The following is a 139,288-nucleotide window of genomic DNA, read 5'->3' on the forward strand; positions in this document are numbered from 1 at the left end:
GCATGTATGAACACAAGTGGATCAACATAAAATCCAGAAAATATAGGATGCTGCAGTATATGCGGCAGTGATGTTTGAAGTGGAAATATTGATGAGTTTCCACCGCTCCTCGACATATAAAACAAGCCTGAAGCAAAGTATGTACATTACAGATTCCTCCAATGGTGTCAGAATTCGACGATGACACCACTGACATCAGTTTAAAAAGCTCAGGCTCTCACTGCGTTTTTGAAGCGTTCTCAGCCCGAAGATGTGTCAAAGGCTTCAGTCAACAACACGCCCATTACAGATGCTCTGCGAGCAGCGAGCTGTCCATCACTTAGAACGGGAGTGCCTCCCTCCCTTCACTCTATCCCTCCCTCCATCCCTCCCTCCTTCTCTGCATCCCTCCCTTCCCTACCCAGCCGGTGATTCCTCCCCAGGCTCCCGGGCAAACAGAGCGTGAGATGAGCAAACACAAGTCTGCGGCAAAGACAGACAGGCAGCAGCAGCCGCAGAAAAACAGGAGACGATGCCCCGCACAGCTGTGTGTACAAAAAAAAAAGCGCTAGCGCAACCAACTTCTGCTGTACAGAGGGAGAAAAACCTGACACAGCGTTTGGCCTACGAAACAGCCATTCCACATAAGAGAGCTGAACTCAAAGGCTCTATGGCTTCTTTTTCCCCCTCAAATGATTTTTTCCCTCTGTCCTGCAGCTTTGATGAAAACAAACATGGCGGTCTGTGAAAATCAGCCCATATGCCAGGCAGCTTAAGGAATGCCCCGTGCTCTACTTTCTGCATATGTACAGGTGGCCATCACACGTTACTGAGCAACTTCCAAAAAAAAGGCAATAAGTCCTGATTTATTTGCAAGGCCTGATGCTAAGTTCCACTAGTGGCTGCCAGGTTTGGCAGCCAGACACCAGGTTTTAGCTGCCAAAACTGAGAATATATTTCTCATGTCTTAAACAGCCTATTTTTGAAATAATGAAATATTAAAGGGGAGTTTATGATATTTATTATAAAAAATTATATAATTTCCGCTTGTCTTGTAACAGGAAGAGGAAGTCTGAATCAAAATCTATAAGGATGTCCCTGTCATGAAAGAGCTTTAGTATGAGGCGTAAAAGGGGCAATTATACTGGATTCTGCTGCAGCGGTGAACTGCTTCATATAGGCGTGACCCCTAATTCAAAATAAAGAGTATTACCAGACTTGACTACAAAGCTCTTTCATGGACACCTGACATGAACTGTCTTCATAATCCTGCGAATCGAAAAGGCTTTGACTGGGTGGCATTAGCGTTTAACATGATCACAACCTTTGTTGACCAAACCCAGAACAATGTCTTCACAGCTCCTGTCTGTATCAGCTTCCTCGTCCTTTCAGAGGGTAGATGAAGCCTTGCGTTTCACTTGTGCACTTACATTTTACAATCACAATGAAATCCTGCAGAATGTGAAAGAGAATGCAGTGTATTTTAACGATGCATCATTTAACCCAGGCTGACTGACTTGGGTTATGGATGCACACAATATCTGGCAGAATAGGTTGTAATCATTATAAAAATCCAAGGTCCTATCATCCCGTGAGCTGCCTGTGAAGATAAAAAGAATGAGAGTAATCAATGAAGGTCAAATACAACATTTCTTCAAATGCACAGAGAGAGAGAAATCAAGAAAGAGAGAGAGAGAGAGAGTGAGAGACTGCAGAAAGATGTTCAGGCATCCAGGTTTAAGCCTCCCACTGAATGCATGGGTGAGGATGACCCATATCAGAAGGGCTGGGTTACATAAAACCCCAGGACAGATGGCAGAAGTGAGAGAGGGTTTTAGAACTGACACACTTTGTTGTAAGGGATACACTGCATATTCCTCTGTAGTAGACATGTCGAGTCTCATTCATGAACAGCAAAAGTAGACTCTTTATCTCCACAACTGTTGAGTGCATCTGGATGCTATTATTCTTCTGTAACAAAGATGTTCAGGAGGTCTTGAATTTCCTCTGTCTTAAAAAACGTCTTCTGAGGTCAGTCTTCGGGCAGTTGGATTGTATGCTTGAAGGGGAGATATCAGATATGTCTCGTCTCATCCTCGTTTCATATAATGTGCTAGTGTGTGTTGCACCAGTTGGAGACAGACCTTGGATTGCTATGCATGTAGAGCTTACACTTTTCTCTTACCATCAGGGAAAGGCGGAGGTAGAGAGAGAGTGAACAAGAAGAGAGAAAGAAAGGAGGAGGGAGGAGGTGAAGAGATAAAAGCTCAGTTTTTTTTAATCCAGTCGGCCTTCAGTTTTGTTTATTCTTTTGGATTTCATGCTGTTGATTTTTTACGACCGCATTTCTCCCCTTTATATTTATTTGAAGATATACCCCGCCGTGCATTTTTGTCCATTTCAATCCGCCATCAAAACTCACAGCATCAAAGCCTTTCCTCATTTTATGGATTGAGTTTGCCAGCTTTTGTTCACATAAAAGTGAATAGGGGAGCATTATAATGCCTGACAGAGAGTGTGTGTGTGGAGCTCAGGGATCCAATTATAGTTGACTTTATAAATGAAAATACTAGCATGGAACACACACATGTGAAAAAGTATGGGCAAATTGTATGGGCTTGATTCAAGAGGACTCTGTGCTGAAATGACCTCATCATCATCATCAGTATTCCTTGTATAGCTTAACCTTAAGCCTCTCAAAGATAGTGGTTTGGGATGGCTTAAGGGGGTTTAAGACGAACAAGGTCAGTAAAAAAGGGTGTGTGATTGACACACAGGGACAATGAAAAAATAATAAATAAAAAAAGGGAGATGGCGGTGAAGAAGGGATGCGCATGCATGGAGGGAATGAAAGGAGAAGAAATCAGTGAATAATAGATCACACAGAAAGTGTTTGAAGAGTGGAGGTAACACACCTAAAGAATGGGTGAGGCACTGAGGCAAAAAGACAACAAGTTAGAAATGCTTGCGCTGCTATTTTAATCTAAGTGATCTAAGTTACTCAAACTCCTTAATCTTATTAATATGACATGCCATTCAAAGCCTTTAAAACCGTGTTAATGCATGGGGATTACTCTTACCGAACCTAATACATGACATCTTATTATTTTATCAGCATATGGCACGTAGCCCTGGCGACACATGGGCTAATGAGGAGGGGAACAACATCATGTCGCGGAGATAAAGCTTCAAGATGAATGTTGATAATTCACAAAGTTATTTTTAAAGTTAGAATGGCACATGTATTATGTAATGTCTGAAGTTTAACATTCAACAAGTGGATTGAATTTTTAGATCTACAAAAGTAGCATGTAGGAGTAAGATTGCTTAAGAAATAAATGACATGTAATTGTGATGATTGTTTGTTGCTGTTCATATACATGTATAGTGAAGACTGACAGGGATGTGCAGGCAGACAGACAGAATGCTCCTAGTAGGTGTAGAGAAGCGTGAAATCAAAGGCGCTTCCTGTTCTCTCACCAGGCATCTCCTCTATTTGGCATGAGAAGGAGAGCCTTTATGACAAATTCAGCTGAGCTTGCAAATTTTCAATCTTTGCCTTTTTTACTTTTGAAGTGTGAGATGTAACGCTTACTTTCTTCTGATTTTCCGTCTGGCTCCCCGCCTTGGCCTGTCTCCTCTATTCAGATTCGACCGGCTGTGGTGCAGATGCTGTAGGTCTGACGGCACGACTGTGGAAATGTTTTGAAAAGTAAGTGAGGAATTCAGGTTTTTGTTGTTGTTGTTGGTTTTTTTGCATTTTTTCTTTGTTTACGGAATACCTTTGCGGATATTTCCTGCTCTGCTGTCACTTCTTGTCTTTGGTTGAGCCTGGTTGCTGGAGGCTGATCTCCCCTAAAACATCCTGCAGCACATGTGAACACGAGTCTGCTTTTTTTGTCATCACATTTAAGCTCACTCCCGCTCACTCTAAAGTAGACTAATTTTATTCAGACACAAGACTTTTTTTTATCCAAATGATTTGTGCTGCAGACATAGCACAGCTCATTTATGGGCAGACAGTACCTTGCATTAGATTATGAAAAATGTGCTGTCTCTGTGTGTATTCTGGATAAGAACTGAAGGATTCAAAATGGACAGCTTCTACTTCTGACATGGCACTGCTTCAGGACCATGGACAGTGCCCCACAGTGTTAAAGGAGAGAGGCTATTCTAACATCCAAGTGGCTATTTTCTGATTCAGTGGCTCAGCCTCTTATGGGAACAAGCATATGCACTTTATGACCATATTAGCTGCATAAACTCAGCCCTTACACATGTCAGCCATCACTGCCAGCCACAGAAATAGAAGACTGGAGGGGGGGGGAAATGACGCCAAACCACAAGTGTCTGAGCAGACACGGTAATTTAGGAATATTTCCACCGATGATTGAGGAAAGGATTACCGTGATTGCAAGGATCTTTTCTGATGATAATGAGTTTTGATTGTCGTTATTTCCCAATGCCTAAAACGGGGCTATACTTGAGTTAAAACAGCATTTAAACGTATGCATTACAAGATCTTTGATTCGCACTAACTTGTGTCGATGAATATGCAATTGAGCAGAAAATTGTGCTGCTTACTTACAGTACATAGCAAACCTTCTATGGGAGAAAAGATCCGCTCTAAAATATGGAGCTGTTCATGTCTAGCACTGTATTAGTGCGTGGAGGGTGGGGGAACGAGTAGAACAGTGGACTCCCATTGAGTGAGAGAGTGTCTACTGTGAAATCAATATAACAGGATATACAGGGAACTTATTATAGCCCTACTTGGGAGGGAGCTGAGAATTAATAAGACTTAACACAGCGATTCTTGTAGGACACACACACACACACACACACACACACACACACACACAGACACACACACACACACGCACACACACATATTCACACTAAGTCAAATTCACACTAACATCCAAAGCTGAAAAACAACTTAAAATATTAACAAAACAACACACACCAGAGAGAGAGAGAGAGAAAAAGTGTCCGGCCAGTGTCCTGCCAGGTTAAAATAGGGAAGGCAACGGCAGAATGGTTATGAAAATCACAGGATGAAAAGCTTTGGCCCAGCAATGCCTTCAGCCCCCTGGGGAGAAAATCCTTTCATTACAACCTGCCACGGCTAGACACTTTCATTCTGCCACTGCTGAGGAAGGCAGTACTGCAGCAGCCGGCATCACATCCACCAAGGACACCGCCTAACAAATGGAACATGAAACAAGGAGGATATGAGAGCTGTCAATCTCCTATTGATATCACACCGCCAATTTATTCTCAGCAGCGATAACACCGAGAGAAGGGAATGAGACAGGAGCAAGAGACTGCCAACACGCCGGGTTTTTCGGTAGCACTTAGAAAAAAAGACACACCAAGGTTTTTCTTGGAATATTAAGGTCAGCATTAAGTGGTCTTGTACATGGAAAAGGAGTAGATTACCCTGCAGCCACAGATTAAGTAGAGATTATTTCCAAAGTAAAGGCCCCTTAATACATACTGGTGTCTGGTCTCGGGGACTAGTTAAGATGAATGTACCAGGGTCTATTGTACAGTATATGCTGAAGAACAGAGTCTGTGCAGTAATAGTAATAATAATAATAATAACTTGGACTTAAATAGTGCCTTTCATGGTACCCAAGGTTGCTTAACAAATTGGGGGGGGACGGGGGACGGGACGGGACGGGACTTGGTGAAAATAAATGTTTTGAGGTGCTTTTTGAACATGGGCAGGGACGGGGCAGAGCGGACATGAAGTGGTAAACTATTCCACGGTGTGGGAGCATTGACAGAGAAATCCCTGTCCCCAAAAGTCCGTAACCTGCTGCGGGGGGTGGCCAGCAGGTCCTTGTCAGAGGACCACAGGGAGCGTGTCTGTAGGGGTGGAGGAGATCAGTGAGGTATTGTGGTGAGAGTCCATGGAGAGATTTGTAGGTGAACAGGAGGATCTTGTAGGTGATGCGTGACTTGACTGGCAACCAGTAGAGCTGTTGGAGAATGGGAGTGATGTGATGCCAGGGCTTTGTGTGGGTTAGAACCCTAGCAGCTGAGTTCTGGACATACTGGAGTCTGCTCAGGGCCTTGGTGGGCAGTCCAGACAGGACACCATTGCAGTAGTCCAAGCGGGAGGTTATGAAGGCATGGATGAGTGTCTCAGTTACTGAATGTGTGAGTGAAGGCCGAAGGAGTCGTGAGATGCTTCTGAGGTGGTAGAAGGCAGACTTGGTGACATTGTTGATGTGAGACCGGAAGGAGACAGTGGAGTCCAGAATAACACCCAGGTTGCACAACTCAGTAGATGGGGAAATGGAGCAGCCATCCAAAAAGACAGACAGGAAACATCTCTTGGTCATCTTTGAAGATCTAAAAAGGAAAAAAAACAAATATGAGGCTGCTGGCGTCATAACTTATGACTACAGTATCTTCTGACGTATCTATTACTGTACAATCATAGAATGTGACACTGGTGACAAAAATATCAAAACAAACATTAGTTTATTAAATCAAATTTGCTTAATTAAGTGACCAAAAAGTAAACAAAATGCATGCTACGCGATCAACATGTCTTCAACCCAGCGTACCGTCAACATGTAATTATCACCTCCTGGTGTTTTCTGTTCTTCCGCGGTGCGCTAACAGTTGGTTAGCATGCTTCTTCACGGCTCCCTGGGCGGGCGCGCGGGCGGGTGACTGAGTGCGCCTGGTGGCCCCGAGCGTGTGACTGGCGCATAATGACACACTCCCCAGTGCTCTCGGCGTGTGTGTCAGAGTTTGTGGGCAGGACAGCCATCTGCTCTCTGCAGCCAAGATCGTCCGCGGCGGCGGCGGCAGCAGCGGCACAGAGAACAGGGGCCTCGTCCGCTCCACCGCAGCCACCACAGCCAGCCTGCCTCCGAGACCAAGAGAGAGATGTCAGACTCGAGGAGACGTGACCGCACAATGCTAAATTGTCTGTGGGTAATTAGATTACGGAGAATGCCGCTTTGATTCGAGCCCAAAATTCCTGAGGCTGCAGCAGCAGCAGCAGGAACCAATAGAAGTCATTACACATCATCTTGCCCATCTTTGAAAGCCTTTGAGTCTGAAATGATGGTTATCTGTTTAAATTGAAAGACATCCCTCGGAGTATGAATGGTGTATAACAGAGCCTGACCAGGTTGTTATGATACTGCAGAAGAGAGGAGGTTTATTATTATTATTATTATTGGTGAGACTCATCTGATCTGGGCCTTAGATAACGTGGATGACACATACAGCACACGCATTATTCACATGTTCAGCTTTGTTAAGGTTTTTATCAGCCAGTGTATCAACGGAAGCATGATATCACGGTCTTGGCTCACCTCTAAACATATAGTCAGGAGGCCATTATGGCTTCTCTGTTGCCTCTCTGGGGTTCTCAATGGCTTTTCTCTTCTGCTCCTGGAACGTTGTACTGTAAACCCAGCGGCAAGACAGAGTTTCTTTGTAAAGTTGTCACACAGTTGTAGAAAGTTATGGAGTATGGCCGCTGACAAACCCAAAACACGACTGTAAACACCTCAAGCTATTCATGTGGATGGGACTGAGAGCCATATTAACACCTGCCATCAACCATGTTTGTTGTGATGCCATTTCAATTAGATTACATTAGATTAAATTAGATTAGCTTTTATTGTACGCGAAGGCGTTGTCCTGTGCACAGTAAACACTGAGAAGGCTTATGAAAGGAAAGGGAAGTTGGCATTTCAAATGGATGTTGGCTGCAGACAGTGCATGCTGTGCTGTGTAGGAATGCCTCCACACATCCGATATGCAGCACGTGTTGCGTCTGTCTCCTCCTGTGTCCATCATATTGTATGAAGACTTGGTTGTTGATTGACCACAGTGAGAAGACCCCAACCAACAGCCCAAGGAATTGATTATTTTTCCTTTTCCTGTATAGATGAAAGTGAATGGTATTTGTAAGTTCATGACTTCATGGGCGTTTAGCAACGATTACTTGCACACGTCCTATTTCTCAGCGCTAACAAACAGTTGTTATGATAATTATAACTTGTGCTAAATGCTCGCCAGGCTAGAGGAAAACAGCACGTTGAATGTTAATTGCCGCTAATGTGTGACAGTTTCCGTGCACATGCTTGCACAGTAGGAGAATTGATCAGAGATGAAAGGCCTTGGGCCCGCCATCTGAATACATTTATAGGCACATCCAGTCAACATGGCCACTTTAGCGTTCGACCTTTAAACAAAGCATGGGGTCATGCGTGCGTGTTCATTAAGTTGCAGTGCCATCTATGTTGATAGTGTCTCTCCTTTTTTCTTATTCATTGATTTATTCATTCATGTCAGACAAGGGCCTGTGGTGTGAAGTTATCAGGTTTTGGGTCTTGCATGTGTGTGTGTGTGTGTGTGTGTGTGTGTGTGTGTGTGTGTGTGTGTGTGTGCTTAATCTTGCCGCTTTGATAAACATGCCATTATAAAAAGTCAGACGCCCCGACTGATCCTCTTGGAAGATGCACAGAGGATACCCTCCTTTTTAGAGGCATCTTCCTCAGCCGGCATCCATTATGCATGATTCACGGAGATTAAGTCAAACAGCTGCGCCCAAAGATTAATGTGCACATAAATATTGATAAAAGTGCTCCTCAGGCTGCGCTCCTGTGATCTGCACAATATGGAATCTGCTCCGCTCTTCGTCAGGAGAAGCACAAGACCCCAGAGAAACCCATATTGGGGCGAGATTATTAAATAAATATATGAGGAGGTCTCTCAAAATTTGGAGACTGAAATGTGCCTTTCCCCTCTGTCATTTTAATGATCAAGAAGCTAGTTTTACTCAATGTCTACTCAGCAACTTTCGGAAGTCCTCTAAACTTTTTCATGTAGTGATTCAGATAACATAAAGGGTATCTAACTATGGAACTGTACAGTCATGGCTGTACAGTCATGGCTGATTTTTTTTGTACCCCTTAGAGATTATTGAAAGAATTTCTTCTTTAGAAATCATGAAATTCAAAACTATTTTTTCATGTATAGCTACATTTCTTTATAGGCATACATAAAAGAGTAAAGCAAAGAAAGCCTACCTACAGATTTTAACAGAAGGATAGTACAAATGGGCAGAAAAAGAGTTAAAGTAAACTTCCAAGTTGATCTGTGTCTGACTACACCATCAGTCAGTTTTTGGACAACAGTGGGCTCCTTTGAGGATTCCATTGCTGAAAGAAATATTTTTTTAAATCCTGGAGTATGCTAAAATGCATATTGTCACAATCCTTCTAGGAGAAATGGCCTTTTGACTGATGAGATGAAACTGGAGCTTTTTTTGCAACAAAAATTGAGCGCTTCGATGAAAACAACACCATACCTGTTTTGAAAAGTGGAGGAGGCTCAGTGGTGCTGCTTTGCCTTGGATCATGCAGGAAACAAAGACATCTGAAGACCAGAATTTACCATCCTGGAGCAAAATACACAGCCCAGTGTCAGAAAGAAAGCTCAGTCTCATTTTCATGTCATGGGCCCTCCAACAGCATAATGACGCAAAACACACATGTAAAAGCAACAAGGAGCCACTAGGGGACTGTTCTGAAGTGGCCCTGTGAGTCCGGACCTAAATCCTGTTTAGCATCACTAGAAAGAGCTGACATATGCAGCATGCAGAACGCACCCTGCAAAGTTGAGACATCTGGAGCAGTTTGCTCACATTTACATATTTACATTAATTCTTTTAGCAGATGCTTTTATCCAAAGCAACAATGAGGAACTAGAAAAGCACTCCGAGAGTGCAGACCTCCGCTAAGCATCAAGGATCAAGGATCAAGACGGTGATACAGATCACTCCAAAAATGTAATTGTTTCTTCTTTGGAAATCGTTTCTTCCTTTCCTGAAAATTTCATCGAAATCCATCCATAACTTTTTGAGTTATCTTGCTAACAAATAGACAAACAGACAAACAAACCCCTATGAAAACCTCCTTGGCAGAGGTAATAACATTTATACTATTGCAGAGGAGACCCTAGGTAACAATTAATACTACAACAATAAATACTACCACCAGAGGATGAGAGTGCAGGAGCAGTAGGCCTAGTCAAGTATTAGTCGAGTGTGTAGTCAAAGCAGATAGTGGTAGAAGATTATACAGTGCTCAGGAAGAGCCTGTTGAATGCAGAGTTTCATTCAGTCTCATTCAGAGCTACATAAAGTGTTTGCTGGAAGTGATTCCTTTAAAGGTTACCAGCACTTTAGTCATCTTGTTTTATTACAGTGCATGAAAATGCACTGTACTGTTCTTCCTAGTCTTCAACTTCTTCATCTTCTTATTATTCTTCTTCTAACGCACGCAATTCAGCTTGAACCGTTTAACGTAGAAACTTCATTCAAACTGTGTTACGTAGATCTTACTTACGCGATGTGGGCTTTGTATATATCAACTTTGTAACTTTTATACTTTTTAAACTATTAGTTAAAAACTATTACAATTTCCCCCATAGACTTAACATTGCTCATTATGACATCACGGCAGCAATTAGAATCTTAGGCCAGGTGGCCGGCCACCTGGGCACCAACTGTCAGTTTCTCTGGCTTTAGCATACAGTCTCTCAGAAGACTACATATCCTGTTAACTGTTTCCTCTGTCCACAACTATTTCAAAATAAATGTCCTCACTGCAATAATACACTATTAAATCATTTAACCATTGAAACTACTCAACTATTGAACTGTTCAACCATTCCAACTGTCAGTTATCATCCACTATGCCTCCAGTCAACTACATGAAACCTCCATGTACCTAGCAACCAACATAGCAACCATTAAAATTAAGCGTTTATGACCGTTTCCATAGCAACCAACATGATTATACTACAGTAACTTCTTGTTTCCTGATAGTGGCCACCATGGATACCCTAGCAACAAATGTTTCAAAATAAAAGTCCTCACTAGCAAGTTATCTAGTTAGCATGGTTAGCATTGTTAGCATAGCTAGCATTTTTAACATAACTGCAAAAAATCATCAACTAAGTTAGATAATCAACCTGGTTAGCATTGTTAGCAAATCTAGCATTGTAAGCATTGTTAGCATAGTTAGCATTTTTAGCATTACTGCTAGAAATCATCGGTTAAGTTAGCTTATCAACCTGGTTAGCATTGTTAGTAAAGTTAGCATTGCTAGCATAATTAGCATTTTTAGCACAACTGCTAGAAATCATTAGCTAAGTTAGCTAATCAACATTTTAACATGAATAGAAATCATTAGTTACGTTAGAACTGGAATGTTTCAGCTTTAAACTGTCTACCTGCACACTATCAACTCTCTGTAAACTACGCAACCACCATGTTTACCCTAGCTACACCTTAGTAACCATATCTACATTATCTATCTTTTTTTGCATTTTCATGCACTGGTAATTCCTTGGAATTGCATTTCTAGTTATTTAAAGGTATTCTATACAGTTTCAGGTATTTTTGGCAACAGTAGAGGTCCCCTTAGAGTTGTGATATATTCATATTTTACTTTGCTGTTGAACATACCCTACTTCTTGTGGCTTGTTTCCCCTGTACACAATAAAAATGCTTTCATTGTGCAGCCAAAAACTCCAAAGAGCTACAGTATATCTACTGACAAGGTTTTATATGTTTCAGGTTACACAGATTTAGCAAGGATCTTATAATGGTTTCACTGTCATATAAAAACCTGATAGATTTGTATATGACAGTGAAACCATTATAAGATCCTTGCTAAATCTGTGTAACCTGAAACATATAAAACTTTGTAACCTGTAAGGACTATATATGACGTTGTATGAGGAAAACGAGAAAGGGGCCACTTTCAGGAGTAAATCATACAAGTTTTGTATATAAAACACATGCTGGCAGTATAAGTTTTTTCTATATCTTTTCCATATGGGAAAGGTTATAGTAAGATGAAAATCTTGCATAGTGTACCTTTAAAATATTATGTTGAATAAAGAGTGAAATTCAAAGTCTAATTCTAAGTCTTCCATTAAACATGGAATGAACAATGAGTACCAAATACTTTTGTAAGGTTCATTCCAAAGAAAAAAATAGTTCTTCTCCCATCTCAAGGCAAACTGAGGGAATGATGCACGACCATTCAAGAACATGACTGTTTTTTTTAAAGATACAAAGCTTAATGCTAATCGCTGAAGTGTCCCTTTAATGAAAGGGTACCAACAATCTCAGGAACAACTGTATCAGAATGAAATTTGAGAAAGATTTGAGGTATTTGATCTGACAAAAATGTATCGTAATGTATTGTGTCACATTAAATTGCAAACCTATGGAAGTGGCAACATATTTTAATCTATTTAACCAGCATTGTGTTATTTCATTTGTTTCATAATGGTGAAACAAATGATATAACAAATGATATAATATCTCTCTCTCACTCTCTCTCTCTCTCTCACACACACACACACACACACACACACACACATACACACACACACACACACACACACACACACACACACACACACACACACACACACACACACACACACACACACACACACACACACACACATTCTGTAAGTATTGCATGCGTGTTTCATGATGTTTTCATTTCCCCCAGTGCACTTTTGTCATTCCAAAAAGCCTATTTGCCACTTATTTGCGACCAGAGTTTTCAACTCTTCGGCGTTGACACCCTGATAATGATGCAGTGGTAAAACAGCCTAAATTGAGATGCACGGATTGGCAGATGGGCGGAAGGGGATTGTACTAATTAAGTGTGAAACAGTGTGATGCAAAACTGTGCTTATTAAAATATTCTGCTAAAAGCCAAGGCCTGACACACTGGTGCAATTATCAAGTTTGCACTTGAGCTGAATGGTGGTAAATTGATGTTACACCATACACTCAACCCTCTTTAAATTGGATACAGTCTGCAACAGCACGGTAAGGAAACACACGAAATTGTCATCACATTAGCTGTTCATGAACAAGCTATTTGACAACAGTTTATGCTCCAAATACCACAAGATAAGTGGGCCATTGAATGACAAAACACAGCAAGCTAAAATCCGGCCGAAACTTTGTCATTGCTCTAAGTTGAATCATTCAAGAAGACCCCATTACTTTGTAGGAAAAGTAGGGCTGGGACTCGATTAAAAAAATTAATCTAATTAATTAGAGGCTTTGTAATTAATTAATCGAAATTAATCGCATTTTAATTGTATATAAATATATGACCTGAGAACAGTGAGAAGTATTTTTTTTTTCACATGGATTTTTAGTATAGCCTACTATTGGATAATGACTGAATACATAGGCCTAAGCTTAAGCAACAAAAATATTGTTTATTAATAAGTCCAACAGACCAGTGCAATTTTTGCCATAAAGTGTAGCAATACCATATTTACAAATAGTACATTTTCAGAAATTCATGTAGCCTATAGATAGGTAGACCTTCTGTAAACTATAATACTGTGATATCCTGTTAATTGTGTCACCTGTTACCTTGAGTTGAGTTCATGAAATTGTTGTGTCCCTTTAAGGGGAACTGGGGGGCGGAGTTTACGTGTGTGCGTGTGTGCTTGTATGCGGTTCTGAGTGTGAAGTTTCTTTTAGGTCTATGAAAGTTGGACATGGAATTAGGTGCGGTGGATTACTGTTATTTGCGTGAGTTGTGGCTGTAACAGCAACTCGGTTGCTATTTAATAATAAATAAAGCTCAGAGGTTTCCCTCAAGTGTCTGGACTGGAGTATCACAATACTTTGTCCACGCTAGCAGCTAGCTGCTTTATGTTTTGCACTGAGGTGATAGGCTACCTGTGGTGATACGTCCTTGTTGCATAGGTTGCACACAACCATGCTCTTATCTGCGCTTCCATCCGTTCGTTTTTTGTAACAACATTTCCCATCCACGGGGCCAACCAACACGGTCACATCAGCTTCTTTGTTCATGTTCACTGTGCCACTGTGGTTTGTTTTGTCTGAACCTTACAGTCTATGGTCTGAACCGAACTACTTGGTGCTCCAGTATAATCGGTCCGTCTGAAACTCATCCAGTGAGAAACGTTCCGCGGTGCAAAAATAAATAGGCATACGATTAAAATGCGTCAATTTTTTTAACGCATTAATGTTTGTGTAATTAATTAATCGTAATTAACGCGCTAAAGTCCCGGCCCTAAGGAAAAGTAATTATAGTGGCCACTGGTCTTGGGCATAATACTGAGTCAATGACCGCCTCGGTGATTACCTTACACTAAATGACTAGACAGTCAAGTGCTCTAAAGTAAGAATGTGCTCTGGATTACTTCTTCACCATATTCTCCAGAGTTCCTAGGGTGATGCTGCTTTGAGGTCACAGGTATTGATTTCTACAATAGATAATTCCCGGCCTTGATTATGATTCCAGTGTGGTAACTTGAGAGAGACTTGAGTGAGGAGGATATTGTGGATACTTAACGACCTAAGCCTCCTTTACATTCATGCATAGTTGAACCACAGTTAGTGGCTCATAAATTCAAGTATCATCTTCCAGGTACTGAGTGAGTATCAGTGGAGCCCCACAAGGCCAGGATTCCTTAACACATCAGCATCTAATAGCCACACTCATTTTCAGTCTGAGGTCCAGCTTATTTTTTTGTGATTTTAGTCAGGTTTGTTGCAAGTTTACTTTTAAAATTGTCATTTTTAATTTAATGTTTTGCATTATTATTATTATTATTATTATTATCGCTGAAGTGTTTTATTTCGTTCTAGTCTCCATCTTCATGATCACAGTTGCTCATGTTTTGGTGGTTTTATTTGTTTTGTGTTATGTGACGTATTTATTCTTGTCCATTCTTTCTTATTATTATTCTGCTCTATTATCCATATTTATGATCTTATGTTTTTAGTGTCTTTAGTGTTTCTGTAACCTCATATTCTGTTATTTTATTATTGTTTACCATCATTGTAAATTGATTAACCTCAAATCGAAAGCACTTTGGGACAACTTTTATTATGAATATATCTGGACTTGATTTGAACAGACTTGTGTATGGTAATGGCAAGAATTCTCAAGGATGTCAACAAAGACTACTGGAATGCTACAATGAAAATACAGCGAAGCACAAAAGCCCTCCCAAAAGCCTAGCCATTATTCAAATATATTGCAATTGTACAGACCGACACCATAACAGCTGCATACAAAAATCCATTTAATGAAGTTGATTTCATGAGCTGAATGCAGATATGTCAACAAGAACAGGAGGGTATTTCCGTTCTCAACAGAGGCTCTAGCTGTTCATGGACAATACGACTTGTGCTTGCAGAGCTACGTCAGCTGAGACACCTGCTGTATTTTAAAGTCTCGTTGCATACTGAGGACGACTGTCTGCTGTGTATTAGTTTAATCAGGGGCTCGGATGTCAGCGATTACTCTGCCAAGATGGTGGGACATGACCCTGGGCTATATCTTTGTCAAGGCACAATACTACAGGGTTCGACAAGCAGCACACAAAGCAAGCCTTCAGCAGTCTCACCTGCCGACAAAGGTCAAAGTAATCACTCAGTCCAAACAAGACATTGAGAAAAGGTCTGCTGAATGCTGGATTACCGCTTCCTGAAAACATATTGCTCCCTCAAAATGATCAGTCTAGTCCGATCACAGGGGTTTGCCTTTGTCAACTCTAAAGTGAGCACTAACCCTTTGTAACCTCCTATCTGCATAAACATGCCTGAAAGCTTTTAGAGAGTGGGGTCTCTCTCTCTCTCTCTCTCTCTCTATCTCCCTCTCCCTCTCTTCTCCTCTGGTGTAGTGAAAAAGTGCTAAAGTGACTGTTGCTTCTCTGCATCTCAGTCACCACAGTGGCATGTAATTACCACGCCAGATGTGGAAACAATACTGATGGGTTGATGTGTTTTGGCTATAGACACAGTATGCAGATAAAGTCTCCAGAACTTAATTATGGGAAATAAAAGGCAATCAAAGAAACAGAAAATTGTCTCAAACTAGCAACAGATGCAGCTCTATCAAGGATTCAAAACTGCATGAGGGCATCTGCAGACAAATATTATCTGAAATTAACCGCAAGCTGCGAAACAGACAGATTTGACCCTCTTGGGATTTCTTCCACTGATTTGGAGAGATTCTATGTTCATCACATGCTTATGTGAAATACAGCAAACTGGCAGCACACTAAAACACAATTTCATGCCCACAGTTACACATAATTGTCAGTGGTCTTCTTCCTCATACCGACGCATGTATGATGTAATGCTCACTCAGGCAAACTGCTTCAGCACCTTGGACAGTGGTCTCTTGCCATATTTTATTGTGGCTGTCTTAAAGAATATAGGACCCTGTCTGTTCACGTGGAGAGACTAGCCTCATAAACACACAGCTGGTCCTTCTGAAACACCCACACCTGCAACCTTCAAAAGAGAAAGAAATCAACCGAAGAAACCTTTGAGCTTAATGATACAAGACCCTGCCAGCTGTTGCTCATCTGAAATGTGTGTTTTTTTTTTTTAATTTTCTAACATCAACCACCTGTATACATCTGTATCAACATTTAAACAGAGAAGTCGCAATCATTTGTATCATTCTTAAGTAGAATTCAAGAGCTTAAAAATTCAACATGATTTTATTCAGATAGATTACAAGCTCCCACCAGCATACACAGACAGAGTTCCTACTTTTCCCCTCCTTGTCCTATCTCAACCATTGATTGTTTTCTCTCATTCCCACACAATCGCCTTGGTTGTCAACCATGAAGACATTGCCCGGAGGCTTCTGTCAGTGGGAGTCACTGGCATCTGAAAGCATAATTGGCTGTGGCGTATGTCTAGTATTTGATTGGTCTCCCAACGTCATATAATTCTGGATATCCACCATCCGATGACATTTAAACGAACATGGGGTGTGAGACCTTAAATGGATTCACACTGTTCTTAAATCATAAAGTGCTCGGGAGGCTATTTGCAGCATTTCACTGAAAATTCTGTCTTCTCAAGGCAAAGCATATTCTTCAGAAGCTGAATGTTGCTCGATTAAATATGTTTCTTTAGTAATTTGAATAATAAATGCAAGCATCAGTGTTTCTGTAGGCCTAATTTAGTGACATGAAACACATGACCCATCCTACCAAATTAAACGGATAAGGATAATTGAATTGCTTGAAGAAAAGAATTATGTGAAATAATAACATTATTCTAATGTCGCCACAAAGCATAATTACTATATTTTCTGACTCTGAGCTTTCTTGCTCAAAAGGCCTCAATAGTGATTCATATTGTATCATGTTTTGCAGTTATTCTGAGCAATCTAATATGTCATGGACAAAATCACTTTCATTTGTCTTGTGTTATTGCTGTTAATACCAAGATCCTCTTTGATATGAGGATTGTACTTAATCATGACTTTGTTCTGCTTTGATGTTTTGTATGGAATCCCTTTTAAATTCAGTTTGAGGTGTGATTAATATATATATGCATAAGTGAAAAAAAACAATATACCGTACTTGTGGTCAATCACAGATGACGGTAATGACTTCCAAAGCAAGAATGAATCAATCAGATGAGATACTGTTAAACCTATCCTTCATTATGCTTCTGCTGAATTAACTCTGAGTTAACCAAACTGAATGACAGTACTAGGTTGTCCAAAGAGGACTTCCTGGCAAGAGAGACATTGTGTCTCAATGGGACTTTCCTGGCAAAATGTTAATGAATACATATATGAAATGATATAATCATAGTATATCTTTAAGTGACCTATTAAGAGATATATTTAAATACAACCTTTATGCAGAATCATTAACATCATTAGCTCATAATACATTAGTAACATTCCTTTCAGGAACCTTGTTGACAAAGGTTTCAGGATGACTCAGTATGAGAATGCATCTGCTGTTTTCTACAATGTTGTGTAACGTTTTACATCTAACACAAAGCAATCATCAGTCAGATTCCAGCAGAAAAACAGTCCCTGTCTTTGGGCATAGGGAGTCAACATGAAACAACTGCTGGGGTTGAAAGTAAGCATTCACTTTTTTCCCAGAAAAGCACCAATTGCTCTCTTTTTTGCATTTATATATAAAATCACACAAACTATAAAAGATGAGAGCGTCTTCAGAGTGCTTCAGAACTGGTATGTTTAGATTTAGACGTGCATTGACCATAGTGTTGTGGCTATGCTGAATTATATTCACAGGCTCAGGGTATGGGCCGAGGAATCAATATCTTGTAGTTGGCCTTTGCTTTGATGACGTGAGGATAAAAGAGAGCTCATGGAATGATGAACATCTAAGTATGGCCCTAACTTCACTGACTGTGCTATGAAATCAGATGTATTATGCATTTCAAGCTGTTTCATCAGATATTGTAAGATATTCAAGATTTTCCAAGGCATTTGTAAAAGATTGTGTTCTTGTTGCATGGCACTACCCTGAAAGCAAGCACGCATAAAGCAGCCGTATGCCAGTAAGTTGATAAATACTTTTATAGGCAACTCGTTTTGGCCTCATCTTCAAATTCATTTTTATATTATCACGCAAAGGCCAAATGAACATCCCTGCCATTTCCTCTGGCCAACAAGGATATGCGGTATAAAGTTCTGTGGTGGCGAAGCAAAAGCTCTCACAGCATGAGATCTCCAACTAAATTGCCAAAAGCTCGGCAGTTCTAACATCATTCTGCTGGAAACAGAAATACCCAAATGTGATGTTTTTCAGTCAGACTCAATTCGTTTTGGGTAGTGTCAAATGGCATATTGGTCCATCCCAAGTACTCTGCTCTACTAAGTACTTTCTATGGATTCACATCATTCATTTCTAAAATTGTGTTGCGCGCCAACTTATTTGAGAATGTAGCCATACCCTCAATAAGCAAGTGAGTCGTTTTGAAGACAAGTGACTATGAGTCATTTGACCCTATGACAGCACTAGAGGAGAACATCTGTTCGAGCCAATGCATGGATAACATGTCATCATTGTGCACATACATTTGGAAGAGATTAAATCAAAATTGGTCAGGCATTTTGGCAAAATTGGATCCAAGGTCCGTACAGTAAGTGCTTTGATCCAGAGCATTCATAGTAAATCCTCCTGGTCCTCTAAGACACTCACCATGTTCGCCCAAATCTCCTCCATTCATTGCTTCATTCCCTTAGCCTAATTTTTGACTGAGCATATGCTGTCCATTGCTTTTAGGGCCATTGGTCCCAGTGAATAGCCACCAGCTCAACAGGTAGATAATGGCATGGCTCTCTTAAAGGTGTTCTAAGCAATTATATACGGTTTCTGAGATAAAACATCACCTCACCATCCGCTATAGCTGCCTGTGCCCTGAATACACTGTAAAATGCTATGGATAGCCCTGGCTCCAAAAACGGCAATAAAAACAACTTGGTCCAGCCTGGACCATAACAAAACATGACAAATTGTTCCAGCAAAGCACCGACGAGATGCGTGTGTTTCAATGGCACAAGGTAGAAGGAGTAGCTATAGCTCTCTGTTTTAGTTTGAACGTCAACAGAAGTGATCGCTTAGAGCACCTTTAACATACTGGAATCAACCAGTACAGTACATCTGTGGGACTGTGTAATGACATTTTTTTTTTTCGCTTGCAAACATTACTGTCTGACAAAAGCTCCACAACTGGGCAAATATTCTTGACTGTGCTGCCTTCAGAAGGTGAATGGTTTGCTCAGATACGTGGTATGACCTTTACATTCTGAAGCTGGACTTTTCCCACCTCTGCATGTAAACCATTTGAAGAAACAAGGTTTATACAAATACCTTCAGCTGCAGACTAGAGTCATAGCAACAAGTTGCCAAGTATCACACATGTACTGTATGTGGATCAGCAGTTGCAGTGTGTGCTGCTGTTCCAGCTACCATCACCACCTGAAAGTTAGTCACAACATCCTCAACAGCATGTTTGCCATATCCTACTGTATGTACAGCACTTTGGTCAGTGGAAACTGTTTTAAAGGGATAATCCGGAGTGAAATGCACTTTGGATCAATTTTCGGACTATTGGGAGTACATACGTTGAGTTGACACCAAAATCATGTCATTCGGATGTATTTTGAGAAAGTTCGAGCTCACCGTTTTTAGCCAAAACTCGTTAGCCTGGAAGTGACTCGGGCATGTCCTTTCGCCGCTACAAAACGCTATTTTTATACCTCTTCTACTGTTCCAAACAACACTACACTTACGTGGTAGTGAGTAGAGGATCCCTAAAGCCAAACCGAAGTATCCCCACGTCTTTATGTGGTCGGATAGAGAGTCCAGAATTAATTTAATCAAGTCCGTACCTTTCCGGAAATGTTAATAAAGTGTTGTTAAAACGTTGCTAGCTGCAGCTGCGACATTTCCGGAAAGGTACTGACTCGATTAAGTTTATTCTGGACTCTCTATCCGACCACATAAAGACGTGGGGATACTTCGGTTTGGCTTTAGGGACCCTCTACTCACTACCACGTAAGTGTAGTGTTGTTTGGAACAGTAGAAGAGGTATAAAAATAGCGTTTTGTAGCGGCGAAAGGACATGCCCGAGTCACTTCCAGGCTAACGAGTTTTGGCTAAAAACGGTGAGCTCGAACTTTCTCAAAATACATCCGAATGACATGATTTTGGTGTCAACTCAACGTATGTACTCCCAATAGTCCGAAAAATTGATCTAAAGTGCATTTCACTCCGGATTATCCCTTTAAATGTGCTCTATAAATTAAATTTACTTACTTTACTTACTTACTTTTACTTACTTACTAACTATCAGCCGGAGTTCCCTTGCATATGAGTGGGGCCATGGCCGTCAGTGACAGTGAAGAACACTATGGTTTCCATGATAAGGTCATCTCAGTGTCCCCAACAGGAGCTTACTGTACCTGGAGAGGGATGCTTTCAGTCCAGGAGAGGTGTGAGAAATTTCACCCAATCACATGATCAGTTCATTTCACAGGATGGGAAACTTGGAGTGGCTCAGGTCCACGCACCACCCACTGAGGTCACTGTAGTTTAACATGTCAACAGAACAATAGCTTCCTTAGAAGAGGCAGTGTTGGAAGGAGTGTGTTGTCTTGTTTATTTAGAAGAGGCAATGTTGAAGGGAGTGTGATGTCTTTTTTTATTGTAAACAAATGTCAGGATATTTATTCTTTATGCAATTCAACATTGACTGGCATTTCATTTTTGAAATGCATTATTGCCTTGTCTTTTGGCTTTTTTGGATAGGGCAGTTGTGTTTGGCAGGAAACAAGTGGGAGAGAGAGAGAGATGGGGGGTGAAATCAGGATATGACCGTTGGCAGGAATCGAACTGGGCTCCCAGTGGGCACTTGGACCTGCATGTGGTCAGAATACCGCCGCGCTCACACCACAGCTCCTCCTGAGTGACATTTCTGAAAGTAGAAATGCCTTTCTGGACAAACATCAGAAATGTATGTAATATTTTGCATAATATTCTGACATCAGGGAAAGAGCAAACTTTGATAAAAGCTTTTCATGAATTCCAATTTCCTGTTCACATAATTATTCACATACTGCATAGATGTCCTTTCATGTTTTAACTTTGAAGTTTTCTCCTTCAACTGAATTAACAAAAGGTAGCCCCGTGAGATTAGTTCAACAACTGACTCTTCGTTTTTAAAAAATGTACCAGAGAGATGTCCTTAGGATTATTTAAAAAATAACATATAACAAAGACCACCAACTGTTTGGAATAAACATGCAATTAAAAACCAAACATGTTTTCATAACCAGGTCCTGGTCTTGGGTGTGTTTGAAAATTGCTTTGGGACATAATGCGGTCCTTCAATACACCAGCCGGAGGGAATGTGGAGGCATTCTCATCTAACATTACCCCATGCTGAGCTGGGAGTGCTTGCACAAACACACACACACACACACACACAAAGAGAGAAAGAGAGAGAGAGAGAGAAAGAGAGACAGAGAGAGATGCTAAAGTTAAATATTTAAACTCAGAAAGCGCACAGGGATTTATATTGACACTATTGCCAGGCTATCTGTAGTCATTGTAAATGCCTTTCAATATGCTATAACACTGTGGCACACACAAAAACTCACACACAGACACACACACACACACACACACACAGACACACACACACACACACACACACACACACACACACACAGACACGCACACACACACACAAACATTATTTTTTGTCTAGCTGGTGATTGGAATAGAAATTCTCAGCAGCAACCATGAAGGCTTATCATGGTGAAGGTCAACTGAAGGTCAGTGGCTACACGGAGGGATGGGAAGGCCAAACAGCATGAGGATATAGGGGTCCATGTCACACCCAAGGGAATAGATGGGCTTCACATTTAGAAGCCTGTGGGAGGTCAAGTCCTTGCTGGCCAGCACATACCGCTGACCCCTGGGCTCCGGCTCCCAGAGTCACTACTATATGATTCTAGAATGAGGAAGGAGCCCGTGGTGTCTGCAGAGACAGAGACAGAGACAGAGCTGCACATTCTGTTTCATGTGAGGCTTGTGTCAAAATACCTCAGTATACTAACAAACACCTCTTGACGACACCAGTTAAATAATAATAATAATAGTAATAAAACATTTTATTTATAAAGCGCCTTTGAAGACACCCAAGGTCGCTTAAATAACAATAATAATAGATTAGTCATCCTGATCCTTTAAATCTTGTGTTTTTAAAAACACCAGTGTGGTAATACAATGGTGATAACAATGAGATCTGTATTTCTTTCTTTTTAACAAACATATTAATTAACTTTTACTCATTAGTTAGATATAAATAAGTCTAATTACACATTTTTTTTAATCACACTTAAATATATTCTTTAAAGGTCTCGCACAAATGTTCTGCATCACCTGTAGTTTCTGGTAGCATCTGCTTGCGTTGTGAACAGTCAGTCATTTGTTTGACTCCTCAGTTGATAAGAGTGGTGACATTTATTACAGCCCACGTTAACTGTGAAAGTGCCCGGTGCAAAGGGGGCATCAGAAGGCAGCCCTATGTTAATGTTGCTCATAAATGCCATCAAATTTATGCCATAAAAGGGGTGGTAGTGGAGGAGGGCAGCAGAGACACCACAGTCTTATGCCAAGTGTTATTATGTGTTGGTGGTGGACACTCTATTTAGGCCTAAATTAACATATCTTTTATGTTTAATGATGTTTGTTTTACACCCCCCCCCCCCCCCCCAATCACTGACACACAGAATAAGAATTAATGGCTTTAAAATGTGATGTGGAGCACTTGTGCGTCCAAAGAGAAATTGCACACATTTAGCAGTCAGATGACAGCCGCAAAAACAAATGAATAAAATATCTCTGAGCCACACACAGAAACAGGTATAAACATCCACTCTGCAGTGCAGCCCCACACTAGAACATTCCACCATCTGCTGCATAATCTACCTCTGCCTCTCCCGAAGTTGACCATACTGCACCAGGGCAAACGCCCCAGTAATGAACAGTCTGAATTAAGATGTAGTTTTAGTTTATTAAGGTGTGTAGCCTGCCCTTTGTGCCCCTTAAGTAGAGAGAGGCAGGTGATGTGTCAATCAGAGAGTTAACAGATGTGGAATTAGGAGAACCAAATTAGCCAATGAAAACACCTTCTGCGCCATATGTACCTATTTTAGCTCCTGTGGACAGCTCCGCTCTGGAGTAGGTCTTAGGGACTTCGCATAATTAATGAAGACGTGGGGCAGTGGAGTGGATTACACGTTGGGTTCGACAGACATTTTATATAGTTTTTTTCTTTTTAAAGCGTGTTTTAATTAGAATTTTTGTTTTTCACATCTTGGTTATCACTCACTCGAGAATTAGAGGTGACCTTGCAGTTACCGTATGATGGTCTTTGCAACCTATTTTGAAACCTGTTAGAGACATTGACCAGGAGGTGAGTGGGGGGAGGGGGGAGGGGGGGGGACTATGCCAGCCTCCTGAGATAGTGGACTGACCTCTACAGTATATATGGGGTTATTCACATGTGCCTGATCCAACAGTAAAGCCTTGCTGGTCATTATGTATTGTGCTATGTATCATTCCTGATTGTATAGTTCCTGATAGGTATCCTTGCTCTCCACTCCATTACAGTATGACCATGTGAATGTCTGACTGCACAAGTCTTTGTGTGGACTGCTATGATAGATTAGAGGCTGATCCATTGACGAAAACCAAAAAATCGAGAGGATTTGGACATCGCTCCGGGGGCCAGGCGCGACCGGAGGATGAGGCAGCAGGACGATCTGAAACTGACACAGTCTGGACGGAGGGAGACAAGAGACAAGATGGCCGAGTGACACGGAAAGGCTTTTTAAGCAGCCCAGGGAGCCGGCGGGCCGCGGAGCGGCGTGGGGAGGCGCTGCATGCGTGCTTGGCTGGAGAGGCTGACTGCCTTGGCCTGACAGAGATCCATTAGGGAGGCTGACTGGCCCCTCCCATCTGAGGCCTGGGAGAGAGCAGACACAGATTCCTCTGGTCCTCCACTCTCTGTCCATCTCTCTCTCTCTCTTGCTCCCTCCCTGCTTCTTATGTGCTGGATGTCTTTTTTTCTCTCTCTTTCTCTCTCCATCTCTCTCTTACTCTCTCCTTGCCTCTTATGTGCTGTCTCTCTCCATCTCTCTCTTGCTCTCTCCCTGCCTTTTACATGTATGTGCTTTCTCTCTCTCTCCATCTCTCTTTCGCTCTCTCCCTGCCTCTTACATGCTCTTTCTCTCTCTTTCTTTCTCTCTCCATCTCTCTTTCGCTCTCTCCCTGCCTCTTATGTGCTCTTTCTCTCTCTTTCTTTCTCTCTCCATCTCTCTCTCGCTCTCTCCCTGCCTCTTATGTGCTCTTTCTCTCTCTTTCTTTCTCTCTCCATCTCTCTCTCGCTCTCTCCCTGCCTCTTATGTGCACTCTCTCTCTCTCTCTCTCTCTCTCTCTCTCTCTCTCTCCCTCCCTCTGTCCACTGGCCCTTCATCTGTCAGAGCATCCTCCACTGTGCAGGTCAGGGAACTTCAAAAGTAACACAAGGACATATGTGGTATCCGTCAGGAGGACAGACCATTCTTTGGATCATCATCGTATTATATGTCTGGAGGGTGAACGAACTCAGAAAACCCAAAGCAGAGGAGATTCTCCCTCCGATGCAATTTGTCCTCCAATCAGTTTGGCTCCCCCTTGTCTACCCTCCTTCTTTTCACCCCTCTCTCTCTCTCTCTCCACAGACCTGATGAGATAGCTCCCTCACACACTGACTCCTGCGTTCCCTTTTTGTTGGTGGAGGAGAAGGATAAGGGAAAAGACAAGGTCCTTTTAAAAAGGAGGGAGATAGAGACTCTGCGCCAAGGCCCCTAAAGGGGATTCTTTCTCTCTCCCTCTCTCTCTTTCTCCCTCTATTCTCTCTCAGCAGCAGCATGGCAAATGTAGACAAATTAAAATTCCTCCTGGACAGCTGTCCCAGACTAACAGGGGAGCGCGCTGTCTGAAGAGGCGAGGTGTGACGCAAATGCCGCTGTCCACTGCGTACAAAGAGGCCGCGGCGCTTGCAGAGATCACTTTTAATGAATCTGTCAGCCTCCCTCCACAGTGCAGCCAGCACTCCACATTCCCGCACGCACCACCTTGAGGAGCCCATTTAGGACCATTCATTCAGTGATTCAAAGGATGACAGTGTTGGATAAACACATTTATACACATTAAACAGAACAACTAACTACCTGCATTTACAAGTCAATTTCATTCATGGGCTGCAATCATGAATTGGGTATGCCTTTGGGATACAGTTTTTAAAATGAAGTGATTGTCTATTCTGTACCCATTAATGAAGTTAAATTTGGGCAGCTCCTTTGATTACAGTAACAAGCATTTTTTGACTAAGTGGCCTGATTGGTAAGTGGTCGTATCAACTGTAGATATCTGACCACTTGTGGGAGTTTATGATGTTTTATACTGCTGGACTTTAACCTTGAATGACGAACTGAACATCTTAACCACAATCTTAGTTCTTTTTTAACCATTCTGATAAATACGTCTTTGGTGGTGAAATAGTCATTTTGATACTCAGTATGTACGACTTGCTGTTGATAATCATGGAACCATCACTCGAGTCTTCAGATGCATTGAAGTATTAATGGACTGAGGAGGGGGATGGCATGCTTTTTCTATCCGTTCCACTGAGAATGCCCACTGGGATGGGTTATTCAGTAATCTAGTCATGACAGAGCATCTGTAGGTCCGCTGTCCCACTAAATTATTTCTCTGGGCCTGGTTTATTATGTGGCTTGTCTCTCTTTGATCAGCCCTCCAGCCGTATGATATTTCTGGGTCCCTGCTCTCAGCTGTTGCTGCGGCTGCCACCGCGTTGAGCCCTGGGATAGCTGTGCCCCAGCACTGCCAGTTGCAGCAGCAATCTAATGCCATGTCAGTGAGCTGCCGGACCTTTCGAAAAAGCCCTTTGCAGAAGACATATTATTTTGCCATTTAAATTCCACATCTTTTCGTGAACTGCGGTCTCTCTCTATTTAGGCTAAGTGCTCAAGAAACAAGCGCCTCTACCGTTCAGGAGTCTTGTCCAGACCCTTGTTTGTTATCTATCACATCTATTGACTGACCTCGCTGTTTGTCAGTATCCAGTCTTCCACCTCAGAAGCTACCCTCAGGCCCTGACAAGTCCTTTTCTCCTCTCTGGGTCTTTGTCTGCGGCTCACATCTCTCCTGGCCTCTGACTGGAATCAACATCCGACAACCACAGAGGTAGCCACCCTCCCTTCCACCCTTTCATTTTCCAGCTGAACACGTCTTTTTTTATCTGGTCGGCTCGTGTAGTTGGTCCAACATGCCTAGGCAGGAAGCATGTGTGTGTGTGTGTGTGTGTGTGTGCGTGTGCTCTGTGTGTGTGTGCTCTCTCTATGTGTGTGTGTGTGTGTGTGTGTATGATGGTGGAAATAAACATGGACAGGGACAGGTGAGGTGTGATTACAGTGGTGGCGGGAGAGCAGCGGGTGTGCTCAGTTGTTGGAGGAAATGAGAGCACCGCACCATGTGTGTGTGTGTGTGTGTGTGTGTGTCTGTGTCACCGCCCACACGTCCTCCCGCCCGCACACACACACACACACTCCTGTAACCTCACATCTCACTGGTGACCTCATCAGCGTGGCCACAGAGCGACCCAATGGTTCGGCCCAAACACAAAACAATTTCACAGACAGAGAGAGAGAGAGAGGGAGAGAGAGAGGGGGGAGAGATAGATAGAGAAAATCTGACCCTTGATCCAGGAGGGAATTCAATTTTGTAAATGACCTCCTGGTTGTTGACTCTCTGTGGGAGGAGGTACACAATCACCAGATATAAAAACAAACCCTGAAGCTTGCAGATGTCAGTAGATGTCTGTTACCAATTTCACCTGTCAGGATATCTGCTAGCGACATACCATGGTGTTTGTTTGCCTAGAAACTGATTAGAAAGCACATACAAACAAAGCTTAGTTGCTTAAAGATAATGTATATTTCTTCAAATGGAAAGATAAATAAAAATATATGTTTTGGGCAGAATTCATTCAATTGTGCTAGAATTTAGCTCATATTCGTCAGTCTCTGGCGAATGAAAAAAGTCTTTGTTGAACATTTAGGATGCATGTACATAATCGTGTTGAGATTTACTCAGTAAATCAGTAAAAAGTAGTTCAAGTGAGTGAGTCAAATCATTGTTTTGGAGTTTTCACGTGGTTTGAATTAGCATGAAGAGACATGTAAACTGGTTATCAGCCACAGTGGGACTGTTACAGGTAATAATCTACCAGTAGGCGTTGATTTTTTAATAGCATTCATACTCCATCTGTCATTTGTCATAATTTGCCAGCTTCTAACAATTTTTCATATTGTTGTATGGAGAATGATTTTTATTGAATATTTTGAGCATATTTTCTAAGTGCTTTCTTGCAGCTCTCCTTGATGGCTGTATTCTCCCTAAATGGGCTATCAAACGCTAAACAAAAAAAAAAATCATTAAAGACTCTAAGATTCCGTCTGCTTGAATTTCTCTCCTCCGTATCGAGATTCTCCCCTGCAGGATGATAGGGCCAAGATATACTGTTTGCTGACAGGACATTTAATCAGCTGAATAAAATGGATGATCATAAGTGATGAGACTCAACATCCTGCGTCTCCTTCTCTATTCTCCCAGTTCCTTGGATAGCCATGCATGATCACTGAATCGACCCTGGGCTGCCTGTAAATTGTAATTTCAACCTAAAGCACATGTTTTGTCACAGACTGCCAAGCAATAAAATTGATATTCGGAATATTGATTGCTGTGTACGACATCCCATTAATAACACAGAGTATAGATATTGTAGGGGAAAGGGACAAAGGAGCCACACTAATTTATCTCCTGAGGGTTGAGAACAAGATACATGGACCAGCAATCAAGCCTCAACTCCACAGCCCGGTATTCTATACCACTGGAATTCTTCAGATGTAAGCTGTTATCACTGGCCATCGCCAAAAGATTTGATAAAAAAAAACAAGGCCAAATGTGTAATGGTACACTTTAAAGCCAAATGATATGAAAGATGCTAGTAGCATACAAAACAGATCCGATGTGGTGTCTATTACATATGACTTGACTCAAGAAAATGTTCAGTGAATATGAATTTGATGAAACACTTGGCAATGCCCTCAGCACAGTGGGATGCAACACGGCTAATAGCCAGAGCAGAGTCTTGCCACAGCTTCACTTCAACTGGGACCTGAACCGCTGGCCCCCGTGTTTACGCTTGCAGTTCTTCCTCCGCCCACTCACTTTAACACACCGCCTGATACGCATCTTAAAACATAACCCTCGCGTAAGCGTGCGCCCGGGTGTCTTAATACACTACACGGAGTGTTAGCCGTCTGACCGCGGAGCAGTCAGAGGTGCTGCTTGAGAGACAAACTGATGTTGAAATATTCATATTTCCACAGAATGTTTTATTTAACTGGCTCACAACACCACCGTAGAGATGGAAAAGCACTTATCCTTTTGGATAAAAAATATATTAATGCCACCGCGTGTTCTGAGTGAAGCCTCGTTTATTTTCCTGGAGATAAAAAAAAAGCCAGCAGAACCAATAACATGCAGATTCTGCGTGGGGGACATTATGGCGTCCACGCATGCATGCATGGTAGTCATTTCTCCAGGGGCTGAGGGAGGGAATGGCACTGTCACACGACCCAACCAAGCCATGTGTTTCACAGCAGATAGAGAAATCACACCACCATGACTGCCACTGAGACACCAGAACTAACCGAGTGGATCGGGACAGCGTCGTGTACACGGGACTGTACATCAGCTGTCGTGTCAGAGGATGGTCGAGCATCAGTGAAACTGCCATTTATTCCGCAGTTTCATTACGGAGAGATGGCAATGATAATGTGGTGCAGTGATATTGTGTGGCTATATCTGATTATAACTGAAATTAAAGAGGATCACTGAGTTGTAAAAAGTCAGAGCTGCATGTACAGTACATTTGCATTGAGAGTGGTCAAAACATTGAAAGAATATAAAGGAGGTGTATAATGTTTGTATTCCAAAATATCATAGGATCACCATCTTCACAGAATTCTTGATTAATCAGAATTCCTGAAAAGGCTTTGTCAGTTATGCTATTCTTGTCAGACAGAGTGTGTGCGGTTTTGTAAATCTCACATGAAAGGACATCTGAAATCCGGAATCAACAGGATAAAACCCTCTCAGCATGGCTGCCCCTCTCTCCCCTCTCCTCCTCCCCTCTCCTCCTCCCCTCTCCTCCTCCCCTCCTCCCCTCCCTCATGTAGGAGCCGCTCCTGTGAACCTGGAAGATTACCGCTGCCCTTTCTCCTGCTCCGCTCCTCCTCCTCCTCCTCCTCCTCCTCCCCCTCCCTGTTGCTCGACACCACCTCGGCGCAGGGAGCTCCTGCCCTGTGGACAGCTGCTTGTAGCTCCTCACCGCTTCTCATTTCACTCTTCATCAAGTTCAGCGCCCAGGTATCAAGGTGTTGGCCAGTTGCGTCAACCCCAGAGGCAGTGGAAGACTTCAAGAGTACCAAAAAGCATCCAGCTGATAGCGGAGCAGATAACGTTTTGGTAGGCAGGAGGGAGGGCATCCTACGCACCTTGAGGCTGTACTCCCTGAAATAGGGTCACCAAAGTCACAGAGTGGATATAGGAACATGGAGTGAAACAGGCCCCCAAGTCCACCTGCTCAAAAGTCATCCCATACTCTGATTATGTGTTGCCATCCAGGGCAGAGTTGCTTCCAATCTGGTGTTTGAGGTCCTTGAGGTCAAGTTTGTTTTGGGTGATATCACTGACTCCAGCCGCCATCTCTCCAGCTGATGGTGTTTCACCCCTGCCCTGCTGTCTCATTTCAAATAGTGCGGCTCCTCAGATCCATCCCACCCATCGCCGCATCAGAAATGCATTTTTGGATTAAAACTTTATCTCCGCAGACCTGATGAATAATTTACTCCACAGGACTGAGGCCCAGATTTCCTGACAGCACTCCTTCAGGCGGAGAGCGCTCACTCAGTCTGACAATAAATAAATATATAAATAAATAAAAAATATAAATATAAATAATGCCAGCTCGCCAGATAATGTGTCAATTCACCACCACCCCATCCAATCCCAGGCCAACATCGATTCTTCTTGATTGCTTCACTCTCAGTTATCAACGAGCATGCCAAGTACATTATGTAGCGGGCCGACAGCTTTTCTTGCCTGTCGTAGGAATAGCACTGGCGCTGTTTAGTACCTGTTTTTGTGGTGGTTTGAATCACTCTGACATTTATTGGTGTTGGGTGATGAGATCAATTCCACTTTGCTACTCTCTCCCTGACACTCGCAGGGGGGAACGGAGCGCGCTGGAACATATTTCAAAAACCTCTGAGTCTGAGCGCTCCGTCAAATTAGTTTAAATAGCTGCAGAGTCTCCCCACGTCAACACGCCCGAGTGTGACTGAGTGTGTGCATAATGTGGGCCTCACCTGTGGGCGCGGAGATGTGAGATGCATCGGCTTGTTCACCTGATTATTCACCGCCTGCTGTGATGTGCCATTATCCCCCAGATCACAGTTCGTCGCTAAGAAACCTTCAGACTTTTGGAGAGACATCTAGGCCTCATTCCAATCCTGTCATTGTAGTAGCACGGGTTAGACGGAAAAGATAACGGTATCTCCATGGTTTTGTGACCTAGATTGCAGCATGCATTATGTCCCAGAACTGCTGCCGTATATATCACAGCTTTGCAGCACCTTAATAGCACAACTGACTGCATCAGAGATGGAACCTAAATCATAATAATCAATCCTCCATGGAAATTAAAGAGGCAGTAAGATGACATAGAATGGAAATCTGTTTTTACCTTGGTGTTGTTGAATAAGGAGACTTCACCGTATGGCCCCAAAGCTACAGTATATTGTGAATAGGATACACCGTTGTTTCCTCCATACGTAAATCTCACACTTTGAAATTGCCACTGAAAAACTGGCAAATCTGAACAAAGACAGACTGTGACGCATACAAAGACTATGACGGAAACCATCCCCGTGATCACCTCCCCCCTCCACACACACGTTATGTTATCACTTCGAGTTGGAGATTCAGGAAAAAGATAGACTAAAAACTCTATGCACGACTCCATTTTGGATTTGTTTGTACATATCAACTTTCTGTTCACATTAAAACATTGGCAAATATGGCATTAATATAGTCATTATCTAGTCTGGTTTTCACCATACTAAACTCAATCTTTTAAGATTGAACATTAGTCTGGCGAGGCTACGCTTTGTTTCTACTGCACTTTGTGTCGCTTAAGTTTCGTTTTAGGCGCGTCACCGGCCAATAGCGTGCCAGCTACTAGAGTATGGCCGTTTCTGATTGGAGCCAAAGATTCTGGCACTAAACAGCGAAAATAGATCTGCTGGTATCCAGCCTGAGCTGCCGGGCGAAATTTAAATTCCCCGGAAGTTCAGGCAGGGTTCACCCAGCCTAGTCATTATCTTCAGGACCTTCTCTCACGGCAATATAAACCATCTTTGTGAAAATGTTTTTAAATCATAATCAAGCAACTAATGTAGCTAAGTGAACTAGTTAGATAACTTTGGCTATGTTGTTCAACTAGCCTACTATATTACTGTAAAACTGACAGGCCAGTAACTGTTATTTTCTGTCATAGCCTACTGTGTACAGCGTAAATAGGAAGTTGATTGCCCGGCAGGAAGCAAATCCAAAATGGAGTCGTGCATAGAGCCTATAAATGTCTTTGGCTGCAAAGCAGTCAATCAGCGTACAGCTCACTTAATTATTCATGTGGGTGCCAGATAACCATTAGGGGGCGCTAGATATCTGCTAAAATTAGCCATTTTATTCCCCATCTGAATTATAGGGTTGTAAATGGGATTATATGGGCTTGTAAAAGAGCATTTGAGCAGTTTTGCCAGACCAGAGTTGCATGCATTCTATATTTACATGATCGAACAAGGTAAAATACTGATGTTCATTCATTCTATGCCAACCTTAAAGGTTAATTGGAGTTGAAAGGCATGCACCGTGACCGCAGATGAACAGTTCATCATGAAATGAGCAAATGTCAGGTACAAATGGCATGCCTTTACTCTCAATCAGCGTGTTCTTTACCAAAGATGTGTACATTCAAATACATCCTGACAGAAAAAGCAAAGAAACATTGCTTTCTAAGCATCATCTTTATGAATGATGGTGTTTTTAGAAAAGCAAAAGGCCTCTCAAGGACATTGCTCACAAATGCTCCAGAACAGCTAAATGAGATTGAGGGACTTGCCAAACAATGTCCTTTAGCTATTTTAAATCACTATAACCTACTACCTCCTTGGGCTTATGCACACTTCGAACAGATATGTGATTTCATAAACTGACACCAATGTTTACTATTATTCATTTGTCTCATACCCTCTCCCAACTGCCGAAGACACATCTTGTGCCACATTTTGCCGTTTCCGAAAATTCATTCTAGTTCTTATCATTATTGTACATCACTTTGGACAAACGTGTCTGATAGAAACCATAAACATAACCATGACCACGATGACCAAGCTCAACAGCCTATCAAAATAGACCCATCCTTTCTGTGCTCCTGAAATCATGTGCTGATTGGTTCGGTTATTGCTCACGGCTCTGGGCTGTGTATGAGCACTAGATTTTTTTTTTTATTGTAGTGGAAACACAAAATGGAGAGCTAGAGGACTGTGAAGAGCGATTCATCTAATTGGACAAAAAGTATATGAGATTAGATTGGCAGCCCTCTCCTTTAATCCCACAGAAACGGGGCCTACTGTACATTATAGATGCACTCAGACCTCTCTGACCTCACCTGAGCCATCCTTTGATCAATAATGAATCGCTCCTCACCCCCGTCCTCTCGCCATTTACTAACTAATGACCACTCTGCTGCATTTGCCTCCTATTCCCAGTGGCCACTTTTTCACTACGTCTTTGTTTTATCACACTCACACACATACAGTAAACACACACACACACAGACACAGACACACACTCAAACACACACACACACACACACACACACACACACACACACACACACACACACACACACACACACACACACACACACAGAGACACTTAGAGTAAGAGCTGTCAGACACTAAGGAGGATTTTAATTATTCAGCACTTACTGTAAACGTCATTATCACTGGTGATGAGGGTGGTGGTGATGTCATCGGGTCCACCATCTTAGCGACAAATATATTTAGCTCTGAGACTTTATGGCCTCACTAAATGTATGGCTTACAGGTCCAATATTGCTGACTGATAGTTGATTAAATGGATGATTGCTCTACATTGTAAACATCTTAGTTCTGGAATACTGTATTTTTCACATCCATCTGAGAGTGGTCACTTTATCTGACAAGCTTTTTATTGATTTACAAAAATGGTGGTGGTGGTGTGTGTGTGTGTGTGTGTGTGTGTGTGTGTGTGTGTGTGTGTGTGTGTGTGTGTGGGGTGGGGGGGGGGGGGGTTAAGTTAAGTAAGTTACAAACAGAGTATTTATATGCATAGACATAGAAATGTACGAGTGCATACCCAAGCATAATATACACGCCCAATTGCCCATGAAAAGACGATGGAAATCACTCAACAACAACAAAAAGGAGGAAGGGCGACTTCCTGAATCATTTGCGACACATTGTAGAGGTTCTTGGGAGCTCTGACAAATGTCTCTGTCCAGTAAAATATAGGCCTGTGACTCATGGTGTGTTTTGACACTAATGCTCAATGAATGACCATTGAACAGCCATTCATTCAGACTGGTCCTGTGGGGCTGTACATATTTTAACTCTCCTGAAATCCATTGCATGCTAATGCTATCTCATCTGAACTATTGTATTGATACCGGCACTGCTGACTGTGGGATGGGGCAATTTTGCCACGCTTTTGGGTAATTACGTTGGGTGAAAAGGTTAAATGAAATTACCCTTCATCAGTACAGGGCATTGGACCGCTGAGATGAATCACCTCTTTGAGGGTGTTTGAAGGGTTGACACTTTGCTCTGTGGAGGCTCGCCTTTTGAAAGTGAGATACCAAAGACGGCTTTCATAAATTCTGCCTGTTATCAAGGACACACAAATGCAAAAATGCCAGTAAACAAGGAATTCCCTTGAAGTTCACCAGCAAGGGGGGTGGGGGGGAACACAATAAATAAATAATAAACAAAAGCTTTCTCAGATTAATCCCCCATCTCTTTCATTACAAAGAGGTACACAGTCAACAGCCATATCAGGCCATCAGGAAGGGAGAGCTTCTCAGAAATTAAACAGCTCACTGTAAGCACCTGGCCTTTTTTGCGGTGATTGATGTTTGATCCCTTGAGATCTGCCATTGAAATCACAAACTCTGTATTCCGTCTACTCCCCTAGGGTAGCGCGGTGAATAGAAAGCCAAACAAATGAAATTGTTTATCGTTCCCTTATCAAATTAGCCAGACCACTGTTCCCTTAATTGTTTATTAAAGGCTATAAGATGAAATCACATAATGAACCTCTTGCTCATTTTAAGTATTCTTTTTTTTTCTCAATTAGAGGACCAATTAGCGGCCACATTCACCCAGCAGCTGATGTTCCTGAGGAGGTGGGGTGTGGATTTTACCTTTTCTTCTATTTTCCTGTGGCAACATGGAGTATCCATAACCAAGTCCTTCCATACACACACCTGTACTGCTGTGGGGCTGGACTGGAGTACTAGAGTGCCCCCTACTGGAGACGCTCGTCACACTCACACATGAATACATTACAAACACACACTTTGCTAATACACCTGTCCTGCACATATGCGCGTGCACTCTCTCTCTCTCTCTCTCTCTCTCTCTCTCTCTCTCTCTCTCTCTCTCACACACACATGCACATGCACACGCACACACACACACACACACACACACACACACACACACACACACACACACACACACACACACACACACACATACACACCGACCCACACAAAACAAATGAAACAAAGCTCCTGCCAGTTAAGGGTTTACAAAGTTGAGACTATGTATAACAATTGAGACAATGTAGTGATTCTAAACATACAGATCTGACATTTTGTCTAATTTTCACAGCAATGCTAAGACAAAAGCTACAGACAGATACACAGAGATGAACAATCTTCCCCCGAGGTCTCCAATACAGTAATAAAACACTCTACCATCTGTAGAGTAATTAAAAAGGCAGTCTCGCAACTCAGTCTGTCCTTAGTAAGAAATTAAATAACTCATCAGGCTGCTTGGGCCTGCACTGACCCCAAGACTCATTAGCAATCTCCCTCATCTCAGAACAAACAAGAACAAATCCATAAAGTCATCCATCTCTCAAATAATGTGTGCACGCGTGCTCACACACATACACGCACGCACGCACGCACGCACGCACGCACGCACGCACGCACGCACGCACGCACGCACGCACGCACGCACGCACGCACGCACACACACACACACACGCGCGCGCGCGCGCGCGTGCGCACACACACACTACACTAACCGACAACTGTCTCAATACCACCTCTTACATGTACTATACATGTGAACCCCAGGGAGTAACAGGAAACAATTTCTTTGAGACACCAGAGGGATATATTCTAAATTGACCAATTTTAGACTAATCTTTAAAAGTACATGCTGTCATTTTCACTGCAGAGTAGTGCTCTTCTGACCACATACAGAATTCAATGAATCATTTGGTTCTCTGGATTATGAAAATTGAAAACCCGATTTCTCAGATTTCCTACAGTCCGTTTGCCCAACTACAAAAATGAAGCTCTTACAGTAAAAATGGAAACTCTATCCTGTACAGCTAAAAGCCCAGTCGAGCAGACCTTCATGGTGAGATGGTTTTAATGACTTTTTAATGGGTCTTTTATGCTTTTGGTTTTAATGATGTACTTACAACAGTACTAATCATTTTTATTGGAATGATGAATGATTGAAAGGAGGCAAACATTTAATTCAGCCTCGCCTTTTTAAAAAGCACCGGCTATATGTAGGCAAAAAGGAACAACTGCAAGGAGCAAGGAAAGTGGAGGAAAAGACTTGTCTCGGCTGCCGAGACCAAGGAACGAGAGTAATTTATGATCACAGCGTTGTTGTTTTCCCTCTATCTTTAATTAGACCCCTTTGGTAGCGTCGACCGATTTCAGTGTTGACGGCACGAGGCATAGTTAACAAGACAGGCGGGCCCTGGGAACACTGATCTAGGCACTGCTCCATTCATCACTCACGCATGGATCACTTAGGGGACTGGCCTTAGCGCTGCTCCCAACACCAATTGTGCATTTGTCTTCAAACACGGGTCTATACACACACATTTGTATTGCTAATTAGTCTGTGAGACGGGTCGGCTTCGTGGACAAGGCTGTGGAATGTTGAGCGAGAGATTGTAGACTTTGCTCTGGGCAGCTTTTGAACTGTATGAAATTGTAGAAACAAGAGTACATCTACAAACACCAGAGAGTAAATGTAATTTCCTGAGCTGTCAAAGGGAAAGTTCTTTCATGACAGGAGAAGAAAAGGTAAAGAGAGAGGGAAAAGGCAGAAATTGAGAGAGAGAGACAGGGAGAGAGAAAGAAAAGGCAGAGAGAGAGAGAGAAAGAGAGAGAGGAAAGAGAGCTCTTTGCTCCCTAGCCAGCCATATCCAAGGACTCCAGCTCGCTTCCACTAGACACCTTTAGGGCTTCTTAACCAGTGGATGGTAGGCTAGGACACACATAAACACATCCACACCCACAACTTCAGTGAACAACACTTTAAACCACTTTATTTCCCCTCGAGTGCCTGGGCTCTCCTGTCTCTATGTAATACCCAGCTGTCTGACTGTATGAGAGACAAACAGGTGTGCATGAGTGAGAGGGCTGTTCGTTTTCAGTCGAGCTCCGCCAATCTCCAGTCTTCTGCCCAGATCATGACTGGCAGCTGTCTTGTCTTGCTCGCCTCGTCTTGGTCGTCGTGGCGATGGAGAGAGCCTGTCTAGGGGTGCTCTGACCAGTCACTTAGCGTGTGCCTCAAAGCTCCTGGAGCCACGGATTAAATGTCACCGCAAGGGTGCTGACTGACCTTATCAGGCCTATTCTGAGGCAGCAATAATAGGAAGCTGCAGAAAGCGAATGGTGGTCAGTTGTTATATTTTTGTACATTCCAGTCATTTGCTGCATTGGATTGTGCAGTATGATGTTGAGTTGATTAATAATGCATACTGTACAGTAGGTGTTGAATTGTGCAAATGTTCAAGTCTGTTTAACAACAGAGATGATTATAATCTGTTAGATGATGATGCATTGAGGTGGTGATACAATGCACTGTCAATATAATGTGATAAACAAAAGGAAAAAGACCAACCAAGGCTACTGTACCTCTTTCAGGCTACAGAGATAAAGTGCCACAGTCGCTTGTATTTAGCTGGTAAAAGATTGAAGTGATGAATATCTTCTCCGACACATAAACAATACAGCATTTTCCCAGTTGTAAATGAGAAATAAACGGGAATGTAATATGAAGAACATATCCCAAGGGTTAAAATTAGCCTACTGTAGTAACAGTAAGAGGACAAATGGGAGAACTCTTGAGTTCATTAAATGCTCCCTTGGTATTACCTTCACATTACCATGGTTACCACCTCCATGGCTTGTAAAAAGAAGGTGAGTCTCTTCTGAGCAAACCTGACAAATTCCCTAGACTAGAGGAACTAATCATCTATCACAGACCAACCGTTTTGGTAACTCCCAGGTAAAACAAATTCAGTTTGTGCATAAGGATATCCAATGCAATCATGAAAGTCTTTTTACACTATACATATATGCAGGGAAATGTTATTCAGTAATTCCATCCACTACACTTGACTGGCATGCCCCTGCCATGACCCTTCATATACTGTAGATAGATATCTATGCGTCTGAGTCTGACTCCATCAGAAACCTGGACGGGTGTGTGAGGCTGTGAGCTACATAGCAAGTAAACCATGACAGATCATGTGATTCATCACATGTAGGGGATCACTTTTAAACTTTAGCTCGCCCTAGTGGTCAAAGACGTAACCTGAAGCAGTTAAATCTAGTTAGAGATGTCTTGTTTTCTGAAAAGCTCATATGACAAATTGGCTTTGTAGAGTCTTCATTTCCAGTGAGGCTCTCTATAATTAATAGCAAATTATGGTTTCATGCATTGTTTTGTTTTGAAGTTCACTCACAATGTGAATCATTATTTCGACCAAATTATCTCAGACATAAAAAACTCATGAAATCTGACAAAGGTGGCTTCTGTTTGGGAAATACACCACAACTTTTGAGAGATAAATTGTTTTGGTTTGAAAAATAATATAATGCTGATATATAGAAATAAGTTAAAATAAAAAATATATACATTTAGAATATATGCCATAAAAGGCAGATACTTAAATATGTTTGACAAATGTTTGTTTATGCACTCATGTTGCACTGTGGATTTTACTGTGATGTGCCTGTTTTCTTTCTCGACTTCAGTTCAAACTCCGGGAGATGAAATCAGTGTGGCAGCTCCATTTATGACACACCTGCAGATAGACCTCGCAGCAGATGGATCTCTCCATAATTGTCACGGTGGGACAAAAAATCCCATTACAGTCTCCATCAAAGACTGCACATTTCGGAGTAAGATGGAGGAGACATATTAGGCTGTTCTGATATATTAATTAACTCAATCATGGCCACCTCTCCAAATTCCTGCCTTGTAATGTTCCCGTCTGAGAATTGTATTATCTTTCAGCCTTTTTCAATTTATCCTTCTTTCTTCCCTTTTCCGTTTTCTTTCCCTCTCTGAATCTCCACTCCTCTCCCTCTCTCTTGTCCTTCTTCTACTTTTTCATCCTCTTCTGTGCTTTCTGTTCCCCCAAACCTCTTCATATTAATGGTTTCCCATACAGCCTTAATGAGAACAACAAACACTTGACATTTATCTTAAATGTCAGCGTCTCTAATGGGGATATTGAAAGTGATTCTTTTGAAATCTGGGTGATGGGAGATGAGATAAAAGAGCCTAATGGCACGGAAGCAATCCGTGTTATCACTGCGATATGAGATGCCTTTTTAGGGGCAAAATTACATTATCATCATCCCAACCGTGGCCATTTTCCACAAGACTAAATCTTACCACTGAGCGGTCATCTCTGATGAAAAGGGTCAAATGATTTTCAAAATTGGACATTATTCAAGTTTCAAAGACATCCTAATGTGAACAATGGCCATTTTTTGATGACTATTTGCCTTCATTAACATTATATTAATAATAAAAATGTTCCCAGAGATAAATATTTCATCATTAACCTTTAGAGGTAACCTTTAGAGTGAAGCACTGCCTACTGAACTTTCACAAACCAATTAAATCACCTTAATTAAATTTATTCTTTCAAAGCAAATACTTCCTTTTGAGAGAGGAGATGAGAGGGAAAGTTATTTTAATTGATTAAGTACCGTATAGACAAAGGGAAAACAAGCCCTCTTGATGAACAATACAATCTGATGAATGCAGATTTCTTGTAGACAAGCACTTCAGGTATGTCACCAGGTCAGCATCACTATTAAGTCTGTGATGTCTACTGGTCTTTTGAATACATTTGTTTAATTAAATCACAACACCATTAGTGCATAATAATAGAATGGAGTACTTAAACTGCACCTGAGTAGTCTTTTTGAGCTAGTATCCACTATTTTCACTGAAAGCTATTTCAAGTGATGACAGCATTACTGTGTCACCATAAAAAAACACTTTAAAGATATTGAGTAAAGTGTTGGTATTCATGGTGCATTTTCACTTTTTTTTTGTGACGATAGTCATTTTGATACTGATATGTTTGTAAAATGTGCTACAAAACGAACACACTTACAGTTGCAAATGCGAAGTCTACCAGTGGGTTGACATTTAAGCTGGGGAGTGAAGTGAACATTTGATTTGCTTTTTGCATCTTTGATTGATTGGTAGAGAGTGTGCTCAATGAAAGCAGAGGGTCCCTCCCCTAACTTCAGTGTGTGTGTGTGACAAGTTGAGTGTAGCAGCCTCGACACCTGAAACGTAATCATTATTAAATACACTTCAGACTGCATGATTTGTATCATTACCCCAGCACTGACACTCGAGAGACGGGGATAATAATTATGCTTCTGTATAAGAATAGCTATCACAATCAATTCGTTCCTTAAACATGCCATTAATCATTGGATAGACTGGAGTGCTTAATTAGGTTCTTGCTGCTCAGTTACAAATTGACAACCCCTCACATCTCAATTGCATTGCCAATTCTATTAATATTTCAATTATTTCGAAATCATTAGTTCTCACTAGTTCAGAACTAGTTCTCACAGTTCTCCCCAAGAACCTGTTTCATCCTCATGGACTATTATTTTACCCTTTCCTCTAAGGATGATGGACTCTGCCCTCTTGGCCTAAATCCACCACAGTGTCTGAATGGCACAGTACTCACAAGCAGTATCCAAACATAAGCTTCATTCAGGGCCAAACTATGAGGCCATAAAGGACTGAAGACAAAATGCCATATAGCCTACTAATTGCTTTCATCTATGTACACAAGTTCTCAAAGGCTTTCTCGTCACTGTTCATATGTCACAGATCCAGTGGTGATTTTTCAGTCAATGGAAACGTTGTATAGTATAATGGTAATGTTGTTGTCACTGAGCAAGTTATACAGGGGGAATGGCATTATATTCTAAGATTATATATGCCTGTTTGACTATAACACTATCCAACATGGGGCAATTGCTCTGTTTGAAGTTTAACACAGTTTTAAACTCCAGCTCCCAACTCTTAACTCCAGTTTAAAACTCCAAACTAGCGATAGAGCAACTGCCCCAATATGTTTAGACCAACTCTACAAAATATTTGTTTTCTAAATTCATAAGGCCATGTCAGAATGTCAAATCTGCTTTCGGAACCAGTTTGGTAGATGTTGCCTAAACACAACATGGGGAGGGAATACACAAGTCCCTTTCCCACATGAGCGAGACATCCGGATGTCAAACGGATATCAAACGGGTGGCTGTATGTGGGAACGCAAAACTCGGGTATTTTCTTACCCGGAACTCACCCTACTAGCCCCCTAGTACTACTTCTAGATGTTACCCGGGTGCGCTTAGGTGGGAACGCAGCCGGCACAGTTCTGGGTAGAGATGGGGGGCGTACCGCTGACGTATAGAAATGCGCCCTGCAGCGCGAGGCAGAAAGTACAAATTGCCATGGTAACGATAAACATTGCCCTACGAGTATGAACACAGACGAGAACACCGGAGTACAGAAAACAGTGACATTTTGTTGTGTACGTACAATAAAAATGTAAACTGCAATCAAGTTGTTGTGTTAGTTGTGGGACAGGCAGGATTATCCTTGCAAACGTGAATAAACTAAACGTGTTGTCGATTAGCTTGCAACTAGCTGTTTATTACAGTGGTTAGCAATTAACAGCTAACAGTTAACGTCGCTGTTATTTAGCATTGTTGCTTTTTGTAGGAGTTGGGAAGGAGCCTCAGACCTCTGTGTGCTGTTTATATATTTTCCAGGTGTGTCATTATTTTCTATTAATTTGTTGTGTTGGATGTTTATACCAGAGAGTGTTGAATTAGAGCTTTGTTTATACTGTGGTCCTGGCGTTAGCTATTTTTTCCTCTATGCTAGCTCCCGCTGACTAGCGAGCTAACTACTTCTGTTGTTTCATGATGGCAACACAGCACAACAACGCATTTATTTAGCGTCATCTCCCTCCCTCTGCAAGTGCTGACATTGCCCCACCCCTCGCGGCTCCTACTCGGGTCTAGTGTGAACACAATTACCCGTATCTCACTCGGACATAAAGCTCATGTGGGAAACGTCGTGTCGTGCCTCTACCCGGGTAAATATGTCCGGGTAACTTCTAGAAGTTATGTGGGAAAGGGACTATAGACAACTGGTTGGAACTGTCTGAAATCAAAGAGGGCCATCTTGTGGTTAGATAATGAACTGCTAGGCAGTTGGGATGCTATTCACACAAGCCTGGCCTGACCTAGATTTGCCATATAACCACATAACAGAATATCAGGGAAAAGATTCACAAAATCTTTACATGGAATTATTTAGACTAGTTTTTGCTAAAGACAAAATGCATAACACCAGCATAGTTGGTGGATGAGTCTATAAGTGCATTTATACATGCATAATAAACCTTTTCCAGTGGCTGTATTTGGAGAAAATATGCTCAAATAGGCATGTAATGATATGCATGCATCTCGGATGCTTTCCAGTATAATGAACCCTTGGTGAACACCCAGTGTAATAAGTGTAATGAGCACGTCTGATGGTCTGCTTCTGTTCTTGTGAGCAGGACCTCTACTCCTTCACCACTTTTAACCATGATCTCAACGCATACCCCCGAGTCTTTCTCTCATAGCTTCAGCGGGCCTAATGACGGGGGCAGATATTTATGCTTGTAAAAACGCTACGATATTAAGAAAAGCTTTTAGTTCAAAGAAAATGGAAAACAGTAAATAGCAGTAATCAATGCTGCGCTGGCTGCCTATGCTGGAGTGTAATTACTCTTGGCCATTACAGTTTGTTGGAACATTTTAATTGCGTTCAAGTGCATGAGGAAGTGCCACAGGCCACATACTGTCAGAGAGCACTTGAAACCATGTACAATGGAGAAGGTAGACAGGTAAAAAAAAGAGTGCATTAATGATGCTGAAGAGTCGGAAACACACCGACACTCTCGAAACACCTTCAGACTGGTCATCTCTTGCGATTTTATGCACTTAACATCTTATAGTCTACTTTTTACCACGCAAGCATGCTGTTATGTTACATTATGGTGGTTGAAGTGGTTAAAAAAAACCTGTTTTCTTTTTTTAACCCTTAAGAGTGTACCGTCACACCGGTGTGTTTGGAGTGTTGGAAAATTAACATTCTAAAGAATGTCTGGGTTCATTGAATTCAACATAGAATTTTAGAATGTTGAATTGTTGCGGAATGGAATCTTGTGTTAGAATGTTGAGTGCTTACTATCAGAGAGACACTGAGAAACACTGAGCACTTACATTCAGCCCTTCCCTGCAACATCCTAATGTCTGATCATTATTTTCTATCAGCGCCTTTTTGGTGTCATATACTGTTTCCAATGTATGGTGTCTTACCTCTGTGTACTGATTGCTCATAAGAAGTCAGCCCATAAATGACTTAAATATGCATCAGTCCACCTCACGGATCGCCCCTTTTTAAATTCTTCACCATCCACGCCCCCATACTGAGGCTGTTTAAAAGGGAAACAGCTGGAAGTGAATGAGTGCCCCCCAGTGGAAGATGAATGACACATGCAAAGTGCCAATTTATCTATGCACACATCAGTAAAAATCCTTAACAAGAGTGGGAGAGCCTTGAGCATGAAAAGCCAGAGAGTTGGACTTTTGGCAGAAATAAATTCAAAATAATTCATAGAAAAATGTATTAGGAACTGTGGGTTGCTATTTACAGAGATACAGCTGATTCTTTAAGACAGATGGTTGAAAGGGGTTCCACACCACCCACCATTTCACAATCTACTGCCAAATCGACTGGCAAACTTGAATTCTGCGTCACAGACTTACTTTCAGCAGAGGTCTGTTGTGCGCAGCCTACTGCGTCATCTTGTTGAGTCATCGGCAGAAGAAATGACAAAGTCACTAAGCAGACACTAAAATGGACTTTTTCTTTAGAGAGAGAGAGGCTCACACATACACACAGTGATGTGTGTGCGCTGCGGCCTCTCAGCTGATGATGAACACTCGAGGCCCCTCCTCTCTCATGGGCGGGAGACACTCGATGTTCTCGATGAGGATGTGCTTGTCCTCCCTCTTGGGCGTGCCCTCCGCCGACGCCACCGGTTGGCACAGGCTACTCCGCAGCCCCTTCAGCGTCACGGGCACGTCCTTGAACAGGTGCAGCATGCTCACGCCGAGCACGATGACCAGGAAGCCCCCGACGGTGCCCACAATGTCCACGCCGGTCATGGTCCACCACTCTTTGAAGAGGATGACGGAGGTGGTGAGAACCACGGTGGTGAAGAACACGTAGTAAACGGGGTAGACCAGCAGCGTGTTGAAGGTGTCCAGCGACTTGTTCAGGTAGTTCACCTGCGTGACGATGGAGACGACCAGCGTCAGGAGCAGGATCCAGGTGAGAGGGTTGCGCAGGACGGACGGGTCGGAGATGAGGGTGCGGATGGCGATGCCCAGGCCCTTGACCGAGGACACGGTGAAGGCGCCGAGCAGGGAGCAGATGCTGATGTAGACCAGGATGTTGGTGGGGCCCCAGCGCGGCGACACGTAGAACACGAGCACCACGCAGGCCACCAGCAGGATGGTGGCGTACACCAGAAAACCTGAGGGAGTGGACGCAACACTGTATGAATGCTAAATAAGCAGGTTTTTCAGAAAATACAAAAAAGTGAAGTAGTGTAGCAGTATAGAGGTAGTAGTAGTAGCAGTGGGAGTAACAGTAGTAGTACTGCAGTAGTAGTAGTAATAGTAGTAGTAGCACTATTAGTGTAGACATAGTAGTTGTATAAATAATAGTACTATAGCAGTAGTAGCAGCAGTAGCAGTAGTAGTGGGAGTAGTAGTAGTCATACTGTAGTAGTATTATTACCTCCGCCAAGGAGGTTATGTTTTCATCGGGGACCGGCGTATGTTTGTTTGTCTGTCTGTCTGTCTGTCTGTCTGTCTGTCTGTCTGTCTGTTTGTTAGCAAGATAACTCAAAAAGTAATGGATGGATTTCGATGATTCAGGGAAGGTCAGATATGACCCAAGAAAGAAACGATTACATTTTGGGAGTGATCCGTAACACCGTCGGGATTCCGGAGCCGTTTATGTGTTTCGCTTAGTGGTGTAATGGCATGGTATGGCCACGTGGTGGCGATCTGAATACTTTAGGTTCAAATGTATGACAACCTAGGATGAACAATACAGGTGGAGGTCTGTGCTCTCTGAGTGCTTTTCTAGTATTAGTAGTAGTAGCCATAGTAATAGTAGTAGTAGTAATGTGGTATTATAGTAGTCACTACTAATATCAACTCACCAGGGTCCAGTAATTTCTCTGTCATTTCCCTTAAGGTTGTCACCTCTTCCTCTTCTGGGGCATGGATAACCATTATGGTGCTGCCTAGCAAGCTGAGCAGACACCCCATCTTCCCCAACAGGTTCATCGACTCCCCCAGCAGGTAGGAAGACAGAACAGCACTACAAGTACATTCATTTACAACAAAACCAATCATGAACAGCATATCATCATTTGATATTCTTTTCTTCCAAAGTATGGTAAAACGCATCTTCCAAGTTTGGTTACAATATCAGTGTATTGTGAAGCATGAAACCATGTCTGGACAGGAATGTCTCAAAAGTCTCTCATTCATTCACCCTCAAACAGTACAGGAAAATTTCAGATACGTTTACGTAATAAATTCTCTGTTTTCACGCTGACTTGCAGATGGAGAGTTTCACTTTATGTAATCACTAACACAAACTAGTTAATGGTGTCAAGACAAGAGGCGTTGTCACTAACCTGATAAGAACACTTAGGGCTCCCAGAGGAGTGACCACAGTAGCGGGCGCGAACATGTATGCTGCAAAGTTAGCGACTTCACCTGCTCCCACTGAAAAAGACAAATACAAATATGTAATACTCACTCCATAATGCAACAGCGTCTAATGTTCAAAAAGCACAGGATTTGAGCTGTGCCTTATTTTTTAGTCCATAAGGTCTCTGGTGCGGTGGTCATCAGATGGTTAAGAACAGACAGGGAGGACTCGCACTCAGAAAAACACCAGTCAAAAAAGAGGGGCTTAGTTTTAAACCACTTGTATTTTGTATGTTTTTTTTTAAGATTTTTTCAAGATTTTTTCTTTTGCACAATGTGAGAAAAAAAGCAATGGACAAAAATCTTTAACATGACACATCTTGACACTGTGCTATTACAATGAACTTGTACATTAAAGCCTAGTTCAATGGAGTTCTCTGTTGAATATGTTTTAGTGTGGAACAAGGTTTAGTTCATGTATAGAAAATTGACCCTAATTGACGGCTAAAGTGTATTATTGCATTGTACTGTATTGTATAGTATTTCTTTTTTAATTATTCACTTATGAATTTAACCATCATCATTGAATTTAACCATCATCATTTGAAACTTACTTGTAAGGAGTCCACCCCACCAAACCCAGTCTTTCAGGTACCCATGTCCACCCTCACCTGTTCAAAGTAAAACAGTGCTTACTGAAGTGCTTTTTAAATTAGGCAAGGCATTAAGAACAACTCATTCACAACGGTGGCACAGCAAAGCCTCTAGACTAGAGGAAGGGGTAAGGGCTAAGAAAACCAGAAGTTAAAGAACAACTGGTAGTAAGGGAACCAGTGGTGGGTCCTGGAGGAGGTGATTGTCTTGGCAGCTAACCCTTGGGGCTAGTATGAGAGCCCTGTCTTCCAAGAAAGAAGCAGGCAACTCCATTCCCCCTTTTCAAGCAGGCAACTTCCTTCCTTTGTGATTTCAACTTATGCTCTTTAACTGAAGGCTGGCTACTTTACACAGGGCCTTACATAACACAGAACTGTTGATAACACTCTCACATTACAATTCTATTGTGAACCAATGCTTTCACTCAATGTTATCAATATTTTCTGATCTACAATCTTTTTTCTAAACAAAATGTTCAAATGTAAATGGATTGGATTGGATTTGATTTGGACTGCTATTAGATCCATTTGTCCCGATGGAGTAATTGGGAGACATTCAACACACACACATGACTTGTTTCATCATATCAAATGAATCTAGTGAAACCATCAGAATTCTGAGAGGTAAAAAGAAGGTGAGATGCAACATACCTGCTCTTGTCTGCCCATTGCTGGCAAGACGCAGCAAAGCTTTCTTCTTCAGAATTACACTTCCTCCAATCAAGAAGGCCGATAACACAGCCAGGTTCAGGCCAATCCAGAAGTTGTAGTTGTTCCATTTATCAATGGAGAGTGCATTAGCTGTGGAGTTGCTGTTGTCATGAAGTGTGCCGTTGATGGAGGAAGTCTCTGTGTTTATTACACAGGTGGAAGTTCGAGCTGGACACAGTAACCTGACAGCAGTCACTACAAGTGCAACAAAGAAGACAAAAGGTGTAAAAAGAGACATGGTAGACTTGATGGACATGCCTGGCAGAAGTTGAGCTGGGATAAAACAAATAAATCTGAATGGCTGTTCACAAACAAGATATCCCATAACCATTATGGAGAACAGGAGTTGTCAGTTCCTCATGAGAACTGCACCTGGCTTGATATATGTATTTGCATGTTCAATCTCAACACATGTAGGCTAATATTTCCATAAATAATGTCCAGTCAGAGAAAAATCTATTGTTTTTGCAGATTACACGGTATAAGACAATATATCTGTTGAAGATTTTCTGTCTTGAGAAAATAAGGCAACATTATTCAGAGACACAAGTTAGCAAGCAACACATTTTACAAGAAGGCATGTTTCCAGCTGTGATAATTCTCTTTACTCCCTTGTCATAATGTTAAAACCGGTAATTGGATGTAAAATCCCCACAGGATACAAACCCCGACACAGTCCCCACTACTTATGTCAGCAGTGTCATGAAATGTTTGCTGTGTCAATAAAGGTGTTTGAGCAGTGAGCAGCATTCACGAGTGCATAGGCATGGCCAAATTGTGGACATAGAAACAGGACGTTAGGTACATGACCTGCACTTTGAACTATTATACCATTTGTATAACAACTACATCTGTTTCAGTGACAGGATAACATTTTCGATTTCAAATGGGGTTGGCAAACCTAGCGCAAGAAAGTCATATAACTACAGGTAGGCCTTCTCCATCAAATAGCCTAACAAATAAAGTCAGCTGACAAATCAGGTCATTAACGAGACTCGTGATTAAACCCAAAGTTCCTTTCTTAAACTTGATCTTGGTCTAGCCTGCTTCCGATACAAAACCTAAATTACTTACAAAAATAGGAACATATAAAATAGGAAGCCTATTAACACTTACCATTTTGGCATATAGCATCAGATAAATATACATCTTGCATCATGTCGCCTGTTGTCCGGGAAGATTATTTGGCTATAAGACAACGTAGGTCATGGCTTGATAATCTTCATGTGCTAGGCCTACATTAGTCCTCCGTTTCGGTTTCTGTTACTCATTCGGATGATATTTTATCAGTTCGTTGTCGATGTGATGAATGTTCCGAAATCAAACGGCTTGCTCTAGCTTGCGTATGAGCAATCTCCTGGATGGGGTGAGCAAACAACCTGTTCAGGTAGGCTACATTTGTCTGCCCCGCCCATATGTGTCCTCATAGGTTCAGCTCATAATGTTACTGTCTGTAGTCTCCTGGTTACTATTGGTTATGAATCTCTTAATGGTATAGTTGAATCTTTGACATTGCTACACTATCAGAAATGTCACACGTTAGATTTTCGTCAAGAAAGGGACACAGCATGACTTGGTTCAGACAGTCTGTCTGTGGGGTTATACTACAGTCTTGAAACGAATAGGATATAAAATAAAACAACATAAGTTGTGTTGTTTTCAACATAGGCCTATTTGTTTTAAGAGTGAAGGCCTACCCTTCGCGGAACGTCCACAGCTTTCTGCTGAGTTCTAGAGGGCGTGACAGTTTACACATCAAACACACATTTGTTTAGGGTGGAATGCGCGGCACACCCAAAATTGAAGAGGAAAAAAAAGCCATTCATGTCTATACTGGTTGGATAGTGAGGGCCCGTTAGCTATAAACACGTCAGATTATTTCATAATCTTGCAGTAAATTGCTTGGTGGGAGAATACCCCCCCCCCCCACACACACACACAAATAAAAGGATACCATAGAATGGACATTAAATCATTCCAAATATAGCAGTTTTATTAATTTGGTCAGAGTGGATGATCTTAGGGGGAAAGGCAAGTGGTCTCATATAAATGAGAATGTGGGTAACAATCGTAACTAGAAGTAAATACCACCACTTGGCCTTCCACAGAGCTGTACAGTACAATGACATTGTGTAATTTGATTTCATTAAGTGCCATTATGAGTCAGACAGGTTTTCCGGCTTTTCAGGGGGCTTGATGGTTTCAGCTGTGAGGTGTCAGATGACTGGTGGTGTACTAAGCTGGTTTGGTTGCGGCAAGCCCTCCACCGGGAAGAACAGTGGAGGAAAAACAAACACACACAGGGACAAAGAAGGAGAACTGGGAGACACGTAACCAGGTGACTAAGACAGGGCCTTTGTTAGCCATTCATTTCACAGTCATCCCATAATCCAGGGATGTTGACACACAGAAGGTATTCCATTGGACCAATAAGGTATTGTGTTATTGTTTGTTCTGAGGTGTTCTGATTAAAAAGTAGGTTATATCAATTGAGACCCCGAGTGAATAAATGTTAGGTAACTGTTTGTGGGTGGTGAAAAGGAACTGCCTATAACACTCCTTTAAGAATGCAGGTTAATCGTCGTCTTTCCAACAAATCCACACAGTAGAGATAACATGTGCTCTGGCTATGTTTGAGAAATGTTCGCCCTTTTGGAAAGCATCATTTCAAATAGCCATTACACAACAGCTGTACATATATTGTATTTTGTTTGAGAAAGATACCACAAAATACGTAAACACACTGACTGATTTGGAATTCTTTACTGAGAGAGAATGCTTGAGTCCTCATAAAAACACTATGCCATTTCCTATTATGTCCAGCAGATGTAGACATACACCTAGAAACTCAACATGCATATTTTCACTGCCAGTGGTTTCATAGATTGTCACTGACGCTTGTAAAAGAAACCAGGGTGTAGTTGTAATGATACAGATATTGTCTCTGAAAATAAAAGTCTCTAAAAGTCTCTAAAATATATTGTCTCTAAAAGTAAACCTTTAATATAGTCTTTACAGAAATATCCTCAAATACTAGATGTGAATCATCGTTTTTGGTCATACTTACATTTATATTTGAAGAACTTATGTAACTACCAAACACCTACTCTTTGAATCCAGAGGATATGTATGGATTCTTGGCCATTTTCTTTTTTAAATCCTTGTCTGGAGGTGAGGCTATTGGTGGACACAACACAAACGGTTCATTTCCCCACAAAGCAAGCATAGAAGTGTCATTATTATTCATGCAACATCTTCATTTTTAGACTTCACTGCTCTTTCAGCAACACTGAACACTGATTCAAAGTTTTTTTGCGTGTGTAATATGGTAATAATCTCTTACTTTTGGGATCGGCCTGAATTTCATTCAAAAAAATTACACAGTGTCATTTTGAGGGATTACTTTGTTTAACTCTTTTCAATAATCCTCCTAAAGTCACAGTGGGTCGTATGTTTTGTTCATAGCTGTGACATTTAAAGCAGTCTGGAAGGACATCAGCACTGTCTGGGAGACTCTGTTACAGCCTCTTCTCACAGTAAAAGAGGCTTTCTTCCTCGCCCCCTATTCTGATAAATCTCCTAATGTGCACTGTGGAGAAGCTCTCTACTGGAGCTGAAGGACAACTATATTGAACAAAGAATCTAGACCGGGTAGCCTGCCGTGCTCTTATTGATCAGAAACACAGAGCAGTCAAACCTCTTTCATTCCGTCTTGACTTCAGTGGTATCTGCTCAAGGTGTTATCCCAGCCCTATTATAGCCAGTCCTTTTTAAGCCACCTTTCCAAATCAGCATGTGTGGCCAAGTAAAAGATAACATGTGTTCTTTCACAAAGTCCTCACTTCAACTCATAACATTGTTACAATGGTGTTATAGGCTTTTTTAATATATAAAGTGAAGCTCAAATATCATCAAGCAGTTACCAGAATTGCAGACCAAATGATTGCTAATGAAATCATTCACTCCATAATAAAAACACATCTTTTTATGCGATAGACCATTTGGAAAAGAACATAAAAACCCAAATCATTATCTTTTATGTCATGCCATTATTCATACTCAGCCATCATTCCATTCACATAATCCTGGCTGCTTAACAAACAGTGAGAATGAGGAAGAAGATCCAGCTTCAGTCTCCAGCAGCAGCAGCAGCAGCAGCAGAGGCTGTCTTGATCTCCACCATCAGACCCCCATGAGATTCGATGCTTGCACCTCTTACAAGAGTATTCTTTCATGCGCCTACCTTGGATAAGCTTTACAGAATATTGGCATCAATCCATATGCCTGGAGGGGAGATCCTCGTGAATGTGCTAAGAAATCAAATATAAGCACTGAGGGGAATCATGACTGGTAATCAGGTTTTACTTCACCATAAAGGGGGGAAAAAATTGTAGCTTATGCCCACATCTAATACAAGGCGATTTCAGAAAACAAGATTATACAAACACCAATGAGTAAAAAAAACAGAACAAAACAAAAAACTTGTGGTAATGGTTTCTGCCACATGAGTCATATATACATATATATTTCAATGAAATTGAGCCATAGCTCTCAGGTCTTTTTCGTTTGCACACATTCTCCAGTAGAAGTACATGGCCCGCAGCATGGTGTCAACATGGTGCCCAAAGTCAACACCTCCAGTGCCAGCATCAAAGCAGAGACCACGTGGCCTGAAGCCCAGCAGGCGTCAAGGTGGGTATCAACTACCAGCCACCAGCGGCGCTGTACGATGGAAACCCGGCCAAGTTGCTGAGGGCCTATTGTGGGCAGATCAACCAAAGCCATAGACTTCGCTGAGCCCTGGGCTTGTCTGGTCTACAACCTTGACCTAGTGTTTGCCAACTGGGTCTTTGTGAACCGAAAATGGCAGGGGGTGGGATTGAAGGTATATAAGTTCATGGATGCTAGAGAGGACATGGCTATTTTAATAGTCTGTGAGGAAGTTGGGGTACATTGATGCTCTCTGTGATTAATTAAAAAAAAACAGGAGAAGTCATAGTGTGCGAAAGGTTCACTGATCAAGGCACTGCTGTTTGCTCTTGGGTGTGTCGGCAGTTTTCTTGCATGGGCCTGGTTGATCCTACTGTTTCCTGGACAAGATGCATTTGCTTCAAAGCTCGAATCCTCTCCATCTCACTTCAGACATCCTCACCGAGCATAGCAACCTAAGGCGTAATGGTGGTAATCTGGGGCTGCGTTGAAATGAAGCTCCTCAGGCAAAGGGTGCATGCATCTGGAAGCCCCCATCCTCCCCAGACACACAGTGATTGAATTATTGAGGGGGGCATTTGGCATACATGCACTCCAGACACTGTATCCAAAAAGGCCTGAGTGAAGAATTATGGTGAATTGTTTTCATGCATTTTTTATTCATGATGTATCTGGTAGGTCTTTTCCGTGCTGTTGACTATTTGTATGTGTTCCTGCACGTACTGTATGTGTACCACACTGAACTCAATATGATGTGTATGATCAGGTGAGGTCAGGGAGCCTTTAAATTGGTAGCTTTACTTGGATACCTCTGATTTTGTTCAAGAGTTTGTTGAGCTCATCCAAAACACATCTGTTGGAACGGAACCTCAAATTCGCACTGGGTTTTCAACTGAACAGCAGTGTGTTTCATTTGCCAAAAACAGAATTAATCGGAGGCAGAAACCATTTCTCTCCTTGTCTGATGTGCCATGTGTATAATTATTATTTGAGGGACTTTGTGCATAGTCTCTTTCCCAGCAGACAAGCCAGCTCAGTATAAAGCCAGAATTCATTTTTAATACAAGCATTATTAAATAAACAAAGCAGATCTTTGTATTTTGACTTGACAATTCAAGCCTACATTAGCGAGTCTGCTATCTGTGGGACCAAACGCTAACTCTGTTGTCAAACTTATCTCTCTGAACCCTCTGCTGTCTTGGGAGTGATAGCGGAGACATTTTTACTCAGCTTTGCCCTTTTATTATCATTTTCTTTTACCTACAATTACAAACGTCCCTCTGAAGTATGAAAGTATTACATAAATGATTACTAAGTAGTTTTTTTTTTAACACAGTTGATGTGTGGGTACCTGGAATCCATGTGAGAAGGGCTGCCTTTTGACCTGAATTTAACCAATCTCCATCAATCAGAGACACTTCCTACAATCTACTGACATACAGTAGCTTCTCCAAAGCACTGATGGGGTCCATGGTCATGTAATATGAAGTTGGTCTGCAGAGGCATGTCCACAGACCCCCCCCCCCCCCCCCCCCTCTCTCTCTCACTGCAACCCGTTTGATTGTCCTCCTCCTCGCCAGCCCTCTCCACCCCCACTGCGCCGCTATGGAACGAGAGCAACATGCTATTAGCCGCAAGTGTCAGCGAATGAGATAAGCAGGCTTCATCGTACAGTAAATGCACTGCTCATTTTCTATTTTTGAAACGCCCTTTTGTTCATCGCATGTGTTAAATTAATTGCCATGATCACTCAAACTCAAGTCCTGCTCTATAGACCTTTAATTCCAGTTGGCATGTGCACTGGGAGAAAATACATGCTGGTACTGCTGACAGCTTTTAGGCTCGTTTTTGTCTGTGGCTTGGAGGACAGTACAGTTTGTAACAGCAGTAGGAGTACCAGTAGCAGCCAACAGCAGCAGCAGCAGCAGTGGTAGTGGCATTAGCACTCCAGTAATATAAGCAGTAGTCATAATAACGTTGGACCTCTAAGAACTTTGCTATTAAGAGCAGTGTTAAAGCTCAACCTATGATGTTTTATGAAACTGTAGTGGATGCCCAGGGTTACAAATGTCCGTATAGGTGAATGTAAAGTTCCTCTGGAAGACATCATAAAATAAGCCCCAAATAAACCTTGTTCATAACCAGGGTGATGCTCTTCAGATGCTTCTAACATTCGTATTGTTGGAGTGACTTCGGGCACTATCTGTGGTTCTGGAAAAATTGTTATATTTGAGCTCAACAGGCAATCAAATGACACCCCTCCCTTTCATGCTCCTTAGGATGTGTTGATTATGCAATGCACTGATTGGCTGGAGTCGTACATGGCTTGGTCTGAGATGTGTTTTAGTCATGTGCATGGTACCTAGGGCTGTGTAGGAAAACAGAAGATTTTGTTTTGCGTGCAAACACAGATTGCAGTTATAGAGGTCCACGAGGAGCAATTTGCAGAACTGAACAAAACTGTTTTTAATTAGAATCATGGAGTTCTTTTAAAATCTGACTGTGCCAAATGCAATATGTGGAACATTTCACCATCAAACATGGCCATGAGATGCTGCCCATGCTGTGCCAATTGTTATTTGATAAAGAACAGATTCCTTTTAGATGACTCTTGGTTTTTAGTCTGTCAGGGAACTGGATTTATGGAATAATCACGACACAATACAGCATTTGAATATGTCAGCACAATCTAAAAAACACTCAAATTGTTCAAGAGATACTGTCCATTAAAACCTTTGTCACATAACAGCATCCCTTGTCGTAAAATAAATGAAGACAGGAATTATAATAGCAACCAAGGGGTACCGAGGATTACTGTCAATCTTCTTGTGCCATTAAGATATAACCCATGTCATCTTTCATACTCACGTGTCTCATAAATGTTTCCAGCGCCCATATAACACATTTCCCAGGATGCAATACAAAAGGAATTCTGAGGTAATTCAATACATAGTACGGTATCAATCTTTTCATATTCTGTTCATGTAGCCTACCACAATCACACGTGTAGCCCAGAGCCAAAATCATACATCATAGATTGTGTAACATAGATTTCCTTCATGTGTATCTCAGAACCCCACCTAACTCTGCAGCATCCTTTAATAGATGCAATATAGACTATATAGGCCCATGGTACATATAGGTCATGTTAGATTTATGTACAATATTGACCTGACACCAGTTTTTCCATTTTGAGTCATTATAAAAAACACATTGATAACATCTTAGGCTCAGAACAGCCCTACTCTGTTTTAGACTCACTCTATGCATCCCCAGATACGCGATCATTGCTGTTGATTTCATTTATCAAAACTCACAGTTAGATTATCTATCTCTCTCTCTCTCTCTCTCTCTCTCTGTTTCTCTCTCACACACACACACACACACACACACACACACACACACACACACACACACACACACACACACACACACCAGAACACCTCTTAAACCGAAGGAAATCAGGGCAACTTTGAAATGTAACATCTGCACAAATGCAGTTTACCTTTCAGTCCTGTGCATTGCCTCTTACAGCAGCAACAATGCATACAGTACTGTACATTCCCAAAGCCCTTCACAGTCTTAATGTGTAATCTGCCTGCTCTACATGCAACTGTATAACGCGCTCTGGCATTCTGCCATTTCTTATTTCCTATTGTCGTGGCCTCTACAGTCCTCCCCTTTGCCATAACAGCTCTAGAACGTTCTCAAGCATCTGACAGCTCCAGTTACTGTGAGGGTCCTGGCAAGGAGCGTGTCACACAAAGCCTGACCGATGAGGATAAAGGCGACGGGTTCTGCATCTGGCTGAACTGCTGTTTTCATCTGGCTGGAGTAAGTTAGTGACGTCATTTTTCAGAGCTGCTCTTGAAGTGTCGTGACGATGCTTGATGGTGGAAAGGATTACGTCCTTCTCTAGGATGGCAGCTTAAGAGTTAAATCACGACGGTGAAAGTTCAATCCCAAGTTCATCAGTATAGCTATGGGAAGTTGTTTAGGAGAGGGAACAATTGCAAAACTGTCAGACAAATACAATGATATGGAACACTTTATCGCTTCCTGTGAGCAGTTTCAGTGACAAACAGCACTCCAGGCAGATTTTTAAACAGCATCACAGCCCTTCGCTACAGCCACACAACAGATTGCTATTGATCCCGCTACCGAATCCCCCATAGTTTATGCATAGTGCTAATGTCCCATTAGCCATTGTGGTGGCCAAAGTGCTCTTCAACACCTTCCACAGCCATCCCAAGGCTGCAGTAAACAGCCACTGTAGGGAGAGTTGTTAGGGATACTGTAATATCGCGCCCTATTGAAAGTGGGGCCTGCTGTTTGTCTCTGTTGTTTCTGTGGTGCGGATCCACACTGCGCTTACTTCACAGAACAGCACACACGCGTGTGCCATTACAGTGGGAGGCGGGCAGGCTCCCCCGCCATGTTGCCACTCCTGCAGCTGTTGCTATGCAGCCATAATGGTGCCTTCGCCCATATTCGGATGTCATTAGTGTTATGAGAGCGGACGACCCACTGAGCTTTTAGAGCGCCTGCGAGTGTGTGTGTGTGTGTGTGTGTGTGTGTGAGAGAGAGAGAGAGAGGGATAAAGCCTACTTGTTTATATTAAAAGCAAGTTCTCAAACTAAGAGGAGTTTAGAGACTGGCAGGAGACAAAGGATTTAAACGTAGGTATGAAGAACCAAGATGCTTTTGCTATTTAGCTCATTTTGCTTTTTCATTGTGCAAGACATTAATAAAGATGGAGGGGGGGAAACTCATGGAGAAAAAAAATAATGTGACATACTGCAGGGTTTGCAGCAGAAAAGGTGGAATCTCAAGCTAGACACTCGGCTGTGGAATTGTAAGGTTGGCATGGTAACGGATTTGAGAACTGCGAAATCGAGTGGCACGGATGTTTACGCTGTGAACAATGAAGTTCACAGCAAGCAGTTGACATACCGCAGAACCCCCGTAGACCTCTGGTCTTCTGAGACGCCCCCAGCCCCCGCACTGGGACGCGTGGCCAAGGCCTCGACTTCCTATCATAATTTGTACATCTTTAAATCCGCTTCCAGGGTTTTAGCGCAGCTCACACAGCGTTCACCCATGGCCGTAATGAAGTAGGAAGTCTCAATGTGCAAAACTGTAGGGAGTGGACATGCAATTAGGTACAAGGGGTTGGACAGTTGCTAGTCTGACTGAGTGTATGAGCAATGGTGTGGGGGTGAGAGATGCTGCTGTACTTCAAAGCTATCAGCGCAGAGATCCTTCTGTGCATATACAATATGTGTGAACTGTCAGGGGAGATTCATACAAGCTTACAGGTTGTACAGAGAATTCATGAGTGAATGGTGTTACGAAGTGGGATAGTCACAGCACTACATTCGTCTACGGGTTAACTAAACTAAGGCCTCCCAAAACACAACATCAAACAAACACGAAAGGAACTAACTGCTCCCTACATTCTAGCCCTTCTACATGTAGTGCAAAACTGGGACGCTTTTGTGAATGAATGTGTGTGTGTCAATGCATATGTAAATGCATGTGTGTGTGAGAGTCAGCTTGGCAAGGAGCCTCAGGGAGTGGTCAACATACCTGAAATATATATTTAAAATATATTTGTTTTACGTTCAAGTTATTATTCTAGTGTGTTCAGTGGTGTAAAATCCAACAGAATACCTTTATGTCCAAATGCCACAGGATATCCAAATGTGGCTACAAAGAGGGAGAAAAACTAGGCCATGCTCCCAGCTGGCCACACAGCCAATAGACCTCTGAAGTTCGCCTACAAAAAAGCTACCATCTTTGCCCATATAAGGAGTTACGGTATCTGACGATTTTTCTTATGGGAAATTAACATGGGGATTTGGAATGATCACACCTGTTAAACTCTCGCGGGGATGACAAAATAGGAAATTCAGGTGTTTTCCTGAACACACCTTTGTCCTCTGCCTTCAAGAGGAATCTGTGATCTCTGGTACGCGAAGGCGGCAGACTTTGATTTTTGCTACCCCAGAGCTAATTTACGATGCAACTTGCCATTAAGTTAGTTAGCCAGTTAGCTCTGGGGTAGCAAAAATTAAAGTGTGCCGACTTCACGTACCGGAGATCACAGTATGCACAAGAAGGCAGAGGACAAAAGTGTGTTCAGGAAAACGTCTTTATTTAAGACTATATCGTCCCCGCGAGAGTTTAACAGGTGCGATAATTCAAAATCCCCATGTTATTTTCCCATAGGAAAAATCGTCAGATACCGAATCTCAAAGATGGCAGCTTTTTTGTAGGCGAACTTCAGAGGTCTATTGACTCTCGATAGACCTCTGAAGTTCGCCTACAAAAAGGAGCCAAAGCTGCCATCTTTGCCCATATAAGGAGATCCGGGAGTTAATTGAAGCTAACTGCCTATGGCAAGTTGCATTGTAAGTTAGCTCTGGGGTAGCAAAGATCGAAGTGTGCCGTCTTCACCTACCGAAGATCACAGTATCCACTATCCGGCAGTGGACAAAACTGTGTAGCAAAAAACGTCTGCATTTCCAATGTCATCATCCCCGCGAAAGTTTAACAGGTGCGATAATTGAAAACCCCCATGTTATTTTCCCATAGAAAAAATCTCAAGATACCGGATCTCCTTATTTGGGCAAAGATGGAGGCATTTTTGTAGGCGAACTTCAGAGGTCTATTGAGAGGACAGGTGTCCTCAGGTGTTAACTTGACCAATTAGTCACAGGTAGTGACGTCACTGAAGCCCCGCCTGTCAGTCAGCACACAATGAGGTTAAACTCATGGAGGTATTATATATAACTGGAGAGCGTGACTAAGTTCAAATGAATTGTGGAGGTTAGGCTAGTAAATCCGGCCAAATCATAGTCAACGCCATATTGAACACTGGAGCGCCGATCCAGCGCCAGTCGGCTCTGACCATGCGCAAAGTTCCAAAGCTGGAAATGACGCATGCACCTACATTGATTTTTATTGGACATTCTGTAAAAAGAGAGTCATCCTCCCGTTCAGAGGGTGGCGATAATGTACATACCTTGCTTGCCGTGTAACAAGAAGAAGAAAAAGTTGCTCGGGAATGCACACCTGAGTCCGAGTGGAGTCCCGCACTGAGTAACGAGGGGATCACTTCCCCTGCATAAAGGGGTGTGTCATGCCCATAGACTTCAATGGAACCAGGGGGTCAGGATTTGACTGATTAGCTTCGCCGATTAGCAAGGCACTTCCTCGTCGCCATTTTCCAGAAATACATCATGTTCGGTGCCGTTTTCCTCATGCTGATTGGTGGCTGTTCCACTCTCAGCTCATACACGACCTTAGTGTGGGCACGAGCTCTCCTTCTGTACCTTACGTCAATCAGTAACATGGCACTTAATTGGCTAAGTAAAACGGCACCGGAAACAAGCCCCTTGAAACGCCATGTTGAAGCCTGAAAAAATCGTTCAATTTTGGCAATTTTCACTAGCCTAGCATTCCTATTGAAATGAATGGGGGCGGGACTTGTTCACTTTCTCCAGTTCTTATAATACCTCTATGAATGGAACCAGGGGGTCAGGATTTGACTGATTAGCTTCGCCGATTAGCAAGGCACTTCCTCGTCGCCATTTTCCAGAAATACATCATGTCCGGTGCCGTTTTCCTCATGCTGATTGGTGGCTGTTCCACTCTCAGCTCATGCACGACCTTAGTGTGGGCACGAGCTCTCCTTCTGTACCTTACGTCAATCAGTAACCTGGCACTTAATTGGCTAAGTAAAACGGCACCGGAAACAAGCCCCTTGAAACGCCATGTTGAAGCCTGAAAAAATCGTTACATTTTGGCAATTTTCACTAGCCTAGCATTCCCATTGAAATGAATGGGGGCGGGACTTGTTCACTTTCTCCAGTTCTTATAATACCAACATGAATGGAACAGCTCTGCATAAAGGGGGATCTTGCCCCCCCCTCCCTCTTGCGATTCGGGTTCCAGGAAGTGGCTTCTCATGAAGTATCTTGCTCCGCCCTTAATGATCTTTGGTAACGATTGGCTGTAGCTGCCGGATAGGTGCCTGCAGAGCGGTAGATAAAACAGAGTGGCGACACTTCCATAGACCTCCATAGGAAAAAAGCGCTTTTTCCAGGCTATTTCCTCGTTATGGGACTTTTGGAACTATTTACAGCCAATCAGGTAATTTTTCCGCTATCGGAGGTCAGAATTTCCGAAGGTCCAATGTGGCATGAACGCACTAAAAGGCTATTGAGGTGTCAAATTATACAGAATTAAAGGACGAGGCGGAGGCAAAGAACTCCTCGATGCGTTAGTGTATAACGGGACACTTTGTTCACAAGTCGACTTTCCAGTTTGTTGCAACTTTCTTTGGCTGTGATAGCGGTGCACAGTTAGCTTGTTGTTGATTCCATTATTGCAAAGCCTGCTTCCATACTCACCCATCATCCTACTTATTAGTTATAGTTATCATTTATAAGCACTGATATGGAATGATGCTTGAACTTATCTTTTTTGTTTGTTTGTTTTACCCTTTCTACTTCATAAGTGTCCCATTATTCAGCTACCCACCAGCTTATCAGAAAAGAGTATTTTCGACTCTCCGGGTGATAACATGGTTTAATCGTGCTTCTACACGTGTTGGCCTCATGTTATCAAAAATGATTTGTTTTATAAAACAGAGTAAGCGGAAAATAAGAGGTTGGAGAACATATTAAATGCCTCATAAACATATGCCAGTGGAAGTCTTGGTGGTAAAGTAGGCGCGGGCACCATACCAAAATGGCCGTAAGTGGTGCTTGAAGGTTTATCCTCCAGGAAGCTTATGTTTCTTTAGTTTGCAGGGTCAGCAGACCCTGATGGGCTTAGGTCTTTCAGATGGAAAGCTGGATTGAAACGATAAGAGAATCAATAATACTCCTCCCTGCAAGAGTTCACAGAACTGGACTCAGAAGAAAAACTTTATTTTGTGGCAGTTGGCTGGAAATGCCTGAGGTCTCAAAGCAAAAAAATATCAAAGCCATTCTGAAGCTCTTTGAGGTTGCGGTAACTCAGCTCGGTCAAAAGGTTAATATTGCCGCGCTGCGTCTCGGACCGCAATAACGCAAGTTACTGCGATCGGTTGGTGAGATAGAGAAATTACCTGCGTAACAAAGAGATATGTGCTCTCATTTTCAAAGGCTGAAATGATTGGCGTGTGGATCACTGAGGCCCTGCTGTCTGAGTACTGCACCAGTGTAGTATTCCAAAGATGCAGCTTCGGGAATCAGGACACAGATGTTTCTTCTGGACTCATTTCGGACCCTTTCTCCGCCTGCTCTCATTGCTGTCATTGAAAACATCCCAATAAAAGTCAGAAAACATGATTTCAGGCTCCCCTGCAGCAGAGCAGAGCAGCGGTGCTCACAGCTTCATTTTTCCTTTTTCTTTCTTTTTTTTTTTTATCTGTGTGAGGGCTGGATCCCACGAGGGTGAATTTATGGGCTCTCCAGCTCATGTCTCACCAATACATCTCCCTTTTGTTTGGAAGGAATGACACCGGAATACTGATCAGGGCTTATGGTTTCAGAATGTGCGTACCTGCTCCGTCTTAATAATATTGGAAGCACCTCCACAGGAAGCACCATATATGGTTTAGGAATATGCATGGGCTATCTACTCAGGGTACCGTGGGGGTTTGACAAATATAGGATGCTCCATCTGTACATCAGATCAGATTTTTCACTTTACGCTTCACACATTGTTTTGCCGCTGCAGTGCCCTGTGTGATACAGTAGGTTAGCTGCCCTCAACAGAGCTAAGAGCGTCCACTGAAAGCTCATTTCCATTGGTCTCATTTCTGTTTTATCTGAGGAATGACAAGGAACGCATTAATGAGTCTTCTATGCTCACTCGTCACAGTGAGCAGGGACCCAGTGTAATATGTTTCTGCTTTGGCAAGAAAAGGGAACGTTTCTGCTTTTGATCTTGACTTCAGAGCTATATACTGTAGCCTAGTGAGCCTTTAAAAAACAAGTAAAAAGACATCTACAATATCAGTTACAACAAATGGGTTTGCTATGTGCACCTCAAAGGTGCTGGATAGAAACTGAACTAATGGGTGTAATGTGCGGAGTCCTTCGCCTGACACATCCTGTTTTCTGACAAATCCCACCAGTGATTTGACTTTGAGACTGGACTGGGTCGACTTAACCCACTGACACAAACAGCGCATCTCCGGAGGTGATAAGACAGCTGTGTTTAATGATTAGATACAGTCATCACCGCCCTATCGGTACAGCACTGACTTCTATTTACCTTGTCTCACTACATCATAAAGTGTGCTACAAGACTTTCTTATCTGATCTGGACAGAGCCCCGGAAGGCTGGAACGCTAAGCTCCACATCCAGATAGTGGCTGTTCCAGTTCTAGAACTTTACTGTAAACAGACACTTTAAAAAAAAGGGGGGGGGGGGGGGGGGAGGGTGACGTCGATGTGAATTGGAGTTCAGAGAGTTACTGAGATTCGCTTTGTTTAGTTTCACACTCCCACTGTGTGCCAAGCCCAGTGTTTCTGTGCAAATGCAAATGTGGGGGGAGAGTGTATTTGCAATTTAAAATCCAAGGTGATATTGGCCTGTCGGTAAAGCCTCCGCTAAAGCTCAGTTCAAAGCATGTGTCTCTGTCAGCTTTAACTGCTCGCGAAGAAAACACCCTCTTGCTCACGCACACACACACACACACAAACAAACATGTTTGCAAACACACAGACACACAAAAGCATGCAACACACACACACAGACAAACAAACAAACACACACACACACACACATACACAAATGCACTCACACTCACACACACACACATACACACACACACACATACAAACACACCCTACCGCAATTAATTAGTGCTACACAGAGATAACAGTGAAATGAGACAAATGAGTTGTGTAGATTGGAGAGTACAGTCAGGCTTGATTGAGCAGTCTGATCTGACGACAGCAGAGGACAATCTGCTGGTAACACACATCAAAGTCATTATTAGATTAAGGGACGAGTTTTGCTTGCGAGCAGATGTTAGTTAGGGCTGGGGTAGACATTACTGAAACAACCGTTTCTTCTTGATACACGTGTAACAGCTTCTGGCAAGTCTCTATGCTACAGTGCATCTGAGAAAGAGAGAGGAAGAGAGAGATAGAGAAAGGAAGAGAGAGAGAGAGAGAGAGCTGTTTTTCACTCGGTTTGTCAGTAAAAAGGCCAAACCTACTGTATGGAGGAAGCAACCAGAGAGCGAATGTGCCATTTATTGAGATCAATACCATCCTCTAAGGCCAGCCACCCAAGCACAATGGTGGTCTCTGTGAATAGGCATATTAGATCTGCAGTCAGCGAAGGGGATAAATTCATATATTCTTCCATTCAGTTTAGTGAATAGAAAAGAGGGGAGGGGGAAAAAACGCACCTCACCTCGCTTATTATCTCTCCAGTGAGCAAATGAGATTGTGTGCACTCGCTCACCTCTGACTCTCCACATACAGCCTAGACTTGTATGGGGGGATTGCGGGATTGCAAGAGGCAATTGTGAAACAATTCTCCTCTTCAATCGCGCACGTGCCTCAACACACCCATGGCGCTCACTCTCCATATGGCTCTCATCTGTTTGCTACGAACAAAAAAAATAAAAACAACAAAGATATTCAGACCATCATCCAGTGGTGTGTTTAGAAAAGAGTTCATATTTTATTTTTGATCACTCCTCATCGACATTTCCCCATCACAATGCAAAGCACATCTTGCTGTCATTTTTCTAAAAGGTATTTTCGTGAGTCTGATGCCAACACAAAAATTAAGGACTTGTATTTCAACAGGAAAGGAAAAAATTAAGCTTCAAATCAAAGAGGGACAATTTCAACAGAATTCCACTACAAATACAGGACTAAAACCAAAAACTCAGAACTGACTCAAACACCACTTCAACAAAATAATCAGTTTATCTGCACAAATATATCATACAGGTATTTATTATTTATATCAGTTATTTTCAGTCATTATTATTGTTAATACAAATCCATTCAAGTATGAAAAAGCCTTGTGTTTGTGACACTCTCTCTACAATTGTGCTATGCCGAATTACTTCAATTAGGAAAACGTACAGAAATAAACCACTCTCTGCATCAATTCAACACATCCGCTTATGATTCTTAATGGTAAAGAATAATAATAATATGGCATGGTAAGACAACACATTGTGTTTAAGGATGTCATTTTTGTGCTCGTAACTCATAGTTTCAAAAACATGAAGCAAGACGTTTGGGTAGATTGGCACTGAAGTGGAACTGTCTCCCATTGTGGGCCTTGTCATCTCAGCAGTCAGAGGCTTTGATTTGGTGCCTCAGATGCTGTCTGAACAACACTGTTATGTGTGGGGTGGTGGGTGGAGGGTGTGGAATAAAATGAGACAGGAAGTGATTAATGACGGTTTGACATATTTGCCGACATAGCTCCTGTGAGTTGCTGATTAACGGAGAGCGACCATCTTGTCATCGCTGAATCACAGTCAATATTTAAATATGCTCAGAGTTTAGAGGCTAACAATTTGATATATTGTGTAGGGTTTGCGGAGCATACGAAAACAAACACCATTGAGTCTAAACTAGTTGAATTAATACCATAGTCTTTGCTCTTTGCAAACATGTCTTCCTATACTATCCTATCAAATAATCAACTCAATGTAAACCATGTTCAAAACTCAAAAATGTGTGCTGTTCCCACAGTCACTGAAAATAGTCGGTATCAAACTAAACAAACTAATATTTTCATTGCCAACCATTTAAAATGGAGAGACTGGAAGGACAGAGAATATGACTTGTAAAACAATTTTGTGATTTCTTTCTAAAAAATTGTTTGCAATTGTTCTTATAAAACAATTGCAAATAAATAACTGCTCTGTCGCTCTTTTATGGCTTGCTGTCTCTGTAGTGCGTTCTGGTTCCATGAGTGTCCCATGGCTGCTGTGTGTGTGTAGCACACAAAAGCTAGACAGTTGGTGAGCATCCTCAAAGCCACAACAGTTTCCTTTCAATATGGTCAGATGGGAAACATCTACCAATGTGTGACATAAAGTAATTAAGTAAACATAGCTTTCTATTCTTTCTTAATAATGACCTCCTTCGTAATTAAAAACAAACAAAAAATGTTATCAGGTTATTAGACACGGGAAGTCAAAGCTTAAGGAACAACAAGGCTGCACATTGTCCAGATTTTTGTCCTGTGAAGGGATGCAACATAACACTGAAATCATATTAAGATGGAAGACATTATAACGTTGATTGTATGCAATGGCAGCAGCCAAAACTAGCCTTGATCATCTGGTCTCAAAAACCTGCCAAGAAATGAAACAACTCATTGTACAATACCTTTCCATTGCACATGGCCCTGCAAAACAATTAGGCTTAACATGGTGGAAAAGCGAAAATAATTAGGGACACGGGACTCTCAGCCCAAGTGATCGGGTAATAACAGACTAAAAGGTAAGGCAGACAACGCAGAGTATTTGCACATAACTATTTAAAATAGCAAAGGAAAGAATCAGATCTGGCATAGTGCAATAGTCACTATTTTGGGGCAAGCTTCCCTTTTTTTGTATTCCCATTTTCCCACAAAAGTATGCCTTTTAAAAAACCTCCAAACAGCTTCTTTATTGCAGCAGATGAGTTCCAAAAATGACCAAACTTTCTGTTTTTGTTATTATTTTTTTTTAGAAAATGGAGATCTTCCCTTTCGCCTTTTCCTGTAGGAATCCAGAGAGAGCAGTCAGTGAATCCATTTGGCAGTAGTTCAGTGGCGGGTGAGCGGAACACCGCAGTGCAACGTTTTTCTTTTTTTTTCCCTTCTTCTTCTTCTTCTCCTTCCTCCTTTCCTCCTCTTTATCTCACACACTTTCTCTCTCTCTCTCTCTCTCATTCTCTCCGTCTCTCCGTCTCGGTGTGGCCTGATGTGTGCTGCTGGCGGGCCTACGGTGGCCGTCACATGCCCGTGGTGCTCAGGCCCATGCTGGCGGCTTGGCTCATGCAGGGGAGAGTCTGTGAGGCTTTGGGGAAGTCGTGGGTGACCACGCGGCCGTTCTCGCCGCCGCTCCCTGTGCCACTGATTCGGCTCAGCGTGGAGCTCAGCATGGCCGCGTCAATGATTTGCTGTGAGGAGAGAGAGAGGGGACAAAAAACACACACACACGGTCAGTTAGCCAGATGACCATGGAGGCACAAGATTCAGCAGATTAATGTCACATTTACACAAAAACAGTAGGCCTCTCTCTATATATATGGTATTGTTTTTTTTTTCATTATAAATCATGCATTGCCATTACTGTTATCATTAGTTTTAGAAAAACAAAAGCATTTGCCATTCCATAATCATAACCATAACTAAGTTAAATGTAAATTTGGTCAACTCCATGACTGTGACAATTCCACAAGATGATTCTAATTATAATAGATGATGACAATAATATGAATACTGCTAACAGTAAGTACTCCCACAGCTTGTGATACAATTGTTTCTACAAGGTGTGGTGGAACATTCCAGAGGCCAAAAAGTAACAAGTTCTTTTTAAAAGAGTTTGTGTTCTACCCCGCTCACTACTCTAGAACCCTTTTCACCCTTCAAAAACTTTGGGGTTTTGGCAAACAGCTAATCCGAATAATCAAAGGGGAAGACTTTTACTTTAAACGGGTCTTGGAGCCCCAAGTCAATTATGAACACTTTAAAAATATGTATCATAAACAACAATAACAACAACAGCTTGTTACTGGCAGAGTATTGATAGTGCCTCACAGGAAAACAACCACTTTTTATGTCCATGGGGAATTAGTACTAATGGAAGAATAGCTACATCTGAAGATTTCTCCTCACTTGCCCTGACACTGGGCTTTAAGGAAAAAACTCCTGCAATGGAAAAATAATAGTCCTCTGCCATAACAATAATGAAAGCAGTAGTGTGCTTGCTTGGAGCCCACTCTCTTTCACATTAGTTTAACATAATGAAACCCTGTAGGCTTGAAACTGTAGCTAATGATCTGGATGTTGGCTTGAACATCCTTGCTGAATAAATGATTTAAATCCAGTGCACTTCAATGGATCCGGAAGATTATCTTCTTGGGCTGACGACGCAGCCTAATCAAGACTGTTCAGGGCAGTGATTTGTGGCTGTGATACTTTAAATTTGGCAGTCACATGATTGTGATGTCGACCCAATGAGTCTTGTAAACACTTTCAAGAGCACTGCCATTTGGGTCTGAAAGCAGCTCCTGGGTGGTTAAACAGCCTGACTACAGTACATTACTGGAATCGTTCCTAAACAGTCGACTGTTATGTGTGTTCTTAAGATGATGTAATGGAACAGACAGCTTCAAAAGCCACTTATGAACTTATCAAACTAAAGCGCTTCAGCGACAAGTCAGTTAAGCAAATGTATGGCACCTCCTTGTATCTGTGTGCATGCATGCATGTGTCAGAGTAGGGAGGGATGTCTCTCTCGCTCTTTCACTAACACACACTCTCTCTCACACTCACTCTCTCTCTCTCTCTGTGCGTTTGTGCGTGTGTGTGTCTCAGTGCATCTGTGTAGTAAGTGCAACACCTTCATCCGCTGCGACTCGATTCTGGATTTGTAACAGAACTCGACCAGGGCCACGAGCATGGCGAGGCCCAGGCCTCCGATGAGGATGTAGAAGACTCCAGCCACATTACTGAGGCTCAGAGCGCTGGTCTTATCCTAGACAACACACAGCCGTCTTTAGTTTTTCATGAAATGGATGCAGACCCAAATTGCACACAATAAGGCACCTCAAAGAAAATATAAACCCACTCACTCTAACAAAATCACAATCATTCTTACACACACACACTGACATTTGCTCTAAAAATATAACATAACATAATACAGCATATTTTAATATAATCCAGCAAGCACAATTTACTTTTAATACTAGATAGCAATGGTAATTAAGACAGAATTCACAAAGACATGCAGGTCCATGCACAGATCACATATACTTGGATTTCCATCAATCTGACTGACTAATTCTACTCTGTATGTACAGAACAGATATGCATAATTAACGAAATATATGAATTACAACAATGATAAGAAAAAAGGATATTCTATGGTGATTGAACTCCCCGATATTTTACATTAAAGGATCTTTCATTAAACGGTTTAGATAGTTTAAAGTTCATATATTGGGAGGGCCATGCAGTATATGGATCCAGAGTTGGACTGTTGTCATAAAGCCTCCGGGCATACGCGCTTAATTATTTAGAGCTGGAGAACATATATAGTCTATAGGGGGAGGCCACTGGGAGGGGCTAATCCCGTAGCTAACCCTGGTGGTTAGGCATCATCACATGAAGGGCTCTGGGCATCAGTGTCATGCATCAGCCTGGTGACCGCTTTTGAGGTCTCATCCAGCATGCACATTGTCTTGGGACGGATACAGGGGGTGAACACCACTGGAGGGGGGCTCTTGGGGAAGCAAACCAGTTATGAGAAGGGGGGTGGGGGAGGTGGAGGGGGGGATTGGGATATTTTCATCTCACTGCCCTTTATCTCCAAACAGTCATTTGCTCTGGCCTCTCAAATAGGGCCGATTTATACACCGGCAATCCTTTTTGAGAACAAAAGGCAAGTGGGAAAAAAAAAAAAAAAAAAAAAAACATGCCGTGAGATACACGGCAAGAGCAATTCAACAGATTTAGAGAAATCGTGATTGAAGAGGGAAATGTTTGAAGAGGATAGATATATTTTTGTATGGGCCTTTGAAGTGATCTATGCTGTATGCACATTAGGCATCTTCCCTGAGGTATTTGCTTAGCTTAAATATTTAATTGAAAATATAGATCTCCATGAACATCACGCTGAGCCGTTTCGTACTCGGCTCTTTGTCTGCTTTTAATGTTTCGTAATGAATAAAGCTGACTCATTTCAATAGACCAACAAATTGTATTTATTTCTTTTCTCGTCTAAGCCTAAGCTGCCGAGCTAACTAGCGAAGGCTACAGCACTGTCTAGGGCCCTAAATGGCCCTTTTAGATGGCTCACGGGGCTTTTTTCTAGAAGATTCTCACAAGTTGTTGACACCAGAGCAAAGTGGGCAAATGGCAGATTGGAGACAAAGCGCTTGAAGAGAGAGCTGAGTGGCAGGGGAGAGGAAGAGAGACCTTTGACGAGGCATTAATGCTGGAGTCTTGGTGTTAAGTAGAGGACCAACGTGTGGACTGACCTTTCTTCCGGAATCCTTGCTTCCACATTCCCCTTTATCGTACCACCATTTGTTTTTCATTTTGTCTAAGACGGCTTGCTCATTGAGTTTCAACACCGCTAGGTTTACAGGGATTCTTCAACCAGGGAAATAACATAAATAACATTAAGCATGTTATCTTATGTTATTCAGAACATAGTAGTAAACATACACCCATAATAATGTATTGATGTGTTCTACAGATAGTCTACAGATAGAAAAGAAAATCACAAAACACATTTTGAAAGTTGTCACTGTCAAAGTGATATGCGTTAATACTCCATCTAGCTTGGCTTGCTTTCTCCCTACTGCAAGATGTGTATTACAATATCACTTTGGGTAACCGGCAAGATTTGAAAACACTCGGTTGTGCACTTTTCCTTTTTGTCAAAAACTACGTGGCCACTTTGTCAAACACAACACGTGCCAACTTCAAAATTCCTATTTCTTTTTTACACGCATCAATTCACCCAATTTGCAGAAAAGAAAGGAACATCCAAATGAGCTCTAATCAGCCCATACACATTGTATGGAGGACGTTTCTCCTCGTGGGGAGAGCGCTCCAGAATTTGGGGGGTGCATCCGATGTGTTTGCTAGCGGTAGTTGCCGGTTACCCCCTGCTGGTGGTGGTTACCCGCTGGTTCACTCATACTGGGTCTGACCTTGGAGTCCCCGCCCCCGCTGCCGCACTCTCCCTTGTCGTACCACCATTTGTTTTTCAATTTGTCCAACAGGCCCTGCTCGTTCAGTTTAAGTACTGCCAGGTTTACTGCGTTTCTTGAAATGATAATAAAATAATTCTTGGTCAGCATAAATGGAGATGTGATAACGGCGAGGCAGAGGTGTTATTAGTAGGAACTTAAATTTCGGAAAAGAGAAGTAAAAAGAAGAAGTAATAAATATCTGATTATGTACCTGGCTCTGTATGTAAGAAAGAAAAAAAAACAGAAAAGCAACTGCACTGGTAGTTTTGGTTTTGGCAATGTGTAATAATGTTGTGTGACCAAACTGTAGCAGATTTTACCAAGCAAGACAAGAACTCATGGAAGAGAAATATAAGGATTACCAATGCTCTGGATTTGAACTCAGAGCACAAACACACCCATCCCCAACACCCCCCGCTCCTTCCAAACTGCAGAAAGCTTAGTCGGGTCATTATCATGCTAATATTCAAATTAGCTTACTACTTCACTGCAGTTACAGGAGGTTAAATTTCGGGAGGCCGCTGTGGAAAATCACTACCGCGATCTAATTACTGGTTTTCCCATTTATCTTTCCCCCACTTTAAAAACAGGACACAATCCAGAGCATTCGTAACACCTCACACACCCCGACTCCTTGTCTTTATCGTCATTTGGTATCTTCACTGGTATATATCATGGATAACCCTTTTCTCTGCATTGCAGGGAGACGTGCCAAGCAGCAATGGATAAACATACCTACGGAGGGTCGAGCCCTCGGGCCTAAGTGCTGTAAAAGTGTCTTTCTCAGTAAAACCCCTGAGTTCCTTCAGGCCCCGTGAGCACGGGACTGAAAGAGCTCAGTGTGCTAATGGATGCCGGACAGAGTAAAAGATGCATCTTGCATATGATTCAGCACAAAGAAAGGCGGCGAGATTCATCGAGACATGATGGACCCAACACACGAGATGAGGAATGTAGAATGAGGTGCCAAGAGACGTGAGAGAGAGTAAACATTTCAAACTCAAAAGCAAATGGTTTGAAGTGCTACACTTGATGCCAGTAACATTCCAGGTAGTTGCAACATTAACACTTGATGGCAATGGATATCATAAAGGTATGTGAATAATGCATAGGAAACACGTAGATACCAGTAGATAAACAGAAGCAAGAGAACAATATTTTATTACAAAAAGATGCTTTGATAGTCTTAACCTGCAACCAATAGTCCAATATCATACTAACTATAAAACGATGAAAATAGCATTATCAAAGTAGTATTTACGACTACATGACATTTTTAATAAGTTCTGATAAATATTTATAGGTTTGCATGTTAATTGAGTAAGGTGTTTGCGTATCCAAAAGTGTTTGGATACGCAAAACAGTGGAGGTGTGGAGGAGGATATGTGCGTAGCCATATTATACACTATTATTTGCGATTCTCATCAAAGTTCTCATCAAAAGACACACTTTTAGTATTAAACTTTAAAAGTTTGAAACAAAGCAGTGCTTTAATGTCACCTTTAGGCACATTCTGGACTTGGAATGCACCAAGCTGACAATGAAATGCTAGATTCTTAATAGCACGCCAACACATCTCAGTGGTGATGGAGACGCTGCATTAATCAAGTTATCATGGCATGATGCCCCCCTGCCATACACGAGGTAGGCAAGATGAAGCTTATGGGCTGCAAGTTCCCTGGTATTATTCCTGGGGCGTTGCACTGATATCGACATGGCTCCATGTTCTTAAAACAACATGTAAAGACATTTACTGGAGTTGTGACTCCTTACTGCAGAGATACACTGAAAATGCAAAGCTGTGCTTTTGTGGATTAATAAAAACACTGAACTTTAACTACGCTACTTAGGGTACTTAGTAGGATACTTAAAGGCTAAGGGTATTGGCCTCACTCACTATACTCTTCAGAGCAGCTGCCTTTTCAAAGCTCTGACAAATTTGCTCACTAACTATGAATAAACCTAGATTTGAAAACTGATATAAGATACTTTGAAACAGATTAACAGATGTTTATCACCTAGTTATTTAAATATGAAAAGAACATTTCAGTTATTCCACTTCTATAGAAGACAGCTAAAAAAAAATCTATTAATAGGCTGTCATTGGTTCTCACACCTTGCGACAGTCTTTGCACACGCACAATATATATATAGCCCATTAGGTAAACAAGATCATGATGAGTTTCCTTTATAAGCCCACGCAATCGATCTCATGCGAATGAAGTGACACATCACTTGTCTTAGCAGGAACCTTCGGAAAGTACTCAGGGTAATATTACTCACGAATGAAGTAGATAAAGTCAGCTCGGAGAAGCCGTGACAACTGACATAGCCTACCGACAGGTCTACTTAATAGATTTTCTATTAATGTCCTCTATGGGCAGACGTAAGCACTTTTACTGCATGTCCTAAGTGCTTTCCTTGCACTGTGTTACCACAATCTGTTATATGATGAGGGATCAGGACTATGTCTCTATGGGCATGTGTCCTTGATAACAACACTTAAGTCGCAATACAGCTTATAAGTGCTAGTCCCTGAAAACGAATTAGGCACGTCCTCTAGCTGACTTTAAAGGCCTCATAATTGTAATATCACATAATGAGTACTTTGCAAAGGCACATTAAGAATACAAAAATGACAGTGAATGTTGAAATATATCCTGTGATATATATATATATATATATATATAAGGATGAGTGAAACGTTGTTATTCATGTATGTACTTAACGATGAGTTTCAAGCAGGAGAAGAAGAGGATTGTGAGCGTAGAGAGTGTAGGGAATAATAAAAGCACAATGAGATAGAGCAGAAGGTGTGAACAGGACAAGAGAAGGGAACATCACACACATTCCAGGGAGCTATGAGGCAAGAGAGGTCTATGTTCTCTTTACAATTAACATGGAACAGAAGCTAGGGCAATCTAGCGTGAAGAGGGCAATCTAGCCTGAGATAATACTATACTATCAAAATAAAAATATTTTAAAGTCATACTGATTTTTAATTAGTAGTTTAAAGAAGTTCTGAGCTAGTTGAGATGATTCTAAGAATGACTATTCCCCTTACATTTAAGATGAGGGAGCACGTTGTGGTAAATATCCTCTCCTGCCTCAGGTAAGCCTTTGCATTCACAATTAGATTAAGCCATCAACAAAGGACTGCCATGGGTGGGAATGTTATGTGAAAGAACAATACCTTAAGGGTGATCCTTTGGGTGTGGCTACTCCGTAGCCCTTGGAGTCCAGGTTGCCCCCCACTTTCATGGTGTCGCAGGGCTTGCGCTGCTCGATATACTCATTCATGGTGGACTCCAACAAGTACGCATACTTCCCCTTAGATTTCCTGACTCGCGCCACCCCCTCGTCGGTAGTCTTCACAAACACGGAGGGATCGGCCGACTTCATGTATGACCACATCTTCTCAAAAACGGCTATCTTGGATCTCTACAGACACAAATATAAGAGAGCATTAATCCACACCAAGAATGTGTACACACTTTGCTAACATTTGGTAACAATTATATTGCTTCAAATCCCTGCTGCAAAAGGGAAATCTAGTCATTGAAATACAAATAAAAGCAGTGAAACACTTTTCCCAGTATAACATAATTATGGAGACGCATTGTGTTTGACCTGATTAACCTAACCTCACATCCTTCATAGTCATACTATCACATTGTCACATTCCAAAGATCATGATTGCAGGTGTACAGCAGAATCAACTGTAAAATTAATTTTACTTCTTCAAACAGCTGATTGACACCATCGCAATTAACACAGATGTGCTGTGTTGGATGATTCATGCAACTAAGTGATATGTTGTGAAACACTGGAAATCCTGCGCTCTGCGGTCATGTATTTTGTTTTGACTGGGAAACAGAGTGGGAGTGGCAGAAAAATGGCAAGCTAAAGCTGAATCTAGTATACGGATAGTAAACTATAAATGGAATACAATCACACAATTTACCACGACATTGTCTTTCGGGCTTACAGGGTCAACAGTGTGGGGCTGTTCATTTGGAGTTGAGAAGGAAAAGCGGACATACTGTACTTATCGCAGGGTTTGCACTTCCTGTTTTTCTCTCCTGATTGTTTTATCACTGACTTGATTCTAATGTGATTCAAATGGAGTCTAATCTAACACAAGACAATCATGTTACACAAGTTAAAAAGCACTCCACTTCATTTTCAAAGTTGGTGGAATCCCAACTCATCCTGTGCCGTTTATATCACACATCTGTAATGTATGTTTTGGCAGGCAGGAGAATGTAATTGCAAACCTTGAAGAATTCCTTGGTGGAGCCACCGTCCAATGTACCATAGGCAATCTCTGTCTGTTTGGCCAAGTCTTCAGCACTCTCAATGGGGGATACCATCCTCTCCACGGTGAGGAAGGCTGCCAGGTTGGCAGTGTAGGACGAGATGATAATGAGGGTGAAGAACCACCACACACCCCCAACGATACGGCCAGAGAGAGATCTGCAGGGAAAACAAGCCACAACACAAGAGTGATCTAGCCTGGAAAAAAACAACAACCAAAGTAGAAGACCGTAAACAGAGCCAATAAAGACCTTAGTGGTTCTAAAACAAACACCACAAGCGCAGATCTGTGAATTAAGCAATTAATTAAAATGTGCCTAAAAAGTTCACTAAATAATTAAGACTCAAGGAAGGGGATGAATACAGATTCACCCCAGATGAATCTGTTGCTAGCATGCATGCGAGTAAGAGAGAGAGAGAGAGAGAGAGAGAGAGAAGGAGCAAAAGCAAGAAAGAGAGAAATTGAAGGGTTGATTTAACCATCAAACGCATCCCTGAGTGAAGGGATCACGTGCCAAGTGGAAGCATACCGCAGGAGTCTTTCTCTTGCCATGCTAGTCTGTTTTGCCCAATTAGAATTTCAATGCAGGGCCGGGTCGGATTACGCAAGTCAAGATGAAGAGAGAGAGGAAATTATGAAACGGCAGTGTGAGTTGAAAAGAGGCTGATGAAATATTGATGTGGTCGTGGCAAATGGTGCTAAAAACCAATAAGTCCAACGCAGGTATTTCAAAGGCTGCTCTCGGCTCAGGAGTACTGTAGTGCAGAGGGGGACGAATGGAAGGAGAAAAATCCTACAAATAAAAATAGCAAACTGTTGTTTTTGTACTAAGTAGCAGATAAGCTGGCCCCGGCTGGGGTGTTTTTTATATTCACTCCTTACCCCCCAAAAAAGTCGACATTCGCAGAGAACATCCCTCTCACCCACAGACCTGTTTCCAAATCTAGACTCCATGGCAATCATTCCTCTGGAAAGCAAAGCTGACAAAAAAAAAAAAACCTTCTTTTTTATCACCCAGAATCCTCTCCGCACAATGCGGCGAAGAAGGGGCTCAGAGAGAATCTCAAAAAAACAGCCAGAGGAGACCGAGGCACAGAGGGAGAGAGGGTGGTGGGCGACAACGGTGAGGAGCTTCCATGCCAGGGCTATACTTACAGAGCCAGCGAAGAAAGACACGAGAGGAAGAGCGAAAGACATGAGACGGAGAGAGAGAGAGAGAGAGAAAGAGAGAGAGAGAGAACACAGCCACATCCTCACTTCCCACTTCCGTTTGTGACAGCTAGCAGGCCTCCTATTTTTTTCCTCCTTTCGTAATTTTCGGCTCATGGAGGGCGAGTGCCATTTCCACGCCGTTTACATCACTGGGCCGTGTAGCGGGCTGTCTGTCAACCACGCACAGGCTCGCCAGCAAGTCTGTTACCAGACCTGGAAATAGGCAACAGGCATTCACGACAAAATGGGCGAATCAAGAACACATCCAGTTCCAACCCGATTTGTGTATCAAAAGCCTTGAATGCTTTTGGCCTCCATCTGGAGTTCTCAGCCATGAAATGCAGTAGGCTACACGACAGTCCCTTCAGCAGGCTCATTCTGTCGCCTTCCACGGTCTAATTGAGCTAAGGCCTCCTGCACGTACACACTAAATTACTATGTACGCCATATTTCTTTGTTATTTCAACAACTATGCCGTGACAGAAATACATTCCGAACTATAACTTCACGTGAGTCAGGAGCAATTTATATCTCACTCGGTGTCACAGAATTACAATGGAAAAAGGGCATTACTGCTGGCTGTGAGCTTTCCGTCAAGTCTGTAATGACTGAGTTTTTCGTCTATTATACACATGTTAGCTTGTCCTTCTCCATTATTCAGTGTTATGACAGGGCTCTGTGAAGTACTCCTGCACAGACACAGATGGCGCACTGCCCCCTTGCAGTCACACGGTAAACATCCCCTCTCTCTCCCCCCACTGCTGTTTTTGCCCGTTGTGCGAGGCACCGGGTCTCGACGTTCCTGCCAGATCTAATATTATCACGAGGTGCGATCTCTCTGTTCCACAGAGTTTGATGGTTCGGTGAAATAGCTCAGCGGCGGTGACTGTTTGGCCCTGCGACAAGCATGTTATTGTGTTAAATACTGTCGAGCATGCCATCGTGGCTCCATGGTGCCAGGGTCACCTCTACACTGTAAGATGGCTGCGGGCCCTTCTGGGTCCGAGTTTACACTACAACTACAATAGCGTCTGGATGCAGTTGAACCTTTAATTAGAAATGTGAGATTATTTGCCCCAAAGATTCATAAGATGAAGACACAATTAAATTGCAAAATAACTGTAGTTATCTGTGACCCAGTAGGACTTTTATATCAATGCCTAAAGACTATATTAGACAGGACTAGTACATGAATGATACAGTATATAATAGCACAGTGTGTGTGAGGGGTGTGGGGTCGGGTGTGTGTGTGTGTGTGTGTGTGTGTGTGTGTGTGTGTGCATGTATGTATGTGTGCACGTGTGTATGTGTTTCAGGAATAGCACCGCGGGGCACCCAAACGGAAGTGACAGGCCAGGCCCCGAGGGCAGAGAGGGGACGCCGAGGCGCCTGGCCAGAATGGTCACACGTGGCCCCGGGGAGCCCACTGTTTGACCCTTAACTCCCCACCTCCACCACCGCCACTCCCATACGGACACCATCCAGCACCACCTCCAGGGAACACCTCCTCCTCCCTCCACCTCCCCACCTCTGTTGCTCCCGTGTCCCACTGGCCTCCCACTGCTCCTCCTCCTCCTGCTCCTCCTCCTCATCCTCCTCCTCTCTCTGGCTCACACACACACACACACACACACACTAACACAGATCTGTGAATATCACCTCTAGACACCGCCGGCCATCACGCCACAGAAAGGCCAGTCAGTGAACAAGAATATCATGATTTAACCCTACACTCAGATACGTTATGAACTACTGTTACTACTACTACTACTACTACTACTACTACTACACACACACACACACACACACACACACACACACACACACACACACATAAATACATCTGCGGGCACACACAAACACAAAAACAAACAAAGACACCAACACACACACAAATATATGAAAATACATTCCAGAAAATATGCCTGTCTTCAGCATTCCAATAACTTATTACTGGTGGTGCTATCTGTCAGAAAGAATAACACAAATGTGCCATCCAGTAAGTCTAGACAGCCTAGAAATCCAAGAAAGATTTCATTAAAGATGACCAATAGAATTGTTGAGTATTTCCTTTAAACCGGATGAGTCAGATGAGATTACAATGTAAGAGGATGACAATATCACCTCGGGTTCTAGACAGTGTGTGCCAAGACTGCTTTGACAAGATATAAACCGTAGTGCTTCTTCTGTTGCTCAAAACAATTACATTTGTTTACTCATATTTGTAGCCTGTTGGAGTTGTTGCAAAATGCCCAAGCTATATCCCTTCAAACTGAGTTTTTTATTGTTAATCAGGGTGAACACAATAAATGTTTTAGCAGACATTCTTGCACTTGCAATATATTTGTAATTTGTGGGAGCAGCAGAGGTCAACTCTATTTTCTTTGGAAATGAATGTTTTCAAATGGAACCCTGGGTTTCTCAGTGTAGGCAACTTTCACTTCTTTCCCCAAAGCTTACTTATGGTGTGGTCATGTGATTTACTGATATTACTTCATATTAGGTTCATCTGAGGTAAGTGGTATTTGACGTTAATCAGATTGACATTTTCTCTGTTACAAGCTTTCTTCTGAGAATTATTCTGGGAACGAACTGTCGGTGTCGGCTATTTTGGTGCAGTCGATGCATCCAGCACCCCAGCAGAACTAGACAGGTGAGTAAGAGCCTGTTCAGCTGATCACTGGATCAATGAGAGAGATAAAGACAAATAAAGCTATTCATTTGCATAACACAAGGCTACTGCTGACTGGGTGTGGGAATAAACAGACAATGTGGGATATCCCAGAGACAGAACAGGAACCTGATGTGCAAATTGCCAGAGCATGAAGTCTGGCAGCCTGAGAGCGTGCACATCCTATATTCAGGGCAGACGCAGAGCCGGACATTTTGCCTGAAGAAGACTCGGTTGAAACGTTTAACTCTTTTAATTAAGCTCCGGAAGCTACTCCGGTGTGCAGACATTCTTTTTTTGTTTTTACTTTAAAATGCCAGAGCAGCAGTGACCGTTAGCCTGCATGAATGGGGAATGTATAAGTTACGGGAGGCTGTGTGTGTGTGTGTGTGTGTGTGTGCGTGTGTGTGAGCACGGGCAAAGGCGAGATCCGCTCATCTGTAATATTTTGGCTTGAAGTACTAACCACCCACCACCCAAGCTAAGAAAACCTGACCTACACAGACACTGACATTTGATGTGGTAGAAAGAGCCACTGGGCAGTGGGTACACTTTCTCTCAGTGCGCTCTACCAAGCTAGCACAAGCACACACACATTCACACATTCACACACGCTCAAGACATACTTCCAAGTGATGTACAACATCTAGAGGTAGTGTGTCAGACTAGTGGTTGTGATTCTACTGTGGTTTTTGTTTATGTTGTGATGTTATGTGCAGAAATGTCATTATCGGGGGGGAGCCTATCGGGCATCTACATCATGGATGACAGTCATTTATTGTTGTCTGAGCATTTACAGTAATATAAATTGGACAAACTAGACTGCCTCTTCCCACACATCTGAACCTTTCAAGGGGCTTAACATTTTGTTTTAACAAACATGTTATTCTTTTTAAAAAGCTTGCCAGTATATGAATGAACACTAAGGATATTCAAGATAGATTAACTGCAGGAACTCATAACACAAGTTTGATCCTGCTTCCTTGCTGCAACTGTTTGCTGTGACTGCAATGGTTGATATGAGCATACATTTTTTTTTAATCAAAATGTAAAGCCAGTAGTTCACAAATATAATTTATGTAGTAACGGATACGCTTGAATTAGCCTCTGAGGTCTAAAAAGTGCTAAGCCCTTCTGCATACCCACTGCACTTTTATCACCTCCACCTGTGATACCCACGGAAGGCACGCTGTCTACTCTACAACACCGCCTACACAAGCTGTGCGTAGACGGCCCATGACCCCAGCTTCTTCTGCTCAGCTGTAAAACCTTATCTGAAACAGCACCCGCCCCCCTTTAAACACACACACACACATATGCACACATGCACGCATACACACACACACGCACACGCACACACACACGCACACACACTTCCACGTTCCTAGCAGGCATCTGATACAGCCCTGCATAAAACGCGAGAAGTGCCGACGACAGCATGCATGCTTAAACGGGGCCAAGCAGATGAGCTGCGTTTGCACACAAGAGGAAGGCACATAGAGAGGGAAGAAGACGAGGAGTGGGAGTGGGATCGGGTGGAAGAGACTGGGACAGAGAGAGAGAGAGAGATGGGGAGACAGAAAGAAAAAGAGAAAGAGGGATAAGGTGAAAGAGAACAGGAGAGAGGGGGAGAGGGGGAGGGGAGGGGGAGGCAAACAGAAAAAGAGAGCGAGAAGGATAAAGTGAAAGAGACTGGGAGAGAGGGGGCGAGGGGGGATAGAAAGAAAAAGAGAGGGAGAGAAGGATAGAGCAGAAGAGACTGGGAGAGGGGGACAGAGAGAGAAAAGAGAAAGAATGATAAGGTGAAAGAGACTGGGAGAGAGGGGGAGAGAGAGAGAGAGAGAGAGAGAGAAAAGAGAAAGAAGGATAAGGTGAAATAGACTGGGAGAGAGAGAGAGAGAGAGAGAGAGAGAGAGAGAGAGAGAGAGAGAGAGCGAGAGAGAGATCCCCTCAGGTGGGGGAACAGGCTGCCATCCTCCAGGAGCGAGCGGGGCGAGTCAGGCGCTATCAGTGGCGTGTCAGTCAGAGGCGCGGTGCGGTGCGGTGCGGTGCGGCGTGTGGCGGGGATGGAGCGCAGATATCTGCAGTCAGCCGCTCTGCACCGCTCCACTCCAACCTCCCCTCATTATTCCACATTACAGGCCCCAGTGCAACAGTGGAGGAGGGGAGAGGAGAGGAGAGGAGAGGAGAGGAGAGGAGAGGAGAGGAGAGGGGAACTGAAAGAGGGGAGTGGGGTAGGGAGAGGAGAGGAGAGAGATAGGGAGGAGAGGAGAGGAGAGGAGAGGGGAACTGGAAGAGGGGAGTGGGGTAGGGAGAGGAGAGGAGAGAGATAGGGAGGAGAGGAGAGGAGAGGAGAGGAGAGGAGAGGGGAACTGGAAGAGGGGAGTGGGGTAGGGAGAGGAGAGGAGAGAGAGAGGGAGGAGAGGAGAGGAGAGGAGAGGGGAACTGGAAGAGGGGAGTGGGGTAGGGAGAGGAGAGGAGATAAATAGGGAGGAGGAGAGAGGGGAGACGGGAGGAGAGGAGTGAAAGATGGAAGACGGGGAAGGAGAGGAAGAGGAGAGGAGAGGGGAACTGGGAGTGGGGAGAGAGGAGAGGAGAGGAGAGGAGAGAAGTAGGAAGGAGGGAGGAGAGGAGAGAATGATTGAAGAAGAGGAAGGAGAGGAAGAGGAGAGGAGAGGGTAAAAGGGAGGAGGGAAGTGAAAGAGTGAAGAGGAGGGAGGAGAGGAAGAGGAGAGGAGAACAGCAATGTAGGAAGGAGGGGAGAGGGGGAAAGGGAGGGGGGGTGAAAGAGTACAGAAGAGGAAGGAGAGGAAGAGGAGAGGAGAAAAGGGAGGAGGGGAATGAAAGAGTGAAGAAGAGGGGAGCGGGAGAAGACTAGGAGAAGAGGGGGCGCTGGGGGAGGGGAGCGGAGAAGTGAAGAAAGAGGAGAGGACACAGAGGGAGAGGAGTAGAAGAGACTGGAGTGGACGAGGGGTCAGGGAGAAAAGAGGAGAGTGGAGGAGTGGGGAGGGGAGGAGGGGTAGAAGAGAGGAGGAGAGGAGAGTGAAAGAGTGAGGAGGGGGAGAAGAGAGGAGAGGGGAGGAGTGGGGAGGGGAGGAGAGGAGAGTGAAAGAGTGAGGAGGGGGAGAAGAGAGGAGAGGGGAGGGGAGGAGGGGTAGAAGAGGGGAGGAGAGGAGAGTGAAAGAGTGAGGAGGGGGAGAAGAGAGAAGAGTGGAGGAGAGGGGAGGGGAGGAGAGGAGGGGTAGAAGAGGGGAGGAGAGGAGAGTGAAAGAGTGAGGAGGGGGAGAAGAGAGGAGAGTGGAGGAGTGGGGAGGGGAGGAGAGGAGAGTGAAAGAGTGAGGAGGGGGAGAAGAGAGGAGAGTGGAGGAGGGGAGCCACAGAGAACCTGAACAAGCAGGAGATTATGGCTTTGTGCTGGAGCTCAAAGCGGCACAGCTATCAGCCAGAGCGTCTCTCTCCAAAGCTCTCGCCAGACCGGCTCTCGCCTGCGTTCAGACCCCGAGCGTCTCGGTGGCGTTCTGGCAAATTCCAGAAATCAACAAGAGCGCTGGGGGCTGCACGAAAAGTGGACGCCATTGACTCTCCTTCCGGTACTACAGCGAACGTGGAGACGGACGCCCCGTTGAATTACAATGTGATGAAGCCGCCCTGATTGACGGCTCTGACATTTATCAAGAACAAACACTTTTCTTTATCACCTGGTGTGTTTCTCCAAATGCTCTCCGCCCTGCACCCTCCCATTAATGCCCGCTCAGTAAATCTATAGTACACATTTCGACGCTGGAATAATAATTCTTCTTATCACACCCTCTTACACACTCCCCACCTCTTCCCCCCCCTTCCCGCTTGAGAAGAATTCTCACATTCGAATACGCCCGCTGTGAAAAGGTACTCTTAAAAAGCAACAATGACCGGATCTATACTTAGTAGATGCAGCTTCCCAGGTAGAGCACAATGTGTCTGTGAATGAGGAATTCTCTCTGCACAGCAGGACGGTAGGAGGTAATTCATGCCCCTGTGTGCGTTCAGCTAAAAAAGAAGTAGGTGTAAAATAAAGGTGTAAAAAACTCTACAAGCTTTGATGAAGCATGAGGATATGTCTGCATTTTCACTGAAAAACAAAAAAAATGAGATGGATGTGTTTTATTCTATTCTGGGGGACATTTAGCCTTTAATTGACAGGATTTGGGGGGGAAATGCACAATTAACATTTTTCTGACATGTATTGCGATTGCAATTTACTTAGTGGTACATTTTTTGAAAGTCAAGCAAGCTTCAATTCAATAGTTCAGATTTTGAGGCACTTTTGATTGGTGAGCATGCCTTGTGCCTGAGAAGCATAGCAATCCTGTCAGGTGAGCTTCGCTGTCTGTCACACAAGGAGGATGAGATGAATATAAAAATCACTGATGTGAGAAGATTACACAGAGTTGCGAGCAGTACGAATAATTGCAGCCTTTGCGATTAGCTAATTGCTTTAGCTCAAATTGCGATGCCAATTAAAAAAAAAAAGATTAATTGCGCAGTCGTAATTGGCAGGAGAGTAAAGAGTGGGCAGGAAATGAGTGTTTGGCGGCGGAGGGGAACTGGGTTCGGGAGATGACCACTGGTCTAAGCTGGGTCCCCGTGGGCACTGGACCCATATGCAGTGCTGGACGCCAACGCTGCTGCTGCTGCTGCTGCTGCTGCACTGCTGCTCCCCCAAAAACGAGACCAATTTTGAGACTCAAATGAATCACTCGTTAAACGTCAGCAAAGATTCATGTCATTTTATGTTCCACATATCACTGTCCTGAGGTGACAATGGTTGAGTCACAATTGTTTTGGTCCTCCTGCTCAACAAGAGAAAGAGAGGGGGAGTGGAGAGAGAGGGAGAAAGTGAGTGAGAGAGAGAAAAAGACAGAGAGAAAGAGAAACAAGCAACCCTTGCTCTTCCATTTCCTGATAAACAAAAAATAGTTTCCTCTCTCGTGATAAACTAAAAACAGTCATACTATCATTGGGCTCAGTGGAGGGTAAAATAAAAAAAAAACAAGCAAAGCTTCATTATATAAATCACCACAAAATAGTGGATCAAAGCGGCTCGGAATGATTTAATTAAAAGCAATCACTCATTTAAAGTTCACCACATCCATTGTTACCAATTAACCGGGGGAAAGGGCTTAGGGAATACAAAGGAGCCCAGAGCCAGTCATAGCATTGTTCTGCCCCCTTCTCAATACGAGAGCGCCTCGTGACGTCTCCATTGGGCCCAAAACCAACAGATGCGTCCCTCTCCTGACACAATAAAACGCAACTTGCCTATTTTGCCGGAGACAAAGGTTTAATTGGGGAGCGAAAGCAAGCCGAGTGGCGGCTCCCCACGGGCTCGGGCATATGCATCCTCGACCTACACGCGCCGGTCACCAGCTGCGGCAGCCGGGCACCGGGTCCACAGCTCAGAGGTGTCCGCTTAATGAGCAAGGGGGACCAGTCATCGCTCCGAAACCTCCCCGACGTCAAAGGGACAGGCCGAGAGCTCGGGCGGTGGTTCTATTAAATAAATAACGAGGACTGGGCGAACGGCGGTGGCGGGGGGGGGACTGGGCAGGGAAAGGTCAGGAGATTGGTAGCTCCAGGGAACAGGCAGAAAACAGAACAGAGAGAAGAGGAGCACTGAAGGGGAGGAAGCATCGGGGTGATTTGTCACACGGATGATTGTCTCTGTATCACACAACAGGAGCAGATCAGGACAGATAACGTCTCCTTGAATCCAGGACATAGAGATCCACGCCAAGGCCTTCATATAATATAACGCATAAAACAAAACACCAGCCAAGTGCTTCCACTATTATAATCCCAGAGTGACCGTATATCACGGTAAAATAAACAGTAATAAAATATGCTGTGTGACTGAATGTTGTGCTTACACACCACAAAGCCTATTGGAAAAAATATGCTTTTTCTTTCGAAGGCCACTGAGGGTAAAACTCCACCTTAGAGCAAGAGTCCATCCAGTTAGCTCAATTCGAGCAAAATACTTCACTTGCAACCTGCTTTGACTGAAGATTGACATGAAGGACCATTGGTCTTCTGATAGCCAGCTGAGCTGGAGTCACCCCCCCCCCCTCCAAAAAAAACCAAACAAACAAATAAAACAAAGCCAAACAACACTGCCACACATTCGAGCAGCCTCCTCTGGGATCTTAAAATCTCTTCGGCGTGTAGTTCCAAACCCTGCGAGAGTCCAATCTGAGATTCCTCCCGACACCAAAGTGTGAAATCTGGTCTCATTTGGGACATGCTGTGCCATCACTGTGTCAGTGTTGGTGTCACACCATCGCAATAGCAGCTCAGTACCTCACTGGCCGATTCACATTCCTCTGACACGGTGTACTCATGCGTGGGGGAGCGAACGGTACATCCCTGGGATGCGGTTCACCGGATTCACCACAACCCCTCTCCCCTTCATCACGTTTTCCAAAACAACCTCGCTGGCACTGGAACATTACCGGCATAACAGCCTGCATCTAATCTAATGTCATCACACACTGTGTAATCAAATTCGTCCGATTTTTTTGATAGCCTAACAGAATAGTGAAGGGTGAAGGCGAATTCTGTACGAGCCTTGTCGCTACACGGCACAGATGTGCTGTTACCCCCACAACCCTGGGCTATGAAACCTGTCAGCGACTCACAGCCATTAACATGACATTAAACAACAGTAAAATAGAGCTAATATTTGCTTACAGATTGTAACACTTCATTGATGATAACAGTGTAGTGTTATGGTTGGCAGGGATGAGAACTTAGACATGGTTATGTGATGCTATATGTCACGCTATATGTAACCAAAGAAGCGAAGGCAGAAGAGAACCATATAATTATAACGCACTGTGTAGGACAGCTCTAGAGGAAGAGTCATGCTTCACCTTGGCGAGATGTCGCATCCCTGCTGCATGAAGGCCCCGAGTGAGAACCACAGGCTGTTAAAAATCCCAAACTCGTTGGTGTGCTCGGGCTGCTGCTGCTGCTGGGTCTGCTGGCCCTGCGACTGGCTGGCCTGCGGGGAGGACGACTGCGTCTGCTGGCCCTGACCGTCGCCGCCCTCGCCCTCGTCGTCCCCGTGCCACTCGTACGGGCTGAAGCGGCTGACCAGGAACAGCACCACGCTCACGCCGATGTAGGCGAACACGATGCACATCCAGATCTCGTAGGCCAAGGGGTCCAGGAAGGAGAAGACCCCCGGCTTGGACTTGGTGGGCTTCTTGATCATGATGGAGATGCCCAAGCTCATGAAGGGCTTGGTGAAGTCGATGACCTCTTCTCGGACCAGAGTAATGGTGAGTGGAGCCACGGCAACATCAGCTTTCTGGAGGATAGATAGGAATAAAAACATGTTTTCAAAATAGACCACCCCGGTGACATAACATAATTACAGAGGCTTACATGGCCAGAGAAACTGTTTTTATCCGAGTAGGAGAATGTCCATTTCACATTACCTTGGACACACACAATCAGATGAGTAAGTGCATTGGTCTAAAAGGTTTTTGAAATTGTCCGAGCAGAACATCAACAAAATAACCTAACATAAGCCACTGTTCAGTGCTCAGGCCTCGCTTCCCGTAAATGAACAACCAATCAATAACTGTGGACCACAAAAACAATCCTTTTTCCTTGAGGAGCCGTAGTAACAAATGTAAATAACCTTCAGATTCACAAAGATTTTTATGTATGCGAGTATTACTAAAATCTCCTCCCTAAAGAACTCCACTGGAGAATTTCTCTCTAGAGAATGTTGCGTATAATTCTGCTTTCTAGGGCTGAATAATAATAAGATGCTTTCAAGTAATTTTAAGATTACTTCTTGGGAGGAAAAAAAAAAGACACACAAATCCACGAAGGCACACTTGATTGGGTTAGAGCAGAGAAGGGAAAAAAAGAACAGCACGTGCCCTAGTCGAAGCAGATAATGTAGAATTCTCTGCGATTCTCTTTCTACCATTAATTCAGCCATTTGAATGTCCTGGGGGCAAAATGGTCCAAGAAACTGAGCACATCCTAACAGATGATGACGCGTCACGGGACATTTTAGTACCCCGGTGCGATTCTAATTCTACTAATTGTGCTTTTTGTCTCGAATCCCAATGTGTTCTTTCCCTACTGTTTACGGATTCACTGTTCTGGAATTGGCAGTAAATCAAGATGAATCCATTCTGCCCTAATGTGTTGTGACAGAGGCAAAGCTACTGGACATATAAATAGGAGGGGCATAAGCCTTTGTCAAACTCGTGGCTGCGCGGTTTGGACAGAGTGTGCTCTGCACGGGGCCGAGATGGACTACACTCTGCCAGGACATTGGTCTTCTGCTCACAAAGTATTTGTGTCAATAGCCACATGTGAAAAAAAAAAACATATTTGTGGAAGGCAGAAATGGAGACTATATGTATGATTCATGTGTACTACTGTACATACCCTTGCAAGCACACTCGATCTTATCTATTCAAAAATATGGACATATGAAATTGGTATTTACATAAAGCTCCACCACTTGAACACACAAAACACAGAAGATGACACATGCAGTACAGTATGTTCCATCTGCTAAACACGGAAAGCAAACAAAAGTCACGGAAGTAGAACCTGCGGTCTGAATAAATGTTTACTCACGCCGTAGACCAGCTCGCCCACCATCCCGTTCCACATCTTGGTCTCGGCGTCTTTGGCCCCGTACTTCCCGTCTCCCACCACCTCCAGAGTGTAGTTATAGCCGGCGTGTTTGGCGATCTCCGCGGCCAACTCCACACAGTAGCCCTCGTACTTGTCATTTCCCTCAAAGTTCTCATGGTTTTTCTTGAGCATCACGTAAGGAGACTCCTGCATTTGGAAATGTAATTGAATCTTTATTGGCATACCAGACAGACAATAACACAATGTTGGTTGACGGCCATTTTGAGGCAACGCTGTTCTAGCTTAGCAAGAGTGTCTGAGCGCTACCTCTAAACGCGTAACATTTTTAAAAGAGTTATTATGAGTCGTTAATAAGTAAGCAATAATGGCAAAACACAAATAATGGGCTGTGAACAGACGTGGATCATTTCTCTCTGTCAGCCCAGGGCTTTCCAACTGTGTTATTTACAACGGGAAGCTCCAGCAAACGCCCCTGGCTACAACTAAAGAGCCTCCGCCTCTGTCTCCTGTGTGAGGGTGAGTCAGAGAGTAGAGAACACACACACACAGACACACAGACACACAGACACACACACGCGCACACAAACACACACACACACACACACACACACACACACGCACACACACACACACACACACACACACACACACACACACACACACACACACACACACACACACACACACACACACACACACACACACACACACACAAAGCCCACAAATACATACACCCAAACACAATAGAGACAAACAAAAAAGCCATAGTAATTTCATAGTAGAATAGCCCTGTCTGAGAAATTCTCTACAGCAATAAAGCTTCACAAGCAGTGCTACTATATGTAAACATATGTGAAAATACTATTTTTTTTTTTCAATTTGTCAAAAAGACAAGTCATTTCCCCTGCTCAGCGTGATATATAAAGGGCTAGCTGTTTTCTTCTCTCGGTGAATCCAAAATAAGCGTATCTGCTACTACTCTTTCCTGTCAGCTGGGATGGTAAAGGCAACACCGGAATCTCCAAGGACGTGGGAGATGGGAAAAGCTGGGAAAGCAAAAAAACAACACTGGCATCTCCCACGAGAGGGCCTGGGGGACTATGGCCACCTGTGCACATTTTCAGCGAATCCCACCAAACAAAGGCCATTCATCTTCAGAATAGCCCACCTGTCTCGCTAGCCTGAGCCCATAGCCACAGGCAACCGCGCAAGGAGATGACTTCAGAGACCGAGCTCATCAATATCAATCAGTCCTGACTATTGGAGCTATTGGGGGGATGTTGATCTGACAAGCCTACAATGTGGACAAGTCTTTACTGTAACGGGAGAGAGAAAGAAAGTGAATGAGAGAGAGAGAGAGAGAGAGTGAGAGAAAGAGAGAGAGGAAGAAGGGGATAGGCGGGGACCGGGGAGGGGGGGGGGGAGTCAGAAAGAGATAGGAGAGAAGAGTGACAGGAATGGCAGAGAGAGAGAGAGAGAGAGAGAGAGAGAGAGAGAGCGAGAGAGAGCGAGAGAGAGAGGCACAGAGAAAAATCACATTTAAATTCATCTTTCTCTCTGATGGGGACTTCATAGGCAGGGCAGGCAAAAGAACCTTTGGAAGAGCTCCCCGTTGCCAGAGCAGCTCTGTCAAATGAATTCATTTGCGCGCGCCGCTCCTCGTCTATAAGCTGTTGTCTGTCTGCTAAGCTGCTGCCGCTGCTGGGGCTGACTCTGCCAGCTGCCGGCGCTGGGGGAAAAACAAGCGGCCTTCCTTCGCCTCGTGTCCTCTCGCGCTAATTGAGGAGGCAGAGGTACGATAAACTTTGCTGTGCCCTGGGCTATCCTATTTGGGTGTTCGTTTTCAAAACCCAAACACATCCATATGCATGATGGGTAAATATATATTTTTTTTTCCACGCTCACACAGTTTGGAGGCATCTTCTCACGTGACTGGACTTACAAGGATGGTGGTGACGACGTACGACCTGTTCAGGAGCTGCGTCTCGTTGGCCGGGGAGTATGTTGCCGTGTTGACATATTTCTCGTTCCAGTAGCCCACCTGCAGCCAGAAATATGGGGGGGGGGGGGCGGGGGGGGGGGACGCATCAGCATGGAGTGCACAGGCATTTTTCTGTTCTGCTATTTATAGTTTAATAAATATTCATACAGAAGGCTTAAGAAGGAGCGCAATCACTTGAAATGCAGGCACAACCCTTTCGCTCCTCTGACTAACACTCCTCTCCTCGCACACGCTGATAACGGCTCCGTGTCAGGACTTACAGGTTCTGCCTTCCACAATGACATTTTTGAAAGTGCTGAAATACTGACTTGGGTTGAATGGCTTTGCTGCATTTTTCTCCAAGCTGAACCAACAACACACAACAATTCTGCTCTCCATTTACTTTCCTTGTAAACTGTAATGTACAGTAAGGTAGGCCACAAACAATGGAGGACTATGTGCAGTGAGTCTATTCTGTGTACAGTGACAACCTAATAATATATCTTCTCAGAACCATTTTTTTTAAATGCCATCGCTGACTTCAACCCTACTAACACCTTTTCACAATTAGATTTCATTTATCAGTATTTCTTTGCTGTTAACACTTCTGACAATGATGGTTGTTACACTATTACATGTATCTATTTCATTTATAAACTCTAAATACCATTATTTACCTGAATGCATAAATAGCAATGACACTGCGTTTTAGGGTTCCACCTGTCCTACATTGACAAAGAGATAAATCCACAATGACACAATGCGGCGTGGCCGTGTCTCTCTACCTTTTTGGGCCCGGTCAATCGGAGCTCCATCACGTCCACTGTGAAGTTGGTCCGATGGCCTTTGTCATTGAACTGGACGTGACCCGTGATCCCCTCAAACTGAACCTACAGAGAGACAGAGAGAGAGAGATCCAAAAATAAGACCGCCTGGAAGTGAGTCACAGCAGCCATGTCATTCCGAGGCCCAAGCCCTGGGACTAAAGATTGACAGGAACAGACACAGACACTGTGACAACACAGTGTATCTGAAACAGTCAGTATACACACACACACGGTGGAAGGATGAAAATGTGAATGAGATCAATTTCTCTACTCATAAGAGAGAGAGAGAGACAATTTGAATTGGTAAATATCTAAAATAAATGGAATAAACACAGCGTTTGAAATTATTCAAATTTACACAACGGGAGTCCCAGAAGAAGAGCAAAAAAAAAAAAAATCACTATGCTAAATAATACAAAAAAGCCCCTTGCTTGATTGTGCGGTTGCTCTTTTCAAATGCAGTACGGTGGAGCCCTGAACCCCAGGGGGTCTGAGCCACTGGCTCACCCCAGCGTGGCGGCCGCTTGCTGGGCTTAGCCTACCTGCTGCAGGGCCCTCTGGATGTCGATGCCCTGGCCCCAGGGAGCCGGAGGATTGGCCAGGCACTCCCCGGCGTTCCCTCGCCGCGAAATGTCAATGCGCTGCCGGCGGAGGTTCTGGAAAGCGGTGGCCATCACCGTCACCCCGTCGTAGGTGAGCGCTCCGGTGTACTGCAGATAAGGAGGACGGTCGAACGGTTACAGCGTTTGAAAGCTGATTAAATAAGACATGCATATTCCACAGATGTCATTTTGGAAAAGCAGAGGAACAGGCAGGAGTAAAATCCTCAGAGGGACTTTATTTGATTTCATTTTTTGATAGGCCTATCTGATTTCATTTAACCGTTCAACAGCCTCCATGTACAGCAGCCGTTCCCCTTTTTCTCCCGTGTACCTTCAGTCTTCGTTTGGGAATCTTAAGGTCTTTGCTGTCAAACTCCAGCCAGTCCTGGATGGTGCCGCTGACGAGGGGCGCCGTGTAGTTCATCAGCTGGAAGCCCGTCACGTTGGCGCCCGCCTTCTTGAACTCCGTCAGGTTCAGATCCATGAAGCCCTGAGAGGCAGCAAAGGTCATGAACATCAACTGAACAGCAACTCAGACACACACCAAGACCAAGATAATGGCCACACGTGGATGTCAGATGACTAGAATCTGAAACTGTAATGTATGATGGGTGTGTGTGTGTATGCATAAAATGTCAGTAGCTTAATTTAATTCAAATCAATTCAATTCAGTTTCAATTATATAGAATCAATTAGAGATAAGATGTGAATCCAATAGTTGGTCATTTGGTCTACAGAGTACACAACACTGTAGTTGTCCTCTGCAATATTGTCAATGCTGGAATGTTGCAAAATGGCTGCATGATCCTGAAGTCTTGTTTTGGTGATGCAGGTCAACAAGGAATACAATCTAATTAGATTTCAGCTGTAGCTGTTTCTAACATGGCTGATGCATATTAAAGCCATGTTATGAGGAACTGAGGAACAGAGCGCCTCACTCCATGCCGCCTATTGTGAGTTGGAAACAAGGCCCATAAAAGGGCTGAATCTCTGGCGATCCACGGAAGGAAAAGCAGCATCTCTGTTTGAAGCAGGGTCTCGATACAAACACGCATGCATGAAGCCTCTGCATTTGCTGTTTTATTCTGCGAAGAAGAACTCGGTCTATTCTCATCACCGCATCAATGTATAGATTGCCCTTTAAATGTCAAGATCATGTTGACCCCAAAACAGGAGAGAACATTCTTGCCATTGCAATACAATATGCTTAACAAGAACACACATTCTGGAGGTAAACGCTGATATTACGTAGACGTCAGGAAAACAAAGGAAGATACATCTACGGCTAAACAACAGCAAAATCATAGGCTAAAGAAAGACAAGGCATTCCGGATGCATAATCAAAGTCTTACAGAGGGATTAACCTTTCAACTATTAATTTAGAGATTTTGTCTCTCAGATCGACTGTTGTTAAATCAGTCAATGCTGGTTAAGTGCTTTAGCTTAGTTAATAGTCAATGTTATGTTGCGATTAACAACCAGCACTTGATGGCATCTTTCTTCCCTTCTGAGCCTGTCTCTGTCTAAATGAACTTCTCTAGCCCCCTCCACATTCATCACCACCACTGCTACAGTAGAGTCAAACGGAGGAATACAAAAGATCTTGTGCTTTGGTAAACATATTTATTAATTTATCATGCATTGCCTTTTGCACTGCAAGATGAAAACTGCCAATAGATGATTTTAGACCTATTTTTTTTTCTTTTACTGAACTTTACAAGGGGTGGTATGTATGTTTATGTATGTGTATATATCTGAGAGCATGCTGTGTGATCTCTCTCTCTCTCTCTCTCTCTCTCTCTCTTCTGTGTGTGTGCGGGCACATTTGTGAGTGCTCATATTAGGCGATCTCTCACACAGATATGGAACCCATGGGGCTCCCTCTCCAGAAGTGTGGCAGCATTCATGCAGCCTTTATTGTCATCATTATTTATAACTTGACATGTTTTTTCATTATTCCACAATCCAATTATGTGCCTGAGTGTATACTTCTTAAATTGCAATTTGATGGCAGAGGATCCCATTATGAACCTAACAATGCAAAGCTTAATATGAAGTCATAGCCCAGCTCGACAAACCTTCATACAAACGTTCATGCCTAATTATAATACATAAAATAGAAATCATTTTGCGACATTTCTTTTACTTTTGCAGATTTCCTCATTTTTAAATGTACATAAAGACAGAGAAATAAGCTCAGTATCCTATGTGTATTTACATACATCCACACTATGAAATATGAAAAAGATCACATGGTAAATGCCAAATCAACATAAAATGCATTCTCCGTTGAAACAAATCTGGTATGTGCTCTTACAAGCATCTTAATAATCTCTGAAATAATCTCAGTGATTCAAAGTCCACTTTGAAAAAACTGTGAGCACACAGTCAAAGAACAATCACGCTCACATACACATGCATGATGCATACACACACACACACACACACACACACACACACATGCAAACTGAGTCATATGTGCAGGCACACACAACACACTTGCAAATCCACACTCTCTCTCTCAGACACACACATAAATACACACATACACATACACCACATTCAATCAAACACACACACACACACACACACACACACACTCCTACACATGAAAAGAGAGGAGGAGACAAGACTATGATGCCTTGAAGGAGCAGAAATGATAATTCCCTTGCTCAGCGGGTAATCAGCAATCTGTCTGCATTGTGCTCTGCATTTAAAAGCTGCGATGCTTCTTCGGCCTGATACAAAGAGGATGAATTAGCACCACTACATGGAACAATGCCCCTATTGATTCCGCTCAACTTTGGGCCTCACACAAAAGACTGTGTGTAAGGCAAGTGGTCGATTGACATGCAAGCTCTTTGCCTTCAGCATGAAGGTTCAGTTTGGGGTGAGAGGAAGGTAGCATATTTACTGGTACTCACCAGGTTTGCTAGGATGAAGTGGTATGTTTTGAGGTTTTTCCTCTGGGCTGCAATCTGTGAAGATAAATGCACACTGAAACACCTTTTTTTCCCCCTTCTTCTTCTTCTTCTTAAAATACTCTCAAGAACTTCCGCCATTTTATTGACTGAATTGGCGACTCGTTTATCAGCAATAGAGATTAAAGGCTCGGAGGCTGGCCCCTCCACACAGAGGCTAATCAGGCCCATCTCTCTAATTGCACACCTTCCTTCGCGCTCCGTGTGTGAGGAATGTCTGTTATCAGCAGAGAGGGGGCAGCTGCAACAACATGGGGTGGGGGGGGGGGGGGGTTGGCATCTGTCACTGTGGGAGGGCCAATTATGGGCTTAATGACTACATGTGCACACCCTGCATTATAATTGCACATACACCTGCAATCTGCACATCCTGGCAAGCTCTCCTGGGTTAAAAGTTGAAAGTGTGGCAAACGTTAGATCTATCACTCCTGCAAGAGGATGATAAGTCCAGCCAGGCAAAATGCCACAATAATACCAATTTAAGAATGGTAAAATGGTAATGCATGTAATGCATTAAAGCAACACTAAAGTTACCACTAAAGCAACACTAAAGATTAAAATAATGTTTGCAAAATCATTTCACTGGTTCATCAACTCGTAACAGGGTGAATGCCACTTCTGCATTCGCTTCACAGCCCTCTATCGGCTATAACCGCACTATGATCGGGTAGCGGATCTGTAGTTCGATGGAATGAGACATTAAAAAATACAGTTTTGATTTGCTTCGATGTTGCAATACATCATACTTTCATCAAATCATGCAACATACTCTACCCTGTCTGTGGACATCGTTATCTGCTGGATAAACAAATAGCTCGTGTGCGACAGAGGAAAAGTGCTTTAGTGTTAGGCTACTGAAGGGTAATTACGTCAAAAAGTAGCCAAGTGAACTCAAAAAGAAGTTCAAACCAAAGTTTGAGTTATTGTGTAAATAATGACAAAATTGGACAGACTGTTGTGTTCGTTCTCTCTTTAGATTTACGTCTGCTGAACATTCAGATGAAATAAGCTTTGGCTGGGCATTTACTCGACCAATTGAGAGAGCCGCCGCTGCAGCTCGTACTCTTCAAGTCTGCAATTACAGACAGCTATCGACGTATTGACGCGGTGATGTCAGTCCTGAAATAATTACCAAGTTGAGGATGGAGTTGAGCCTCTCCAGCTCACAGTCTAGAATGATGCGGTAGTCCTTCTTAACGTCCAGGTCCTGGATGACCTTCAGAAAGGCCGCCTCTGTCAGACTGTCCAAGTTTACCGAGGTCACCTTCCACGTCTTTTCGGCCGACGTGTCCAGGATCTTCTGCAGAACTGTCAGACCTATTAGAGAAAAGACAGCCATGGCATGCGCCACCAGCAAGTTAGCAGCTAGCTCTGGTTGTCAGCATTTTAAATACCCATTTGGTACCTAATAGGCTACTCCACTCTAAACTACAGTAACTCTGAAACTTCTCTTTTTGTTTACAAACACCATTTAAATCAGCCTTCCCAGAGCTTGGACTGGTCCAGAAGTTAGCAGAAAAGAAGCTTCAGCGTCTGTATGTTGGCCAGCAGTTCACATCACATTAGCAAACAGCAGGCATGCCTGCTTCGTGTTTGACTATTCAAAAACCACACAGCAAATGTGTGTCATTTCGCTTGAGTTCTGAATTCAAAACCACCAAATGCAGAGTTTAAAAATGTTCATAAGTTCTGTCAAGAAAGAGAGAAAGAGAGAGAAAGAGGGAGAGAGAGAGAGGAAGAGAGAGAAAAAGAGAGAGAGAGAGAGAGAGAGAGAGAGAGAATAAGTGCTTTGCATGATAAGAATGTGGAGGCATATGTTTGAAGCCAGCTAGTCCGAACACATTATGCAGAGTCTGGATTGATCACAGCAAGGGCTTTCTATGAAGTGGGGGAAAGTTTCTCAATCCCCCCCAACCACGCTGGTCTTCAGCCTTTCCGTCATCCATTCATGCCTCCGCAAAGCCCTTGAAGAATACTACTAACAAGACGGGATGAGCAGAAGGGAGAAGCCTCAGCTCAACAAAGCACTGTCTCTAAGCACAGAAAGTTCACACCGTTATACTTCTTCCCCTTTCCAGACTTTTGCACTGCACTTGGCACCAAACTGCCTCTCAAAAGAAACACATTTTATACCCAGATGGATGGTGTGTTTTTTTTTGTACCATCCAAAACCTTGAACCTTGTAGTCTATGCAGACGACGATCAAGTCTTTCTCGTCAGAGCCTCCATAAACTCAATGGGAGCAGCACAAACAATTCCCGACGAAACCCAGCCGGAAAACTACCAAGATTGTGCGTCACTAACAAAAGGACTCTCTAAAAAACAAGCCTGTATCTTTCAGCCATTCCATGTTGTGCTCCTCTTAAAGGGATATTCCGCCATTTTTGGAAATACGCTCATTTTCCACCTCCCCTCGAGCAAAACAATCGATATTTACCTTGTTCCCGTTCATCCAGCCATTCTGTGAGTCTGGCGATACAACTTTTAGCTTCAGCCTAGCATAGATCATTGAATCGTATTAGACCATTAGCTTCTCGCCTGCTAGCTTCATGTTTAAAAGTGACTAAGATTTCTGGTAATTTTCCCATTTAAAACGTGTCTCCTCTCAAGTTAGAAAGTGCAATAAGACCAACTGAAAATGAAACCTGGCGTTTTTCTAGGCTGATTTGACATGGAACTACACTCTCATCTGGCGTAATAATCAAGGCAACTTGCAACCTACTGGCACTACTACTGCTTGTTGTCTATGGGGACTATTTTCAGATGCTGCGTACGATATCACTGCGCCTTTGGTACGTTTGCAAGTTGCCTTGATTATTACGCCAGATGAGAGTGTAGTTCCATGTCAAATCAGCCTAGAAAAACGCCAGGTTTCATTTTCAGTTGGTCTTATTGCACTTTCTAACTTGAGAGGAGACACGTTTTAAATGGGAAAATTACCAGAAATCTTAGTCACTTTTAAACATGAAGCTAGCAGGCGAGAAGCTAATGGTCTAATCCGATTCAATGATCTATGCTAGGCTGAAGCTAAAAGTTGTATCGCCAGACTCACAGAATGGCTGGATGAACGGGAACAAGGTAAATATCGATTGTTTTGCTCGAGGGGAGGTGGAAAATGAGCCTATTTCCAAAAATGGCGGAATATCCCTTTAAGTCATACAACCACCTGCAGCACAACTCCTGCTTTCTCCTACGCTGGCACGTTACAGTACAGCGAAACTGGAGCTCTTACTCCCTGATTGGCGGTTGGTGTTCATTCCTCATTGGTGGTCGTTTCTGGGTGAGCCATGCGAAGCTCCCTCGGCTCGTACCTACAGCTGAGCAGGATGGATATCGGGGCCGTTAGTCATAATTCTTGGACCACATTCCTGCCCAACGCGTCCTGACAGTCCGTCATCAGTATCAAAAGCAAGCTGATATAATTGGGTTTATTACGGAGCACATCTCCCTTACATTGGCCCTAGTGGGGGTTTGCCATTAGGTGAGGACTCTTGAGGGCGAAAGCGTATCAAATTAGACCGCGACTGCATCCTGAGGACCAGAATACACACAAATTATTTGTTGTGATGTGAGGGACCCATTCCATTTCCCCGGCGTTCCAATTTCCAGGCAATTTTGGCGATGTATTGTTAATGAGGATTTTGAAATATATGTTTACTAAGATGAGGACCAAGGGTTGCAGGGCCTTGTTTTTTAAAAAGGTAAGGGATAAATTGAATGCAGGGTAAACAAAAGGAAAATGTAACATTTGACATCATCTAAACTGGAATGCCTCTACTTTGTAAGTTTAGAGTTTTATTTAGAACAACTCCAGTTTTAAAAAGTTGTAAGTCTGAGTGTGTGAGTGTGTGTATTTTTTCTTTTTTTTTCTCTCACTGACATAGTTTTTATTTAGTTGTGCTGGTGTGGTGTTTAGGTATGCTGCAAGGGTATATTATTTTTTCACTTCGGTTCAAACCTTGGCACCTCTCTGAACGCTGACAAGTGTATTTCAGTGATAAGCTTGGTGGTCAACATGAAGGACATGCATATGGATCTACGCATAATTTCAACTTCAAAGACACTAAATTGTAAACTCAACCTCAGGCGGTAAGCAAGCGGCTTCAAAGCACATTTTGATCAACTCCAAACACCTACAGTAGCAGCAAAACAGCATTTGTAAGCAGTCAGAACGGTCCAACCAAGAGAACAGCTGGAATATAGAATGAGCAGCGACTGAAACCTTAACCAGACTTGACTTGATTCAATATTTTGACAGACAGGCTTGAGTTAGAGAGATGGCTGATTCCTTGTTAGTAAAAGTTATAGATGAGGAGAATTGGACTGAAACCAAACATTACAGCATGATGAAATCTACTGCAAAGTGAAGTGTTTTCTCCACTGCTTTCTCCATCAGCGTACTCTGTGCTATTTAGCCCTCATAAACAATGGGGTAGACTGATACCATGACACCATTACTATTATTAGGGACAAAAGCTTTGCTTTGATGGATGGGGAACTCAGGAATACCTGTTACTGCACTACTGAAGTTAACTACTGCAAAAGATACACACACAGACCTCTAAAAAAAGGAACTATGAAGATAGATCCAATTTGCTTATAATGGTTTAATAATCATATTTGAGCAGTCATAACAATATTAACTAAAACCACCGCTTGATATAGTCAATACCCGAATATGCCTAGTAGCATTTCCAGGTCTCACTCTCTCAATTTCCTATTCAGTTCACCTCCATCTAAGGTAGGAGTTAGGATTCTTCCAGCACACAAAGACATTGAATACATTACAAATCCCTTTGCATTCTCCGAGCTACATATAGTAACAGATTAAGTGGAGATTTGCTAATTATAGTGAATTCTTGGGTTATGCAACAGATGCCAACACTAGGTTTGTCAGTGAAAAAGCGGTGAGCTGGCCAGCGCATTTTGTGTTCATTAAAAGACTGTGTCGGATCGAATTTTGAAATGCCTCTCCAGCCTTTTTTTGCGGCGTTGATGCTCTCCTGTAGTCTATGTGTGTGTGTGCATGTGTGTGTGTGTGTGTGTGCGGGCGCGTTTGAGCTTGTCTCGGCAGCTGTGAAATTGTCTCGCACCGCAGAGCAAACCAGCTTTATCGCCCACTGAGCAGCACTAACCTGCAGATAAACTGGGCAGTGAGAGAGAGCACAAGAAACAGAGAGAGGGGAAAAGAGAGCGAGATGAAGAGAGAGAGAGAGAGAGGGAGAGAGAGAGAGAGAGAGAGAGAGAGAGAGAGAGAGAGTCCTATCTGTTTCGCATTACTGTTCCCCCATACTACTGCGCCGGTGCTGATAAGGATGCGAGACGGAGGAGATGAGCGTTTGGGATTGGCACAGAGAAACAAGCTTGGCCCCGGTCGACTCCTCTTCCGCTCTCTCTAATGCTTTCACTCACCTGCCCGTCACACATTCTCCAAATGTCACACAACAACAGATTGAATTTCCGCCCGTTGCCATTTGACTCTAATTTACCTTTTTCTAAAAAAATTAAAAAATCATCAGCAATGCCAGCTCAATAAGACACATTTCCATGCCTGATGTGTAAATCGAACAAAAACGTTGCGACGCAATCAAACTTTTAGTTAGTTAGTTTGCAAACACTTGCACAATCTGGAGGGGAAATGAAACTCATAGATTATTCTGGCAACCTTTATAGAGAATCAGAAAGCGGACTGTCCTGTAAAAGGATGAAATGTGCATTCATTTATGAACATCCAAAGATGGCTAAGAGAGCACGCTGAATGCATACGTTGAGATAATCACCCAGTCCCCACCACTGAGAGACGAAGCTTACTAATCAGTGACATTGGATTGGATTACACATTCCAATAATGAGGAACGTATTCATTAATTTAAGCGAGCGAGCGAGCGAGCGCGCCGACACACACACACACACACACACACACACACACACACAAACACACACACCCTTCCTTAAAGGGTTTAAAATAACCTTGTGTGTGCAATACGGTATCCAGGCAACAGGAGAAGGGCAGTGGGGATTCCAGTGGTATCAGGATGGCATGGAAGAGTCAATGACCTTGACTTTGCAGCTCAGTGGTGGCCCACATGAGTAAGACAAACAAATCAATGACGCGCTCATCTCACTGTATGAACAGCCCATCCAAAAGCAAGTCAATTAGCCAAATACCAAAAGCCATCTTCAAGGATGACAGCGTGTACGACAAAAGAGAGGCCGCCGTGGTAACATTACGTGCTGGATTATATAACTCAACTGTTCATCTGAGACCTCGTGTTCATTCCTTCATTTGTTGTTGTCTCTGAAAGACGATGTGCAGCCCTGAAACTGAACTTGACACTTGGGTTCATGATGACACACGCTGATGAGGTGTCACAACGTTATTGGTCGGAAATGGGCAGACGAGCACCAGATAAATATGGCTTGCTTCACGGAGATCAGACGAGGAGAAGACTACAAAAGTTGTGGATGCCCACCCATGCACAAAACATGCATCAGAAATGTTTTCCAGTGTTTCAAGCAGATCATGAACAGCCCTGCATCCCCAGAGCTTGACAAACTAGGTCTGGAGCTGCCACTACAAATGAAAGGCTTCAGAAACACTCTGAATACACAATAGCATTTCCTACCCTGTCGTATCCTCACAAGTTCACAAACACACAGAGATGAAGGGCTGGAATTTTCAACACCCTCAGCAGTTTAAGTTGAACGGAATATATTGAGACATGCTGCATCCTCAATGTCCTCGACCTGCCTTCCAGTAGTGCTCTTAATAATGCATGCTAATATCATATGTTCACATATAAGATGTGATTTTTTGACATGCAAAGTCCCTCATACAGAAGGGGAGAGACATACTGTACAGTACCTGAATCCGAGCTGTACATGTAGACGAACTTCTCCCACTTGTAGTACTCCACCAGATCTATTAGGGCATCCTGCAGCTCCGGCCGAAGCTGGATGACAAACTGGTTGTTGGTGTCGATGGGGAAACTCGGCGTGACGAAGCAGACGTGCAGGGCTCCACAGAAGGACATGAGCATGTTCATGGTCTTCTTGTCATATAGTCCAATGATGGCATAGACTCCTTTGGAAAACTGCGAACAAACTGGCGAGGAGAGCGGAGAAGAGAGGAGAAGAGTTAGGCAAGATCATTAACACATGCGAGAGGGGAGAAGCACAACTTGGCTATTTTGTTCATTAAAAATTGAAGCAGTGTAGCAGATCCGCCAGAGAGAGCTGAGTCTCCAAAAGGACTTGCCTGCAAGCCTTGTGACTGTACAGTAAAGTTAGCGCACCTCAGCCTGGCGTCAACTTGAAATATTCCGTTCCTCAAATTAATGAGTTTTAATTGGCCCAGAGTGTCACACTCTGTCAGCTTCCTAAAGTGGTCTAGGTCTCTTGGACTCGGTCTTAATTAACGAAAAATAAATAATGAACATAACTCATTGCTCATGCGTCAATAACAAACAATTAATAAAGTGCGTACAGTATGTGGCTCTTCAGAAACTTATGCCAGAGTGCCTCTTGTTTTTGTTAAATAAACATTGCCCATTCGATGCCACACTTGCCTTTCTAGACAACACAATGGATACTGGAATGATAGTATGGAAGTGCTACAGCATTACCAGTTCTTATATAACAAGCCCCAACATGCTTATGTGCATAGCCTTCTGCTGTGAAGAAACGTTATTATTCTAGGAATCCAACGCACAGATCAGCCACTTGTTTAGTACATTGCACTTCAGGCTGTTGCTTCTTCATATGTCACAAATGAATCTCAATGAGGTGTAAATTAGCCAACATAAGGTCAGCCATGATGCTGTGTCATATGCTTTGCATCGGGGAGGGAGGGAGGGAGGGAGAGCGGGAGGGGGGAGAGGGCTGTTTCTCTGTTGCCTGAGGGGCTCTTGGCAACGATACCGTACCGATGGTCGCTATGGAGGCCCAGAGGTGAGTGATCATCCCTGATCCCCAGCACAGATCTGAAGGTCCCCGCTACAGACATCCATACCAGCGCGTCCCAAAGCTTCCCTGTGCTCTATATGCCTACGAGGGCCTGTCCGGCTCACTGGAGCTGCTTTTGGAGTGGAACACCAAGGCCTGACAGCGGTGATAATTAATAATGACCCAAGTGTCCTTCGCCGGGCTTACTTTCAAGCCCAGCGCCTTTAAAAAGGGCTTACGGGGACCGGGCTTAACTGAAGCCGCGCTGTATATCAAAACAGAAAGGGGCTTGTCATTGGCCTGAAATGTGGCTTTTGTGATGAGCTCCTGCCTGTGAAGAGGGTGCAGGTTACTGGTGGATGGGCAGGATACTGTGTTGTGGAGTATGTACAAGTCAAAAGTTTCATGTCTATGGAAGGATTTGGACCAAAAATGCCACTTTTGGTGGTAAAAGACGTTGGGAACTGGGAGCTACATCTACCATGCTGCAGACTCTACACTTTGTCATTGTGTTGCGAAGCCCATTTAAAAATGAAAAGAAACTGAATGCAATGCAAGGTTACTTCATGTACTGTGACGGTATATTAGACTCTCTTTAAAAGGAAACTAACGCTAGGGTAAACTGTTATGATTATTTGTAATGGGGGCACTCGACTGCGCATTGATGGAACATCGCTTTGTAGTCTGACACCCCTGTAGTGGTTTTTACGGAGCTCCTTTAAGGGTTCTTGTAGGAGGACAAGGTGAAGGACTCTTCAAACCCAGGGGAGGAGTGTGGGGGTGGCTCAGCTGAGTAATGATGAAATCATCAGACACTCCAGATAATGTCCAAGATATCATTGGTCATGTTCTATTTGCCTCCAAATCACCAGCAGCTTTCCAGTGTTTTCTGTGTGCAGCGCCTGAGACGAGTCCTAGTCAGTGTGCATTAGGGGCCCTGGCACTCGCGTCCTTTCATCCCTGGGCTGCCCTGGGTCTCTCGTCCACTACTACACAGACATGAGGGTGAAGGTCAGGGTTCAACCCCCCCCTCTTTCTCTTTCCACACACACACACGCACGCACACACACACACACACACACGCACACACACACACATATGTATATACTCACACACACACTCTCTGTCTCTCTCTGTCTCTCTTTCTCTCATACACACACACACACACACTCTCTGTCTCTCTCTCTCTCACACACACACACACACACACACACACACACACACACACACATATGCACTCACAGCCACGAGGCACTGGATAAACATCCCTGACACTGTATGAGCCCCGGTGCCCTACTTGTTTCCCCCAGTTGCCCTCAGCACTGGTCCTGGTGGCATTTCATATCAGGCTAATGAGATACCTGTCAACAGCAATCAACACTGAAGGCCCCCTTAACTGACCTATATCATCACGTAGGATCCTATGACACAGTGCATGTCTGACAAGTGCTTTATTTTTAAACAGATTATTTTTTTTTTGTTGTTGTCGTTGCCGCCCAGAGCTGGCAGACTCACTGCAATGCTACACCACAGCTGGTCCTTCACAGCTGATCTCCTCCACCGAGAGAGACATAATCGTCAAACGGCAGAGCGCTACCTCTCCAAGACGAACGCTACTGCAGAAAAAAGGGGGCCGCTGCGAGGGGACAGGTCGCGTTCGCTCGCGTATCCTGTCGGCTGTCCGTCTCCTTCTCCCGACCGCTCACGCGCGCTCGAGTTTGGATTCAGGGCGGCCGTCAGAGAGGGAGGGGGGGAAGAGAGGGGGGGGGGGGTCTGATCAGGGACGCGCCAGAGTGCGGGCAGCCGACGGAAGGCGACACATAAAGCTGGGTTTGTCTTAATCCCCATTACTTTCATCTCCGCCACCTCAATGGAGCCCTTTTGGACCTTAGCTGATTGGCATGCTGCGTACGCTGGGGCCTGGCTGCGTGTCGCTGTGATCTCAGGACTGATGCTCTGCCGAGGGAAGGGGGGACGGGGGGACGGGGGGACAGGGGGGGGGGGGACCCAGAGCCGTCTCTGACTAATAAATCAAATGCAGCGGACAGGCTGTCAGGCCGGGGAGAGGCTGTAAAGGTGCCGTGACATGTCTGCCAGGCCATCCGTGTTCTGGCGAAGGTCAGCACAGCTATCTGAACGCATACAGTAATGCACTGCGCACGGAAAGTTAAGTGAGGAGGAGGTACTGTACCTGCAGTAGTGCCCAGGTCTTTTCACATAAGGCAGCACTTCTATCGTTTAACTTAAACACAGATGTACATATATAACTGCCTGAACATAACCTATACACGTGTGTCAACATAAGCATGGTTCACTTAAAATTGGCATAATTAGCAAATAATAAACTGGTTTCTGGTGTGGCTTGTTTGTCTATGTTATTGTCAGTTTGTTTCTGGTGTGGTTTGTTTGTCTATGTTATTGTCAGTTTGTTTAGGATTATGCAAAAAACGACCAACCTGATTCTTATGAAACTTGGAAAGGTGTAGCATAGGCCAAGAAAGAACCCATACAATCCTACCCTGGTGCCAACTAATCAGGAGGCTTGCCGAGTTTAGTTTCACTTTCATTTTCATGACCACTGAACTCTAATGAATAGGGATCAGTGCATATGGCCTTAGATGAGGTCTGCACTTTCTAAGTGGCCTTCTAGTTCTCAGCCATGTAAATAAACTGATGTTCAGTGCTCCTCTATTTCCAAGTGAGGACGTAACCATGAAAGGGGTCAGAGTTGGGGGCATCCCTGACAAAGCACCACAGCATGTCTGAGCACGTAAAACTGACCAAGCTGATCTCCTGTGTCTCTGTATCGACATCGCTTGTTCAGACAACATCTTGCCACAGCCTATCAAGGTGCGCTATCATCTGAATACTCCCAGCTTCCCTTGAAATGGTAATTTCAAACACCGACTTGCCCCCCCTCGAGAGCACCTGTCTCACTCCAGCTAAAGATTGTCAATCTCCTCCCACTTAAATGGATTTTTTAGCTTTAGCTCTCTCCCCTACTCTTCATTGAGCCGATGTGTGGTGCACTCTGAGCCGAAATAGTAATTCTCAAATCTGAACACCAGAGAGTAATCAGTTTAGCTATGTTGCTATGAATAATAGATTAAATGGGTTTGCAGAGGCAGTTCCCTGCTAAACGATTAGCCAGGGATCCATAGAGATGTGAGAGTCACTTGGCGACCGCTCACTGCTCCTATTGGACCAAAACGTGGCTAGCAGGCATCTCTGTGCAATTTTAAACAGTTTGAGGTTTCGCGCACACATAGGCATTCGTACACATATAAACACACACACAGACACACACACAGACACACACACACACACACACACACACACACACACTCATGGACACACACATACACAGGTGGAGAGAGGAAACAATGAAAGTATGTTGCTTCTGTAGTAGGTTACATAAGTGATGATGAATGAAATGTGTCCTGGAATTTGAATAAACAAAAACAAAGGAGACCTTGTGAAGTGTACTGGTAAACACATCATTAGGACTGAAGCAGCATCTGTCACAAGAAAATAAAGAAATGAACATTTGCTTATGGAACTCCAGCACTCGTCTGATGCTCTGACACAACATGCATATTCTAATGCAGCAGCAGCAGCAGCAAAAAAAAAAAAAAAAACACCCCGAGATAATGTTCAACCAATTTTCTCTCCATACCTCTTTTCCGGTGAGTAATTTGCTGATAAGGTGCTCCACATGCACATGTGAATAGAGTTGAATTTCAAGTGGCCGAGAACCACATCATCTGCATAAATGAAGTCCTTCATATGTACAGCAAGAGAAGCTGTAAGAATGCCTTGCGCTATTTTCACCATCCTCGACATCAGCTTACTATAATGCATTTCCACTGGAGGCCATTGTGACTAACACCTCCATTTGCATAATGAATCCAATGGCATTTGTATTTACAACTTAATCCATGGCGGGGAATGGAGTTGTGAAAGGACACCAACTGATAGAACAAATAGAGCAACTATGAATAAACAAGCTAAAGTAGATGCCATGCAATGACTCCTAATAACAAAAGATGAATATTTAAGAGCCACTCTCCCGTTGCGCTCCAAATAACGCTGTTATTTAAAATGGATACATTTCATTTTGTGGGGGGTCACTAATGAGTTGGATGCCTGCATATGTGGAGTAATGTAAGCACATTCCGCTTGCATACCAAAATATATGAAATGTGCATTTTCTGTAATGCGCAAATGACACGAAATGATTAATTCAAGAGTCGTGCACAGCACTGTGACCTTCCATTATTTGACGATCAGGAAAAAATCAACTGAAAATAGCAAGACCTATCATGCATTCACCGTCTGCAATAGTGCCAAAAATGGAAATGTTCTTCTCAATCGAATAGACCTTCTTTAGAAGAACTATCAACTAGTCTTTTCAATTGTGTCCAGCCACATCTAGATGTTTAGCTAAATGAAACATCTTGTAGCATGCCACACTAAGGTGCAAAGGAAATGACAAGGCCTTCATATACAGTAACAGGCCACTAATGTCAGTTCTAACTGGACCTTGATGCTGCCCTCTTCTGGGCTAAAGATACGTTGTACACCAACTAGACCATGTTTTTCTAGAAGGAAATATAGCAGGAGAGTTTAGCTGAGTGACAGTGTGAACTTTTTAAAATTCTGCTGATGTGGCCAGCACGAACCAGCAACTCATTTACACCTTGGCCTCTCAGATTAGAAGAATCTTTCCTCAAGTCATTCACACTTAATAGGGAGCTGTGAGGCGTGTGTTGTAGTGGCAGAAATAACTAAGGGCCGAGATGGGTATGTAGAACAGATCACAGGTTGGAACTACTTTGTTCCACACAAACAAATGCTTTTTACTGGCTTGCAATAGGTGCCTTTTACTGGGCAGGTTAACCCTCCTTTCCATCGCACGCTGTGGATGAGCAGAAGCTTTGCAAGACATTTTAGAAGATGTGTTGCAGCAGAGAGAGATGAATACCAAGGATAAGCCTACTGAATGAAATCAGCGCTGTGGTAGTACCACTATGATTCAGAACAAAAGGGTTTATCTCTCTCCCCTCTCTCCTCTCTCTCTCTCTCTCTCTCTCTCTCTCACACACACACACACACACACACACACACACACACACACACACACACACACACACAGAGGAGTCAGTGAACAGCAGGTAGCTTTACATCTGTCCTTTAAGAGGGTTCATATAACTTGCAAGATTTACCTGGCAACCTGTCATCACACAGCACAGCAAAGCCCTTTTCAAAGCACTGATAAAGCACTGTCTTCAATAGTGTGTCAATTACCTATATGATATCTGGACTGGAAAAGAACAGCATGCTAAACATGTGAGAGAGAAAATGATGAATGTAAGACTCCTGAGGCTCCATATTACGCTAAATTCTATCAACCAACAGTAGTCACAAATATGTCAGCTAGACACAGTGTGATGAGGATGTTGTCTGTGCTGTATCATCTGTTTACATATCAACTACAGCACAGTTATGTTTCCAGTCATTCAAAGCACACTCTTTCTTTTTTTTCTTTTCTTATCTTTCTGTCTCTTTCAGTCGGTGTACACTCTTCTGTCTTTCCTGTCAACCTGCCTGCTTTAATGAATAACTCATCTCTTGCTGTCTCACTGGCTTTCACTATAAGCAGTGGCTTCACCTCATCGTTTCCACAGACAAAAAGTTCAAAGATCCTGCTGACGCATACGATGAATCTCAAACGTATAGCCATAAACACCAAAATAAACGCAATATTTTTGTTCTAATTATAATCCGCCCAAAGCAAAATCTGCCTGAACGTGACACTCACAAACCAGCTAAATCATTTCTCAAATTTGGATGTCAAACTACAAAGATTATACACTGTATTGAACACGGGGTCTTTTCAGATGAAACAATTTCTAAGACAATTTGAGTCTTTACTTGGTTCACTTCTAGTGCATGTTAGTTTTAGGGTTTACAGCAACAGATAGATGACAACTCTTTTGTTATGGTCTCTCCCACGCATAGCATCAACGTTGACGCGATAGGATGATTATGGTTGCTTCAAGGCACTCACCTTTAACAGTCAACAATATATAGGCTATTAAGAAAAAAAACAGGGGCAACTTACATGCGTATGTCATGGCAAAGCTGCTCCCTGTATCAACCATGTCCACTTGTGGTACCAGTTTAGGGATATCCTGATGTCGAGAAAGCGCAAATCGAAAAACCTCATATTCATGGGAACCGGTGGGGAATAATCCTCCTGTTACCAAAAACCAAAACCATTGGAAACATTAATGTTGAAATCACCACAACGTTTAAAATACGACGATTGTGAGTAAACAGCCCGTCTCTATTCCCGTCTCTACTGAATTTAGGAAGTTCATGTCAATCTTACTTCGAAGGAAGACAATGCTGAGTGGGTTTACAGTTATTGACTAAAAATACTTACCTATATTAATATTACTTGGAAAACTTGAACCTAAACAAAAGCCTACAACACTAGTGAGGAGAAAGGCGAAGCTTCGCTGCATATTTCCGTTTGCATTGGCGACGCAAAGAAAGCCAAATTCCAAGCAGATATTCTGACGCGCATCCGTCAGTTCCCACACAATGTGCCCATAGTACAGACTAACTGAATTCGCAGAGCTCTACACAAGTCTCTCCTCTCCCCGCTGCAAGCGCTGCGCTTGAGGTAATAACCGTGGCAACTGAGGAACCGTGATTCCGCGCACCCTACCAACAAATGAAACGACTCAATAGTGTCAGCAAAGGGGTCACGATTGCTTTCTTAACACAGTCAGCGCATTTTTCGTTGTACCCTATTCACACTCAGAAGCGTGGAAGTCTACAGTTGGATGTGATTCCAAATATGTAAGCCCCTCCGCAGACTGTACCATTTATTCTTTTATCCTTCGCCTAACGATTTGATGACGACGCGCTGTGCTACTTCAGTTTGAAAAGAAAGAGAGCAAAAACAACAACAACATCGATATGATACTAATACTAATACTACTACTAACAATAATAATAATGATAATAATAATACTAATAGTAATGTTTATACTACAACTGTAATGGTCATGATGATGCTGATGAATTCAACATTCAAAGGTGTAGGCTACTGAAGTAAAGAGGTGTTCAATATTTCCCCTTTTGTTTACAAAGGATGCTTTGCATCTCTTAAATACTCTCAAATCTGTTGATCCCTCTCAGCCTAACTCAGAAAATGAGCTCATGGTGTTAACTGAGCACTGGCAATAGATGTGTTCCACATGGAGCATGATTGGCCGATGAGCGTGATAATGGGTTCATTACAGATATCTAAATGGATTTAGATGACACATGGAAGGGCAGACACAATCACTAGAGGCAGGCTGAAGTTGGGACACTGATTCCAAACTTTAAATTATACTCTAGGCTATAGTGTAAAATGCAGAAATAGGCTACTGTAATACCAAAGAAAAGTGTTTAGTAATCAAGGATCTTTGGTACCCCCCCTCTTCCCATTAGAAACATGACACATTAATATATTAATACATGGTACATGTGTTGCACCTCTGACCTCCATGAATGTAGGCATGAGCACTGTCAGCAGAACCACACACACACACACACACACACACACACACACACACACACACACACACATAGGCTGTCTTCAGTGTCCTCATGTTGAGTCACAAATAGAAATAAAATAGAGGGTTATCAGCCACAGCACTGGAATGTCTTCCCATACGAGTGCACTCAGCCATTAATGCTATCCTGTCATTTCCTGGAAAGCAAACAACTCGCTTTCATGTTAATTCAACAGACCGAATGCTAAACACTCCAATGCTTAAAAAGTAATTAAGAGATAGGGTGTAGTACGCAAGCTTTGTCCACTGGGGGTTTGACATGAAGTGTAAGGGAAATTCTTTTTGCTTTGGTGTTTTTGGTTGGACATAAACGAAGCCTTATCAGGTTGTACCCTTGTGGGAGTTGTTGACACGTGACGCGATGAATACTCACACCACCGCACGGGCTAATTAGTCTGTGATAGCTCCACAGTCCATGCCTTCATGGCGACGTTTAGAAGGGAATACACCAACTCTCCCAATGGTAAATAGGTTATGCTTACTAGTGCCAAATGATGCCCTTATGCGACGTGACTACAGGAGTTGCTGCAAGTTAGTTGAAACATAAAATGAATGAATTATTAAATGGCCATAAATAAAGCATGAATACTCCAAATTAAATAATTGAGATTCGCCTCAGGGTAAGCAATCCAATTGTGATGGGGTGTGTGTGTGTATGGTGGCCTCTGGATTCACATGGCAATTCATTTTTAGGAGACTGGACTGGAGACTGAAGAGGGTGTGAGACCTGTTCCTGGAATACCATTAATTACACTGCATGACCTTTTAGTGGATTAGCATACCTATTTTAGTGCATTTATGTGTGAAGCAGCTCTGCCATGAAGACCAAGGAGCTAAGAATCTTTTAAACAAAAAGAATGTAATTAGTTTATTTTTGAAAAACTGAAAAGCCCATATGGTGCACCAGCCCTGCATGAAGTGTCAAAACGTCCTGCGCTGTGAGTAGCGTGCGCCCAGAGAGAGGAGGCAGAGGGGAGGAGATGCTGCCTCCCAGATAGCAGGACAGGACTGAGACTGAGGATGGCCTGATAAGGGGACGAGATTTTTTAAATAGACCTCAGGGCGCCGGAACAGTAATAAACGGGAAGGGAGGAACAGATGAAGACTGGAACAGGAAAAAGCTAAACAAGTGGCGTAAACTGAGGATGATGAGGAGGAGGAGGAGGAGGAAGAGGGCAGTGATTAGTTGAAAGGATGAATAGGACATGTGGCCTGCTTTTAATCTCGCAATGCAATGCAATGCAATGCAAAGTCCTGTTGTATCTTGCGTCATGTTAAATAGGCCTGGTTGTAATAAATGTGTAATTGAATAAATGTAACGTAATGGTTGTTAATCAGTCACTGTAGGAAATCCCTTACCTATAGCACAAGGATTTTAACACCTTTCCTGAAATTTATCACCAGTTTTGACTCCTCTGCTCCAAAAATGTTTATGGGTCGATGGGCTAATGCACTAAAAAACACATCAGTGTTTACAGAATGAAATATTGCAAGATGATTGTTTACCATAGAGCCAAGATTGATTATGGCAATCAGTTTTGATTAAGCAACAACTCTCTTTTTTTCCCATGACTTGACTCAGTAAAAAGCTTAAATCTTAGCAGAGAGCCATCCCAGTACACTGTGTGGAGGAATTCATCATTCCCTAGGACCCAATTGATCGGTATGCAAAGAGGGCAGAATCAAGGTGCCAAGTGCAAGGACAAATAGTCTCGGGTGTGCGCCTCTACTCCGTACATCATGTGCAGTAATTTGTCAAATGCTGGGGAACGACATGTTTCATGCCACTCACATTTATGTAAAGAGGCTGATAAATTAAATATTAAACAGATAAATAATGAAACACCACACCACACACACACAAACACACACACACGCACGCACGCGCACACACACACACACACACACACACACACACACACACACACACACACACACACACACACACACACACACACACACACACACACACACACACACACACACACACACACACACACACACACACACACACACACACACACACACACACACACATACCCACCCACCCAACCAGCCCCAACTGGCCGACATCCATTCTTTTACAAGTGCTGGTATACCAAAGGATAGATTATGTGTTTTTGTGCTGTTGTGTTGTGCAATGCAATCACAAAGGAGGGGATTTCAATCCTCCCCCCCCCCCCCCCCCCCCCAGCCTGCCTAGAACCAAGCCGATTCTTTCTTCTTGGCTTCCTGGTGAAAGGTAATGGTGCATGGCTGATTCATTGCCTTTTCCGACATACCATTTGCACCTCCTGTGTTTCTGAAGGAAGAAAAGCTTTCTACCTTTGAATGGCAGACAGCGAGACAAGAGGTCTGACCGGCCTTCTCAGACAGGGAAGGCCATTACCGTCATTATTACACAGGCAAGCATGTGATTCAAAAAAGCTCACCCTCCTTTCATATTAATTTTGCCACCGCATCTCAACTGTCATATCTTGTTATTGCTGGAGGCAGGAGGAGAGAGGCAAGTGTTTGTTTCAAAATGAAGCGAGCACCCCACCACTCCACCCCACCCCCACCGCACCGACACACACACACACACACACACACACACACACACACACACACACACACACACACAAACACACACACACACACACACACACACACACACACACACACAAGAGAGAGACTGAGAAGGAAGGAATGATGAGGTTAAAAACCAGACTGTCAAAAATGACTGTGAGCATCGGCTTTCCTGATACGCATGGAGACAGAGAGGGACGCGTAAAGAGGCAATTATCGTAATTCTAATTTACACAACTCATCTAGAGTACGGAAAAACGGTTGGCTAGGCTAATCTCATAAAGCTTTCTGAAAGAATGTGCACAGGCTCGATAGCGAGGAAGTATAAATCCAACACTGAAATGAATCGAGGGAAGCATTGTGCCTAAGTACAGATTAAGTGACACAAACATTTAAGTTATTTGACTCAGACACTCACTGTGAGTCAATTCTTTTCCCAATGCTCATCTTATGTTTGTTTTCCAACACAGTTGGCAGAGATATAAACATATGACACCCCTCTGCATGGCAAGACATCTTTGTTTTGCTACACATACATATATTACTTACATACCATTGAATGTAAAGTGTACGCGGGTCATTATAGTACAGTGTATCTACAATAGATTTAGGTAATGCAATTTAAGCTCTTCCACAGTAATAAGGCTAGTTTGCACTCCTTTAGACACTTGATCTATGTCACCTGGTCCCATGTGTACAGTGCATTAAGATGAAAGGATTGTTGTTTTTTTCCTTTGAGGAGAGGGGGGGCATCATTTACTCACACACATCAAATCGCCTTCAAACCTGAGCAGGGGGGGGTGGGGGGGGCTGGAAAGGTCAAAGGCATGGCATCAAAGACTGGGTGAATGTTAGCTCTTAGCCTCATGAAAATGACATGATGCTGCCAGTGTCAAAGGGGCATCTATCATTGGGCCATTACCACACACATACGCACGCACACATACAGTGCTTTTCACTGCAAACACAGCTCCTCATTCAGTTGCGATCACACATACACTGGGACACACAGACACGATACACACACACACACACACACACACACACTCACACACACACTGCAAACACAGACCCTCTATCATTGAACCATGAACACACACACACACACACACACACACACAGACAGACATCTCACTGCAAACACAGACCCTTGCCCTTGTGTGAGAGACTGCAGAGGAGAAGTGTGAGTGTGTGTGTGGCTCCGGTGCCACAGTGAGGATGTCAACCCGTCTGTTTGATTGAGACGGACTCACGTGGCGCCAGCAGCTTCACAGGAGAGATTGGCCATGAGCACACCAGTCATCCCCAAGTGGAGCAACCGTGTCTCTGCAGTCAAGGTGGAATCAGGCACACACACACACACACACACACTCACTCACTCACTCACCCCCCCCCACACACACACACACACACACACACACAGTTTTTAAGGTTTTTAGATTAGTGGCTTAATCATTACGATGACTGACAGAGTGCCATGGGCGCCTGTCTAATTTCTCTTTGTCGATGATGCTTTCCTTTCATACGTTTTGGACATAATCATGATAAGCGCAGCACACTGTCGTCTGGGCCAACTTCTCTCCTCCTCTCCAAGTTTTCTGCTGATGCGGTACAGTCAGAACTGTACATTTAACACAATGACATTATTCCGAGTCAGCCTGATTTTTTTTTTTTTTTTTTTGAGAGATGACAACGTATGTTCCATTTGCCGGCATGTTAACTTCTTCAAAAACAACACGCAAGACAGATTAGGAGAGGAAGGCATCGCTGCTGGTTTTCTGAGGACTCTATCAGACCAGATGAAAATTATGGCTCATCAGCTCCCCCCCCACCCCTCCCGCTTAAATCATGCTTAATTGCTTTTATTTCAGTTGTCATAGCAACTGTGGAACTCTTTGAAGCCGTTTTATGGTTTCTCCGGGGGGGCAATGGCTCTCAGCTTTAGAGCTCCACAAACAGACTGTACTGCAGCAGACCGTAAACACCGCACACCGCACACACACACACACACACACACACACACACACACACACCACACACCCAGGGCACAAAGACACCACAAAGAGCTGTGGCGCGTGTAGAAGTGTTGGGGGTTGTAGGGGATGGGGAAGGGGGGTGGGCGCAAAAGGAATGAGAAAGAGCTGAAAATTAGACTGAGTGTTCGGGTAGACACCTCGTGGGAGGACTCGTTTATCACAGTGATGAAAGGATAGAAGACGCACAGTTTTGCAAACAGAAGCATCACTGAAACCTTCACGCACACACACGCGCGTGCTACGGCACGGCAAGAGCGATGGAATTGTTTACCTTGACGGCAAGAGACTGAGCAAAGTGAAAAGCAGATCTGGCAACCTGAACAGAGCAAGTCAGTGTTGTCCAGGCACACTGGTGTCCAATTAACACAATAATCAAGTCAGCACTTTTCGGCACAATGTTTCTTGTCAATATGCCCAATTAACGAAATGCGGATGTTCCTTTGCGAAAAGATAGTGAAAAGTCTTTGGAAGAAAAATGGCAAGGCATCATCACTTTGATTCCCTCTCACCAGTCACTGGGTGTGCTGTATATCCAAAAGAGAAGATGTTGCTTAGGGTTGCATTTTCCAAAAAAAGTTATCACCAAGTTATGCGTATATATATCAAGATAAGCAGAACTAGACGAGAGGGCGCAGTCATGGTGGATGAATCCGAGTTGTTTATGAGTCGTTTATATGACCATTTTCTATATCCAAAAAAAAGATAAATGGAAGATCGCTCTTTGCTTGAGCTGTCAGAAATCTGGCCGTATTGGAGAGGCAGACCCACAGTCACACACACACACACACACACACACACACACACACACAGACACATACACACACACACACACACACACACACACACACACACACACACTCACACACACCGTAGGCTTCTGCTGTGGTTGCACGCTGATGCATTATGCATGAAATAATGCAATGAATTATTTGTAATATGACAATTAGTAATGTGTTGGAGGGTTCCCTGCTGAAACCGAGGGAATGAGTGCACTGTTATGCAGATGTTTTTTTAATGCTGCTTCATTCAGACACTTAAACAGCATACCTTGACACAACACAAAATGAAATAAGAGAGCAGGAAATCAGCAAGAAAGTTTTATAGGTGGAGGAAAACTACAGTCTAACAACTGTCAAATACTCAAATACAGTATTTTATCCCAGAGAGAGAGAGAGAGAGAGAGAGAGAGAGAGAGAGAGAGAGAGAGAGAGAGAGAGAGAGAGAGAGAGAGGGAGAGAGAGGGGGGGGGAGAAGGGAGGGGGCTGTTAAAACTGCATTAACTTGCCTTGGATTTGCCTCCACATGTACAGTACCTAGTGTCTAAAAACTGCAACACAGGCAGAATATTTGAATATGTTTCCATTTTCTTGGTAAATAGAATGTAGTATGACATACACAATGTAACAGTGTGTATGTGTGGGGGCCGGGGCAAGCTTACCTGAACACTGAATAATAATGGAAGAAAGCATAGCCATACATGAACAATAAACATATATTTTCTAAGTGCATACAATATGATGTCACACCTTGGTTTCCATACTCAAAACATAACAACCATCGCAAGTCTTATTGGTCTGGGCTTCATAGCTTCATATTTACTGGAAGCACTCACACATTTATGCAAAAATTATTTATGGCCAGCTCCATTAGGGCTGGGGGGCTTGAGCGGTCAGCAGGGGTGGCCTGTTTGAAGTGCACATTTAGTTCTAGTTAGGGGGCATCAAACATTAAACTAGATCGGTGGATGAATATTTAAAATGTGTTCTTTGTTTGCCATTCCACATTAGAGCGAAAGGACAGTAATGTTGTTGGTAAAACCTCGAATAGGGACTTGCAGGTGGACTCTACCAATGGACTCCTCATTAACATTTAACAGAATTATGTGAGCATTTACAGAACAAACTTCTATAGACTAAGAGTTAGAGTGCACAGCCCTCTGCAACATAAACTCAATTAAATGGGATTTTATTGGACAGAAGGGGGATGTGAAAGATTGTCTTGAATAACTCCAAAATTGCTTGCTTTCAGTACTGACAAATGGCGAATTGCCTGGCCATCTTTGAAATGCAAAGCATTTTATTCTTCTATCTATGAAGGTGCTGGAAGTTAAAGGACGGAGGCAGAGAAGAAAGGGGACATACGGAAAGTTGAGTCCCTGAGTTCTTTGTTCACACTGAGCTTTTGACCGTGCAACTTTGGTGTTCACAGACAGTTCTCAGATCACCAGTTCTCAGATGAATGAGAGAAGAAGTGTGTCATTCGACCTTGACATCTGACATCCTTTTCAACAGTTTTGCAGACAGAGTTAATGGAAGCATTACTTAACAAACATACTGTATGTTCCCTCCGGTTTGAAGACCAAATGTTATGTCATGTATATATCATGGAAGTGTCATGTGGACAAATCAACTTTTTTAGATGTGATTTTAGGGCTACTTTGGATGTGCCACAGGGTACCCTTTCCTCCATCCTATTTGAATGTTTAAATGGGTTTTAGGCACCAGGTGATGCATTACAAATGTCATTTTCATCAACATATTATGATGCAAAAAACACACTCCTGGGATATATCCTGTATAATATTTCAGCATGATTTATTGTTTTATGTCTAAGCAGAACTTGATGGATTGATAACATTATAGGATTACACAGAAGAGCTATTGTTCACTTTAGAGATGAAGTTCATTGGACTGCCTGATCTATCATATCACAGACGGCCTCTTCTGCTTCTAATTACAGGTGCAAACAAAATAACTCAGACACCTACCTCTACTCTAACTGTAGGTTTGCATCAGCAAAGGTTGTAAGATCAAAAACCTTTGCCATGGATAAAGGGCTGGGAGGATATCTTTTTCCTTTTCCAGCCTGTACTCCTACAGCTGCTGAATAATTAAGAAAATATCATGTCCTCTGGAAACCTTTGCAATATTGAACACTGTAATTACCTCACAGTCAGTCCTTACAGTGAGATTTATCAGTGATAATAATTTAATCACAGGACAGTTGTGTAGAGAAAAGGAGATGATAATGAATGCTTACTAAGCACCTAATAACACCTAATTCAAAATGTCCTGAAAACCAGCCCTTGCTTATTCATTGTGTGTGATATTCATACTTCACAGTTAAGTCAAGTCAAGTGTCCCTACTGCAGGGAGGTATTGAGAAGAAAAACACAAAAATGTAACCATTAAATCATAGTAGATAAGGCATAAAAAGGCCACTGTATAAGGAATAATAGCTTGTCCTCACTTCTCTCCACCCAACAGACTTGGCACAGAGTGTGCAGTGTGACAAAACCTCCAATCACAAATCACAGGAAGACGTTTTCTTCCAGAGGCATACTGAGGAGACACCTGTTAGGGATCACCAGGCTCCCAACGAGACTCCCCTGCCTACAAAAGAGTGACATTACCGCCCATCAGAACCAAATTGGATCACACCTCACATCTGTCACTTGGAACTGTCTCATTTTACAGCACAGGAGCCCCAGAATGTGATCGAGAGGTAGGAGGGAAGAAGGAGAAAATGCAGCTTTGATCTTCCCTGGGATAAAACACTGCTCTTCTTTTATTTACTTTTCCCCCCCTTTTTTTCCCCCCTCCACCGCCACTCGCAACGGTGACACGGAACTCGAAAGGTAACTAATTGCAATGTTTACACGGAGCTGGAGAGCGCGGCTGTTTTCTCTGCCAGAAACCTTCCTCTTTTTCCAGTCTACTGAGCATGCACGACCCTGCATATGGCAGACAGGATCTGCTCCCTCAACTGCAGTCTGTGCCTTTGGAAGCGGCTGCCCCGCGAAAGCCCCCATGAGAGCGGTCGGAATAAGCACTCGCATCATCTCACCACGGCCGGGGTAATAAGGCAGTGCACTGGAGGGAGTGAGAGAGAGAGAGAGAGCAAGGACTCATTCATCTTTTCAGACCGTCGCGTTAAACATGTCAGCGATCCAGGCCGTCGTCACCTGCTCCCCGGCATCACCTGTGCTGTGCTTTCACACCAAACAATCCAAAAAAAAAAAAAAACAGAGAAAGAAAGAGAGAAACTGATCTGTTTTTTTTTCTCTTAAGAATGCGATCAATGCTTTTATACCAGCCCGAGAGCTTAAACTTTGCTGTTGAAATGTTTGTGTGGAAAGTACTGTGCCCCCCTCCACACACACACATACACGTACACACACAAATGCCACATGTTTTTTTTCCATGAATAAATGGACTTTCAAGGTATGATGTATTTGAATCAATATCAGGTCTCTAGTGGTATTGCTGTACTTAGTCTTTTATGAGATGCTAGATTTAGAAAGTTCAGTAGATTATAAAGCCATTGAACCTGGCTTAGATACACTGCTGGCAGGCCTTTTTAAATGAGTGTGCACAAAATGTTCCAGTGATAATGGTGCTTAGCTTTTATATGGCAGTTCTACAGTTAAACGTTTCATGACAATCTGTCATAATGATGTTTTAATTCATGAAAACCCAGACACATGTGTTAGAGATATGGAGAGTTATTGAGAGATTAAAAAGATTAATTGAATTAAACAAGAGTTCAATTAAACTAAATTCCATTGATATTGAACCCAGCTTGAACTTCAACTTCAAATCCGAACATGAAGTTAACACACACATGTGTTACGCGCCCCGAGCTGTTTGCTTTTGAGTGCTCAAAGGGTCATGTCAAATACATTCTCTTTCAGAGATGGCTGCTCTCTCTAAACAATTTCACAGCAGCTTGATTCCATCCTCTTTTCCATATCTGCTCACAATGTATTTGTCTCAGTGCGGCTAAGCCTGTGCATAAGAGAGCAAGGCAGCTGATGCTTGAGACTGAAGTAGGGGATCAAAGCAGGACTGCCACCTACAAATCCCACAGGAGAATGTATACATGCCTTTGATCTAATAACAACAGAGGTGCATCCCTTGGAAGACTGACTGGGGCTGTGAACTGGGACATGGGCCTCCGTTGCAGGGCTGCGCTAAGCTAAATCAGTGAGATCTTCCATCATCAGAAGGACGTGAATGTCAGCTGCGATGCATTAGAGTAAGTTGTCACAGTCACTTGTGTTTCACATGCTGTTTCTATTAATCTACATGAGGAAAATAATAACAACAAGACCTGCCAAGCTTCCAACATGTAAATCTTCAAGTGTTCTCACTTGGCAAAGAAATCCTCCTGAATTCACATTCCATAGAAATAAAAGTAAAAGGTATATAGGGTAATGGCAATGGCTCTTATGAATGCAAAACAAATAGGCTAGATGAATAGTTTTGAAACAACCAATTACAGGTTTATGGATGTTTGCTGTTGCTGTCAAACCTCAGTACACTTGGGACACCAGCGCACCAGAGCAAAACACCCACAACAAATAAAACCCACAAACAAACACATGAATAAACAAACCAGGAAAGCGCTCCAACCCTTTGGCTTGAGCAATGCACCGGTTGGCTTTCAGACACATCATGTCAGCTGGAATTCTCAGAAGTGGACCTCCTCTGACAGAAATGGCATTTTCAGGAACAGGTTTCACTGTACCATGTTGAGTCTCTTTGTGTGTGTGTGTGTGTGTGTGTGTGTGTGTGTGTGTGTGTGTGTGTGTGTGCGTACGTATGGGTGTGTATTGACATCCTGCCTGCTCTAACTTCACCACGGGCCCTGCGTGCTGGAAGAGGCGCTGCGCGCGAGAGATAGGGCGATGTTTCTGGCACGGCCGGGCGACTCGGGTGAATCATCGCCGCAGCAGGCCGTGTGCGGCTGCGGCCCACTCAATGACACACACACACACACACACACACACACGCGTAATCCCACATGCCTTAGCACAGCAGAGCTGACGCTCTGGAGTCCAGGCTGGGCGCTGCGCCTCCCAGTGAAGACCCAAACAACATGCTCTCCTCCGCGCGGACGGATGGTGGTTATGGCTGCTGTTTGCCCCAATGAGCAGAAATGGAGAGGAATGAGTTGCTGGGAAAGGATGGTGGGGGCTTGAAGTAAATGTGTAAGAGGAGAGCAGTGAATTCGTGTGGCTACTTTTGGGTTTTGTTTTTGTCTGTGTCTACTTTTTGAGCTTTTTTTTCATATTTCATAATTTAAAAAACAACTTCCTGATGATGGTGATCTAATTTAAAGGGTTGCTGTTTAACATTCCTGTGCAGTAAATTGATCTTTTTCCATTTCCGGGATTTTTTTAGTGTTGTTTACATGTTCAGTTCCTTGTGCATTATGTGCATTAAAACACCTCTGGCAAAGAATCAAGACTGAATTGCTGTGGCTGTTACCTCAGACTTGCATCATCATGACTGGTTTAGAGGAGTGTGTTATTTTTTGACCATTTACCATTGCTTCGTGTTTTTTTCCTGCACTTGAATTTTTGCTTTTGAAGCGAAGCACTGCATATTTTGCATACCAAATCACTCCTCCACTTGTGAAAATAACACTTTTTCACTGCGCAGGATGATTAAGCTGAAATGAATTTAGATGGAGTGCATTACAGTGACATATGCCATAAGCAGAGATGTCAAACATAGGGCCCACACTATCTCACAAGCATTAATATAATCAACATTTAGGCAGGCAATTTTTCAAGCAGTGATTAGCCTTTTATTTTGCCATACTTGGGATCCCCATAGATTACATTTCACACATTTCACAATCCCACACATTTGTCATGCAGCTGACATCTACTTCAAGTTAATGAACTATATATAAAATAAATGCAACATAAAATGAGAGGAGTGTGTGTTCAGAATGCAGAATAATGTCTTCTTCCGCTGTCGTCACATATATGCTATATGACAAGCATAACATACCATTTAATTCCTCTCTTTCTTGTTCTTCTCTACTTTCGCTCTAATCATGATGAGGAGAGTCTAAAATAATGAAGAGGCATGTGGATAAGAGTTTTAAATGCCGCAAGATCAAATCCAAGCAGAAATGACTTCACTCCAGACTATTCAGAGGCAGCCCTGGTCATTAGACCAAATGTTGACATTTAAGTAAACAGTGCAGTTAACAAGATAACAAGTCTTACACCTTGTGTCCCCACAGGCATTTATGACACACACACACACACACACACACACACACACACACACACAGACATGCACACACAAACACACATGCATGACTGAATAATTTCCATTGTCTTATGAATATAAAACCAGTGCTGCATTGTATCATATGCATCATATTTAGATTAGTGTTTAGATTTAGATGTAGACATTCTCAAGATTCTGCTGCGAGCAAAAAAAAGCACAGGATGTTCTCCCATAGTGCAGAAGAGACGGAGAGAAAGCCGAGGAGCAATGTGAGTGGAGGAGGTGGAGAGGGGCCTCTGCATTCCTTCTGCTCCCCAGGCCCCCGGGGGTCTCAGCTGGGAGGCGCGTCTGCTCCCCCCTGGGCCCCTCCTGGAGGTTCTCAGCAGTGCCCCAGCTCGCTCCTCCACTAACAGGGAGACAGGAAGAGGATCACAGTAGGCGACAGACCCACTTCAGCCCTCTCCCTCCCCTCCCTCCTCTCCTCCTCTCCTCTCTCTTTTCTCCTCCACACATCGCTGCCAGCGCTACGTGCTGAGCGATAATTGGAGGGTGAAGTTTGTGCCCGACACAAACCCAGAGAAAACATCAACTTTCAGTGCACAAACGCTTTGCCAGACTTAAAGTAAAAGGGTTCCTATCACAGATGATATTTGGAGCAAATGCTGGGGTAAAAAGCAAGCTGTTTAAGGTCAGGAGAAATAAATCAAATTTGACTGCTGCATGGGGAGGTGAGGTGAAACGATGTGGTCAAATGAAGAAGTGTGTGAGGCATTGCAATCGATATATGACCACTCTGTCAATACACACACACAAACACACACACACACACACACACACACACACAAACACACACACACACACACACACACACACACACACACACACACTCACACACACTCACACACACACACACACGCACACACACACGGTGCTTGGTAGAAAGAGGATGCTACATTTGTTATGTTATATCTGGAACTGGCTAAGAACATTCAGTATATGGATGTAGGCTGTTTCCATGTCTGTTCTGTGTTACACAATGTTCTATGTGCACAGTTGTGTACATCTGGCTCTTGATATCTTGCTTTGGTGCCCAAATGAGTGGCAGTCAACTCAGTAGGAAACTCTGAAACTAGATAATTGACTGATAAAAACGCCAGCAGCCAATCTGGCAAATCCAAAACTAATTGGCCATCAAGGTCATATGGTGTTTGCCAACGCTCTGACAGTGCTATTGCTTATACCAAAAATCATACAAGTTTGTTCAGAGAATGTAGTTTGCTGAAAACTGCTTGCATGATAATAATTATTTGCAAAAGAATGCATTAAGTAAACTGGTACAACTTTTTCTCGCAGAAACCTTCAGACAGAGGATTATGTTAACGTGGTGGAATTAGCTTCTTTATTGTGCACCGATATCATCAAACACGGGAACAATTATGAAGATATCATAAACTCTTTTGTTGCGACGGATAAACGTAAACAACCACACCATACAGTCCCAGCCACTGCACGTCAATCACGGGCCGACAGACGCGTACGTGTTTACAGAGCAAAATATAGAAGGAGGTTGTTAGCTATGCAGATCGCTGAAATAGTAATTAGAGTCAACGTTAGACAGCTAATGAGGGTTAATGAGGAACTCCCCGGGATGCAAAACTATCAGTGCAAAAGTGCTGAGGATGGAGAGATTAGGAAGCCGAATGTGATTGGGAGACGTGTGCGGCAGCGGACAGATGATCTATAGGATTAATGACTTGATTATACAACACATGCTCCAATTATTCTGATTAGGCACACCGAAGGGCTTATTTAATCATTCCTTTTCTCCTTGGGCTGGCAGAAGCCTGCGAGATGAAAGTGTGCGCACTGGTCTCTCCGGGTGGGTGTGTGGGTGTCTATAGAGTGGCATGAGGTGTGATGGAGAGGCATCCAAGCATATACGGTCTACGGTGCTCCCCTTCCTCCCTACCTCCTAGGAGAGAGTTTGGAGAGCCTATATGGTTCATATATGATGAGGATGATGATGGTGATGATGATGATGATGATGATTCCATCCCCTGAACCGATCTCCAGAGAGCTCAAAGAGGAGGAGGCTCACTCGTCAGTGTTGTGAAATGCAGGCATGCTTCACATGAGGGTCTATTTCCTTTTGCATGAGAGTGGACCGACACAACCACTCAGCACAGTAATCCAATCACCTGCTGAAACGCAATGTTCTTCTGAAGATTGTCATGTGTCTGGAGAAACTCCACATATCATAGAAACAGAGACCATGTGACAAACTCTTATAGTTGTACTCTTGATTGTGTGTTTCAGATCCTATAAACACTTTATCTTATAGTTGTACTCTTGATTGTGTGTTTCAGATCCTATAAACACTTTTTGCATGACAGTGGACATACACAGGTGCTCATTGCAGTGGTTACAGTAGTTGGAACTCCATTGGCCTGCTGCTGACACTCAGCTTTCCGCCATCGCTGTCCTTGATAACCAGCACGAAGTTTGACACAAACAAGAGCAAGCGCCTGGAGAAAGTCCACATATCATAGACGAGGCTCGTGGTGCCACGCTGCTCCTGAGGAGGCCAGAGAGCCACCGCAGAGAGCGCCATGCCGTGCCATGCCGTGGCAGCCTCCGGTGCCAGCGGTGGTGGTGCTGCTGCACGCGCTGGTGCTGCGATGATGTTTAGCTGTCACTCAGCCAGGCTGTGTGACATGAGATGCCTCAGACAGGGCACTGAAGATGAGGCGAGTGACAGCTCTTACAGAGGGTGATGGGCTGCAAAGCAACAGGAGGGGAGGAGGGGAGGAGGGGAGGAGGCCAAGGGCTAAACTCCACACAGTTAGACCAAGGGTGTAACCAGCAGTGAAATGGAACTGAAATTTGGTGCATTAAACTCCTACTGAATCTGAATTTTACTGAGACAGTGGTGTTTTTTGGTGTGTGTGTGTGTGTGTGTGTGTGTGTGTGTGTGTGTGTGTGTGTGTGTGTGTGTGTGTGTGTGTGTGTGTGTGTGTCTATTAAGAGACCATACTGGCATAATGAGGACAGTGAGGGGCAAATGTACTACAGGGAAAAGGGAGAGACACAGGGAACACAGAATAAGAATCTGAATGTGTAATTGTTAGTATACATTCACATATGAAAATGACAAGAAGACAAACATGTTTTATAACAGATCACTATTATCATTATATTTAAAAAAAAACTAGGAGCCAATATGTCTGTCAGATACTTCAGGCCTGCTAGCATAAGCTCAGTTTTATCTGTACTCTAGAGCAAGAAGATGTGAGTCACCAGAACCCTCATGGCTTCAAGGCAGCCTTGTCTAGTTGTATAGTTTCATCTGGCCCCATGGATAAGTATAATTGGATGTCATCTGCATAGCAATGGAAACTGATGCCGCGTTTCCCCTTGACAGTGCCCAAGGGAAGCGTCATCATCAGAATAAGCTGGGGTCTGAGCACTGATCTAAGTACTGATCTGAGAGCTGAGACATGAAGACTCCCACACACATGACATACATGGTGTATGGGGGTGGGGGGAGAGGGGGGGCACAAATGTACCATCCACTCAAAGTGAATCAAGTGGCTGCACCAATGCACCATGTGTGGTAAACAAGTTTATCGTGTGCAGTGTGACGACAGAAATGTTCCCGCATGCAGTTATGCTAGTCCTTGTGATTTGTCTGGAAAATAAGAGTTCAATGCTTTTCCTGAGCAAGGGCCATTCTTGTTGCTAACAACTCATGCATTTAAAGGAGGGAAGACCATGACATCATTGCTTGTAATACCTATAAGAGAACTGCCACATAAAACAAAACGGTGCGTTATTTATAAACTCATTAAGGTGTTTCATATTTGATGCGGTTTCCACATCTTGCATTCGTTCTGGCCTTCAAGTCAAGGATTTTGCAGCCGCTTTACTAATAAAAGTGGCAAATCCATTGCTTATTCATGCATAATTACAGTAGCTGTGGAGTCAAAGCTCCACAGCGCGGGGAACTGGGACAGGATCTTCAGATCTCTTCCAGGGAATGAGCTGGGGAAGAAAGGGTGCTGGGATTGGCTAAACTTTCTGACATTTAGCCACTTTGCCTGGACACCAAACTAATTGTGATTCCAGTGATAAAAAAAAATGTGTGTGAGAAAGAAAAAAAAAAAGGTTGGGTATCAAATATGTGTAGGGGAGAGAAGCTACAGTGCTTTTTATTCTAGCGCAACACAGTATCATTTCACCTGTAATTTGCTGGGAGTCAATTGTGAGAGGAAGGTCTACAAAACGTTTATACCCAGCCCCGGTCATATGCAATTACAACTCACTCATCGCCCTTTTTCGGTTGCAGTAAATAATTGAATGGTGATGGGGGTCTGGGGCATTTGTAATGTAATTCTATCGCGCTTGAAAAGCCTCCTCTCTGCCAGAGTGTTAAGGCATCGCATTTCACTGAACCATCAGCAAAATAATGGTGTCCTCTCCCCCTTTCTTCTCTCCCAGATTTTTTATTTTATTTTATCTCAAGAAACCCATTGTCTAGTGTTTGACGCTAGGCTTTTGACATTGTTTATACTATCGCAAGCTTTTGACGACTGTTCCCAGCCCAGTGATTCAAGATGCTCTCTCCTTCACTTCTTTATGCAGAAGCATTCTCCTTTGAGAATCAGGGCCGGATCATCGCAGATCAGGAGACAGGGAGGGTTGAGTTGCTGCTGCCTCTACCCCTCCCTTGTCAAAGTTCAGAGAGAAGACGGGGCTGCCTGTAGCGTTTTTTGTCAGTGCTGGGGTAGGAAGAAGTAGAAGAAGAAGAAAAAAAAGCAAAGCTTAAATAAATTAAAGAACAAGAAAGCTTATGTTGTGTGGTTGCTTTCCGCACCCTGTTCGCTCATGCACAGCTGAGCATGCAAATTGGATTAGGCTATACATAAAATGGAGAGAAAGAGGGTAAAAGCCTCTCTCTCTCTCTCTCTCCTGTTGTTGTTGTTGTTGTTGTTGCTTTGAGAAAGTTGCAAGCCTGTATGATGGGTCTCTGCACATCAGTCTTTCTCTTTTGCAGATGAATCTGGAAAGTTTTGCTGCTGTTTTTGATGTCGTAAATAGACACGAGCGGCTCATCACGTGTTACATGCACCTAACCTTTGGTACAGTGGATAAGACACAAGAGGCATCTCTCAGCAACATCTGAGGGTGCTGACCAATACAGGTGAGCTGAAGTAACGGAAACCTCTAGAGTCAAACATTATTATCCAAAGACATTTTTGGGATTTTGATGTCCGACTCTGAGAGAAGTTTCCATTCAATCAGGAATTCCTATAACTCAAGTAGGCTCTATAAACACCTGTGTTGTTGATGTATATATAAGAGGGGCTAACAAGGCCATTTTGTAAACGCTGGAATGATAGCTGCTAGTGTCTTTGCCACAGCCCCCCCCCCCCCCCCCCCAGCCTCCACCACCCCATATCAAAGCTTAGTTGAGTGGGCCTGAATGACCAAATGCTATATCTTGCTGAGGCCATCCAATGTGTTTTTATGCTTCAAAAACAATCAATAGCAAGTAATCAAGTGCTACTGGAAAAATCATTAACAAGAATCTAAATTGTTAATGAAAAGCGGAGTGGAGAAAGAGAAGCTAGAAAGAAAGAAAGAAAGAAAGAAAACTCCAGCTGTAACCAGAGGCTAGCCTCGCCTCATGAATAATCTCTCCTGACCCTCCCATGCTCCAGCACAATCCCATGCAGCAGAGTTGCAGCGCAGCTGAGCAAACTATCTGCTTAACAAGCTCTTTGCCTCAAACTGTGGCTTCGCTCTGTTCGCGGAGAATCCTTTGAATCATCGGTTTCAGCTCTCATACACAGCGTACAGTAGATTAGTCATCAATGTTGCTATGTTGCGGTGGGTAACATCTCGTCTCATTGCCTCCATTTCATTGTAATTACACAATTAATTATGAAGTGTTACAGTGCAGCATACTCAATAATAATGAGTACAGCACATCAGTGCATCAGTTGTAGTTACACATACAGTAATACGGTTATGTTAAGTAAAGAGCATTGGGACCATGTAAGCAGATCACAAACGTGCTATTAAGCATTAAGTGTATTACACCCTAACAGGCAAAGATCCTTACTGACCAGCTTCAACCCTCTCTGTAATAAGGGTACTTTGAAATGAAGTGTTTCCTTGTGTGTATCTAAGAGAGATAAAGAATGTCCATGTCATAGCCTACCATTAAGGCCTTGGGGTGGGAGTTATTGATAGACACATCACCGTTGCACTTAAGTTGAACCCTCCATTAGAAGACTAATATAAGCACATTGTAAACATGTCATGGCAAATGGGATGCCATATGACATTACCCATAAGCATTACACAATACATGGAAGCATGTGATAAACAGTTATGACAGTTGGTGCCCGGTGACATATCCGTGCCATGCTAACATCATAGATAGGTGGCGTGACAACTCTCAAAATCAGGTTGTGACAACTTACTAACATTCAACTAGCAGTTATGACATGTGCAATTCTGAGTTGTCAGGACAATTATCCACAATGGTAACACGATAACCTTCAAGTAGCTTCAAGTATCATGTCATGTGGACAGGATAGGACATCTCCACAAGTGTTGACATTGCCCACCTTAAAAGGGCATGCTGAAGTGATTATGTACACATGCATTTTAAAAGGAGCTTGTCCAACTAGCTAGTTCACAGAAGACTAATACTCACACTTTGTTCATCATGAGAAGCACTGCTACAGTCAGCCCTGAGTGTTTTAGCTTTGAAATTAGCGTGTCGATCTGTGAAAGCACACAAAGCCAAAACGTTCATTACCCCGCTTTACTGACCTGGAAAATGCACCTCAAAAGAAATAAGCACTCTCACCGAGTACACAAAGCCAGGGTGGAATTAATGATATCAATCATCAGTGCAACAGCACGGGAATGAACACCATAGACTCGATATGAAGAGGGGGATGGGGCAAGTTTACCATAAAACAGAGAGTCTTTTCACATCGCTGTACTGTATGTCTGGATGCCATATTCTAAACCATAAACCCAGAAGTGCTATCGAACGTGTTTAGTTTCCCTGACAAACACCTTGTCACTTCATTAATATACTAACTCATTCAAATGATTTCATTTGACTTGCTAATGCCACCGTTTCAAATCCCTCAGGTGACCAACATCAGTCACTCGCAACAACAAACCCAACTACAAAGGTGCCCTCCGCCAAGAGTTTTTTGGGGAACGCAAATGAAGCAGCCATGATTCGGGCCCGCATCCTGAGCTCCAATTTAAACACCGCAAGCATCACGTCTGGTGTAAACATGCCACTTCTCGTCGTTAAATCAGGAGTTAAACGTATTAAATTCATGCATGAGGGATGTGGGGTAACTGGCATGGATATTGGAGGAAATGACAAATGTGAGAGCAGCGGGAGGGATTGGACTGAAAATGGCTGATTTTGTGTTCTGCCTAATGCGCGGCGGTTCAGGAAACGGTTGTTTAATTAAAGCTGAAGAAAATACTCAATATAGGGTGTTTGTTCATGCTCTGGTCTGGGGTGTCTTGCAACACACTGTTTTTAAGTGAGGGAGCTTGAACACGGAGGCATTCATCTTCACTGTTCATCTGGGCTTTGCAAAACAAAATATGATTCAGGCACTGCCTTTCCCTGACTAGCACTACTGTAACACTATGGGTCAATTTAGAGCTCACAAGTCATCTGGCCCTGATGTTCTCCTATTCACTGACTCACTCATGATACTTTTGAAAAAATGCCTTTGAGAAAACTATTGTTTGGCAAACTTTTGAAACCATTGTTTTTCAAATCCCAAAAAGACTATCTTAAATTAAAACCCCCAAAAGATGCTTGTGAAAGCAGTTATATCTCATGCTATAGGAGAGTCAGTGCGTAATATGATCTCTATGAAACTCATTAAGACAGAGGAAACGAGGTGGAATGAGAATGCGTTCTGCGGCAGCAAAGTGAAATCAACTGCTTATTGCAAAACACCAGCACAGATACAAAGACTATTGAGGGTCACTAAAATACAACCAGATGGTAAACTTTCTAAAGCAATTTAGGTTTTTATATATAGGCTTACTGTACATATATAAATTGAATCAGTGGCATAATGCATCTGTTTTTGTTGCATCATACTGTATATAATCCATCCTGTCACTCAGAGGGCAGGTGTAAAAGATAGCAAGATAATGAAAATCAGGCACTGTGCCTGTTTTTTTTTTTTTTTTTTTTTGCCTTTCCCGTACAGTTTTTCCCCCAACCCGCATCTACATTTTTGCTTGCTTGCTTTTTCAAAGGCTCTCTGTGGTAAGGCAACGACAAGCCGGGAAGCTGATCCCCCAAACCCCAAATTAGTGAGCGGGTTGCAGCCAGTGCAGAGCTGAGGGCTCTGCCCATGGACTTGAAAGTGGCTCCAACTGTTAGGCTTGCAGTTTCGCTGTCCATGGTGCTGAAACGGCCCTAAACATGGGTAGAACAATTTTAGACCTATTTATATGGAAAGTAAACTTAAAATATGCTAATACATGGATATCCAGTAAAAGGCATCTTACTCTCTTCTATACAAATGGAGGCATATAGTTAAATATGCAAGATTCCATTTTAGTTTAGCTTTAAAACAGCTTAATACACTATTATGCTCCAAAACAGTTCTTAAACCTAAGTTGCTATTTGGAAGTTTTATAGGCTACCACCTGATGTGCATTTGGAAAGCATACAGCTGAATGTCTTTGGAAGGAATAACACTTCAGACAAAAATCTTATCTTCATTAATTTCTTAACAAAACAAAACAGAGCTAAATTTTTTAAGGGGGGGTTATATCATTATTCATATATCCGCTGCACAAGTGCTGCTGATCATCTACAGTGACAGAAGTCCTCACACACACACACACACACACACACACACACACACACACACACACACACACAGAGACAAAGAGAGAGAGAGGGAGAGAGAGAGAGAGAGAGAGAGAGAGAGAGAGAGAGAGAGAGAGAGAGAGAGAGAGACACACACACACACACACATACACACACATCCCGCTTGGAGGAAGCAGAAAAACTCAAGCGTGGCGGCTTGCCGTGTTGTGGATGTGCCTGGGGTGATTATTCTACCTCGGAGCAGATTCCAAACTTTCTCCGTCGCGAGAGTTCTGCCAGAGTTCTGCCAGAGGGCCTCACTTTCCTCACCTCCGCAGTCAGATGAGGTTAATGTTGCGCGGGAGATAATCAGGGTTTACCAGCGGTGCACATGGCTACAAAGACGCATGGTTCTTTTTTTCAAACGGTGATTCAGACCTCACCATGAAGCAGGTGCGAAAAAGCCTCGCAACCAGATGTTGTTACGCGTGCTTTATGGCTGTCACATTTTAGACTGTTTATTTATTTATTGTTTACTTATTTATTTTGTTCACAGCAATATTTTTCCCCGGATTATTTTTCCCCTTTGTGGGAATATATGTGGGCGCTGCTGGCAGAGCGTCGCTAGTGGCATTTTCCTAACCAACAAATCAAATCCTGAACCTTTTCGTTGGGTACTTTCATCCCATTCTGGTGGGTGGGCATTGTTTCTCATTCTTTACATGGAAGTGTTCTCCACATGCCACTTAAAACTGATTTATGGCTTGTGGTGGTGGGGGTGTAGGGCGCAACAAATATGCAGCCTTTTAAATTCACGTCATTCATAATCAAAGCACACCATATTGGCTGCACACTTTTAGAACACGCGTGACAGAAATAGTGTGTTACAGGAGAATGGTGCACTTTAGAGACCCTCCATGTCATTTGTGATTGCACGCTGTTTTTTTTTTGTATACTCCATGGACCATGAAGGGGCCTTGGTCCAAAGCTTCATTCGCAATTTTTTGAGGCAGAGCAAAAAGTGATGTGTGTGCATGTGTGTTGCTCTCCAACCCCCGCCCCTGCCCCCTTCCAGCCTTCCCAACCCCCAAGCTCTTTTTGATGGAATGGGGGAGAATGTAATCGAGGAAGTGTTGTTGAAAGCATTTTCCTTCCCATGCAACAAAGTGCCCCACCTGCAAAATGCCACTCTGCTACAACCCCACTGAGACGCCATTCAGCGCGCAGAACACCTACGGGAGAAATGCCCACCATCACTTCACAATCTAAACATGAAAGCATGCCCGAACATATACTCCTCTCCCTCGACATTCCACAGCTATCTCCACCATCATGCCAAGGTTTCAGTTGGCCAGCTACGCTAAAAAATGTGAAACGTTTGTGGACTGGAATGCTTTGTTTTGTCACATCACCTTCTGAACTACAAAAGTGCAGACTTGTGGGCGGCCATCCATGTTCCACGATCAATAATCTTTATGGAGCATGAAATCTCTAGCATTGACTCCCCGATTTCCTTTCTTCATAAATAGATCGATTCACAAGGAGTAGTGTGTGTGTGTGTGTGTGTGTGTGTGTGTGTGTGTGTGTGTGTGTGTATTTTTTCCGAGGGGCACTCATCATCCTGTCACCCCCATCGCCAACCCCTTTGATGGAGTTAGAAACGCGGGGAACACAACAGGAAGGAGAACATCTGCTGACAGTATGACACTTCCTTATCGTCAGCCCTCTGCAAGACTGTCAAGAGAAAAGATGAGCAAAGAGAGCAGAGGGGAGGGAAAAAGAGCAAATTGAGAGGCGTGCATGCAGCCTCGCTGAATCAGTACCGAGCAGAAGGTTCAATGCAGCGCGGCGCACAGCACTCTATATATATACATCAGGATCGGGTGACGGGCGGATATACTGCAGGAGAGGCTGCGGAGACGTTCCGATGGCTTTCCCACGTTTTTATTTAGACGCGCAACACGGTTCCGCACAGATGGCAGCGGCTTCCCATGATCAGCTGCTTAGAATACAAAGTGAAGGCCAACAACACCTGATGGCACGGTGGAAAAGAGTAACGCGGATTGTGCTCGCTCATTGCATAATTTTGAGCTCATAACACTTCAGTTCAAACAAGTTCCCTAAGTATTACACACACAAAAAAAGAATTGAATTCCTATAGTGTCAGCAATTTTACAATCAATATTCACTACAAATGGCCTTTTGTTATCTTGAGTAATGGCATAGGCATTCCTTGAAACACAAAGACAGAGAAAATGAGTGATTGACTCATTCAATCGAATCCTTGAAGGGGGTGCACCAGATGGTGTGCATTAGAAACATTGGAAACCCAGAATCACAAGATCCTCGGTGATATGGTGGATGGCATAATTACAGGACTAGAGGCACATTGTTCCATACTTGGAAGGGGGTAGTGTGTGTGTGTGTGTGTGTGTGTGTGTGTGTGTGTGTGTGTGTGTGTGTTGGAAAGAGAGGGGGGGGGGGGTTAACAACATTCGCATCTCTAGAGACAGTCGGGGATGAATGTGGTACGCTAGTCATTTGACATTTAGCCTACGCTGCCAGTTGCCATGAGCACCGTGGAGAGAGGCGCGCAGACAGGAAGGAGGAGAGCCACTCCACTCTCCTGCCTCAGGAACACCTGCACTTGGAAAAACAAGTCAGGCCCCTGCCAGCAAGTGCAGCCAGACTCACAGCAGAGCCGCGCGGAGCGGAGCGGAGCAGTCCAGATTATGTCATTTAGATAAATGGCGCCCCTTGTGCAATACATACATGACTGATGCACACAGGCCCAAAGAGGACGCGCGCTTCACATGGAGGTCAAATGAGATCCACACGTGAGGGTACTATAAACAGGAAACAGACAACATGTGAGATGGGAAAGCTGACTCTGTGAATGAATGGGGGTTTCAGGTTCAGTTCAGCAGAGAATATAATTATGGTGATAGCATAGAGCTCCCCGTGACATCATCATTACCCGGGCCTTAAATATTTCAGTAAGCTCATTCTTACCCTTCTATGAACACCATGTTCTATCATTCTGGAAAGGCAATTCCCTCAGCATAATGCATTCAAAGCTCATGTTATTTGCCCCATTCTCAGATGTGTATAGGCACTGATTTTGCATTTGAAGCCATCTTGGGATCTGTTACATTTTAAACATACAGCAGTTGTTTGTCTATTAAAAGAATGTATCGGTATTTTACACTTTAAGCCGTTTTCTGTATTGCCTAGCATGAAAACGAGTTTTTGACACCGAAATCTTGACGATTGAGCCTGTTTGTGGAATTTGGCAGCTTTAGAATGGAGCTCTGTATGGCTTTAACATTGCTCGCTTTGTGCATGGACTATTCTGTCCTTAAAACCCCCCTAAACGTTAGTTTTTGAAAATGTGTAGCTCACCGAGTGGTTACTGGTCTTCAACGATCTTCAATAGCAAGTTTCGCAGTGAAATTCTAATTCTGTCATCTTTTATCATGATTTTCGAAATCTCAGAAGTACCTCACAACCGTGTGTGCCTAATATAACACAACAGAATTTGAATTTCACTGCGAAACTTGCTATAGAAGATCGTTGAAGACCAGTAAACGTTCAAAAACGAACATTTAGGGGTGTTTTAGGGACAGAATAGTCCATGCACAAAGCGAGCAATGTTAAAGCCATACAGAGCTCCATTCTAAAGCTGCCATATTCCACAAACAGGCTCAATGGTTGAGATTTCGGTGTCAAACACTCATTTTCATGCTAGGCAATACAGAAAACAGGCTTGAAGTGTAAAATACCAAAATATTCCTTTAAAGATTCAAGCAACGGAAATTAAAGCGTAATGGATTTCTCAGGCTACACATACGTATAACCTATCAACAAAAGACAAATGGATGAAATCTTTTGAGCTGAAGAAAAGCTCAGATAAATTATCCATCAGGTACTGAGCTTTAATTGTTACACTTAGGCAGGGCTGTACGCTAAGCTTTTTCACTAGGAGCACAGGTGCTCCTAAATGAAAACGTTTAGGAGCACAGAAAAAAAATTAGGAGCACTATGAAATTTCCTTGAAAACCTTCTTGCCTTAAGCAGGATACAGATCATTCACAGCAGTGGCAATCATAGTCTCTGCTCAAACCCTACACACACAGAAAATGGCTTGTCTTGTTTCTATTTCATATTTTGAATTCAGAATTTGTATACATTTTGTTATCAATTTATAGCATTTTAGGATCTGCATAATTACTTATAGCTTAAAATATTCAGTAAACTGAATACTTCATATTGATTACACTGTAATGATATTACAGGGGTGGTGTGTAGGTGACAACCAGAGCTCAAAATAAAATGTTACGGTATTCTCCTGATAACGTTAGTGGAATGGAATTAATGCGAATGTAACCTCCATACAAAGACGCAGAGTGGCTATATGATGCGCACATTTGCAATGAAAATGTTCCGCCTTTTTAAAGCAGGTGTAGCCTACAGCAAATCGTGGTTAAATCCATCATTTAGACAACAGAATCAGTCGGATTTCTTTCATAGAAGTCAACCAGGCCTATGTCAAATGCAGGCTGGGGTGAAGCTACTGTAACACTGTTTCCACACCGTGTTTATCAACCGTGATAATAATAATATTTGAAATGAACACGGTAATTGTAGGCTATATAGTCGACATTCTTATCATGGTTTGCCGTTTCAACGGTAGGCTAATCGCTACAAAGTCACCAACTGATAACGAACAGATTGAAGAAAAAGAATGGTTTTGGAGTGACATTTCTTGCGTGTGTGAGAGACAGCAAGGTTGATGCTGAAAGCGTGAGTTTCCAGCCAGGAGCGTTAGAGTTGTCAACTATGAAATTTGTATACAGATGCGCGAAAATTGTAGTAGCCTATACTTTGATCCACTTGGTGTGGATTTTTAGGAGCAAAATGCGAATAAAAGGGTTGAATTCAGTACTCGCACCTGTGCTCCCATTTCATATTTTCAATTAGCACTAATATATATACTCGCATTTGCGACGAGGTGCTCGCAGCGTACAGCCCTGCACTTAGGACTAGAGGCACATTCCACATTCTGCTATTCCACATAGGGCATAATCATGGGGGCTGTTTCTGATAAGGGGGTTTGATCTGTATTAAGTAAATGAAGGTTTCAGTAACAGTTCACCTAAACTCAGTACCCACAGTACAATATGAACGCATTTATATAGTAATAAAGCATTAATAAAGCATTATAACAACTACTACTACTACATGATGTATAAATAATTATGTAGACTATGTAAAAACGGTCTTACCCGACTTACCCAAATCTCAATGAGGTATAAGTTGATCATGGCCAATCTGCGACTGTGAAGAGAAAAGAGGTCACCCAGTTAGTGAGCGTATTGAACAACCACTCTATCCTCCCCAGAACTCCCCAGGGTAGGAGAGGCTCACTTTACAGGTCATTAGAAAAGCTCCTCATCGACTGTGGAGCGCATGAGGCCTAGAGGTCCCTTCACCTCGCTGAGAAAATAGCGTTCTCTTCTGTAAATCACAGAAGAGTGTTATCAAAACTCACTGGTTTTTGGAGCATGGTGTGCAGAATGTGCTTGTCATGTTTTGACACCTCTCAATCAATCACTTTTTTTTATGTCACACCTATCACAGGCATGCCTCTGTCTGTCTTTGTTAGGGCATGTTTCCCTGGCTGTTGGATCGTGCCAGGCCGGGATCATGTCGTACATGGCAGGAAAAACAACAAAAGTACTGAAAACACTGACATTTGAGTTTGCTTACAGGGAATTGACGAGTGACATCCGCTTGGCAGCTTACATGACAGACTTTTTTGGTATTGTGACAGAGAGGTTCCCGAGGGACACACACACAGGACAGATGAGCCGGGCTAAGAGAGGAGCAGTCACCACCAGTGTATCATCATTAGTTATGGTTTCCAGAGATTGTGCCTCCCCAAGTGCCTGATTGTACAGCCAGCATCTGATCATTACAAGCACGGTGAATTTTGACGGTCTGACCTGGCCTACCACACTGCAAGTCCGGCAGCTCTTTCCACCACTGCAAAATCCCCCTGAAATCAACAAAGCGGCGTGCAAGCCCATGTGCTGTGAGTCAAACACTCCCACGAGACAAGAGACTGTGAAGTGAGCACCTGATAAAAAGAGTGTGGATGCCCTCTAGCTTGTTCCGGAATATTCTCTTCACCTCTCTGACCTGCCAGATATCCCTTAAGGGTCACTTATGCCATGTCTACACTCTACACTATAATGGTCAAGTCATTTGTGGGAATGGTCATGCGATCCAAGTTTTCGGGCGGCCGTCCAGTGTGGAGATTGTTTCAGTGCTAGAATTGCAAGCATGGGTCTGAGCGGAGATTGTATTTGTTTTTTAAAACGCCATTTTAAACCGAAAACCGGATAGTGTGGATGTGACATTTAAGTAGACCAACAGTCCCCTGTTGAGAGTTGTCTCCAGTGCATCCCTCACCCTTGCTGTCGACATGCCAGCACAGTATGTTTGGGTCATCATTAGCCCAGTTGCTGGCATATGTAGCATCTCCCCAGTTCTTTGGGATATGTAACAGCTCTCTCTCTTTCTCTCTCTCTCTTTCTCTCTCTCTCTTTCTCTCCCTCCCTCCCTCTCTCTCTCTCTCTCTCTCTCTCTCTCTCTCTCTCTCTCTCTACTCGTGTCCAGTTCTGTGAGACTGCGTGTGTGAGCAGGCACCACATGGGCTGGTTCTGGTGGTCTTGTAGATGAAATAATGGCCCAGATGGATGAAATAATGGGCCCAGACTCGCGGCACCCTCTCATCTGCTCCTGGCCGTCGTCTGCAGCACAACACTATTGATTGGCACTCAAGAGATGCGCGGAATGCAACTGTCTATAATATGTGGTGTCTGGCCAATTATAAAGCAGTTGGCCGTTTATTGTGCCGAGCTGAATGGAGCTCCAATCATGGGCAACTCTAAGGGGTCATTTTCAATCAATGATGATAACATCATGAAAAATAATTGAGGATGCTGCCGCTCTCCTTCGTAAACCTGCCCAGAGGTCCGCACTCCAACAAGCGTACAATTAAAGAGATCGCTCACAAGAATTACCATACTCTATTCGCGGAAGTTCATCGGCAGTTCACTGTTTTCGGCAAGTTGCAGTTTCATTGGCTGTTTTATTTTCTTCAAAATGTATGTTGTTTTGTTGTTATGAAGATATAGTTACCAATTTTATGTTCTGTGGTCAATGCAAATATTAAATCCTATAGTTTCAGAATGTTGCATAGTTATCACTTTTCTGTTGCTTTGAGGCCAAGACAGACATTAAATTATAGTTTCAAGTAAGGATGGAGCAGACAATGTTAATATGTTTCAATACATTATTGTATATTTATATTACCTTCTTAGTAGTGTTGTCATAGAGTTTGATGGCAATGCATTAACCTTATTATGCTCCACTATGAATTCACACAGAGGCTCTAAGGGAAGGAAATTGGATAGTGTTAAGAGCACTGAGAGACTCACTGGGAAGTAAATCACTAGATTGTAAAACTTGCCATAAAACAATGGGCTTTTTCCATAATTTGCTCATTTTCAAAAGCACACAGACATTATGATCTTTATAATACCGTAATGGCCTTCTTTTATTAAAGATCCTGCATATCGTATGCATCTCATTTCACTGTCTCTTAAAAAGCCATCATTTGACGGCATTGCTTGCTGGCACGGCAGCGAGGAAATAATGATATATATTCTATTTCACATATTACACTCACACACCACGGTCCAGATCAGAGCGTGTGGACTGCAACAGTGGCGCTCTCCTCTCCCTTGTTCATCTGAGGTTCGCCACGTCCTTTCTGCAACGGCGTACACAAACTGATCACAGACATCCAGACTACTGTGGAGCCCCCATCCAGCCAAAATCCTGTTTTACAGAACAGGAAGGGATGCAGAGGAGAGAGAGGAAGACGACAAAAGGAGGAAAATCCTCCGACTCTGCAGTGCAGTCCCACATCTCACTCCACTGTCAGAGATGGCAGTGAGCCAGGGCTCTGTGCTGCCTTTTTCTCCATCTCCAAAAGGGTTTTAAATAACTAATGGCATAGTTATACTTTTATCTGATCTCTGGGTGCATTGTAAACTGCGAAAATGCTTCTCTTGCTGTCTGTCCTTTGAGTGTGCATGTGTGTGTGTGTGTGTGTGTGTGTGAGAGAGAGAGAGGGGGGTGGGGGGGGGGGGGGGGGGGGGGCGTAAGATGACAGTGATTGAGTATCTGCATACAAACCAGAAGGGGTGGGGAGGTGGTGGGTTGACTTAATATGTTTTTTATCCCATGGAATTCTGCCTCAAGTATTGAATTTATTTGAACAATAGATACTTTCTACCTGAGGGGGAAAGACAGACAGAGAGAAAGAGAGAGAGACATACAGATGGAGAGACAGAGAGAGGAAGAGACTATGAAGATTAATTCACTCCTGTCTAAATGCTTATAACCTTCTCCCTGCTCAGCAGAAGGCCCAAACGCAGACATTAAGGGATTTGGCATTTTCAGACGAGACATAATTATTTTCTGTTGCTCATTATTTAGTAGGGCACATTGTCCCCCAGCGCAGACCACTCTGAAACGGACTATATTTTACAAAAGGTTGTGAAATGCCATTTGTTTAAAATTATACACTCAACTAAGCCACAGTTAAGGTAGGGATACGATAATCAATAACTGGGTGACTTAAGAGCTCAAGGTTTCGTGAATCAATTCAACTTCACATAGCACTGGAAAAAAGAAACACTCCTTCAGATATCAAGAAGAGTCTGCACAATACAAGGGTTTAAAAGACTGACTGTATATCAGTCACTGAAATTTGTGATCCTCCACTTTTAACCACTGTAAAATAAGTGATGATTGGTACACTTATTTGGGGAGTGCAAGACAACCATCCAAAAAGTGTTTGGAATAGTGTTCTTGGGTTCATTTATGCAATAAGTGTGCATCGGTTCCCTGACTGAGTCCTGCAGGACTCAAAGCAAACTCAGTATGTTTACACTGGTGAATGTAATAATTTTTTAATGATTGAAAATATGGAAATTTCCCTCAGAACGGGGCCTGTTGCCATCCATATTTTGCATTGAGACATGGCTTTGAGTTTGACAGAAGGTGAAAACTTCCTCTGAGAGGAGTGGAGATTGCCCCTCTCAAGACAGTAAGCTGACAAGGAATAGAGCAGAGCAGAAGACTTAATGCTCAAAATGCAAAGAGGAAAGGGGTCGGCATTAGTTCTGAAATCTCTCTCTCTCTCTCTCTCTCTCTCTTTATCAGACATACACACACAGTCACACAGAGAGAGAGAGAGAGAGATGATTTCTCAATGACTAAAATATGTAAATATGTTTTTTTTTTAAAATATGTAAAATATGTATAAAATGTTATTATGCAAAATGTTATTATGCAATGTTACTATGAATCTAATGAAAGCTTTACTTTCATGTTTCATAAAAGTGAAGCAATAATAATTCATGTTGTTTATAATTGCTTTGAATTGTTAGCTGTAAACTGGAAGTGTTAGCTCTCCACAGTACGAAACAAATCATGTGACACTTTGTGTGTGTGTGTGTGTGTGTGTGTGTGTGTGTGTGTGTGTGTATGTGTGTATGTGCTTGTGTGTGTCACTTCAAAATGTATTTGCATATGGCCCCTCTTAATCAAAGATATCTGCAAGATGAACCGATACTTATACTGCTTCAAATGAGGTCAATGCAAATTATTTTTTTTCTTTCAAAAAGTTAATTTGCTTTTTCTCTAAACAGCATTTATTCGAAATGTCATTTGTGCGTAGGTGCATATTAATGTAATTAATCCAAGTTGCCAGGTGTGCAAATTG

The 139,288-nt window shown here is 43.2% G+C and overlaps 2 protein-coding genes across 3 annotated transcripts; both read right to left on the bottom strand.

Annotated features, from left to right (window-relative positions):
- Positions 1-43,909: 43,909 nt before the first annotated feature.
- nipal4 (NIPA like domain containing 4) lies at positions 43,910-48,790 on the bottom strand. Its single transcript, XM_062536782.1, has 6 exons — positions 48,514-48,790; positions 47,338-47,592; positions 46,648-46,704; positions 46,018-46,108; positions 45,535-45,695; positions 43,910-44,838 (listed from the first exon to the last, which is right to left on the bottom strand). The coding sequence occupies exons 1-6, from the start codon at positions 48,554-48,556 to the stop codon at positions 44,225-44,227; spliced, it is 1,221 nt and encodes a 406-aa protein (XP_062392766.1). The 5' UTR covers positions 48,557-48,790; the 3' UTR covers positions 43,910-44,224.
- Positions 48,791-63,780: 14,990 nt separating this feature from the next.
- Positions 63,781-107,844, bottom strand: gria1b (glutamate receptor, ionotropic, AMPA 1b). 2 transcript variants are annotated; one of them, XM_062536781.1, is made up of 16 exons: positions 107,722-107,844; positions 107,398-107,532; positions 100,195-100,434; positions 94,462-94,646; positions 93,273-93,326; positions 90,680-90,838; positions 90,289-90,456; positions 89,705-89,809; positions 88,881-88,979; positions 86,918-87,124; positions 85,180-85,619; positions 74,345-74,543; positions 73,261-73,508; positions 69,345-69,459; positions 67,703-67,837; positions 63,781-66,257 (listed from the first exon to the last, which is right to left on the bottom strand). In XM_062536781.1, exons 1-16 carry the CDS (start codon positions 107,801-107,803, stop codon positions 66,090-66,092), a joined length of 2,739 nt encoding a protein of 912 aa, XP_062392765.1. In that variant the 5' UTR covers positions 107,804-107,844; the 3' UTR covers positions 63,781-66,089. The 2 variants fall into 2 exon arrangements, with proteins under 2 accessions (XP_062392765.1, XP_062392764.1); XM_062536780.1 differs by lacking the exon at positions 69,345-69,459 and adding an exon at positions 70,026-70,140.
- Between the last annotated feature and the right edge of the window lie 31,444 nt (positions 107,845-139,288).

The sequence above is a fragment of the Sardina pilchardus genome, chromosome 5 (genome assembly GCF_963854185.1).
Source record: "Sardina pilchardus chromosome 5, fSarPil1.1, whole genome shotgun sequence".
NCBI lineage: Eukaryota > Metazoa > Chordata > Actinopteri > Clupeiformes > Clupeidae > Sardina > Sardina pilchardus.

What these genes read in the sequence shown, in the direction of transcription:
- gria1b (XM_062536781.1), bottom strand. Translation starts at nt 107,803, where the DNA reads ATGCAGCGAAGCTTCGCCTTTCTCCTCACTAGTGTTGTAGGCTTTTGT. An exon ending in TCCAAGTAATATTAATATAG is followed by an intron (nt 107,533 to 107,721) that starts GTAAGTATTTTT and finishes TTTTGGTAACAG; the next exon opens with GAGGATTATTCCCCACCGGT. An exon ending in TTCCCAAACGAAGACTGAAG is followed by an intron (nt 90,457 to 90,679) that starts GTACACGGGAGA and finishes CCTTATCTGCAG; the next exon opens with TACACCGGAGCGCTCACCTA.
- nipal4 (XM_062536782.1), bottom strand. Translation starts at nt 48,556, where the DNA reads ATGATGCAAGATGTATATTTATCTGATGCTATATGCCAAAATG. An exon ending in TGATGCTATATGCCAAAATG is followed by an intron (nt 47,593 to 48,513) that starts GTAAGTGTTAAT and finishes TTGCACTTGTAG; the next exon opens with TGACTGCTGTCAGGTTACTG. An exon ending in GCCCTAAGTGTTCTTATCAG is followed by an intron (nt 45,696 to 46,017) that starts GTTAGTGACAAC and finishes ATGTACTTGTAG; the next exon opens with TGCTGTTCTGTCTTCCTACC.